Source organism: Centropristis striata, chromosome 4, assembly GCF_030273125.1.
Source record: "Centropristis striata isolate RG_2023a ecotype Rhode Island chromosome 4, C.striata_1.0, whole genome shotgun sequence".
NCBI lineage: Eukaryota > Metazoa > Chordata > Actinopteri > Perciformes > Serranidae > Centropristis > Centropristis striata.
In genome coordinates, this window is record NC_081520.1 from 15,352,314 (window position 1) to 15,496,492 (window position 144,179).

At 37.3% G+C, this 144,179-nt stretch overlaps 1 protein-coding gene across 1 annotated transcript; it reads right to left on the minus strand.

The window, feature by feature from the left end:
* Positions 1–230: 230 nt before the first annotated feature.
* cntn5 (contactin 5) lies at positions 231–104,343 on the minus strand. The gene is made up of 24 exons (XM_059330972.1): positions 104,313–104,343; positions 103,750–103,868; positions 85,678–85,884; positions 78,589–78,712; positions 78,307–78,482; positions 65,320–65,415; positions 59,104–59,307; positions 51,279–51,381; positions 43,017–43,198; positions 38,441–38,577; positions 38,168–38,297; positions 31,786–31,930; positions 24,027–24,154; positions 23,424–23,623; positions 21,756–21,876; positions 19,340–19,498; positions 16,202–16,351; positions 15,238–15,308; positions 5,050–5,284; positions 4,846–4,955; positions 4,182–4,368; positions 3,919–4,031; positions 1,652–1,820; positions 231–1,146 (listed from the first exon to the last, which is right to left on the minus strand). Exons 2-24 carry the CDS (start codon positions 103,802–103,804, stop codon positions 1,043–1,045), a joined length of 3,306 nt encoding a protein of 1,101 aa, XP_059186955.1. The 5' UTR covers positions 103,805–103,868; positions 104,313–104,343; the 3' UTR covers positions 231–1,042.
* Between the last annotated feature and the right edge of the window lie 39,836 nt (positions 104,344–144,179).

Genomic DNA, 144,179 nt, shown 5'->3' on the forward strand with positions numbered 1-144,179 from the left:
AATAACTTCATATAAAAAATAAGAAAACGGCCACAATTACAGTTATTTTTCTCAGTTTTAGACTTCTTTTTTCCTTTCTTTGAAAGTTTGGATCTTGCTGGTCAGACAAAACCAAATATGAAAATGTCACCTTTGGCTTTGGGGACACTTGTATAAACAGAATGATGACTTCAGCAGGCTGGTTAATATGAAAATTAAATAAAAAAAATAGAAAATACACACGAGAAGCATTTAAAAAATATACATCACATTTATTTGTACTGACACCAAGAGTCCGTACAGAGTTGTCTTTGTCTATTGATGTGTTCGGGCACTACAGGTAAGGACCTGTTTCTATCTCCATACATCCAACAGTCAACAAACTGTATCACCAAGCATTGCTTAATCACTACCAAAAAACAGAGAGTTTGACATAGCTGACACACACCACTGTGTTTTTCTCTAAAGGTAACACAATGTACAAAAAGCAAGTCTGGAAATAGTAAGATTCTTGGTTCCATAAAAAACTTCTTTTCTCCTCAGTGTGTGAATAAGAAAACAATGCACTTATCTCTACTGAGCTTCTGCTGCATTGCTTGTTAGGCAGCCAAGGGGTAAATTGATGCAGATAAGTAATGAAAAGAAACAGGCCGGCTGATCCCTGTATTACTACCACAGCAGCTTTCGAGGAATTGTTCATGCTCTGTAGAGCCCCAGAGCTGTAGGAGCCGTCTGGAGATGGTTAGATGCCAGTCAGTGACAGGAACACATGATGTTAACGTAAATGATTAAACAAATCTTTCCACACAATGTACACTACAGTACAACACTATCGTGATGTTGGAAAGAACTGTGCAAATCAAATGTCCAGGGCCTCGGAGGGAACGGGGAACTAAAAAGGATGAACTCTGAAGAGCCGCATGATAACTGGCAGACTCGACCCCCTTTGGCAGGCCTCGGGCCCTTTGGGATGGGTAAGGCCAAAGCAAGCAGGCAGTCAGAGGGAATAAGGGAGCGGGAGACTGGTGGCTCCCGCTATGAAAATGAGGATGGCACAGTGGCCTCACCAGGAAGCTGAAGGCACCAGTAGAACCAGGAGCAGTGCTGTCCATGTTAGGCTCTGTGGCAGGCAGTGCACTGAGCACTGGTTGCTTTTTGCTCGAACACCTAAGAGAAGATAGAGAGAGAGAGAGAGAGAGAGAGAGAGAGGGAGAGTCAATACTGATGAAACAAAATGCCGGAACTGCATTCATTTTTAATGCTAAATGACTTCATTGATCTTTGGAATTAATTGGTCTCAAGGAGTTGGGAGCTGGGGAAAAAAACCTGCTCCTTTTCTGCTAAGGACAGTGAAGTTAGACAGAGAAAAGAAAGGAAACCGATCCATCGCCCTGAAAAATCTGGCTGCTAATGTCAAACTTTCTGTTCTGTTCCTGTTGCTTGGAAGTTAATTGGCTGTGCAGAAGTAGGAAGGTTTGTGTGGGCGAGGTAATTAAAACAGTATTAGCCAAAGAAAACTTGGCTCACACAACAGCTGTGGTGACTCAATTAAGAGGGCAGAACAGAAGATCGCTACAAAGAGAAAACTGCCTGTGCATAGAGATTGGACTCCAGAGGTCATGTAAAGCAGTGTGTGGGGAGAGAGGAGGCAACTAACTAGCTTCAGACTCACCCGAGGAGGTGACCACTCGGACTTGGGAGCTGACCGCTCCTTCTCCCCCTTCGCTGAGGGCACGCACCTCAATGATATAGGTGCCTCCCTCTGGCAGTGAGAGCATGGTGGAAGGGTTAATGGTTCTTGTCACCTGGTTGTGGCCCCGGCCCTCCTGTTTGACCAACACCTGCAGGACATGTGCACACAGCCACTATAGCTTTAAGACTTGTACAGATCTAAAAACACATTAAAATTCCCCTTTGTTCTTAACCCATTTAATCCCAATTTTTTCCCAGACATGAAAATATCCAAATCATGTGTCATTAGTACTCCTTTTGAAATAATCAACCATTAGTTTAAAAGACTTTCATGGAAAAATAGGTGAAAAAGTGTGTTTTATGTTCGTTCACAATAGTGACTGGTGGGATGTTTTTACCCATCAGGCTGTCTCATTCTTCAGAGTTACCAGACTAACTGAATTTCCCCACGGGGATAAATAAAGTAATTTAGATTTTTTTTAATTTGATTTATAACCTACATTAACATATTTCTCCTCTGCAGTCATAAAAATTATTATATTTCCCTTTCCAGTTATTAACAAATGTACAATTCTGTTACTGGTAGTCTCCAACATTGCCACTAGAATGTTATTCTAGTGTGACTTTGGCCTACATTATCAAATATACAAGTATACCAATATGAATACTGAGAGGACAATACATAGAGCAAACAAAAAAAAAGCAGTTATCGGTCTAACTCAACATTGTTACTTTATTGTAAGACATACCATTTTTACTTTTGGACATTTCCAATGTGATGGGAGGAGGAGAACATCCATTCACTCAGGGCAGCTTTGTTTAAAATATTTTGCAGGAATAGAGCCTTATAACTAAGAAATATTTTTACGATCACTATTGTGACCGGTCGGCTTAAATGGGTTAACCCTTGAGGCCTCTTTAAACTCACCTTACACTTTACACCTTAAGGTCCCTAAACGGTCCCTCTCATACAGGTGTCATAAAAATGTGATATATTAAAAAAAAAATTCACTTTCACTGCATCAGACCTTTTCGCAACCTTTTTTTTTTTTTTTTTTTTTTTCATTTTTTACGTTTAATGCCCTTTTTGTCATAAGAACCCCTGATTTTCTCCAGGGCAAAAACACTAAATATGCAATATTTAAAAAAATAAGGTGCAAAGTGGAATATTTGGGGTGAGGCTATAACACCTTTATATCAATCCCAACACACCAAGACCATTTTTATGGTGTCCATGATTTCATTGCCATTCATTTTGGCTTAGATTTATTAGGTATTCATGGGAAAAGCAATAATTATGTCAGGATTACAGTGTATCAAAAAAGTGTGTTTATAATGGGAGTCAATGGGACCAAAGCGGGCCTTAAGGGTCAAAGTGTGAGTGTTATGCATATCTCCTATTCTATACACCTTGCAAAAGAGGAATTTGGGAATTTTTTAAATTAAAATAAAAAACAAACCCTGGCCAAGTTTCATACAATTAGCCTTTGAACTGACAGATATATCAAGAATCAAAAACACAAAATTAGCTGAATGTACACGTTTGGTCCCTAAGGTGCCTCGAGGGTTAAACAGTTATGAAGTATCAACATGGGAGGGATGATTTCAATGATAATAGTAAAAAGTGTATTTAAACAGTTCGAAGCTGGAGTTAGATGGACACAAAACTCCATTTAAAACAGTACAAAGGATATAATAAGCAACCTTGTGAGTAAATATTTGTCTCTTTAAAAACAAAGTCAAACTTACACTCCTGTGTTGATGCAGATGTTAGGAGAGAACTATGATTACCAAGTGGCGTTTCAGTTAAAAATGCCCAATCACTGAGCCTAAACCTGCTGTGTTGGCCTTATAATACATTAAGCAGTTGAAATGGATTCATTTATTGCATTCTGGGTCACTCATAAACGTTGTGTGATATTTTATTTCCAACTGTGATGATGAAAGGTTCTGAATATCCTACAGTTTTCATTTGCCACTCTCACTGGCTGAAAACCATGGGTGTTGTAGTATTAATAGCTTATTGTCATTCAAAAATGATGGAAAAAAAAAATAATTTGAAACTAAACGCCATCACATAAACCTAATGCATTGTTAAACTTCCACTTTCTGTTTTTCTTTTTAAAGTGGTAAAAAAAAAACACTTCCGGAACTAGAGGCTCATTCTAATTAGCAAATCCATCGTCTTTGCAATAAATATGTGTATTTAGTAATAGAATAAAAGTGACTTTAGAGCGTGATCATTACCATGTACCCGATGACATCTGATTCATTGTCCTTTGCCTTCACTGGGTCCCAGCTTAACGACACATTGTTGCCCTCTTGAATCCACATGAGGTTGTTTGGAGGCTGAGCAGGAGCTGAGAAGAAAAGTCAAACAGACTTTTAAACAGAGTTTTAACCAACTAGGTCAATTACTCTTCTTTTTACTAGGGGATTTAGAGCGAACTTAACAGGTAGCCTCTATTCCATATATAGTATTACATGATTAGTGTCAGCGCGGTACTCACGGGCTTTCCTGGTGTTGGCTGTGACAGCAGCAGTGGCAGGACCCTGGCCGATGCTGTTGAAGCCTTTTACAGTGATGAGATACAGACTGTTGCCCTCTAGTCCTGACAGGACCATGGAGGTTTCGTTTTTCACAGTTCTCTGTTTTTTCCCCGACTCTTCCTGCTCCATGTCTTTCCAGTAGCTGACCTGTTAACACAAGTTAATGACTTCGAGAAACACACAGTTGTCGAACCTCAACTCCTGCACAAAGGTTTACAACAGGGATGGGCAATACTGGAGGGGCCACCATTTTTCATCGACACTACCACAGGGCCACATATAGGACCGTGCACTTAACCAGATATGATGAAACTGCAATTTTAAATATGTTTACAGTGTAGCTCAAATGCATGTATAACAGTGGAAATAGGAATACAAAAGGTTTGAAGCAAATAAAAAATAACCAACGTTAATTGCAAGAAGTAATTTTGTGCATTTTGACACTGCACTTTTAAGATTTCATGCTCAAATGCATGTAGTTGTACTGAGGGCCACTTCAAGTGAGGGCCGTATGCGAGGGCCGCAACTGGCCCGCAGGCCGCGAGTTTGAGACCCATGCTCTAAAACGTGGTGGTGCAAAATGTCACATAGTGTCTGTTAATGCACACAGGAATTAAAAATCACCTCATATCCTCTCGGTCTACCAGGGCCAGGATTGGGTGGTTTCCAAGTGACTCTAATTTCCGATGAAGAAATGCTGTAAGCTTTCACATCAGTGGGCGCTTCCCTCGGCTCTGTGAAACAAGTTCAAATGGTGACAATCGTAAAATGCTGAAAACTATTTCCTCTGTACTTTAAAAATCAATACAGCCACAAATATTAACTCACCCCCCTCAGCAGAGTGGATGATGACAACTTTGCTGAATGGCCCATCTCCTTTATTGTTGTACACTCCCACCTTCACTTCGAACGGGGTGAGCGGAGGGAAGGTCTCGTCTCTGTATTTGTACGTTGTAGAGTCCGCTGAAGTCACCATCTTCTCCTTCCAGCCTCTGGTTCCGTTGGCACGAAATGCAACGATATACCCAAAGCCTTCACCGTTTTGGAACTCCTCAGATACAGGCTGAAAAAAAAAACAGAGAAAAAGTGTCTTTTACTGAGATGATATGCTTGCCTGGCTTACTGTAACAGCACCACACTGCAAAAAAGGTGTGTCTAAAAATAAAAATAGACTTTATAACTGTGCCTGTTTGTTACATTACATTAATTAACACTTTGAAATTAGTTAAAAAATAAGTGATCTTATAAAACTCTAAATCCACAAAAAGTGTGCACACTGCAAAAAAGGTGTGTCTAAAAACAAGATAAAAACACCAAATTTGAGGGAAATGATCTTGCTGCATGGACAGATAATTTAACTTGACAAGATTTCTTCAATTAAGATTATGAAATCTAAAAGTAAGCATGTTGTTCGCTCAAAATAAGAAATTAACTCTTAAAACAAGTTAATTAAAGCTGCAAGCAGCGATGAACTGGCCCGAGCAGAGTGACCTGACAATTATTTGTTTCTTACCAAGATAAAAAAAACTTTAGATTTAGAAGTGTTAGAAAATGTATCTTGTTTTAAGAGTTCATTTCTTATTTTAAGTGTTCAACATGCTGAACTTAAGATAGTTAAATCTAGAAATAAGCATGTTGAACGCTTAAAATAAGAAATTAATTCTTAAAACACGATAAATTATCGAACACTTCTAAATCTAAAGGTTTTTTTTTAATCTTCGTAAGAAACAAATCATTTGCAGTGCACTCTGCTCGGGCCAGTTCATCGCTGCTTGCAGCTTTAACATATCTTGTTTTAAGAGTTAATTTCTTATTTTAAGTGCTTATTACATGCTTATTTCTAGATTTAACAATCTTAATTTAAGAAATCTTGTCAAGTGAAATGATCTGTCCATGCAGCAAGATAATATCCCTCAGATTTAGTGTTTTTATCTTGTTTTTAGACACACCTTTTGCAGTGCAGTACTGTACAGCTCTGTGCATTGTCTCATTTAAATATCAGCTTCTGTGCAAACAAGGCTCTCATTGAACAAAACATGACTTTTCCCTCTATGATCGCCCCGTATAACCAGCTTTAAATTTCCTTCCCATTTACTGCGACTGTCTGCCAGTGTTAATAAAGATGCAGTCAGTCTTGAGTAATGGAAACAAATCATATCTGGCTCAGTTGTTCCCATTATGTAGCCATTTATCTTTCCATGTCTGACAGGAGGATTTTTAGGACACAGGTTTTGTGTGCTGGCTTCAATGCTTATCTGTGGTATTTCTGAAGTGGTTAAACTGGGAGCTGTCTTCCACAGCTGCTCCATGCTTAATCAAATCAAATGCCAATTCATTAAAGTGAGCGAGAATTTAATTAAAATGTGAGCTGGAGGGATTAAATCTTTGGCTAAATTTAATAAATGACAAACACCTGTACACCTGCTTTTGGCAACAAAACTATGCAGGATGTAATGTGTTGATTTGCATGGGCTTCAAGGTAATATTGTTCCCCTAAGGCATCCCCCAAATTAGCCATCTAGTCTACAGAGGGATTGGTTGAGGTGGTGGATATAGTTCACATTTCATTCAATAAGGACCAATCACCATGACTACCTAATTACAGGGAAGATCAGTGGAAATGAATTAGCTTCCATCAAAGTCATTATCAGAGCTGGCAATACTTTTAAAGACATGCCAAGGAATATAGGGCTTTCAAAAACAGCATGAACAAATTAGCTTGTTAAGTCTAAAACACTTGCGGGTTTGGGAATTGAGATAGTCACAGATAAGTGTGGACACAGTGTGAGATGGCTGCTATAACTGAGGTAAGTCTTGTGGATGAAATTGTGGGGCCTGCTGGGCTCAGTGACGATGACTGTGGGGGCATCACTAATGGTCCTCCCAATGGCTCCCCGAGAAAAAGCAGTCTCTCACCGTCGACTCTAATGAGACGGCTGAATGAAGCTGCGGAGACTGTTTAGTCATTCATCCTGCTTAATAACCCTGCCCACCATGGCCGTCCAGGCTCTGACAACTCTCCACAGATGATTGGAGAGGCAGAACTGCCATGCGCTCACATGCCTCGACTGCCAAAAAGGGCCAACGTTCCTGCTCCGTCTCCTTTAATATCCATCTCCATTGATCACTGACGAAGTCCTGATTTATTTCCAGGAGCATTTAGCAGAATCGAGAAGAAATAGGGCAGAGCTGAAACGACTTATTATGGCGAGTAGCAAAAGGAGGACACGGACTCTACAGTATGTCTCTGCATTGTCTTGTGACGCTCTATAAAAACTGACAGACTTACTGATGGGTGTCAAATGATTCTACCACACAATGAGCAGAGAGGAAACAAAGTGCTTTAATTCGTCACAAATTGTGCACTCTGGACCTCAGATGTGATTTGATCTGATCTGCGAAAAATGTCTCAATAAAGACAAATGAGCAGGCTAAATAATGCTCACACAGTTCTATGAGGCACTTGTTGAAGGAAACAAAGTGTTCCAATCAGGGCTGTTTGTATCTGAAAAGCTGCACTATACTTAGTTTATTGAGTTTCATCAAGAAAATCCTTAGGAAAGAAATAGTTTCCACTTAAAAACACTTTTCCTAATGATTAAAATCCATGCTTGAGAGGACTCTTTGTTAGGGCTTTATGTCCAACCAAGCACCAATCATGGGTCTGTGTAGCTTTAAGTATCCCTTGATTGTTCTTCCAACATGGATTCCTACATTTATTTATAAGGAGGTCGTCGTTGTGTTATACTCGCGACTCTAATGACACTCTTTATGTAGTATAACGCTCATTTATAAACAGGAAATGGTCTACCAGCGAACACCATCCCATCTGGAATGGACATTATCCCCCATAATGTGCCACTGAGGGGCACTTCTCCTCATGTGAAGGTTATCTTCCCAGTGGCAGTTGGGCTCCCATACTTAATAACTACAAGAATAACTGTCAGTTGCTTCCACATCTGTTCACTACTCCCCTGTTAATATATCCTTCAACTGATCTCAATTGCAAATTCTCAGCGTTGCTCATAGCAATTCTGTACATGCTGTGCCCTGAACCTGGCTGGGAGCCAAGCTGTCCACTTGGAAACAGTTCACACTAATATCCTCTTTACTTGGTGTGAGAGGTAGTACGTTTCTCACAGCCATTGTCAAGACTGAAATTACAAACGGATATTCATAAGCATCCCTGGATTTATCGGGAACGACTCCGAGATTCAAGGTTAATAATCATTGCGCCTCTCTAGTGGGACCAAATTTAAAATTCACAACATCTTAATCACTGTCCCGGCTGATGCAGCTCTGTGTAGTACACGGCCCAGCTGGCCTTCCTTGAGCTTTGTCAGCATTTTCTGCAATTGTGACCAAGTTGTGCCCTTAAACTCTGAGACCCTGGATGGTTAAACAAATTTCCAACAGAATAAAGTGGGACCCTGTTTAAAATGCAATGAGCTGTGATCCCGGGGTTGTGCTATTATTAATGATAAAGCAGGAGTTTTTGCCCTGCTTGTAATGACAATCTGTAAAACTAACAGCTCTCGGACAGAAGCTCTTTAAACCTTACATTTAGGAGTGCACTGCAAAAAAGGGGTTTCTAAAAACAAGATAAAAACAATAGATCTGAGGGAAATGACCTTGCTGCATGGACAGATAATTTCACTTGACAAGATTTCTTAAATTAAGATAAGATAAGATAAGTTAAATCTACACTGAACAAAATTGGAGTGACATTTACTTAAAAAAAGCTAGGCAAGTTTTTCCACACAGAAAGTGTTTGTAATCTTTACTCAGTAATATTTATTTAATGGAACCACTTAAAAAAAAAAAAAAAAAAATACACAAGTTAAATTGCAGATTCACTGATGTCCCTCAATTACATTTTACTTGGAAATATCAACTAATTAAGCCAATGAACTGGTTTAGTGAATATTACTTGGAACGAATAATTCAATTTACATACAAAACTGAGGACACATAATAACAAACAATCACTAAATAATGCACTACATGAAAAACTGCTTTTTTAAAGTAAAAGCACTGAATTCCTATTTCTTTGTACAATTTATATAGATGATTGAAATAATAATTACAGGGCCAAAAAAAAAAATTTTTTTCAGTGTAGAAATAAGCATGTTGAACGCTTAAAATAAGAAATTATCTCTTAAAACAAGATAAATTATCTAACACTTCTAAATCTAAAGTTTTTTTTAAATCTTGGTAAGAAACAAGTCATTTGCAGTGCACTCTGCTCGGGCCAGTTCATCGCAGCTTGCAGCTTTAATTTATCTTGTTTTAAGAGTTAATTTCTTATTTTAAGCGTACAACATGCTTATTTCTAGGTTTAACAATCTTAATTTAAGAAATCTTGTCAAGTGAAATTATCTGTCCATGCAACAAGATAATTTCACTCAGATTTTGTGTTTTTATCTTGTTTTTAGACATCCCTCTTTTTTGCAGTGAGAAACCCGCATGTGCTATAAACTGAATCCTCAGATCTATATTTTAGTCAGTAGTCATTATTTCAAGTCAATCTGACGTTTTGTCTGAAATAATCAACACATTGTTCGGTCGAATTTGCTTAACTCGGCTCGATCGGTTACACTGATTCTCGCATTGTATTCTTTGCTGCTGCCATGCCTTCATTTCCCTCTGGGCCAATATAGTTAAATCTTTATCTCATACAGGTGCCTCCTTTTTACAATAACCACTTCAACCTCTGATCTTGGGGAAAGCAGCCTGCTCCAGTGGAGTGAAGCACTTTCCCTTGTGCTTTCACCAGTTGAAGTTTTACTTCCAGGCAACATGCTCAAAAAGCAAGTAGGAGAAAATCATGTAGAGTACCGCAGCAGATGGGTCCACCACGTCTTCCCTCTCAAAAGGAAAAAAAAGGTCACTTTGCACTAATGATGGGCACTCACCTGAGCCCCCTCAGAGCTCACAGGACCCTGTCTCTCTCCCTCTCTGTGTATTAGATAGCTGTGAAGACTACAACCTCCACCTTTGTGTTATCCCACTGCTTATAATGTGCGTCTCTCTTGCCCTTTTCTATCAGAAGGGTCACAGCTTCCTGGGAGTTCAGAGCATGCACACCTGGGTTATTTTACCGCTGTTTTGACAGCTGTGCTGCTGACCTGTTTGTCTGCTGGAAAGGACTGCGACTGTAGTGACCATACAGCATGAAACCACTGTGTGTGAGTGCTCTCTTTATTAGCTGAGCGTATGCTTTTCCAACTTTAGACCAATCATTCAGCAACACATTAAGACATTAAGACAAGGGAACGCTGACTTAAGCCAAATTCAATCACAGCATACAGTAACTACTTTAATTAGACTGAAGCTCGTATCTCACTGTCGAGTGCTGCTCAGCGCATCAAATTGGACAGCTGATAGTTTTAAATTTGCTTCGGAACATCACTGCCTCGACTCTGACCAAACATAATGTTTATGGGCTATTATTTAAAGACTCCATACTAATGTTTTTGTTTGGGAGTTGCTCAAGGTTGTTGTGCTTGTTGTTGGTTGTTGTTGTTTTGCTTAGCGTTGAGACATTGAAAAAAATATATTTTTGAGCTGAAATTGTCACACCGTGGTGAGGTCTTGGGTTTTTTATGTTTGGTCTCGTCACTGCTTTTATTTTGAAAAGTAACTCTCCTCTCGTTTCAGATCACCTGCCCCTCCCTGTGTGTGTCACCTGCCTGAGTGTCTCCCCTAATTACCAATTGTGTTCACCTGGTGCTCCCTCCCTCATGTGTTAAATAGTCTGTGTCTCCCTTGTCCTGTGCCAGTGTGTCGTTTTTCATCTTGCCAGCATTTCCACAGTTCTTGTCATCGCCACAGTCATCTGCCTTGCTTCGTTTTCAAGTTTGGTTCTCCTCGTAAGAGTGATTTTCTTTTGTAAATTTTCACAGCTTAGCTGCTCCCTTAGTTTGTTGGTTGTTTAGATTGCCTTTTTGTATTTCCTCCTTAAGAGTGATTTTGTGTTATTTAGTTTTTGCCCATAGATTGTTCCTCCATTTTACGGAGTAATTTTTAGTTTAGTCTTTTTCCCTGTTTAGATTTTCCTCCCTTTTGGAGCGCCTTTTGTTTATTAGTATTTTAGTTTGTCCCTTTTATTCTCCTTTCCCTTGTCTAGTTATTTGTTCTTTACCCCATAGGATAGTTTGCCCTAAGATCAGGATAGTCAGGAGTTTAGTGTTTTTTCCCTCTTTGTAGGGATTATTATTGTTAGGTCCTTTAGACTGTTAATGTTCATAGCCTTTTTGTTTCCTCTGTTCGGGGAGTTCCTCTTGCTGACCAAGTATCTAAATAAAGTGCTTTTGACATACTCTGATATATCTCTGCGTCTGAGTCCTGCTTCAAGCCCGGCCTGACAGAAATAATCAACAAATGAGAACAGAACCACACTGTCAAGAACACTGATCAATGGGCCTCATATTTAACTAGCACTAGAACGTATACAATTGTTCTTATGTGGCTTCTATTGAAGTGATTTAGGAGAACCTTCCGTTTTGAAGTTTCTCTTTGGCACCAAACAACTTCTAAATGGCCCAGACATGTCTTTCATTAGTGGATTGTATATTTAATTTCACTTAGAAATCGTTTTTGATTTGAAATTTCACAAAAAGTTATAAATGATTAAGTTAGAAAAAGTTAAGACCCAATGTCTATTTGAAAACTTTGATGTAAATAATCTGTCAGTCAAAAAAAAAACTTATTATAATAATAATTGATTGATATGTTTTACATTAAAATCTAAAAATCAATAAAGTTTCTTAAGAATTTTAAGCTTCAAGTCTTCTTTTTCACCCAGACTTCACAAAGAATGCATAGCAGCCACAGACAGCTACCTGCCCTGTCTCAAGGTACGATTCACCAAAGATATCGCAATAAATATATTAGAGAGCAAACATGTCTATAAAGTTTAGCAGTTTAGTGCAATAGGCTTTTTTGCATCTGATTGTAGTTATCCACATGGTAAACTATACTGAAAAGATTGCCTTTGTGCCAAAAACACACAGTAGGCAGAACAATGGCAGAGAGAAAAAGAAAAATGACATTTTCAAACTAAAGTCCTGACCGATGAGGTTCAGAAGCATTCCTGAAAACTTAAGGCAGCCTGACAGAGAGAAAACATATTTGGGATTTAATATCTCAGTCTGTCAGTGCTGTTTCTGTTTTCAAACACACAACTTCAGCCTGTAAAAGAAGATGGCACGATTTGAAGCTTCAGTTACCACCAGCTCTCTGAAGACGCTAATAATTTCACAGTAACTGCGTGTGGCGATAAGGGCTGATCTTTGCGAATTGGACTGGTTTGGCAATGAGACTCATTTGCATAGAAAGGGAGCAGTTTTGCACCAAATGTATGCATATTGCCTAATTTAACTAGCTGCAAATAGCACAGGAGCACCAAGATGCTGCTTGCAAGGCTGTGCAGTTTTGGATGTGTTTCACCCCTTTTGTCTGCTTTCAGAATGACACCATTTCTTTTTGTTTTAGCTGTAGCCATAAAAGCTATGCAATCATTTTTTGGAAATGGCTTGTGAGTGTTTAGAAAAGGAATGTAAGATTCTATCAACAGAGTCTGAGCTCAGATAATGCCAGCCTCCTATGCTTAACTCTGTTCTTTAAATACTCCAGCGAATCCCTCAATACAGCTGTCTTCCTAACTTTAAGAACATCTCCAGACTCTTCTCATCACTTCACTTTCTCACTCGAGTGTCTGAAACTTGCCTCTATGTTTTAATTAGATCCCACTTTGATGGTTCTGGGAATAGCACTGCAAGCAAACACAGGTCCCCAGCACGCACTGAGCCACACTGCAGCTACTCGTCATATCTCACCTCAAGTGAATGCAACTGACTGTAAACTAATGCAATCATCTGTATATCCAAAAATCATTAAACCGTTTCCTTCAAGCTTAGAACCACAAGGACTAGCGTCATCCATCAACCATGCTTTATCCCCTTTAATAATGTCTGACAAGTATTCCCACGCACCAAAAACTGAAGGTTTTTTAATGAATGGCACATGCAATAGCAACTTCTACATGATTATTAAGTCACATTCACATGCAGGATTTATTACTTAGTGACAGCTAAATTCCTGAGGGAACAATGGGAGAGCTGTTCCAGCATGGATGCTTAAAGGAAACCTTGTTTCAGTGGCTTGTTTCAGAAATGTTCTCAGCAGCGGGTGGTGATGATAAATTCCCTTAACATACACATTTATTATCCCATTTTTAATCTTGTTGAGTAATACTTTCTTAAGTTACAGTAAATGATGAATATTTACACCCTATAGGGTTTACCCTATATTTAATCATGTAAAAAATCCTTTAAAAAATTATCCCTCTGTGCATTTATGCCTGAGGTTTTCAATACTGCAGGCACCGCTCTTTTTCTGAGGGTCACAAACAGGAAAGGTTGAGAAACACAGGCTGACAGGAAGCCTCATAAAAACAAACTCATAAATCACATCATAAAAAAAATCAGCATTCATGTTTATTATGTCCGCTATATATTATCTTAACTTGTTCCAACTTCAGTCTGCCCTGCAGGACTTCAGGCCTATGAGTTCTTTTGTTTCAGGGCTGTGGGACTGTGTGGAACTATCCTGCACCACAGGAAGTGGCTGAGTGGTATCACTGTAAATACCGTTCGATGGTAGCAATGTGAAAATCACATGTGTAATCTTGTCTCTTAATTCTGGCACGGTCTCTTGTAAATCCAGCTGCCTGGGGGTAACTTCAGTGGGACAGAGTGAAGTTGTAAATACAGAGCAGGAGGAGGCATCCTGTTAACATTAAACATCTGCGTGTTCCAAGTATGGAGATCAAGTAAAGACTGCTTACAGGGACCGTCACAAAACCAACAAGATCTCCAACCTAAATGACAGAATAGACCGTTTGTCAATTCCACCCATAACGACACATGTGATCGTTTGTCGGTACAAAGTGGATCGTTCTGCAAATAGCACACACGTCATTATACAAAAAGGCTGCAGTTTCTGTGCTACAAAACCACTGACCTAGGTTTAGGGCAAAAAAAATCCTGGTTAGATGTTATAGAAGACAGTTTAAACAGTAAATAAATGTGGTAACACTTTATATTAGGGAACACATATTCAACATTAATTAGTTTCTTATTAGAATGCAAATACGTCTGCATCGCCTTATTATACAACCAGTAAGCCATTAAGAGTTTTCCCTCAATAACCTCAGAATTATTGCTTATTAGAAGTAAGTAGGGAAGTTGTTGTATATGAGTTACAACAGTTTGCTAAAAAACATTAGTTATTTTCTGCCATGAAATTGAACCTCTTCTATTTCTTCTCTGTTTATTACTTTGTGGGTTCGTTAAAGCAGCAGATCCTTGAGCATCACCTGAGAACTACTGTAGAAAAAATATTTAGTTGGGGTCAGAAAATTGTCGCTGTGTCGCCACAGTTCTGTTTACATATTATGAGACATTAACATTCAAGGCAGGTTTAGTATAAACAAGCATCTTTAGCACTCATAATGTTGATCTCATCTATTGACTGGGATGACATTGATTTCTGCATTTTAATTAGGGTACAGATGGTAAAGTTTCACCACCAAAGACTTCAAATTATACTGGAAACTTTAGTGAACTAATAATTATAATTGGAATTTGAATACCAGCATAATTAATGCATGACCTGTGGCAGTTCCTGCCTCCGTTTCTTTAGAAACTGAGAGAATATTCTGTAAAGGAAGCATCTTGAATATCAAGGACCTTAAAGCCCTCTCTGATACAGCATGTAGATACATATAATTATTATGGCCTCCACAAGGAGTTTTCAAAACATTCAACATTTTAGATGTCATGCTGTTGACATTCCAGATAACAGCAAAGATTATTTTTAAGTAGACTAAATATACATTTCCATCATCTCATGTTTGCTTAACTGAAACAGCAGAACCACTGTGACATTTGCGTTTTTTTGCACATACGTTGTCACGCTGTGCTACAGAGGAGGTTCGGCAGAGGACCCTACCTCCCAAGAGATGACCAGTTCGTGCCTGCGGCCATTTCCTCCGCTAACGTTTGCTGGTGCCACTGACGGGACTGTGTGAAACAGAAAGGTTAACGATGCATCACTGACCCAACACTGCAAATTCACTTCAACATGTTTTTGAAAGAAAGAAAAGTTGAAAAAACTGAAAAAAAATGCATGTTATTGGGGCCAAATCGTTAATTTATGATCCAAAGAATGTTTCATAATGATGAAAAAAAAATGCATTTTGTGAGTCAAAACAGCTTAACTGAAAATAAAAGACTGCTTTAATAATAATAAGTAAACAAATCAGCATCAGACAACTTTAAAAACTGAGTTATCGTTTGGAGTTTGTGCTTTTATTAAAATTCCTGTCAATCATCCTGAGAGTGATAATAGGTTCCAGTGCTGTGTTTTGAATTTTGCACTCTTTTGTTGACATTTGGATTACAAATGATAACTTAAAGGATGAATCACCACGACCGAGTTGATACAGTAATTAGTCTGTTAATTACGCTGAAGAGATAGGACAGATTAAATAAGCCACTTCCAAATGACCACTGACCTTTGTGATTATTACATTTTATAGAAGAGGAAAGAGCAGTTAGTGAAGCAGCACGCTTGATCCAGACTGTCTTAGTCAATTTCTGCTCACCATAAATAGTGTATTCTGCTGTGTCTTTGCCTCAGGCCATAAAGGACAGGCTGCTTTAGCAGAAACACTAGAAATCCATGCAAGCGGCTTATTTTCAACCTCTTTACCCAATTAAAATTGAATATATTAACAATGGGAATGTAATGTGGTTGTGATGAGGCATGTGAGGGCGCAAACTACTGTGAACACAATAAATCATCATCACTCAGTGATATTTATGATTTACTGGACTCTGGGTGATTGCTTATGTCTATCATAATATGACTAGAATGTAACATATATGCATCACTGACAGCGTAGAGGATTTACCTGCTTCTTTAGTCCTAACTCCTCTTGAAGGAGCACTGGGATCTCCGGTACCAATGGCATTACTGGCCACCACCCTGAACTCATACTCCACCCAGGGGTTGAGCTCCACAGCCATGGCTGACTCCATGTCCCCTGTCACTGGGTCTGGGTCTGCAGACAAGAGTGTTGATTATGTATTTATTAGAGCAATATATCAGTTGGCAAATATCGGCCGATATATATTGGTATCGGCTTGTGCATCGCTGATATGCAATGAGATATAATAGAACATATAATGCAGAAAACAATGCTTGGTGATTTAGAAAAGGTGTCACCATCACTTAGTTTGGTAACACTTTATATTAACGTACACATATTCAACATTAATTAGTTGCTTAATAGCATGCAAATTAGTACCGTATTGGCTCTTAATTAGTCATTATTAAGTAGTTATTAATGCCTTATTCTGCATGGCCTTATTATACAACCAGTAAGCCATTAACTAAGAGTTATTGCTTATTAGTGGTAAGTAAGGAAGTTGTTGTATATGAGTTATGATTTTAATATGCTTTATAATATGGACTTTATAAGGTGGTAGTTATGTAGGAACAGACCATATTCATTTAGTGTTATTAAGGGAGAATAACTATTCTTGTGGTACTAGCACCTTATAAAGTCCATACAAAGTAAAGCATAATAAGATCATAACTCATATACAACAACTTCCTTACTTACTACTAATAAGCAATAATTCAGTGGTTATTGAGAGAAAACTCTTAGTTAATCGCTTGCTGGTTGTATAATAAGGCCATGCAGAATAAGGCATCAATAACTACTTAACAATGACTAATTAAGAGTCACTATGTTACTAATTTGCATGCAAATAAGCAACAGATTAATGCTGAAAACATGCACCTTAATATAAAGTGTTACACTTAGTTTTTTCAGCAAAGTGCTGGACAAAATTTAAATCCTGTATCACCTACGGATTTAATATTGTATGTATAATGTATAATAATGTATAACAATGTTAAATATGCTTTAAGAAAGTTATATGTTGAAGAAAGCCACCTTCTGAGTACCTTTGTGAAGTCAAATTGGTAAAAAATTTGTGCAAGATCCACATTCCAGGTCAAAAGTTCATTATATCAGCTGCTATATTTGTCAATTTTCCCCTCTACAATTGGTATCAGCCTCAAAAATCGGTCAGGCCCTCATGTTTATTTCATCAGGTCAAGCTCCACTTAACAGTTCATGCACTTTTGTTAACATTATGTTCAATATGTAAAACATACACTGCCTTAAGTGCCAACCTACAACTCTAAGAGATCCATATTAAGTGAAGAGGAATCATAGACCTTTAAATACGAAGTCTGCTGCGGGACAATGATGCTCAACTCACACATGAGGTCACAAAGCAATCACAGTTTGTTTAAATGGCTGAATATTTAAAAGTTCTGTGCTGGCCAAATCAGTCACATGACCTCAATTAACTAACAGAAACAGGTGTTTCACTGCTTCAGGCCAGACTGGAACAAGCAATAAGTGAACATGGTCTGCAGAAGTGTGTGCTGATGTCTGCGGGCTGCAGCCTAGAGGCAGTCGTTTACTGCAAAGGATTAAATATGACGTTACTTGACGATGTCTCCAATTATTTTATTTTCCCTAAAACTTGAGGATAATCCCTACAATGTTTAGAAATGTGTGCAAAAGCTGTGAGTTGACACTTAAACCTCACAGCTATTGTTTCATTTCAGATCCAGTTCGGAGCCAGAAAGCACAAAATATACCATTGTCTTAGTTCTGAAGGAGTGCACAGTATTACACCTTCCCTCCAGATTTACTGTGACTTGGCATATTTTTACACCAGGTGGTGATGACACACAATCGAGTTGAAACCTGCTGCATAATGTTGTTTTGATGTTTAAACAACAGCTTACTCGCAGCTTTAGAGCACATTAGGAAGTATAACTCATTACATAGAGAGAAGCTGATTTCAATCAATTTTCACAGTATCTACAGAGGACTTAGAGAGCGATGTAATTATAACCCACATCCCCAGACTGAAAAAAGTCAAGATTTATGAACGTATTTTTGAACAGAATTACAAGCAGGTAACACAACTAATCTAGCTTCTTCAGGGCTGCCATAATCAAGGTTTGTCAATATTGATCCTGCAACAACAAACAAACATGTACCGAAGGCATATCCGTGTCACAAATGAACCAGAGGTCTCTCTGTGCTAACTGAGGCAACATTCGGCGAAGCTGAGGAGCTTACACTCTTATCATCCAAAGCAGCTCACGATGAGACCACTCTGTCAAGCAAGCGGCTCTTCAAACATGAGCTGATAACTCTGTTTGCAAGGAGTGGAAGCTAAAAGCCCAATCCCCTTTATGCTAATCTTAACAAGTTCAACACTGACAATACATCACAGAGTCCTAATTGTGCTTTATCGAATTAAATGTGGTTGAACAGGCATGATGTGAGAGGAGTGTATACAAAGTATGATTTATATATCTGTGGGGATGAATCATTATCACACCTTAAACTCCACTATTATTATCACACGGCATATTAAGATGGATTACACACAATGCTTAGCAAGCCTTCATCCTGTAATGCTAAGTGATAGTAATTGATGGTTTTTCTGTCAAGGTACAGAAAAAAAAGAAGCTAATTCATTTTTAAGCAGTGAAAGTGCATCTGTACTAAGTGAACATGGATAAGTGTTATAATTCGAGCCCAAAAGGTTAATTCTCCCACTAACCGCTGATATGACACTGAGTACAATTCAAAGGAACGGCATTTGATACCAGCTCAAATGACTTTCTGCTGAGCTCTTCTGAACAACAGCCAAGTTCAAACATAAAACGACAGCTGGAGAGAGAGCTGCATTTCTTTTCAAAGTCCTGGTCACAGTTTGGTGTAAGACATTTGATCCAGTACTTTCTGGATTTAAAAAGCCTGGTTGTGTAAATATATAAAAGCACCTCACCACTTGAATCTTTAATTACGTCTCTTGAAAGCAGTAACCTTGCTCTTGTTGGGCTGATTCACCATCTCCGTTCATGACTTTGGGCAGGATTAAGGCCTTTGTATACGGCCCCACATTAACCTCACAGATCTAGAGGCTGCAATTTGCTCCTTATTGATTACCTGTTTTGACAGTTTGCCAGCCTAATGAAAATGGGCTGCGGGCCTGTAAATTATAGGTGCTGATAGGGCTGTGGTTGTCCAGGCCACGAGACCAGGACAGGGTGGCCGTGGTGTCCGTGATCTCTTCCACTATCACCACTCCAGGGGGGCCGGGAGGACCTGAGGAGACGGATGAAATTACAGGTTTAAACCACCAATGCTTCAGGAATGTCAAGACATAAAGGAAGTACAAAAACAATCTGAGCCGCTGTTTGAATCGATTCTAAGCTGCTCCGTGTTGAGATGTCTTCATCAAGCATTGTTGCTATTAGATACACTAATGGATGCAACCATGCAAGCGTTAAGAAGGATGTGCAGCTGTGTGCATATGGCGACTACATTAATTCTGTGTTGTAATCTTTGTATAAACAAACAACAGACAAGAACGCGACACATCTTCTGAACCAGGATTCAGGCTGGCACTGATCTGCTGCCAAGGATTTCAGGCCGTTTCAGGGATATTGATGCCTCCTTTTTGGGGGGTTTCAGAGGCACTTTAGCAGTTCTGCTGAGCATGTCTGTGCTGTAGACCTTCCTGTGTTGTAATACAGCTGAACATATGTTTACCTCAGCCTTCAGAAGTAAATGTAATCTGCAAGAGCAGCAAATGTCTAAGGACTCTAGGGGGAACAGCTGGAAATGAAAAGCTGGCAGCTGGTGCACTCAATGAAAACCAATGTACTGTGTCCCCAAAAAGTGCCCATTAGAAGGTTGCTCTGAAAGGTGCATTTGCATTTCGGGACATTAAGATGCATTTTGTGTCACTGTAGAACAGTACCCTCTTTTTAGTGTGCCCAACACCAAGGCACATATCCTCCCCTCTAATACCACTTAATGGTAAATTACAAACATTGAATACATCAAAATACTACAGACGACAAACACATATAGATATATAATGTTAAAATCTAACATGTTTGTGTTTGTGTATTACATTATCTGTGTGGATATATGTGGCTGTATGTGGCTGTGTTGATGTACTGTTAATGTGCATAATGTTTGGGTTTTTGTTTTGGGGAATTATTATTATGGTCATGGCATGTTATATCATATCCATACTCACATGTTATTCCCAGTGTGTCTCATATGCATTTATGCTCTGTATATTTTATGAATGATGTTGTATGTATTATGTCCCATAAAATAAATATTAAATATAAAAATATTCTATAATATGGATACTAATTAACACAGACTATATCCTTATATCCTATACCTGTGCATCCCTGTAAGTAGGGATGCACGGTATTATCGGCACGTTATCCGTATTGGCCGATATTGGCTTAAAAAAAGAACATCGGCCAACACGCTGATATCCGCCGATATCCGCCAATATAATAAACCGATTAAATAATGTGGTGCTGCTTACTTGATTAAATGCACAACCTCGGTGCCTTTGTCTGTCATATGTTCGGAATTTTTTATTGTTTGCACAATAAAAAGCCTTAAGCACGTGTTTACTTATTATGTCAACTGTGAAATTAGCCAAATTTGCCCTGATTGTGGGTATTATTATTGATTATCTCAGGGAGAGCATCATCCAAGTTTTAAGTAGGATGCATGTTTTTGTAGTTAATTTGAAAGCAGTTGTCAAAAATAAGTATACAGTTTTAAGCATCAAGTATTTTTCTTATTTTGCACAAGGAATGAATATTACATAACAAATGTGATAAGAGTATGCTCCACAATACTGTATGCTAATTCCACTACAGAAGAGAGATGAAGATCTCTGCAATTAGTTGTGTGGGAAAAAATATCGGTATCTGTAATCTGGTAAATGACTTACAAAACATCGGCATATCGGATATCAGCAAAAAATCTGATATTGTGCATCCCTACAGTTAAGATAAACAAAAGTGGCCTTTACAAAGTTTTCTGTCTTGTCATCCTAAAAGAAAGTATATGAGGTGACATTCTTAAAACTTGACCAGGAGCTGTGTGGGTAATTACATTAGCAGCAACAATCAGAAACAGCCACAGAATCTGATCGCTCGACATTTCAGCCGATCAGTTTTACAGCTCGTATTAAACTTGTTCATGCAGACAGACCGTCTGTCCAGCCATACTCGCAGTGACAATAAAAAATTAGTCAAGATCAAAAGGTCAAAGTAGTGGAAATAATCATTGTCCACTAGGAGCAAATTTCTAATGTCTGATGTGATTAACCAAGTTCCCAAAGCTGCTGCACTTATAACAAATGGGAGCATATTTCCTAGATTCACAGAAAATGATCACATTCTTACACAGTTCTGTCCTTTTGTGCATTACCACTGAACTATGCTTGCCAAGAATAATTCATATGAGAATAACAGGATTCTGTTCAGGGTAGACAGTGAGACTCTGTACAAGATGTCTCAGTGACACGTAACAAGCTCACCTCGAACAAGAAGTTCTGCCTCTGCAAATACAGTATCAGCGCTGGTCTGGGCCCGACACCCATACTTCCCAGCATGCTTCAACAAAATGCTCCTAATCATCAGATCCACTGTCGAGGACTGCTGCAATTGGGAAAGAATAAAAAAAAGTTAGGTATTAAGCAAGCCTAAATGTGCTTGACACGGAAAAGTGTGATTCCTTTACATCTTGTAGAAGCTCATGTGGCTTGAGAGATTTCTGTTTAATTCAGGTGCTTGCTTGCTGCTACATTCTTCAGCTCCCCGTATTTTCTCTCTCTGTTGAAATGAGAAACGCCTAAGGCAAGGCTGGGAATAATTCAAGGTCTACAGGCAGCTGTTTAGCACGAAACCTGATTAAAATTACACACCATGCATCAGCAAGGAATCTGTTGTGGCTGTAAAGGATTGTCACTGCAAATACTTTCTCTCCAGAGCACGGCTAGCAGCAGAGGACACATCAGGACAGATGTGATTTTAACATCCGCTGTTTATAAAGGAATAGTGACATAAAGAGGACTCCCCACTCTCTTGCAAATTTGTACTCAACTTCATTTCATGGTTTAATCACTAATGATTTTTTCTCTATTATGCTTAGGGGGAGTGTGAGATGTTGCTTTGTAAAAATATAAAAACTAAATCAAGCTTGATGGAACTTATTTGAAATTTACTTCTCCTGTTTCAAAATAATGCATCTAAAAAAGGGACAAATCAAAAAGATTAAACCAGTCATTTCAATTTGCTTTAACAGAAAATGATTTGTGTCCGCTTTGGCATAATAATGTTAGTGTGTAGTGACGGAATCTGTGTTTGACTCTCATCACTCAGACTCTCCTAGTAAATATTGTAACAAGGGAAAAGGGAACAACTAAAACATTGAGGTCACCATAGGTCCGGTAAAAAGAAATGAGGGTAAAAAGTGAAGGTGAAATGGGAAGGTTAACAATGCAGCCATGATGTTTTAGGGAGTCAAAGGTTAAATGCTTCTTTGTTTGGCTATGTTTTGCTGGGAGAAATTTAACGACATCTTCCTCAGAGGATCCTTGACCCCTGTATCCCTCGAGTCAAACGGAGAGACAACCAACAGGAAAATGAGCATGCTGGACTTTTACAATTCAGGAGAATTGTTATAGTTGTTGAGAAAGGAAGATGTCATTAAATCTCACATTACAACATGAATATTCACCATAATAAAGTTTCAATCTTTGCATAATTGTCTTTGTCATTCATTTCCCTACAATTTCTTATTCAAAATCTCCGCTGAGTTTCAAAGCCAGTATGAGTCAGTCTCTATTCATGCTTTCATTTTTAACGAAAACAAACAATTTCACAGGTGCAAACCAAAACAATAGACCAGACTTTGATAAACATGATTATATGATTCAGTGCAGGTCTTTGATGATACCGAGGTAGTCTGACCTTTAGCTGAACAGATTCATTTTGCAGATATAACAGATTGCTGCAATGAGCCTAAAATAATTACATAAACATTGTAAATGAAAACACTGAAATAACAGCCATTTATTTAAACTTAACAATTATTCAGACAGTAAGAGTGGCAATGGATGACGGATGGACAGACAGAGACAGAAACGTAGATCAACAGATAGATAGAACCAGAACTAATGTGATAAATTGACTTTTAGTCTTACTTTTGCTCTTACTCTTGCTCTTACTGTTTGGATGTATTCAAAGTGACCGCCATCCTGTTGGAAGTTGATCGGTTTCTGGTTGAAGAACCACTGAAACGCCACATCCAGCGACGTGTCATGTGTTGCCTTGCAGCTCAGCACCACGCTCTCCCCCACGGTCACTTCCACTCTGCTCGGGCTAAGCTCCACACGCATGGCCTCTGGAAGCACAAAGCTGCTACACTGTCACCTCAGGCTAACCAAAAGCTAGCGTCAAGCAGCTGCATTTGACTGTGACATCACTGGCAGAGCAATCACGAGAACCTGACCCTAACTTGGGCATACAAGTCTCAAACACATTGTCAGATAAATATCCTGCTGGGCTCTGATCTAGACTGTGTGCAGTGCAGAGCATCTATAAGACTGAGGCCTTTACGCTGTAAAAAATGTGTCCTTGTAATATGATTCTTGAATGTGAGGGACCTTGGTTCACGGTTGAGCAAGCACAATAAATTTCCTGGCACCGGAGCAAAGGTGGGGGGAAAAATGACATTGGGGACTGTTTACTGGTGGCCGACTTGTGCTAATTTGGCAGAAAATAAAGGCCCCCAGGGCATCACTTACCTTTTACCCACAGTATGGCAGTCATCTCTGCCGAGCCCAACTGATTCTCTGCCCGGCACACATAGTTTCCCTCATCCGCTCGGCTGGAGTTAACAATTCTCAGAGTATTGTTCCGTAACAACATAATCCTGTGAGAAGGGACACAAAAATCAATACTGGTATGAGAAACAAATTCACGTACGAACAGTTGCTGTACAAGTTGAGGCGTGGGGTTATATGTTTGTGGTTGTGTCGGGTTACAAGAATAGCACTTGCTCACTTGGGACGAGATAAAACGAACTGCTCAGATATTCTTGAAATAATCATCCACTCGAGATACCAGTGGAAAATAATAATAAAATTAAATTGTGTTTACAGCGAGTAAATTATCATCACTGAACTGAAGGACAAAAAAAGTATCATTGTAAGTTGTTTGTGTTGTGAAAAAGCTCTGAGGACTGAGGGATGCCAAGTCAAGAACAGTGTCTGTATTTGTTGTGTAACCTTCAACAAGAGAACATTAAAATAAACCGCGTTCAGTGACGATCAATCAACAATTAAAACGTGTTTTAATGATTCTGATTAGCAGATACTGCTAGGTAGCTCTACCTTGAACAGGATTACAACACAGATGCTCATTCAGATATAGATGAACGTAACGAGGACACAGTTCAGTCAAAGGAAGAAAAAAAAGTGACATCAAAGTCTTGATGTCAAGAACAAAGAAACACTATATTCCTGACTTTCAATTTGGGTATAATGATGCACTATATCTGATCTCAGACTGCCATTCGAGTAATTACAGTATAATTCAAAACAATTTTTTTTGTGGAGAACACTATATAACATGAAATTAAATAGATGTTATGACTCTCTCTGTCCTTTTACGTCAATATTTCCAGCAATCTAAATGAAGGGTGCACTTATCATGCACACTGCTCCTGAATCCACCTGACAAACACTAAATATTGCTGCTTTCAATGTATCTAAAGCAAAAGCTGTAAAAACTAAGATGTGCATATCAGCGAGCTGTCCTCCCAGGAAACACAAGTGTAATAGAGAGAAAAAACAACACCTCGCCTGCATTCATAAGTAGCCCCTTATCCAGCTGAAGGACACGCGCAATATGGTTTTAACATTTCGCTCTAACTTGTAAATAACAGCCGGAAAATGAAGTGCTCGACATATAGATAGTATAGGATGCAACAGCACTGGAAGCAGGTGTGTGAGCAGATGGCCTCAGAGCAGAAGTCATATAAAAGTATAGTATATTATGAATTATGTTGAGCCACTGCTCTCCCCTCAGTGTCCGCTGCAACCCTCCTTCACTTCACAATCTAAATATTTATATCATATTTGATTATAGCATTGCCTGGATTAAGTTTTCATAGCAAGGCATTGTCCAATGTGCTCTAGGCAATGTGGAATTTTGACATGTGTGTGTCTGTGTTTCAGGCCCTGATTTACAAAATAAACACTGCATATTACACATTGAAGCTACCAATCTCACAAAGGATTTTAAAAACCATTTCCCAGTTTAAAATAATTCTATGCAACCATCTGGTTTGTTTGCTTGTTTGTTTGTTTTTATTTAGATCCCCATTAGCTTTTGCAAAGCAGCAGCTATTCTTTCTGGGGTCTATCATCATATTTCAGTGCGACAAATACAATGTAGGAATAAACCGTATGATAACAGACATGACATATGAATACATAACATGAAACAAAAATAACACAGAGACAATACGTAATTACATTTCACATAAAACATGGTTGACATCACAAAATAAAAAACAAAACAACACAAAAAAGACGACTGCATCAATTAAAGTTGATATTTAGACAATGACTTGTAAGTTGTTTTTTTTAAAGATATATAGATTTAATTGAGTAATATGATAAAGGAGTGAGTTCCACTGTTGCATTGCTCTATATATAATATATATATTTATATATAACTGTAAGTTGAATCATAGTCATGGATCTTGGTAAAGTGGAACAACCTCCAACTGCCTTGTTGAATAATGATGTGCCTCTGAACTGAAAGACCCCTAGAAATGATCTTGCGACCCCTTTGTGGTCCCAAGTCTTAAGGTTGAGAACCACTGGCCTCCAGAGGGGGGAGGATGAACATTTTCAAAGTTATTTTTTTTTTAATGAGAAAATCAATTTTATACAAAATAAAACAATCTGAATCACAGGGGGTGTGAGGTTTTCTCATCTTTAATCTAATTCATGTTGTTTGGCGTTTATATTTATAGCACTAAGCTCTTTCATCACGGACAAGGTGATTGAAATTGGCAAAGAGAAACTCCTGAAGGCGTGACAAAAATCTAGCCACACAATTCAGAAGCAATCTGCAGCCAGGAGACATTTTTCAAATTAGGGAGGAAATTCACATCCGACAAGGACACAGAAGCAGAAAGGACAAGATGGGGACTGTTGGGTATACAGAATATGCAAATAAATTCAACCTTAGGACATTTAAGGGAAACATTAAAAGATCACAGCAAGCCCACACCCACTGCAGCATTTGAAAATATATTTGTTTCAATCCAAGGTGATTTTTGAGGTGAAGCCAAATAGGCCGCAACATAATATTCATTATTTACATACAAAAGCTCTAATACATTTTTAAATATTTTACTTTTTTTTTTTTTTAAATAAAAATCGACAAATTATGCACTGTCTCACTGTTGAACAAAGAGTTTGTGGGTTGTCTGCCACATACTTTCAAACTAATGGGATTAATACTTTCTGTTTAAGAGACAAAAGCCCTGAACATTAGCGGAAATCCATGTTAATTACAAACCTTCATTAAGTCAGCACAGCTGTCAATGGCAGATAAACGTGAAGCTGTTTCGATCCCCCCCCGTTCATCCAAGAATACAACATCTCTCCATCCATAAACTCTTTCCTTTACTATAGGTAATGGCAGAAAATCCTTGCAGGAGTCACCCTGGTCAAGACCTGAAAACGCATGGCTCCTCTTGTTTATTTCACCTTCTCCAGATAGAAATCACCCTTCCACAAGGTTGAACTCCAGTTGAGCGGTGACCCTAAACACTGTTATCCAGTTCATTAACTCACCATACAGTAATGCAGTTAACTTGAATCAAACTCTTAATTGGATTTGTGTTTTATTAAAGCACAATGTAGTGTATGCATCTTAAAACTAATCTGTGAGAAAAGCTACTGAATGCAGAAATTCTGTGAGATTATGAAGAAAAAGGACCCCATCCTATACATATACAGGATAACACTTAAAGGTTCAGGGTGTAGGGTTTAGGATCTATCAACAGAAATGTATTATAATATTCATAAGCATGTTTTTATTAGTGTATATTTGGTAATTTTGTGTCTTTTTTGTGTGATTTTTGTCTTTTTTTGGTCATTTTGTGTCTTTTTTTAATAGTTTTGTGTTTTTTCCACACAAGATAGTTGTACCACTTTGGTCACTTTAAAATGTCTTGTTCAGTATTCATTTGGATTAAAACTCTTTTTAAGGAGTCAGATTTTTATTTTGAGTGACGGTACCTCTTACTAACCAAGCTAGCTAGCTATTAATAGTGTTAGCTGATAACACACCATCCGTCTGGCTCCTGATTCATTCTGCACATGTTTGACACAAAAAACTAAGAAATGCCAATCTTAAATCGTTTAAAACCGGAGTCCACAACCATTGGATGACACTGTGGTGACTACGTCCATTATTTGTTAACAGTCTGTGGGAGCAGGTCCTCTTCTCTAAGCAGAGAGATATTCAGTTGGTTCCATTCTGCAACCTCACTACTATGTACCAAAAATCCTCCCACATAGCTCCTTTAATAGTGAATGATAAATTACTCTGAGTTGGGAAATGAACTGCCTTGCCAATACAGTTTGCGAACAAATTTTCTGCTCTTTTAAGACATGACTTTATCTGAAGTCGGATAAAAACAAGATCAAGGTTTTTTTCGGACAGGTATGAATCTCCCCACGGTGTACGCCAACAACTCTGAAAAATAGATTTGTGAGGGTTTGACAAATACCTCAAAGGCTTTATCAGATCCAGACCAGTCAGGGTCATTAATCACCATTTTAGGGCAACACACTCACTAACTTATCCCCATCCATCAGCCCTATGAAGCCAGCTCTTTTATAGAAAATAGACATCCAAAATTAGCTCTGAGGATCATTTTTCTTTCAATGGAAAATTAAATATTTGAACCAACCTCCGAAATTACCATGTTAAACCAATTCCTGCATACTCCATTACTCCACTTTGCATTCACCTGTTAGAGGGATGAAGATTTGTTGCTGCCTGTTTGAAGGAGCAACACACTGAGGATCTGATTATCAACTGGCTGCCCTTGCTGCAAGGCTGTTGAACAGACAGCTGAATCTTGGCTGATAAACAAAGGTCCCGTTCTCTCACTCAAAACTTGGGATGCTCAGCAGTGACTGATAATTTCAGTGGTGTCGCTCAGTTTGATTGATGGACCCCTCGCCTTCCCCAGCCCCCCTCTAGGTGCAGCAGAGAGATGTTTCTCATAAAAGATGATGCATCAAACTGAATGTGAATTCCAAATGCAATTGTACAGTCTAAATTGTCAGCATCCCCGAGAAGGAGGTGGGGCTGAGGATGTGTCTCCAGAGCTTCTCCAGTACCTAAGGTGTTTTATTCCAGCGGTGACACTTAATTTCAGTTACAGTAATGAAACTGTGATGTGTTACAACAAGACATGTATACCATTCCTGAAGGGCCTGTGCCTCAATGATAACAGCTGAAGTTCTGCCATGAAACTATGATGAAAAACAATATAAAGATATTGAAGGAGACAAACTTTTCATGACTTCATACATATTTTACAGGGCAATTAACTCTCTCTCATAATATTCCATTCTGTAAACTGTGCGGAAGAAAAAAAAATCTGATGCTATTTATAACAGACCCCAGTAAATCTGTCTAAAAAAGATAATGTGCATGATCCATCCCATTGATAACAGTAATATTAATTCTCCCTAAGTCTAAAATAGTTTAAGGGTGTCACTTCAGAGACTGAAACACCTCTTCTAACATATTGCTATTTTGGATGCACAAGGCAGATTATTATTTAAGTGATAAGTCTTGGCATTAAATTAGTTTTACACATTTCTCTCACTTTCCAACACCACATATTGTACCAGTACAGTAGCTTGGATCTTATGATGATATACTGTGAAATTATAAAGACTATACCATTTCTACTGAGGTATCTATCGCTTTAATATCTCTGGTTATATTAGACAATTGCAGACAATGTTGCAAATCAATGACCTGGAAGGCTTTATGGCAACATTGAGATGAAGCAGGTCAGATATTGAATTCATTAGTTTAGTCCAAAATTGGCTTTTCCATGCTGGACAATTTTTCTGAAATATATAACATTGTGCATTCTGTTGCAATGTTGTAATGTTCAGTCAAAGTCAAATATGACATGTCACAAGTAGTTTTAGTGTAACCGTTTATTTAACCCTTTGATGCACAACATGGGTATAAAGTGACCCGACTAAGTTTTTATATTCTATGTCTTTGCAATAAATTAATTTCATCATTCAGTATTGTAGGTTTTCCTCAAAAAAATTGTTTTTGATCATCATACACCCATGTTATGCATTAGAAGGTGTTTATATATTGGCACCAATTTAAAACCTAACAAAGAAGACACAAATATTAACTATCCTATTTTGTCAAATTGTTGTTTTTTTTCCAATGGAAAATATTATTTGGTGGCTCTAATAAGTCTCAAATGTTAAAATATGTTATATTCCAATGTAATCCAGTGGTTCTAACAACTATTTTAACGTTAAACCTTCGAAATAAGATAAACATAGTTACTCGTATACTCAAATTGTTCATTTAGTGTATCACTTTTTGTATCACTACGCTTCTAATGCACAAGGTCATTTTTGACCCATGTGTGTAAACTTGATGTAATAATACAAAATGTATTTTCTTCATAAAGTATGAAAGGAAAAATTTATATAATGATCTGTTGTAATAATAAAAAAAGATATTCAAACACACAGCCAGCATGAAATAACATGGGAAATGAATGCGGGTCATTTTTGACCCATGTTGTGCATTAGAAGGTGTTTATATGTTGTGCATCAAAGGGTTAGATGAACATAAATACTGTCCTTCAGGCTGTGCTATGGGTTCTATGATTATGTCTCCATTACATATTACTTTTCTGAGTAACTTTTTCCTCTAGAAAAATCCTTAACATTACTACTATCACTATTACATTACTAATATTACATTTAGATGCATTCATTGCGCTTCTTTTTTTCATTTATTATTCCAAGCATTGATTAAGAGGCAGGTGGTCTGCTGGCGCCCTGTTATCCAACCACAACCAAGCCTCCATATGACTGTGATCAAAGCAGCATGTCTCAAAGCTGCAGCACGAGTTAGGTTTAAATTATAGCTTTCAAATAGTAGTTGCAGCTAATATTTACAGACGATTTAACAGCACACAGTGCAGCGGCCCAGAGAACCGTGCTGACACTGAGCTGACACAGTAAGTGTGTCTGTTGGCGTTAATGCTAATTTATTTAATAGCATATACACACAGTATATAATGCTTTAAAATTACTGTTTTTCTTGCTTTTGTGACTGTGCATTTAACCCACTTAATGCTCATTGATGGAGAGAGTCAAAAAAGTAGAGACTAAATTATGCATGTGAAAGAGAAAAAAAGTTCATGTTGACATGAATTTCCATATATGGTCCTCATTAGGTCAAATGAAATGAACACACCTATTTAATAGGCAATTAATGATAAAGCATCACGGCCTTATCTCCTAATTAGCCTAAACGAGTCATCTGATATGAGACATTTTCTTAAAGATAAGAGACTAATTTTGCCACTTCTCTCATCTAATTGCTTCATGTGATTGGACAGACCTGGAGGTGGGGGCTCACACCTGAATTATGAAAAATTAACTTGATATCTGACATAAGGTTACTGTCTATTAAGAACTTGCATATGATTTGCTGATGTATTTGCCTAATAATAATTTAATAAAGGTGACAACAAGCACAGACTGTAATAAACGAAAAAAGAAAGAAAAAGTCTTAACTTATTAGTGTACTTAATAAAGTATAATATTAATGTAATATCTTGTGATCACACTAGAGATACAGACAGTGAATACTGTCTGGTGTATATAAATTATAATTAGAAAAAAGTCATCTGTGGTTCCAGTCATATCTGCTTAGTGATGGCCAAATGATGCTTCTTGAATGTTTCCTTTATTTTCTGAGACCACTAGATGAGGCTTTCTGTTCAACAAAGAAAGCACACTGAACTGCCATTCGTCAAGTCATTTTCTATAAACCATGAGCAATAAATACAACTTCAGTCCATGAAGCTTCATTAATATTTGGACATCAATAATATTCGGACAAAATAAATGAAAACAATATCTTAAGTTACTCCCTACTCAATCATTTTTTTCAGTAAAAAACATATGCACTCTTACTTAGTAGTAGATGTTTTGATGATTACTTTTACTTCAACTTGAGTACTTGTTTTTGCAAAGTAACTAGATTTACTTGAGTACAGTGTTTGGTTACTGTAAACAGCTGTGCTACTGAAGTGTCCTTGTGCAGAACACTGGATTGCCTTCAGCTTTCGGCGCTGGTAACCCACACAGATCAATACTTGAATTTATTTTTTATTATGTCATACAACAATGCATTCTAGCTCCTTTCATTTCAGAGTGACACAAGCTTCGAAAAATGTTTCTGTACCTTCTACTTTGCTGTATCCTTCGGTCTCCTCTCTTCCACGTTATCCGTGGTTTGGGCGAAGCTCTGGGTTTGCACTCCAGTGACACGTCTTTCCCAAGTGTTGCAATGACCCGAACGGGATTGTTGACAAAGACAGGAGCTGATGCTGTGTAGGACAGACACACAAGATTTTAATATTAAAAAAAGACAAAATAATGTGGCATTGAGTTAAATATTCCAATATTCATAACACAGGGTTCGTACACTTTTTCAGTGGTCAAATTCAAGCATTTTTCAACTTTCAAGGTCCATTTTCAAGCTTTTCCAGTATCTTACACCGGTTGTAAATTGCATGTTTTAGATGAGTACTTACATACTAAAAGGGGGAGATTTCACTGAACCATACCAACAGCGATGGTGTTACACTTTTAGGAGGAACGGTCTTCATTTCAGGCTACTCCTTATTCTTTACATTGAACATGTGATTATCTATAGTCTATAGATGGATATAGTCAGATTGTCAGAGAAATACAGGAAGAATTTCAAGCATTTACAAGCACTTTATCCTAAATCCAAGCACTTTTTAAACCTTGAAAATACAACATTTATATTCAAGCATTTTCAAGGATTTCAAGCATCTGTACCAACCCTGATAACATATGTGATGTACTGTTGCACATTAAATTCCTTTCCGAATCAGTTTAGATTTGTAAAATTTAATTTAGTATTTGTATTTAAGACATGTCAAATCATAGATCTACCTTTAACTCATACACTTACTGCTGGCACAGTTAAAGGGTTTTTAGTGAAATGTATACACTTTTTCTTACACCAAACTAAAACAATACTGCCTTGTTTCTCTTTCTGCCTCCACGTGGTATAACAAACTTTGTCACTGTAGTTTTAATTAATTGTGTGGTTGCTAAAATGTAAAAGATTTGTAAAAATAGTACTCCTAACACGTCTTCAACTGTGACATTTCAAAGTAATTATTTAAAAAATGCTAGAGGGTTTAGACTGACACATCATGACTCAAAATGCTGCTTGATAAAAATGCTAATTTTTAACTAGATTTTCCACATCAAGTATAACAAAGCATGCTTCAAATCAAACATGCTTTTATATACTGTATAATGTACTATGCTTTGTCTTAATGTGCTAATTCAGTAGACCCTACACTTCTATAAATATACATTGTGTTGTGTAGCCTAATTACTTAATAGCTGTCATCTTGTTAATGACACGGTTGGATGATTTGAACTGCTCGTATGAAAATTGTTTTTAACCCATATTTAGCCATGCTGCTTGAGCGAATAATAAATACATTTCTTTTTAATTATGGCTCGCTGAAGAGAAAGAATTAGACACTAATGGTCTAAATAAGGCTTCGGGCTTAAAGTTAGTACTGGTATACTGTTGTATTACACATCAAGGCCATGTGCAGGCTGCAAGGCTCTGTCAAGTGGCATTATTCAAATCCTGAATGATGCTTTAAAGGTGACATTACACACAATGACAATTCAATCCCATCTGTAGCTACAGGCTGACCCCTCTCCCTGTAACACTTGTGTCTTTGAGGCTGAGTAGTTGCCTGAGTGGCAGAGGTCCCTCTAGACACGGAAAGCAGCAGAAAACAGAGCAGTTGCAGTGTGTATTTGTTTTAATCAAAATAAGAGCAGGCCTGCAGCTGGTGGCAGCAGTACCCTTATTGCTTCACCCGCCACCCTCCCAGAAGAGCTGGATCTGGGACAAGATCACAGGCATGAGGGCAGCAACTGCCCCCATGTAGCCTCCAGTGATCGCTCATCTGCAGGCTGTTATTAGCCATGTAATCTGTCCTGATAGTGTTTGCTTGTGGACATCTCCACAGAGCACAGGTCACTGGGAAGACGTGCCTGGGGGGTATAGTTATGAAAACATTCATCACAGGCTTCCAAATAGCATCATTGTGACTGTGACTCTAAGGAAGGCGAAAGCACTTCCTCGTCAGCTCACATAAAGCTTATTAAAATCTAGATCTTCTCACTTTTTGCAGACATAACACTGTGGATTTAAATCAAATAAAAGGTGGCTGTTTTACACAGGTTGTAAAATGATGGTTTAGGGATAAACAGTTTATAGATCTACCACCAAAAATGTCGTCCACTTGCAGTGAGATTTTTAAAATGCCACAGATTCCCCTTCAAAAAAGGGCATGCCACACAGACAGTAAATCAAACTGTCCCTCTGGGAAACACAAAAGGGGAACGGGTATCACCAGATGTATCCCAGTATAGAAGATGACAAGGAGAAAATAGTGCATCAACACAGAACAGTGGACAGCCATTCAGAGCGACTGTTATGTTTTTAGCCTGAAGCCTCACATGTATGTTTGAAGAGCACGGTTTCCTTGGCTTTTAGTGTTGTGAAATTTTAAAGTAAATGTGACTCCTGTTTAGTTGTCTGCAAGAAAGGATGCAAGTACTCTGTAACACGTCATAATAAAGCTCAGTAATAAAATGATTACTTGATAATGCATTAAACTCTAGTAATTTTGCTGTTAACAAACAATGGAATGATAATTAAAATGTTTATTAATGAATAGCAATGTAATTTTAGTAGTTTATTATTGCACACATAACATTTTATATGGGATATTAAAGTTGATGTACACAACGTTTAGAGCAGATCTATGGTTCAGCAGGGACTGTCTCCACACTCGTTCTCATCCCCAGCTTGTCACATATAGATGCTTGCAGACGCCCCTTGGCATCACTTTTTAATGCACTTGGTACTCACATACACAGACATGCCAGAACAAATCACAGAGAGAGAGAGAGAGTGTGGCTTTCTCTGGTCAGGGCGATGTTACTCCACTATAACGCAAAAATGTATTTATTGCTATATAGGGCTGCACAATTAATCGAATTTTAATTTTGGCTGCCACGATTAAATTAACCTGATCGTTGGCAATATTTCAAAACCGGCGAAGCAGTGTTGCCAAATTATACTTACATATTTAGCCACTTTTCAGACCCCCTTAGCGACTATTTTTCAAACAAGCGACTAGCGACAAATCCAGCGACTTTTCTGGTGTTATTAGAGACGTTTGGAGACTCATTCTTATTCTTATTAAGTTAAGAAGAGTAAAAACGAGTCGAAGCAGCATAGTCCTCCCGCAGCAGTCTCTCCCAGCTGCAGAGCCGGAGGGGATGTTAACCCCTTAGTGTCCAGTCTGCAAATTGCTAATAGGCTAACAGTTAGCTCTGTAGCAGTACAGTGTGTATGTGCTGCTGCTGCAGGAGGTGTTCACTTAGCGATCTCTGTTTGTTTACAACAAGCACCGGACACTAAAAACTGTTCCTATTGTTTGTTTAAAAGTAGTGCAAAAAAATACAGATGTTTTCCCGAACATGATGAATAATCGTGATTAATAATTGTGATTACAATATTAATTAAAATAATCGTGATTATCATTTTGGCCATAATCGTGCAGCCCTATTGCTATATTTGTATTCTGAATGTCATGTACAGCACGTTAAGTTTTTGTTGGTCATTAACATATAACATGTAAACTGCTAAGAAATAGTTTATAAAATATCTATTAACATTACATGCATACTATAGATTTATCATATATTTGTAACACTTTGTTTACAGTTAATAATTGTTTTGTAAACAATGTACAAACATTTTTTGATTTTATTATAAGGTTGCAACTGATGATTATAACACCTTGTTAAATTGTCTATTACTACTTTATATAGTGTATAAAATGTTATACTGTTTGCAACAATAAACAGTTGAAAAACATACGCATTAGAGCATTAGTAATACTTCTTTTAGCTTAATTATAATTGTGTTGTTTGTTAACAACAAAACAACTGAAATAAGGTTTAATGAGCTATTATTTGATCATTTATTAGCAACAGTTATTAAAAAGTTTACGTAAATACACATTGTTTAATGTATGAGTTAATAATAATAATAGTTGATTATCAAATGATAACAGCAAACCCCACCTGAAAGATGAAAGTCATGTCCGAGGTGAGGCTTTGTTTTCCTAAGTAATGAGCATTGTGATGTAGACTTTGCTTTGATGACAAACGATAGAGAGGAGATAACACACTAATGGAGTCATTAAACCCCATCAAAGAAACCATTGATGTTTCTCCTCTGGTGTTTGCTCCCATTAGTATAAATCTATACCTACAAGTCACTGCTTTTCATTCTCCTCGGAAATAACGAAGAAATGTTCCAGACTCTCCTCTGCTTGATGCGTGCAGACATCTCATTGAATATAACCATAAGGGCCCTTCTTTTATTCATGCCGTCCACTGCCTGGGTTAAATCAGGGACCATTGATTGGCAATCAGCACATCTCACAGTTCAGTGTTCCCCACTCGCATTTCAATCTCCTCTACCTATCATCCAGTACCTTACTCAGCTGCCAATACTCACTCTGCACTTCTGCTCTGTGCAGAGTGTCAAGAAATGTGCTTGGCGGAAATTATTAGTTGCCTCGTAAAAAAGAAAAAAACATTTTTTTTCTTTTAATTTCATGTTTTTGTCTTCTTTTTATTATAAAATCCAGGGTTTCCTCTACATATAATTGATTGTGGCGCACCCCCACGGCAGCATATTATTATTGTAAATTATTGTATGAAATGTGATTTTGGCACAAAACATGGTGCTTTTCATGAAATGTGACGCTACACTCTTGTTTTAAGAGTTAATTTCTTATTTGAAGCGTACAACACGATTATTTCTAGATTTAACATTCTTAATTTAAGAAATCTTGTCAAGTGAAATTATCTGTCCATGCAGCAAGATAATTTCCCTCAGATTTAATGTTTTTATCTTGTTTTTAGACACCCCTTTTTTGCAGTGTACTGCCCTGATTTTTATAAAACTTGGTAGTAGGCTGTAACATCGGCCAAGCATTGGATTTTGGATTGGATCCAAACACAGGGCCGATAGACTAATAAAAATTGACTTTTATTTACATTGCGAGATGGGGAATTAGTTGCCTCATAAAAAAGAAAACAATTTTTTCTTTTAATTTCATGTTTTTGTCTTCTTTTTATTATAAAACCCAGGGTTTCCTCCACATGTTATTGATTATGGCGCGCCGCCACGGCAAAATAAAAGCAGCCACACCTTCAGAATAATGTTAGGGTTTTTTTTTACCTTGTTTTTATGTTATTTTATGTTTATATTATTGTAAATTATTGTATGAAATGTGATTTTGGCACAAAACATGGTGTTTTTCATGAAATGTGACGCCACGCTGCAAATCCTTATTTTGAAAAACCAACACCGGAGTCACCACCTGCCTGTCTGGCTGCGAAAAGACGAAGACAGTAGAGACAACAGTCCGGGCGTGGAGGGAGAGAAAGGGGTGAAAGAAAGGTACCTAAGCTAGGTTGATAAAAATAACAAGAGAAATGAAGTGCTCTCAGCCAGGCTGCAAACTGTGACATTAGATTAGGCAGTTGTGTATACTTGCTACAGTACCAACATTCAGTTTGTAGTCATTATTTCAAATGTTAAAAAATGTCATATCTCACAGGAGACATGAGGGCACAGTTGTGTGTGTAGTTGTGCTACAGCCTTGTATTTTTACATTGTAGCTATTTTCTTCAAATGGATGGACTGCCCTTTTCTTTTGTACACATTCTATGCAGGAAGAGATGTTTACTTGACTGTATTCAATATAGACTAGTTTAGCTATTTAACTTATATCTTTAATTTGTTGTTGTTGTGTTTGTTGTTTTGGCCTAGTGATTGTAGAACTTTCCAGCAGGTGTCTCACCTTTTGGTTTTGTTTCATTTACTTGTTAGTCAGGACTGGTACGCCTTGCCGGTGAGTAGCTGCAGACTAGCATGGTTGGTGTTTAAATATCATATGAATGAGTGTATAATTTAATTCAATAATTCTGGGGTTTTTGTGTTTATGTTTGCATTACAGGTTTACAACCTAATCAACGTCACTGCATAATTTTCTAATTAACGTCACTAATAAGCTAACTAGCGGTAGGCTATCGTAGTGTAGCAGCTACCCAGTGTGTGGCTGCTTGTTGTGTATGTGGACTTAATAAAAATCATAAAAGTGACTGGAGTTGTATCCACCCTACCTGTCCCGATAACCCTTCCAGAGGGGAGTTTATTAAACTATAGGAGATAGATTAGTAAAAGTCTGGACAGTGATACTGCAAGATCCTATTTTCAATTATTATTTTCAATTCATGTACCGGAAAACCTGTAGTAAATAATGTATTTAGAAAAACATTTAGTTTGAAATAGTCATAATTTCACATTTCAAAATGCTGTCGTCGTCACCCCCCTCTTCCACTCGGGCAGACCTCCCCCACGGTTTAAAAAAATCCTGGAGGAATCCCTGTAAAACCAAAGGCGTACCTACCTAAAATCTTGAGTTCAGCATTCGAGTAAATGGCCCCGTATTTATTTCCAGCAACACACTGGTACATTCCTGAGTCCGTCTGCTGCACTTTGTGAATGGTGAGTTCTCCATTCACTATTTCAACTCGACCCTGTCACAAGAAAAGATACATTGTGTCTAAGTATAAATAGACTATACATGATAATGATGCATATAGTGGTTTCATAGAAATAATTCAGATATTTCATGGCACAGTCAACAAAAGGAGAGGGCACTGTGTAGTAAGGTAAGTACCTGGGATGTCAAGGGCAAACCATTACGGAGCCAGTGATAGGTGGGCCGGGGCCTCCCCATGGCCTTGCACTCCCATTGGAGCTTCTCTCCACTATCCATCTGAGTATCATTAATCATTCTGACCCACTGAGGGAGGGCTTTGAAGAAAGAGAGGAAAAAAAGATTTAGAATACGTAATATATCCTTGAAACACACACAAGACACAAGTATGGCCACCTGTACTTAGAGGAGAAAAAATACAAATTCACTGACAACTAACTGCCAATAGTATTTGAAAGAGGAATGCAACCTTTTGTGTGATTGCCCTGTCAGTGTTGATGGTTAATGTAGCTGATTGAAGCAATAAATTCCTCCGTGCGTGCCATATCAACCGAGAAAGCTGAGTTCTCCTGCTGCAAAATCTGTTGTTTTTTCTGCATTCATTTGAAATGACAGTGACATAGTTGGAGAAAAAGACGACCTACAGGCTCGGGTTTCTCTGGGTATTCAGGGGGCGGGCTCTAGGTGCCACTCAAAAACACAACTTCTTTGGTCTGGTACTGTGAACTAGTTACGCTTACAACAGCGTAAATGACACCCCAGAATATGATGTTGTGGACGAGGATATGTTTTAAAGTGTTTTGCCTGACTCGGCTATTCAGCTGTATTTATTCGAGTATACAGCCGAAGGTATGCAGCAGAAAGAGCCCGGGGCTGCGGCTGCAACGGAGAGGATGTGGCCAATGGGGAACCCTCCAGATCCCAAACAGCGACTGCTGGTGCCTTTGCTCAAATTGCTCTCCGATGCAAACAGAAATGGAATCATGAATGTCGGCGTGGGCAGTTCTTGTTGGATATTGTCCCCTTCGCCAACCCCAAAGGACCATCAACACTGATTGGACAGCCAGATAAAGCGTGGCACATTTTCCCTTAATGTTACAATCCCAAAAGAAGCAAAACTATAGTTTAGGAAGTACTTACATACTGTAGGAAATGTGTTTTTTTTTTAAGTCAATGAAAAACTTTTCTTGTACGCTCCCTTTTAACACTGCACAGTTTGTTTTCATTGTTCTTTACAGCCTTTCGATGCTTGACACTTTACAGAAGAGTCCTTGAATGCATCCTTGACACACTTGCTGTCATTGATCCTTTACTTTTGCACTGCACTTAGCAGAGATAATTCAAAAATCACACAGTGTCTCCAGTAATAATATCTTCTTTTTCCCGATCCTCCTGTTATGCTCTTTAACCCTAAAGAACTGAAGGAAAATGAACACCTATTCTAATGAGGTGCTGGCTCACAGACAGAGAGAAGACAGGAGGTGTAAAATAATCCACAGCTGGAAACATCCAGGGCTCGTCTCTGAGACCAGGATTAAGGAATATATAGTAGTGAAACCTGTAACACCTATAATCAAGACCTACAAGAAAAACTAAACCTTTTTAATATATATGAGAAAATACAGGGGGGGTTTATACACTGCAAAAAAGGCGTGTCTAAAAACAAGATAAAAACACTAAATCTGAGGGAAATGAACTTGCTGCATGGACAGATAATTTCTTGACAAGTTTTCTTAAATCAAGATTATCAAATCTAGAAATAAGCATGTTGAACGCTTAAAATAAGAAATTAACTCTTAAAAAAACTTTTAGAAGTGTTAGATAATTAATCTTGTTTTAAGAGTTATTTCTTATCTTAAGCGTTCAACATGCATTATTTCAAGATTTAACAATCTTAATTGTGACAATATAGTATATCTACATTAATTTTACATGGACATTTTTATATTTTTACAGTAAAACTGTGTGTTTTCAAACGTTTTTCAAATGTTTTCTACTCTTCCTTGATTTACGGTAATTAAAAGTGTCTATTATGGTAATATGCAATTTTTTATTTTACACCCTAATTCTCATGCAATTTGACAGTTTTACTGTAATTTCTACAAATATTTTTTATAGTGTAATTTATCTTGTTTTAAGAGTTAATTTCTTATTTTAAGCGTTCAACATTCTTATTTCAAGATTTAAAAATCTTAATTTAAGAAATCTTGTCAAGTGAAATGATCTGTCCATGCAGCATGATAGTTTCCCTCAGATTTCGCGTTTTTATCTTGTTTTTGGACACACCTTTTTTGCAGTGTAGTGATGAGGAAGTGTGGGGGATCATGCTTTTTCTTCTTTTTTTCTCCTTCCACTGCATGGTTGGCCCATAGCATAGGCAAACTAGGCAACAGCCTTTCCCGGGGGCCCTTAACCATGAAGCTCCGTTTTTTTTGTCTGTCTTTTTCTCTCCGTAGCCGACTTGCTTGTGTTTCCAAGGCTGCAACCACAGCTCCTGTCCAACTCCACATCCTGCACACAATCTCTGTCACAATTCAGGATCTGAGCACTGTATGGGCTGCATGCACCTTCTTTCTTGTAGTTTCTTTCTATCTACCGGCTCTCACACTGCACATGTTTTTTAAATCCCTGTACATTTACAAGAATATAAAATTTACAAGGACCTTTTACTGGGGCTGGATCACTCTGCCAGCCTTGTGTAGGGGAAGGAATGTTAATCAGTTAGTCATTAATCCAAGCCTTTCCCCCCCTTTTGTTTTAATCTCTTTGCTTAAATGAGACACATTTATACATAGATATGGTGCCATCAATTGTTGTGTGTTGTGATAAAGCTGTAATACTGAGCACTTGAATAAAAAAGATTTTAAAAGGTGTGTATAAAATATTAAAATAACATGTGCATCCAGAACTTAATGGCCAATTTGTGTAGACTTCAGTAGCTTTAAATGCAAAGAGCTCATTTCTCTTTATTCAGACAAAGCTTTCACACAGATTTCTGACATTTGTTTGCTTTATCTTTGTTTTCTAATTACAAAAATAACAATAACTCAATTATAGCATTGCACACTATTCCAGACCCAGTGGAGTGCATTGCATGTTGATGTATTCTTTGTACAGTGTGTGAAGAAAAGAAGAAACTGGTTTAGCCATTGAGCTGCTGCTCCTCCTACAGTAACATGCTAAGCACGTTCTTCCCTGTTCTTTGCATATGGCACCTTCAGTAGAATACTTTTTTTGTGTGTGGTTTGATTGAATGATTATGGTCAGGAAGGTCTCCCTCACAATGCAAGTTCAAACTTCAGACTGACCTCTGTAAATTACATTTAGCGTGAGGCTGCTACAAATTAGCTCCCTTTTCTCCTTGTGATGTCAACAGAATGGAGGTTGCCAAGAAGTGCAGAGCCTTGGAAATGTGTCCTACCAAGGCTGAGGCAGTCTATTATCTTAGTCCTTTGCACACGGGACACACAGAGAGAGAGAGGAATGGAGGACATGTACCCCCATAGATAAGCTTATGGTAATGGGCAAAGGTAGCAATTCAGCCCACCTTCTACCAACGCACAGCTGTTAGAAAACTAAAAACTGTTTTTTAAGAGAGGTCCGTTCTAAAACTGATATTTAATCACTCAATGTTTTTAGTTTAGCCAAGATTCTGTAAAATAAATACTATACTAGTGAATACCTGCATTAGACTTGAGCTGAGAATATTACAATGTGTGTTAAGATTAATCAAGAAGTTGCTGTCCTACTTATTTGTATTCCCACACTGCAAAAAAAGTGTGTCTAGAAACAAGATAAAAAACTAAATCTGACTGAGAGGATCTTGCTGCATGGACAGATAATTTCACTTGACAAGATTTCTTAAATTGAGATTGTTAAATCGAGAAATAAGCATGTTGAATGGTTAAAATAAGAAATTAACTCTTTAAACAAGATGAATTATGTAACACTTCTAAATCTAAAGTTTTTTTCAAATCTTGGTAAGAAATAATTAATTTGCAGTGCACTCTGCTTGGGTTCAACATGCTTGTTTCTAGATTTAAAACCTTGTCGAGTAAAATTATCTGTCCATGCAGCAAGATCATTTCCCTCAGATTTAGTTTTTTTATCTTGTTTTTAGACACCCCTTTTTTGCAGTGCAATAACTGATAATTCTATAAATCATGTGTTATCTATTTAAACAGATTATCCCAATCTGTTAACTGATTTATTTATTTGTGGTGACACTAATAATTATAAACAGGTGTGCTCATAGAAAGCAGCAAACAAATAAATGGATGTAACTACTGCAGTTATAGTTATATATTCTATAGTAGAATAAACAATTCAAATCTTCAAAAAGTCACAATAGTCTCTTAAAACAACTATCAGAGAAGAATATTTTGTAATAAAACACACAAGATAGCTTTAAAAAAAAAAATTGTTTAAGAGACCCACAGTAAAAGCCACAGCTCATTTGTTAAGGAGATGAACACTTGTTCTTGGATTTTCTAACACGGATGTGTTATTAGTCCTTGGACTCTGCAGCACATTCACAGGGACCAGCTCCGGTCCAAAACCTTGAGTTTGAGGAAACTGTACCAGCAAGGATTACATCAAGAGAAATCCTTGGAAACTGTTGTTTAGACTGGTATGTTCAGACTGATATTCCTGGAATACAACACAACAACATGTGTGCTCTTATATAAAATTTGATGGCTGGACAAACGAACAAGATGAGTAAATCAACAGAGAAGAAGAGTGTGCTCAGACTCACTGTAGACCTGCAGATGTCCCTTAAAAGCAGTGCCTCCTCTTGGATTCTCAGCTTTGCATTCATAAGTCCCTGAGTCCTCCAGCTGAATGTTGGGAATCTCCAGCACGGCCTGGGACTTCCGAAGTCTGGCTTTTTTGGGGATGTTGCCATTTATCTTCCTCCACGTGATTGTTGGCACTGGACTGCGAGGAGAGAGGAGTAGGATTATACACTCAACAGTACAGGGGAATATAGGAATAAGCAGTATTGACACACAGTATAGGATGTGAGCTTCAATGATGCACTTTACTGATGATAATCATTCATTGACCTCAACAGTGTGGTTTGTCTGTTTGTCAGCAGGATAACAGAAAAACTATACGATTAAATTAACCTGATCGTCTGCGATATTTCCATTTTAAAATGCGGCTCTCCTGCATATCTAATCAAGCACCTTCTACACCAGTAGTCCACCAACCACCAGGGGGCGAGGCCGTTTTTCTCCCCTGAAAAAAGCCTGGTTGCTGATTGGATAGAACGCTAAGCAGGATGTGACGTAGTATTCCACGCCACAACAACAACACGCGCCATTTGTTAAAGCTGGCGAAGCAGTGTTGCCAACTTAGGAACTTTGTTGCTATATTTAGCGACTTTTCAGACCCCCTTAGTAACTATTTTTCAAAAAAGCAACTGGCAACAAATCCAGCGACTTTTTCTGGTGTTATTGGAGACTCCTCGTTCGTAAGAACGAGTCGAAGCAGCACAATCCTCCTGCAGCAGTCTCTCCGAGCTGCAGAGCCAGAGGGGATGTTTACCCCTTAATTTCCAGTCTGCAAATTGCTAATAGGCTAACAGTTTTCTCTGTAGCTGTACAGTGTGTATGTGCTACTGCTGTTGCAGGAGGTGTTCACTTAGCGAACTCTGTTTGTTTACAACAAGCACCAGACACTAAAAACTGTTTCTATTGTTTGTTTAAAAGTAGTGCAATAAAAATACAGACGTTTTCCCTAACATGATGATCGCAAAAAAATTAGTTCCCGACACTGACAATTCATGTAAACCACACAAGTAAGAGTGTTTATACTGCATAATAGGTCTTTGTTTAGATCTTCATTTTTCAGGTGCCTTTTCTAGTCTTCTTAAAACTAGAAGATTATTACTGAGGATAATAAACGTATTATACTCAATATGAAGCAGTCATCTGACAAGGACCTTGTAATAATAATTCAAACAGCGATATGTTCAAGCACCTTCACTTGTTGCAATTTTAAAACATATTGTGTTTTTAATAATTTATTATGTTCTCCTTTTTCTGTAAAAAATGTTGTGTTGTTATCAGTGAAAAGTGCTCTATAAATTAACTTCACTAACTTACTTTATCTTTATTGATCTCACTTTAAAGACTCTCTCGTCTGCATCTTTGGAAGAACATTTAACACCTTTTACAATGTTTAATCTCTTTCTTATATCACAATGTAAACTGGTCCCACTCATGCTTAATGCTCCATCAATTTACTCATTAATCAAGGTGAGCTGAGTTTTGGACATTTAGTTAGAAAAAACAAATAATTTGACTTGACGACAAAATGAATAATAAAAAAAAAAGAATTAGCAGATTCATCAATAATGAAAAACTGAATGAATGAATCCTTTTCATCCTGCCTGTATACACCACTTAAAAATGTTTAAATGACATGTTGGTATTTTTTTTTTCAGCACAACCTCACCTATATGACCTAATAATAATTGATTTTTTTAATTCTGATTTACTGGATCAACATTTTGAACCAAAAAGAAACAAAGAAAAAACAACATAAATGTGATCTTGTGATTGTGTGTGATCCTGTCATCCAACTCTGGTTTTTATTCTAGTGGGACTCTCTTTTATTTGTGTCTTATGTGTTTCGCACAACAATTTTGGCCATTTTGTGTATTTTTTAGTCATTTTCTGTCTTTTGTTGTGTCTTTTTTTGTTATTTTGTGGGGGGTTTTCGGTCATTTTGTGTCTTCTTCTGTGTTTTTTGTTTTTGGTCATTTTGTGTATTTTTAGTCCTTTAGTCCAACATAAAATGTGATTTTAATCTTTTTTTTACTTTCAAAACACTATCATGCTCAATAAAGAATTCTAAATGTTGCAAATGTGAACAAAGGTTGCAAATCTAACATATTAGAGGGTTACATCCAGTTCTATCATTTTATACTAAATATATTTGAGCTTGTCTCCAGTTTTACTTGGTATATCATCATCAAACTGAAACTGGCCTCATGGAGTTTACAGCCAGTTCTTTAGAGGTAAATTAATGGTAGGGCTCGGCGCTGCTTTGTTTTTACGTCTGGATGTCATGAAGAAGTCATGCTTTGGCGCTTTTGGAGACTCCAGAGGGTTAATGCTGGTTCTGCTCTACATGTGAATCACTGACCTTTTGACCACTCATTATATATTTACTGTAGCAAACGAGCTGCACATTAGAGCCCGGGTTTCAGAGGAATGGGGACAAGATTCAAATCAGGCTGTTAGGAGCTGAAAATACTTTTATGATTAGTGTTCTCGCAATGTCATCTATCCCTGTTTATTCATAGATTGTCCTATAGATCCGTATGATAGATGGCTCGTACATGCAGAGAGAGAGAGACTGTCTGCCAGTATCAGTGGTGCTCTTGTATGACAACTAGAGTTGACAGGTGTCTGAAAGATGGAAATGTGACACCATACAAACCTCCAGTGAACCCATCAATCATTTAGCCAAGATGGAAATGTTACATCCCTGAGCTTTTTTATCTGCTCTAAATTCACAAGGACATTGAAGTGCTCTTGGCAGCAATGGACTCGAATTAGGATTCAGAGCATGTTTTTGTATTAAACAAAGCAGTTTCTTTTATTTTGGACAGGCATTTTATGTCACACACATATATATATTTATATATATAAAAACTTATGTAGAGTCCTTGTATTTTTGAATCTCATTACCTTACAGCATGCATTTAGGTTTCCACACATCACTGAGACTGTGAAGCAAGACACTGAATAAGTCAGTAGTTTCAAATGGACTTCAGTTATTGGAGCCTCACATTTCTGCACATGGATTTGAGGACAAAGTTCTAGCACTGAATGTCTTTGTCTCCCAAACAAATATGTATTTCACAGTGGCTTTGATTTCCATGCAAACTGTGAAAAAGCATGGTACACTACAAAAAAGGTGTGTCTAAAAACCAGATAAAAACACTAAGTCTGAGGGAAAATATCTTGCTGCATTGACAGATAATTTCACTTGACAAGATTTCTTAAATTAAGATTGTTGAATCTAGAAATAACCATGTTGTATCCTTAAAATAAGAAATTAACTCTTCGAACAAGATAAATTATCTAACACTTCTAAATCTAAAGTTGTTTTTTTAATCTTGGTAAGAAACAAATCATTTGCAGTGCACTCTGCCTGGGTCAGTTCATTGCTGCTTGCAGCTTTAATTGATCTTGTTTAAAGAGGTACTTTCTTATTTTAAGTGTACAACATACTTATTTCTAGATTTAATAATCTTAATTTAAGAAATCTTGTCAAATGAAATTATCTGTCCATACAGCAAGATGATTTCCCTCAGATTATGTGTTTTTTTTCTTGTTTTTAGACACACCTTTTTTGCAGTGTGGTTTTTAATACAATTTATACGACATGATAGTCACAATAGTGTCACTTTAATTGATGTTTATATGACGTGTATTGCATCATTCCCTGACAAAGCATGCTCAGTTAGTCATACATTAATCTAGTTACATAATGATGTTAGTCACTGTCATCACTAGTATCTCCCCATCTGCAGTTCAGACAGCTACATATTTTCATAGTGTGTTGAATTCACAACAAATATTGTCCCATACAATATGGTGACTGGAGGCAAACTGTGGCCTGAGGTAAAATCAAATATCTGTGCTCTAATGTGGGTCCATTTGTTAGCACTTGGCATTTTCATTTCAATGCCCCTGTGGGGTGTAAGAACAACATAAACAAATGCTAACAACAGAGATTCAATCAGGACTCATGAATATGGCATGCGGTTGTTATGAAGCCCTTCCTTATATGTTATTGATGGACAATTTTGCAAGAGACCTTTGCTCCAAATAAACTCTTGACTAGCTGGAGAACAGAGCAAATCTATAGAGACCTCAGAGGGCTGGAAAATGAGGGTGAATCTTCCGGAGTCCGTGGCAGGATTTCTCTTTGGAGGCTGAATAATGAGCACCAGGCCAGTACGTGTCCAAAGGACTGGGGGCAGACAGGGAGGGAAGAGAGTCAATCAGTCTAGAAACAGGAAACTCTGCCTGTTAGAGTCTCCCGTATGGAACTGTTGCCATTAATTCCTGAACTCTGAAGATAAGGTCATGTCAACTTTATCAAAGTGTATTTTAAACCCCCTTACATCATGAATGTGTTACTCACTAGAGTTTATGTAAGGTATTACAGTTTTCAATTTAAGAATGTGCCCATAGGCCAGCTCTGTAGATTACATCTTAATTAGCATTTCACACAATTGCGGTGCTCTCATCTGGACTTGCTCCATAATAAAGATTGAAAATTAAATCAAAATATAGTGGAGAATTGGTTTGCTTCAGATCATTAAAATCTAGATATTATTCCGCCACTTAGCTCACTCACTAAGCTCTTAATGTTTTTTGGTCCCTCTAGGATATTCTATGCTATTTTAGGAAGAATCTACCTGAAACACAAAGCCACGTTTTATCTGTGATCTTAGTCTTTCAAACGCATGGGTTTAAGAGTATAAAATGTGTTGTCATTAAGAGGCACTTTCTGTTGCTGCTCACAGTGTGGTCCTTGTGTTCATGTATAGCTCAACGAGGAACCTAACTGCAAGGGTTTCAAGAGTTTGATTCCCTCTGGGGTCACTGAAACTAAAAGTATCTCCGCTACTCTAAGGCAATTTGGTTGAAAGCATGCACCACATGTCACATATTGTATTTTAAGTGGAAATGAGTGGGAGAATGCGTAACCCATCAAATGTACAAGGCCTTCTGAACTACATACTCCAATATGCCTTAGAATGAATGCAGCTAGCAGCACTGCACTTTTCACAGCTTCTTGTAAAACGGACTATAAAGCCAGAGTTTTAAATTTAATCTAATCTACAGGGTGTCTATAAAGTCATAAATCTTACTTACTCAGTACTCAGTTTTAAGTCGCATTGCGTTTGTATATTTCAGGTACCCTGTTGATGAAGCAGGTTGTAATAAATTAACTCCTATAAAAATAGCTACTCCTCAAGTGAAGGCACAATAGTTTATTGAAACAAAATAGCGGGGAACGGTTTCTCTCCATCTCCAATCGAGCACTGTCTTGATGTGCTCCATGCAACAAAGGGTGCCCATGTAGAGGTGTATTAAATGAGGAAAAAAAGCTTCAATATCTACTCCTAATTTTGTAATAATTTCCACATATTTGTCTGTTTATTTGCTTTTGTAATAAATGTTTTAAGTTGTAAAGAGACATTGTGGACACCCTGTATATATCACGTATCATCATCAAAAGATAGCTATCATTTTTCATGGCAACTGTCCTGATAATATTTCATTTAAAAAAACAAACAGAAAAGAAACGCTGGCTGAATACCTGCTGTTTTGCATCAACTGGCAATAAAAAGCAGAATCAAAATGTATCAGAACAAGACATTGTACTTTAATCAACAAACTATATTTTTTTCATTTTCAGTTAAGCCAAACTGAAGCAAACATGAATCTCTGATGAAAACTTTTTCCTACAGATTTCCATCCAGGAAACATTTGCTGGAAGCTTGAAACCAGAAAAACGAGTTCAGATGATGACAACAGTGACATATTTTATTTTGAAATGAGGACTATATTTGGTTTGTAACTGTTTGTTGTCTGTTTTATTAAGATTAAGATTATATTAAGAATTAGCAATTTTTTAAATAAAATAACTTTGTGAATTAACATCTTACAGCTCTCATGTAGAGGAAAATACATCACTTTGATAAACGTCGATACCCCCACTTGTGAATTTTTGACTTTTTATGTGTCCTTAAAAAGGCGGTTGCAAGTGGCTAAATGATACTACAGAGGTTGTCGGGGACATTAAACGTCATCACATCCCCTCAAAGTCTAGTCTGTTTTCAGCGCTCTTGCAAACTGATGTAGATTGTAAATTATGTTTATAAACAATGTAGGCCACAGCTTTGCTAGCTTGTCAAACCGCTGGTTAGCTTGTCCGAGAGTGTCTAAAGGATAATGGCTTATGGTGTTTTGGTCATGCGTCCATGGTGTAGTTCCCCTAAACCTAGGTCAGCGGTTTTGTAGCCTAAATTCACCGAAAGCACTTAATGCTTTAATGCCGGAAGTGAAGTAGTTACTAGGGTGATGTGACTACCGTAAGTTACATAAAAAATGTACATCACACTACATGTCATTTAGCGGACGCTTTTGTCCAAAGCGAATTTAAGTGCATTCAACCCTGAAGGTACAAGCCTCAGACCACAGGAATCAAGTAAGTGCATAACTTTTAAGAGCCAACTGTAACCGCTACAGGAGTGCTATATAAGTGTAACACATGTGCTAAAGAAGAAGAGAAAGAAGAATATATATATATATTTTTATTAGCAACCATGACTTAACCAAGGTATTGTTGGAAGAGGTAGGTCTTCAGCCTGCAGCAGAACATGTATAGGCTCGTTCCACCATTTGGGTGGTTTTTCACTTGTGTTTTCACACGGGACATGAACCCCGTTCTCCTGGGTGAAAGTCCCTCGTTCATTAGTTTTAAAAAAAAGATATTTTATATGAAGTAAGTTGAAACACCCGCAGCACAGTGATGCTCCATGATAGTATAAAATGGGTATTAATCTACAGAAAAACCCACTTTCACAACCATATAAATGATAAAATGATGATTACTAATCAGTCTGACATACATAACTAAAAAAATACATTATTATAAGATGTCTGGGATGCAAAACTCCTTTTATTGTTTTCTCTTTCATCTGTATCGTCTCTTTGTTCTCGTTGCCCTTGACTGTGACCTACCAAGTACTGTCAGTGGTAAATATCACAACAGACAATCATATCAAGAGCTTTGGCATTCACACACAAAGAGCCTTTTTCCACAGTCTTAGCCAGTGGTGCCATCATAAATATTGATCAACAGGCGAACAAAACCCATTTTAACTTCATTTTCAGGGCTATATAAAGACTGGCATTTCTTAATAGGGTGCATTGATAAATCATTCATCTCTATGTAAAAGGGTAAGTCAGTGGCACCACTGTCTGACTGAAAGCCATCAGGCACAAATGACTTCATTGAGGGAAGCACGGAGCAAGGACTTCACGCTGCTGGGCTGTTCCACAAGCAGCCCCAAAACTCCTGCTTATCTTGATAGGAGTGAGATTATAATGCAGTGTCTATATATTTAGGAAATGACTTGCCATAATGTGGATAATTAATTGAAATCAAAGAAAACAATTATGAGGTCCTTAGTCATCTGTAGATTAGAGACTGTTTGCACTTAAGATAGGAGTCAGTTATGAATAATTCATGCTGAATAAGTATAAACAAAATGGAGTAGGGATGATAAAAGATTATGTTGTACAATGATAATTATTTCTTGTAATGTCAAACACTTTTTTGGAAAAAAAATAGATTAAAAATGTTCTGCATTTTTTAAAATGAAATTAATTTAAATGGGAAAAAATACATATACAATATATATTTTTTGTTTTAAAAAGGTAATGGTGTTGTGAAACCGCAGAGGCAGCAATGCTAAGTTTAGTAACTGTGGTAAGTGGTTTGGATTCAAGTCTCTGTGGACAAAAGTATGTTTTCCCTCCTGGCAGACAACTATTACCAATTTCTTTTTTTTCCATAGACATAACCTTGGCTTTCTACATTCATAACAGACCTTGAAAGCACCCAGGAAACACAGATACATCAGGGCTCTCAATTATGAGAACACATGGGTCCCTAGGGCTGAATTCCCTATTCAGTTTTCCCCCATGCACTAACATGCCATCTAACAGCAGAGCTACGTGCTGCACTTCTCTACACTCACTTAACATCCCGCCTGAAGACAAGATATGCCTGGTCCCCTTTCAGGTAATGGAATAATGTAATTTAAAGATGGGGGGAAAACACAAGGAGTATTATCTTAAGGATCTCTGAGCAACATAGCAGTGATAGACGGTAGTTTACTGTTCCTGGTGATTAATATCATCCTGCTGTAATAAACAACTATCCATATTTGTGCAATATGTCCTTGTTGACTTACTTCCCCAGAGCGAAGCACTCCAGCCTGACAGTGACTCCTTTGGCAGCCAGAACAGATGTAGGGAAATGCACTTCAATTTTGGGCTCATATTCACCCATGACACCTGGAAAAGGTTAAGAAAGAGGAATTGCAGACATTAGAACCAAGGAGATTGAAACCGCTACTTACCCCCCATTTCCCATCATCTCCGTCTTTTCTTGCAGTGTGTTACACAGAGACTGGGCATGGTGATGGAAAATAATAGATGAAGCCGCAACTCTAAATTTCCTGAGATTTCCTGATGTAAAGGGCTCTCATAATACATATGGTACACTGAATCACATCGTGTAGACTAGTGTAAGACTGCACATTATTCAAACATAAACGATATGAAACGAATTGGAGATGTTAGCCTTTCTGATGGCCAGCAGGGGGCGACTGGTTACAAAATTAAGTTGGATTGTATGAACCTTATTTTGGTTATGGTAGATAACTTTGTGGGCAGCAACTTCACCCAGAAGCAGGTGCAGTCAGGTTGTTGGTATAGGTCAGGGGTCGGCAACCTTTATGGGGAAAAGAGCCACTGTTGGCCAAAATTAGAGAAAAAATACCATACTGGAGCCACAAACCTTATTTTCAGCCTTACAATGAAGATAAAACGGCCTACTTAGTCTAAATTAGCCTACCAGCATCACTAATAGGTCATAATGAGCATTTCTTAATATGATTTTGTCAGAATGCAGCAACTCAAAACTGGACTTGAAGTTGGCAATAGTTAGATTATTATAACGTAGACTTTCGTAAGCATTTTAGTTGACTAAAATTTTAACTTTTTTATCATGTCATATACAGGTGCATCTCAAAAAATTAGAATATCATAGAAAAGTTTATTTATGTCAGTAATTAAATTCAAAGAGTGGAAATAACACATTATTATATAGATTCATTACACTCAGAATGAAACATTTCATGTCTTAATTTATTTAATTTCTTCTAATTATAATGATTATGGCTTACATTTAAGGAAGACCTAAAATTCAGTGTCTCAAAAAAATGTATAATATTACAAAAGACCAATTTTAAAAAGCATGTCTAATATGAAAATGTTGGCCTCTGAAAAGTATGTCATGTTCAGCAAAAGTTAGCATGGTCATGTCCGTATAGTGTACGATATCGCCCGCTGTGTTTACATGTTCACGATTTCTTGTGAAAAAGAATGTCACCAACATTTTATCCAACATGATGCTATAAAAACAGCAGGGTTTACCAACCACTTGGGTACTTGGGTGCATCACCAAAGTGTTTTTGTTGTTATTGTTTGTTGTTAAAGAACTCAGTAATACAATTTTTAAATCATAATTTAGTGGCTTTTTGAGAGTTGATATAACTGAAATGGGCATTTGATGTCATGCCATATCCATTGTAAGTCCCTAAATATAAATCGTAACTAAAGAGACTTTGTGATATCAGAAAATATCATAATCATGTTAATCAAACAATTTATATAACATCGTATTGTGATACAACTTAATTTTACACACGGCCACCCATAAAAAAAGTTTTTTTTACTTATTTCCATGAAATGATTGTGATAATGTGATTTATTCTTGATAGATAAAGTGTCTTTCTCCTCAAAACTGTATTAATCAATCTCTTCCAAACATCACAATGAAAATGAAACCACAATTAAGGGAGGATGACTGTGTATTATCCTGTTATAATATCACTCAAAATGAAAGACACCACAAAGTCTGCTTCATAAGAAGTGATAGAAAAACTTGATGGTCTCACAGAAACAAAGCATTAAGATGATGTAGTGACATATATTCTCCAGTGACAAAAGGGAAAAGCAGCGCATTGTCCTCAAGATTCAGTAAGCCACTCGACAATTCCCCAACACATTGTGAAGGACACAAGTGATAACGTGTTATCAGTCTTGCTGAGAGCCACCATGACTAACACCTCCGCTGTAGCCAGAGGACACGTTTTCTGTTTATTCATCTGTATGTTGAGGCGGGCCATTTATATCCATTACCCACAACGACATGTCACATGGCATTAAGCAAATTTGGAGAAACAAAAGGAAAACACCTTCATCTGGGATCTAATTACTATTATTTGCCTTATTAAATGGGAGATTGCGATATGAATATTACATGAGCCTTTTGCTATTTACAGAAATACGTTAAATGTATACACAAGCAGTGCATGTGAGCAGCGCTGATGGTAACACTGCTAACCCTAGCACTTTTCTGAATTCACAACAAAACACAGCAGAGCATACGCAGCGCTAGGCCACAAGCACTGTAACGCACATGATCAGTAAGACAAATGACCGGCATGACATTTGAGAAACCATAATTACACCTCCTACATGTACCTGACACTTTTTATGTGATGAAATGAATGCTGCAAAGAAGGAGTGGGGTTATTGAATTGTGGCACGCTATGTATGGAAAAAAGAGTTTTATGATATTTGTTCCAAAGAACTTTTCAATTTCAATCTCATTCTCAACATTTATAGCTCCAAAGCAGCCCTTCACATGTAATGAATTTGCAATATTTCACTAGCTCATGCCATAGTATATTCAATATCATATTCGGTCTCAGTGGCTGGACCTGGTAGAATTGAAAGAAATAATGTCCTGGGCTGGTGTGCTAAAACATTTACAGCCCTCATTTGTAGTATAGCTTTATATTTTATGATCCAGTTTTATTTATTAATCACATGAAAATTATATTTTTCTGTTGTGCTTTGTTCTTCTGTGAACCAATTTCAAAGTAAAATGCCTATCCTGATATTTACTGGGACTCCAAGCTCATAGAAGTGGGAAAAGTAAGTATTTTATTGCCTCTCTGATCCAGTAATACACAGGCGTTTTTGTCTCAGGAACACTAACACAGGATAACTTTTGAAACTTTGTTAAGAAGATAAAACATAATGAATAACTTCAAAACAGTAGGCTTGGATTTTTTTTTTACACATTTAGATCTGCTATTAAAAATTAAAAAAACTAATATAATCAGATTTCCCAATGCAATAGTTCAATAACAACTCTCTCTTACTTTCTCCTCTCCGTACACTTGTGTTGGTCCAGCCTTGCTAAGTCTCTCTAATGTAATTAAATTGTCACGGTCTACTGTACTACTTATTAAGGAAGTAATAGCAATACTGAAGCGATACTGTAACAGCAATGCAGCCATGTTTTTATATAAGGAACACCACACAAAAATTCAAGTCAAATTCAAGCACTTTTTAAGGATTTTCAAGGTCCATTTTCAAGCTTTTCTAGTACCTTACAACGGTTGTAAGTTGCATGTTTTAGATGAGTGCTTACATGCTAAAAGGGGTAATTTCACTCAATCATACAGTTGATGGTTTTACACTTTTAACAACCAAAGTACAGTTTGCTAATCTCAATATTCAATTTAATACTTTTTTCATTGAACATGTGATTATCTATAGTCAAATTGCACGGGAAATACAGTAAGAATTTCAAGCATTTTCAAGCACTTTATCCAAAATCCAAGCACTTTTAAACCTTGAAAATACAACATTAAAATGTAAGCATTTTCACGGATTTCAAGCATCCGTATGAACCCTGTGAGTGTTATGGTGTGGGCACGGTGCCAAACATTAAATTAGACTGCCACCAGGGCGCCACCTGGGGGCGGATCAATAAAACCTTCGAGCGTTATCCTCAGGAGGGCATTGACAATATTTGTGCCAAGTTTTGTGTCAATCCGACCAACCAATGTGGAGATATAAAATACTTCAAAAAAACAAACAAAAATTTTGCAGCGACCCTCAGGGGTTCATGGGAAAGTAGTAACCTGAGTTTCATGTCATTCAGACACACCAATGTGGAGATATGCAATACTTCCTGTTTTGAACAAAATCTGCAGGAAGTTGTTCTTTAATAACTTGAGTATTCTTTAGAATATCAAAATTAATTTATTAACTTTTTGTTAGGAGGGTCAATAGATTTGCAAAATGATGAAATTGCCTAGGAGTTCGAAAAAATAGGTTTGCGACTTTTCGCAAATTTGTGGGGAAAAAAAACGGTAGGCGGAAATGGGCGTGGCCTATATCACGCGATTCAGCACAATTCATGCGTGGATATAAGGTTTTTGAATGTGTGATAAAGTATATGGGAGTTATTAGCCAAAATGCACTTTCCTTTATTATAGCGCCAGATTATAGATCATAATTTTTTTTTGCCATGTGTGACTTATATTCAAAATTTGTTGAGTTTTGGGGGACATTCAGGCAGTGAAAAATGCGATCATTTGGGACGAAGAAAAGTAATAATAAAAAAATAATAATAATCATAAATAATCATTAGAAAAACAATAGGGACCTCGCAGGTCTTTACCTGCTCGGGCCCTAATAAATAAGCACTTCCTGTGGTTAAGTTAGTAAATAGGGAAATATCATGTTTACAATTGCTTTGTGTTCTTCATAAACACACAATATATTCAAAACACGTCACTCCAGACAGATTTCAATTGTTCTTTACCATAACAGCTGTCTATATGTATAGTGGCGCTTTCTTGATAGCAGAATGTGTACATTCATGGTAAAGGACAATGAGCTGTTTCGACTACTCCACAATAAACATGTTGGTTAGTAAATACTGACAAATGCTGACATCCAATCTGGCTGTGGGCCTTCGGTCTTGAATAATGATGTACAGTGTGGTAAAGAAAACATGCCCATATGGAGATGACATGTGCCTGAAAGCATTATGTTTTACTGATATCACTGTTGGTGTGGAGAGAGAAAATGTCTTGTGACAATAATAACACCATCAGTACAGCCGTCCAACTGGAAGCTTATCTCTGGAAGCACTCTGTATGTAAAAACAATGGGAGCAGTTTTTGGTATATTCACAGGCCCAGTAATTGGAAGGTTTTAGTTAGATAGAAAAATCACAGTTTACCTCAGTAAACAAATTTAAAAATAAAAAAAATATCAGATTTATATACCTATTAGTGTTTTTACATGTATTAAATGACCTGTCAATCAGCTAGATAATGTCAGCAGCTTGTTATCATTAAAAACTTCCATTAAAATATGTTCCTAAAAAATAAATAAATAAATAAATAAAGCTGCCTAAAAAAGCGATACCTCTTCTTGAAGTCAGAAATAGTGACACAATGACTCTGGCATTTACAAAATAGCTCAGTAAAAGTTAGCCACGTCACTACAAGCAACACTGTGTGCAATTAAAGTAAAAATGGTCACTATATCAAAAACTAGCTGCACCTGGTGGAATCATATTCCATAATTTGTTCTCACAACTAAAAACGACCAGGATCAGTTTTTTACTAGGGTTGGAAATTTGTTAACTGTAATCTGTCTAGATAGTTGTCTTCATATCTAGATATCAATATATATTTCACGATCAGGGCTGCACAATTAATCAAACCGCAATTGCAATATGGACTAGTGCAATATCTAAATCGCAGGAATACAAAATATTTGTTTATGGCAACATCTGTGTCAAAATACCTTCCGAATTAAGTTTTGTGGTCCCAGCCTACAAAAGGTTTACTAAAAACTGCAGAAAAAAATCTTTGTTTAAAAGAGATCCTAAAAAAAATCACACCATAATCATGTTAATATATTTTTCATTTCAACATTAGAAAAATGAAGGAATGAAATAATAATTACTTCCAATATAATGAATTATGTTGCAATCGCAATATCAGACAAAATAATCGTAATGAGATATTTTTTTCCAAATCGTGCAGCTCTTATCGTATACCCTTGTGTGAATTAAATACTCGACATTAAGAAATAGTGAAATAAATAAATAAATCCATCAGTTTTTCGAAGAAATATGTAATAAATTATTGTATTGAAATGACTGCCCAGCCTTTTTGACCTGCTTTTAAAAAGTCCTCCAGTCTCTTCCTGGCTGTGACAGTCACTTACATTCAGACAAAACACAAAACAAAAAGCAACATGCAAATACTGGTTTAGACATTCATTTCTACTAAAAACTCACTTACTTGATCAGCATGTTGAGAAGCCCTCAAAAGGGCTCTATAAATAAAATGTAATATTATTATAATTATTATTATTATTGTCATTATTACCATGGTAACAGTCAATGCTAGGAAGCATTTGGGTCAACCCTGCTAAAATTTCGTCTTTCCAGCAATTTATTTTTCCTGTATTATTACTGTTTGTTCTGATTCAATGCCATGTCAAAGTTACTGCTATCCATCCACAATAATATTATGCACTTGCTTCTGTTTACACCAAGCAGATAAATCAAAGGCATCGTGTTTCTGCGATGAACTGTATATCTGTTTAAAAACAGTGCATTAGTGCAGAGTTCAGTGCTTAGCCCCGCTCTGCTCAAGGTGGATTGCGAATTGACGATCAATGGCTTCCAGCAGGGTATAATGGAGCCCAGATGCTTGTTTTGATTAAGAGAGCCGGGGTTGGAGCTGACAGTGGTGAGCCGCACACAGATCCAGCTTGAACTGTCTACTGTGTAATAATCACTCACTTTTACTGAGGCACAGATTGCAGTGTCTGATTGGTCAGACTCCAATGACTGAGGGGTGCATACAGCACGGGAACATTTGGGTGTCTGCTGTGAGGTGTGCCAATGCAATTTTCAGAATTTTAGACCCAAATTCACAACATAGAAGCCTGCTGAACATCATGAGATTTGCAGGGCAAGCGGTGCCAAGGCATTTGTTGGCATAATGGACCTACAGCTGTAGAGATTTGATTTGGCCGTGTTGTGCTGCAGGTGAGAGTGCTGTCCTTCAGCACCAGTATCATGCTGCAGCCACTTTAAGGATGCACATCACTATATTCAGTCATTAACGAAAAATTAACAGGAAAAATCTCTCTTTATTCAACCATGAACCTCATTAAAACACCAATAGACTGACCACATGCCCTGCTGATTGTATTTAGCATCTCAGTTAATTTGAGGCACAAACAAATTTCGAGCGGTCATGTGCTAAGTATTATGTACGTCTCTGAGGGCCATTTTCATACAAGGTTATGCAAATTGAGAGTAGGGATCTTGCTTGAAGGGATGTAATTCTTAAGAGGTAAATTCATGTTGCAACATTTGGAACAAACCTGGTTCCAAGGCACAGAGGCCCTTTCACAGCTTCACTGGGGATGTAATCTCAGTGGCTCTTTGAAACCTTGACAATGACAGGCACCTGTGTGAAGTGATGGACGTTTCTCTGTGTAGTCAGATGTAAAAAGCCTGTAGGTGAAATCCACACCTGAATCCAACAAACAGCTCCACAGCATGGCTCCTGAGAGGCTAGTATAAAAGAGCGAAATCCCATCCACAGCAAGGGCCATTGATTCAGTTAATTTTATGCTGGAAAATGATTTCCCTGACGGCCAGTTTCACTAAAGCACATTGTGAGCAAAGAAGGCTCCCCACACTAATGTTAAAGCATTGCTCACTATCTATTTATGTGTGTATGGAATTCATAATACCTTCCAGTAACATGAGGCTCAGTGGAAAGCAGAAGACCGGCACACTTTTATTAACCTATCTGATCTAAAAAAATTCATCCAAACACATTTTAATACAATAAAATGCACTAGCAGAATATGAAATATGCTTTTAGATTTTCATCTGTGCTAAACAAGTTCAGAGGCAGGAAGCTCTGTGATAGATCTAAAATAAATAAATAAATAAATACATTTTATCCTTTGAAATGAACAGAGAGAGGGCTGTGATATTTTCTGTGTGGTTTATCCAATGAAATCCATTAGATTTGTCCGCCTAGGGCATTTATACAAATCAGGACCTATCATGCTTGAGAGGTGCTATAAATCTGAGAGCCTCACCGTCGGTTTTCAGTGTTAGAGGTGTCGGAGGGCTCAGAATCCTCGCATTCGTCACCGTGTTCTTCACCAGACAGATGTAGCTTCCTACGTCAGAGGGTTGCACCTTTGAGATGTACAGGTTTCCTGTGTCCTGGGAGATGAAGCGCCGACTGTCCTCGGCAACAAATGAGGGGAACTCATTAAACACCCAGCTGTAGATGATCTCTAAAAAAGGCAAGTCGAGAACATACAGATGAGAAATATGCTGCATTTATCCTTGTGGTTATTTGGACTTAGTCTTTATGTTTGTAATAGTCTATGAAAATAAAAAACATCATATCTGATGATCTTAGTGATTTAGCAATGGAAAAAAAGGAACAAATTCTAAAATGTGGATGCCTCACCCATATCTTCAACCTGGCAGCACAGAAGATCTATAGCAGGGCTATTCAATTGTACATTTAATTGGACCAGATTTTAAAACCAAGAAATGTAGCTTGGTCAGACATTTAAAGTGGCCAGTAAGCAGCAGGTAATGACACATTTTAAACCAACACCAATGAATGTAATGAAAAAAAAAACAATAAATGCAATACTTTATTAACATTTGAGACAATACAAATAAACATATTGGTCTAGGGCTGCACAATTAATCGAATTTTAATCGTGATCACGATTTTTCCATGTCTAATCAAGCACTTTCTACACCAGTAGTGCACCAACCACCAGGGGGCGGGGCCGTTTTTCTCCCCTGAAAAAAGCCTGGTTGCTGATTGGAGGCAGTGTTGCCAACTTAGCAACTTTGTTGCGATATTTACTTAAGAAGAGTGGGAACGAGTTGAAGCGGCACAGTCCTCCTGCAGAGCCGGAGGGGATGTTAACCCCTTAGTGTCCAGTCTGCAAATTGCTAATAGGCTAACAGCTAGCTCTGTAGCAGTACAGTGTGTATGTGCTGCTGCAGGAGGTGTTCACTCACTCTGTTTACAACAAGCACTGGACACTAAAAACTGTTCCTATTGTTTGTTTAAAAGTAGTGCAATAAAAATACAGATGATAATAATCTTATAATCGTTCAGCCCTATATCGGTCACATTAAAAGTGCATTAAAACACAATACGTTTGGACAGGTTGATCAATTTTGTTGTCCTAGTACTTGTTATTCTGTGCAGTGACAATAAAGGAAAATCTGACTCTGACTCTGAGAATAGGTCTGATCTTTACAATCGCTACAGTTTCAAGGTGGACACCCAAGATCAGATTCAGCAAATCAGCACCCAGACAAATGTGAAATATGATCAAAATCTCCCTTTCAGTTCCTGAGTTATGGCATCAAATATTGGCAAGAAAAGTGTTGCTGCAGAACAGTATGATGTCACAGTGAAGTTGACCTTTGACATCTTGCATATACAATTTTGATAATGTCATCATTTTATCCTGTTTGATATGTGACCTCCAAAACCGAATCAGTTCTTCCTTAAATACAAGTCATGGGTTTGTCCCATATTTGGAGAAATTCCTTCAAGGCATTCCTGAGGTATATATTCACGAGAATAGAACGGTTGTGAAGTCACAGTGATCTCTGATGACCAAAGTCTAATAAGTTCATCCTTGAGTTTAAGTGAACATCTGAGCCATATTTGTAGAAATTTCCTCCAGGCATTCCTGAGATATCACATTCACAAGAATGGGATGGAGGCACAGACTACATAATGCCGCCAGTTGTTAGCGCAGAGGCATAAAAAGGTGAATCTGATGCTCTGCTCTGAAATAAAGATAGGGCTTGTCACATACATTTATACTGAATATACCGTTTATACCATCAATAAACACACTCTAAGAAAATGATTAACCATTCATAATTGAGCGCAGCATTGGTAGTCACTGCTCAAAACGTATGAATAATAATTTAAAGAAGTAATGAGAATGGGATTTGTAGAGCAACAAAGGATCAGCTTGCTCATCAGCATAAAATGACTACCAGTCTATACAAAGCCCAGAAAAATAATACAGAGGCCCCTTAAGGTGAAAGAAATAACAATTATACGGGCGTTAATGAGCAATGAGGTTATTTTAATTAATCTTTGATACAATCAGAAAGTGAAACTGGTTTATGATAACAGACTCCAGGGTAGATTGATTTAAGTGAGCTTGGTTGTGTGTGTGCTTGTGTGTCATCACTGATGGGAGCAGTCTTTGTTCAAAGGCCTTTTCTGACTTTTCTGATAATATTTGATTTATTATAAAGGTATTAGCATCCTGGTCCAATCTTTTATATTTTATTCATGAATGACAGTGTGTGATATAAACTCCGGGAAGATCTGGCAGCACAGATGTGCTTCGGTATTTAGTATTCTTTACAATGCACGCTGATACACAAATTAAGTTGTAAAAGTAGAAAGATTACACAGTTGCTTAGAACAAAGTGTGGGTTTGCATTAAAAAAAGCCAAAAAGAACGAGGAAAAGAAAAAAGAGCCAGCAATAGTTGGCAAAGTGACCCTGGATGGGAATAAGTGGGTAATAAAATGGATGGATGGATATGACTGTGATGAACACAGAGCAGACTCTGACAGCATGCTGTTTGCTTTGTGTCTATTATACATAGTTCTACAGCTACATCCATCATTAAAATAAAAAAAGACGACTGTCAAACTCAGGGACAAATTAATCTATTCAATATCGCCTAACAATATTTCACAAGTCTTTTATTCTGTATTCATAATCTGTCAGTTGTGGAGAACAAACAGATGGCAATATCTTCTTTAGACTTTCAGTGACCTCTTGGTAAATAATGAATAGCTGCTGTTTCAAAGAGACGCCAAGATCTGAAAGATTTGAACTCAATGTGACACTTAATGTGAGCTCAAACTCAGTGGCTGCAGCGAGGCACGAAACTGAATCAAATATAGGACACTTTTTAAATATTTCAAGAGATTCATTTAAAATAATCAGCATCCTTTGCTTGCTTTGCTAATGAAAGGGCAGCAGGGATGGAGACACTGTTGTAATTTTAATTGTCAGCCGCAGCACAAACTTTACCAACTGCACTCTATAAAATATGATAACATACAGAAAATAGAATAATAAATATTATCAAAGACAATAAAAGCTACAATAGGTTTCAGTCAAACTACTTTAGCATCATAAAAAGTAAAACACTATTTACCAAAGACACACATAAAAACTGATCTCAAGCGCTCAAAGCCATGAAATGGAAAATAATAAACTTTTCACATCTCAGTGATTCCAAATTATTTTCACTCATCATGAGACCTATCTAATTTAAGTGGCACTTTAATGTTTTTGAATCCTCCCACAACCAATTTAACCCAAACATTGTTTAACACTCCCTGTACAATGTGAATTTCAATTGTGACACGGTCCGACTCACCGAGCCATTCATCACTACGGCAAATTTTATGGTCGTGGCATAAAAATTATTTTGGAGATCATTTATCATTTCACGTCAGAAATGTTGAAAAAATAATTTATAATCTTACCTGTATTGTGTATATGGTCATAATTTATAAGCATTAAAAATAAGCACTATGCTCCAAAACGCTGGAACAGCCTGCCTGCCTGGCCTGCCTGCCATCTTATTATATTATTATTATTACAATTTTATGGTTTATACTTGTTTTAATTTGTTAGCTTTTAACTGTTGGATTTGTTTGAAAGGTGCTATATAAATAAAATTTGATTGATTGATTTGATTGACAGATTGGGGTGGCCTGCCATTTACCAATTTAAATAAATATTTAAATTAAACAATGTAATAATCTATGGCAAAGCTTGCCTAAATGACTTTCTGAGTGTAGTGTGATTATCATCAGACCGCTGTTTGTGTCGATTAATTTAGCCTTTTAACTAACATTTCTTTATAGTTTTAGTTGAGGGACCATTTACGCTTGAAAAATAGGAATAATATATTGCACTGGGCACTGCAGTTACACTTTAAATGCACTTTTATCACAAAAATACAGTAGAAGGGGACAGAAAACCTTGATAGCAATTTAGTCACGATGCTGTTACATGGCAGTAATCTTCAACGTGCTTCAGATATTCTGGGCTTTAAGTGTCATAAATGTCACTTTGAAGATCCTGATCTTTTACATCTTTTATTTGTTTACCCGCCTTTGGTTCATAATTGCTGCTGATTTGACAACCTCTGTCACAGTTAATTTAGCCACTTGACTCAGACAATAAAAACAAGAACGCAAAGATTAAAGCATTAAAATGATTCACTTCAGAGTTTCATCACACTAGACTTTTCATTTTGATGTTATGTGATGATATCTGATGTAAAATCTCATTGTTCTAAATTGTACCTTTAGCGGTTGGCTGATTATTTAAATAAAATGCTCTGTATTGATTGATCAATCTAATACATGCAATGCAACATGAGGGTCTTACAGTATGTCATCATGACTGGAACATGAGTAAATTTTACAGCATACAGTAGCAAGACTGTAACAAACTTTAAATGACAGAAAATCACTATTTCCATTATACTGATCCCACTCCTTAATATCATCTCTAGTGTTTGAATCTAATGTTATGTCAGACAGAACATTGGTTAAAGTGGAAGACTAAAAGCATGCATGCACTGTGGTTTGACTGTGAAAAACCACATACACTTGGAGAGAAAAACATGTGTGAACAAAGAATCCTCCGTGCACACTAATGCTAACCACGGTGTTCCACAGGGTTCTGTGCTTGGACCAATTTTATTCACCCTTTATATGCTCCCTCTACGTAATATAATTAGAAAACATTCAATTAACTTTCATTGTTATGCTAATGACACTCAGCTATATATATCAATCAAGCTAAGTGAACCTGATCAGCTAGCCAAATGTAATGCATGCTTTAAGGACATAAAAACCTGGATGGTCCACAACTTCCTAATGTTAAACCCAGGTAAAACAGAAATGATTGTGCTGGGACCCGAACACCTCCGAAACTCATTATCTAAAGACTTAATTAGCATTGATGGCATTATCCTGGCCTCCAATACCACCGTAAGGAATCTTGGAGTTATCTTTGATCAGGATCTGTCATTTAACTCCCATATAAAACAAACTTCAAGGACTGCATTTTTTCACCTATGTAATATTACAAAAATTAGACAAATCCTGTCTCGAAAGGATGCAGAAAAATTTGTTCATGCTCTTGTTACTTCAAGGTTAGATTACTGTAATTCCTTACTGTCTACTCCAATAAATCCCTTAAAACTCTGTAAAATCTCATTGTTCTAAATTGCACCTTTAACGGTTGGCTGATTATTTATACTACATGCTCTGTATTGATTGATCAATCTAATATATGCAATGCAACATGAGGGTCTTACAGTATGTCATCGTGACTGAAACATGGGTCAATTTTACAGCATACAGCAGCGAGACCGTAACAAACCTTAAATGACAGAAAATCACTATTTCCATTATACTGATCCCACTCCTTAATATCATCTCCAGTGTTTGAATCTAATGTTATGTCAGACAGACAGAACATTGATTAAAGTGGAAGACTAAAAGCATGCATGCACTGCGGTTTGACTGTGAAAAACAACATACACCTGGAGAGAAAAACAACACCTGTGCTGTGATTGATGGAGAACTTTAAAAATGAGAATCATCTGCACTACACTTTAATCTGTCAATCATTTAGCATCTGCTTGCTATCATGTCATTCAAAATGGCATCCATAAATGGGAGCTGAAGAGCACTTGGCAAACATTCCCACGGGTGCAGTGCAGCGGTACGACAGAGCTGATGCAAACAGAAAGCCTGGATGATTCATGGCTCACATAAGAGCTTACATTAGAGGACAACTGCAGGGAGGGATATTCAAGATATGCCATTAAATAGCACTGCCTATGCTCTGTCTATATGGAATAATTGGCTGTGTAACATTTCTTTTCATTTCTAATGATCCAGCAAATGTGATCTCTGAGAATCTGTGCTCTGGCTCTGTTGTCGCCATAACTTATCAGACTCATCATTTCCATAACATGGATGGATGGAGAGGAGAAAGGATGGATACAAACATGAAACCATCAAAATACAATGCAATAAATAAATAAAAATGATGAAAACAATCATTCACCTTTGCACAGTAATAACAGCATTACTTGTTGTCATAGGAATTGTGATGATGAGTTTATTAACAATCCCGAAGGCAGTGAAGAGAAGAGAATATTTGTCTTCTGGCTGTGACTGAGGGTCTAACCTCTTACCTGGTGAATGCGGAGGAGGGGTGCACATGAGAACAACGCCTTGGCCTTCACGCACAGAGACGCCACCTCTGGTCTTCCCACTGAAAGCACCGAGATCTGGAACAGCACACAAAGACAATCTCTCTCAGCCATACAGGAAAATAAAACACATCTGTGATACATAGAGACACTACAAGTGATTTTTTTTACCTTATAGACATCACCATGAAACTTCCCTAGTCTGATATTCACATTAAGAAAATAATTTTTTCCATTGCAAGTTTTCAGAAATTGTATGTTTAGATATGCAAATTAGTTGTGGACTCATTAAATATGCACAAATTTGCATATATTTCCAGGACAGAAATCTGACCAATGGATAAGGCAAATTTCAAAGTTGTTATTTCACATATATGGAAATGGTAAATGGAGTGTACTTATATAGCGCTTTTACCCAAAGCGCTTTACACTACACACTACGCTCATTTACCCATTCACACACACATTCATACTGGTGTCCCAGGCTACCAGGGCACATTGGTGCCACCTGCCACCATTGGGAATTCATTCACACACTGATGAACGCATCATCGGGAGCAATTTGGGGTTCAGTATCTTGCTCAAGGATATTTCGACATGTAGACTACCATGGTCGGGATCGAACCACCAACCTTCCGATCAGTGGGGGACCGCTCCACCAACTGAGCCACAGCCGCCCATTTATAAGTTTCAACGTTTTTTTACAGAAGGAAATTGGAAAATCTCTTTTTAGCATTAATAAATTAGAAAATACTGTCAAAAAAATGTTTTCGCCATCTTTTTAGGAACACAATGTATATAAGTAAGGACAAAGACAAAACTCTCTGTAAAAACCTTCAGAATAAAACTGGGAAATTAGGTGTATGTAAGTATAGCTGAGGTTGGGACTTATGGCTCAAAGCATAAGATTGAAACTCATTGAGAAATGGGTGTGAAATATTTCATACATTCTTTAAGAAAATGACTATTTGAAGGTGTGATTACGATGTTTAGACTAGTTTGTGGTGCAACACGCTGCAAGACTGCTAACTTTTAGTGAATTTAGGAGAAATCTACAGGTACAAAGGGATCAAATACAGTAAAATACACACATATATATATACATATATATATATATATATATACATATATACACACAGATATGCGTATGTCACCCACCCACCCTTCCTCCTTTCTTCTCCTCACGTTGTGCTGTATTTCTTTTCTTTCATCTCTGTCTTCCTGTCCTGTCCACCTCTATCGTATTGTATGTGTGTTTTATACGTTTCGGACGGGTGGATGGCAAATCTCGTTGTACTAGTACTTGTTACTCTGTGCAATGACAATAAAGGCTTCTGATTCTGATCCTGATTCTGATTCTAAATGTTTGTTTTGGATGTTTTCTTACCACTATTCAGAAAGAAGACATAGGACACAGGAGAAAAGTAGGATAAAGTTTTCATCCACCGGCTGATTCGTGATAGTAGCACCTTGGGTTCTCAACTCAACTCAACTCAACTCAACTCAACTCAACTTCATTTGTAAAGCACTTTAAAAACAACCACAGCCACAACAAAGTGCTGTACATAAACAAGTAAACAAGAAACAATAAAGTAAATAAAACAGGAATACACACTAACATAAATAGTTGCATTGCTTTTAAAAAATAAATAAATTAAAAAACAATAAATAAAAGCAAGCCATAAAACACTAAAACAAGAGCAGAGTCTTATGCGCCGTTGAAAGCCAAGGAATATAAATAGGTTTTAAGATGAGTTTTAAAAATGGACAGTGATGAGGCTTGTCTGATGTGCAAAGGCAGCTTATTTCACAACTTGGTTGGTCATGTGCTGGTCAATCTTTGTTATTCAAATCAATGTTATTTTGGGGTTTCTCACTCTTATCCACTCCTTCTGATCATCATCACGGTTATAAAAAGCAAATGGCGTACATGGCTATTAACCACTCCAAATTACACACCTTTACATGGCACCTTCTTCTGCAGTGGCACTAAATGTTCTTGACATACAGTATATAATTTACATCAAAATTGCTTAAGAACTTCAGAACGCCCAGAAGATGGAAGAAGAAAAGAAGTTGTCAAATGTGATTATGTAACAACAGTCCTTTGAACTGGTAACTCAGAGTACGGTTAAGCAGACAATAATTGGTCACTGAATAAAATTCAGGTGTTTTCTTAATGAACATTTGTGGAGCTGTTTGAAAAATGTATTATATTTTAATCTTTCTCTGTTAAGGGGGAGATAGCAGGTCAACAGTTTATCATACATGGAAGGGGTGTACATCATATGGAAGCTGGGAACCTGAAGATTGATTTAAGGTGCAATTCAGTTCTGGTTAAACGCCTATTCAAATGTTAAACGTTTAGAGTATATAAGGGTTCTGCACATTATGATGCAAGTATAGAATGGTCCACTGTGTGTTCAGTTCAATTTTTGAACACTTGACAGCTGATAAAAATGGTCAAGAATCCCTCTAAAATCCAACATTAATAAATCAGGACCTTGAGGAACATCCTCGAAAAATCCATGCTGTGAGTTGGTGTCCAAAACCTTTGAAGTTTTGGACAGCTGCAAGATTTGCTTTGTTTGGTGATTTGATGGAGAGCACTTCTGTTCTGGCAATTGCTCAGAAACCCCCTAACTGTCCATACACCTAGGAAAGCCACATGCCCTCAGTCTCTAGTCTGTGGTTATCAAGTTTGGTGGGGCTGCGTTTATCCCAGCAAGAGGTATTTTATACAGTCAGGTAAAAATGATAAATTAAAAAAGGGTCCAACTACACTACAAGAGTCTCAGCTTTCCAATTTATGCAACTGCAACACTGTTTAGGGACCCCAGTATGCAGAAATATTCAGACGCAAATAACACATCTGTACTGCATGAGAAAACATGCATGCTTTTTGCCAACCAACTTCATGTGATAAGCATAGAGCAGGCATTTCTAAAAGGAGAGACTCCTGGATACGTATACAGTAAAACCCATTTTAGATTTCTTGAGGTCAGAGCTCAAGGGAGCCCTGTGGAAATAAGCTTGCCAGTCTTTCCCTCGCCAAAATTTAGTCCAACTTTGGATCATATTAAGCCTCCTTCCAAACAAAATATCATAATGTGGTTGGTGGCAATGGAATACTTTGGTTTTTTAGTTTCACATGATACCAGTTTCTGAACTGTAGCTTTCAAAAGCCTGCACGCTGTGAAACAGATGCTGAGCTGAAGAGGTTAACTTATGCTCTAGAATAGAAATAATTATTCGATCAATTCATCCAATATATGAAGTTACTATTTCCTAAACGAACTCCTTTACTGACATTATTTTGAATCTACTAATGTAGTAGTTTTTGTTTTCACCTTGTTGTTTTTCTGTGGAAATAGAACAAAGCAGGTTTAATCTGAAATCCCAGTACTGCAGCCTTCTAGACTTTGATACCGCCTGCTTAATTTCTAGTTGAAGCAATGCCAAAGTGTGGAAATAAAGCGACAGGCTGCTGACCCAGGGCGGGTCTCTGTGTCTCCACCACTTTCATTTCATCACTTTGAAAGGCAGTGTTTACCATTACCCTGGAACTGTTGGATAATTATGCCCCTGAGCGACTTGCGAAACCTGCATTTCTCCTAAATTTCTGGCACATTTAATAATGATCATAGTTTATAGCCTTCATCTTAAAATGTAGCACACAGTCAATTCCCTGTCAAAGTTTATTTCTTTATTTTTCAAAACATCAGTGTGGTCTATTTCTATGCTGGTCACGTAACTTTTTTTTTAAAGAAACCCTCTAGTTTGGAAGATCAAAGAGCATAACAGATAATTACAAAAATTTTACAAAACAAAAGGTTAATTTGGAACATTGAAAAATTGCAAAGAAAATGCTCAACCATTGAAATATTTCATGTGGCTCACTGAACTTCAAAATGAACCAGGTAGAGTAGGATGCCTACAACCTGGATTTGAAAGCAGTCATTCCGCACCACAGATCAATCTGCCATGCAAACCACTTCCTGCGCTTAAAACAAGGCAGATCCTACACTGAAGAGACGGTTTATCTGCTCCAGACATTGTGCAATGTTAGAAAACAATAACCAAAGGTAAAAATCCTGAAATGCAGATGTCTGATACCTTATCTTGGCTCTCAAGTGGTTTAAAATTAACTATGATTGATTGAACCTTTCACCTTAAATTGATTTCCCACAGATTGGACTGTCAATTCAATGTTCGGTGCCTCCATTTAACATTTGAACATTTATTGTAATGTTCCCCAGCAGCTGTCACCCTGTCTTTCTGTCAGCATAGCTACCTTCAAGCTCGTTTTCCTTTAATTTGCAGAACAACAGTCTCTACTGTAGCTTTAATTAGCAAAGACAAGGAAGCTAGGCTACATAGATTTTTCATCTGTTGATAAAGAGCGAAAGGGCGGAAATGAACGAGTGGATAAAGACACAAACACCATCTGCTTAAGAACTATTGACCAAGTGTTTTTACATCCAGCTGCTGGAGAACAACAACAGTGATTACTGACCTACAACACGAATGTTGTACTTGGCAGAAACCAGATGTAAGTGTGTGTGTGTGTGTGTGTGTGTGTGTGTGCGTGTGTGTGTGTGTCTGTGTGTGTGTTGCAGTACATATTCCTTCCCCTTCAATTATTCAGCCATGCAGGCTACATATTGTGGAAACATGAGTCTTCTTAGAAGTCTTGCCTGATTTAATAAATACTGAATGTAGTTTCATCATTATGTATTTCCATTTTGTTGCTCTATATAACCAATAGATATTCAACCCACAGTACAGTATATCCAGAGACCCATTACACTTGTGTTGAAAAACACCCAGTAATAGGGGAGGTCTTTCCTGGGAAACATCTCCAGGCACATGGGAAATTATACATTTTACATTTCAGGCAGTAACACTGGTTGTTTGGAATAAATAAGTCATGGTTAGCATGAGCAGCAACAGCCACTGTAACAAAAAAGAAGAAAAGACTACAGTGCGAAACTCTTCCTGACCTATCGTTTCCCTTTGCAAAGTAAAGTTATGTAAGTGAATCAATATTAATGACTTTTTAATCTTGTAAAAAAAACAGCATAGTCATTAAAGCCATCCTATGTCTGCATAAATGTTTAAAATCCAGATATGTAGTGATGAAATTTGCAGCAAGCACAGGAGCAGGTGCTCAATGCAAATTAGTTATTTCAAGATCAGTATGAATTTTATCAATGGGCATTAACTAGTGATCATATCAGATTTGTAGTACATTTCAGTGATGTGTGTGTATGTGTGTGTGGGTGTGGGTGGGTCTTCCAATGTTCAAGTCAAAGTCTCCCATTAATTTCATTACTACTGTACTGCTCGGAGTGGCTCGATACCTGAGCCTCAGCCACACTCACGTCTGCAGAGAGAGAGAACTCTTTGGGGAGAGAGATCACAGGTCTTCTTTCTGCCTGCTGCCTTCAAAGTCACGGCTGAAAAAAACAGCCCAAGTGTGAGTTCAGCAGCTCAGAATTTCAAAACAAAGGGAGAAAAACAGCATCCTACTGAAATATCTTTGGAGCAGAGCACACGACCGGTGGATGGAATATAGAGAGTCTTGACTGAACCTTTACTCGTGCACTCTAGCTGGTCCCCTCTACTTCTCCCCTGATTCCCTGCATGAAACACGGCTGTGTTCAGTTCGACAGCTTGACTGAACAACCCTCTGGACTAGACAGTAGCTTTAGAGGAGTGCTGCAACTCCGACATAACACCAACCAGTACCCAATATTAATTAGATTCAGAAGTAGGGATGGGTACCGAATTCGGTACTTTTATAGGTACCGAGTACCGATTCATGTAAAATCAAACAGTACCATGTTTCAGTACCTAAACGGCGTTAACTTTAAACTGATCATTGATTTCAACCTGTTTTCATTTAAAGTCTTTGATTAACAAGCGTGCTGACGATCGCACTATTTTTTATTTTTTTATGTACCTCCTCGTCTGGTCCTGTCTGCTCACCGCGGCCACTAGCCACTAGCTGCTGCCGTCTTCCAACCCGGCGCAGAGACGAACAGCCGGCTCTAGGCCTGCTAGCCGCAAGCTGCTATCTCTCCAATGTCTCTACCCGGGCTTGGCCTTCGTCTGCCTCCAGATTGGACCTTCCTTACTCCGTTTGCTCTCTCCACTCTTCTGTAGACCAGTCATTAACAGCTAGCAGCTAGCTCTGGTCCTCCGCTAATACTCCGCTCTTCAACTCAGGAATATTACCTGCCAATTTACTCCAAACTGCCTCGCTGAAATTAAATCCCTCAGACTCCTGCGTCATCCTCGATATGTGCACAGAGCAGCCCGACTCAACTTTGTTTATTCCAACCATGCTATGACCACAATACTGTCTGATCGGTGCTGCGCCGCACAGCTACGACGTCATCACAACAAATCACACGTGCACTTGCAACCTTTTTTTTTTTTTTTCTCCTCCGTGCACTTGCCACCTGAGAGCGCTCCTCTGCATTCTTTGATAACACTCCAACCTTCATGTTACAAAATGCACGTTCACTCAACAATAAAGCACTGCTCATCCTGGATTTTATATTGTTTTGATATATTTTTTAAAGTTTATATTTTGAGAAATAAATATGTTGAATTGAAAAAATTTGATTTATTATTAAACAAATTAACATTTATGACCACATAAACAAACGCAAAAGTACCGAAAATTGGTACCGTTGAGTACCGGTACCGATTCCCAGGTACCGAGTATCGGTACCGTATCGGTTCAAATGTGAAAGGTACCCCTCCCTATTCAGAAGAGTTGAATATTATCAATCGAGTGCAAATCGCACGGTGGAATTATAGCAGTGAGTAAAATGTGGTTCCTTCCATTCAGGATATATTGTGTGTCTGATTTTACTAAATCAAGGAATACATTTATTAATCAGAGCTCCCACAAGAACGTAGCAAGCATTAGCAGGGTGCTTTTTTTAAATTTATGAACAATTCTCTGTCTTAATCAGCAGCGGGGGGCACGTAGAAACAGCTGATGGCCACAAACGGTGATGTCGTTTTGCTTCTTTTTGTGGATTGCTCCAGTGGGGGTTATTGAAATAGACCTGAAAGCTTCATTCACAACCATGAAGAATATCGTCTCAGTCTCAGTACAACGGCACCGACACAGATGCTGCTAAACTTAAAAACTCTTTTCTGCTCTGCTGCTCACTCGTCCACACCCACTGCACTGTAAAAAAAATGTCTGTAGATTTTAAAGTGAAAAACTGCTAAACCATGATAGTAAAAGACCGTAAAATGATAAATGGGTTAATTCAGTTTTAGTAACAATGAAACACCATACATGTATTTATCAGCCATAACAGCATTTTTACTTTTTTTTTTTATTTTTTTTATTATTAATTACTCCACTGTAAACTACACTGGCACCATGTGTCTAACAAAAATATACTGTAATATATATACAAGCAATCACTGTAATTTTTTTATTTATCTTTTGTAAAAAATACTTTTTCTCACTGTTAAATGTACTAAGCACCATATCTCTAACAAAAATATAATGTAATATTTAATTAATTTATGTTGCATTTTTAAAGAATTTTCTTGTCAATTATTTGGCAGAACAGCGTTTCTTTTGATGGAAAAAGGTTTTGTTTATACGGTAAAAAATGGAATAAAATGGCAATCTTAAATGTGAAATCAACAGCGCAAATATCTTTTTACCGTAATATTAAAAAAAGTTCTACCGTATTTATTACAGTAAAGTTCTGGCAACCACAGCTGCAGGTTTTTTATCGTAAAAACAACAGGTTTTTTTTTTACAGTGTGTGTCACTCTCTCTCCTCTCTCTCTCCCTCTCTCTCTCTCTCTCTTTCTCTCTCTCTCTCTCTCTCTCTCTCTCTCTCTCTCTCACACACACACTACAATATTCTTTAAGCTTTATATATATTATATAAAGCTGAATCACAGAGGTGTCAAGGAGCAAAAATATAGTTTTTTTAATTGGTGATCAGCAAATGTAACTATGCCCTGACTTAACAATTGAAAGATATTCTTAGATTAGCTCTACCAAAGCTATAATTCTGAAATGATGAAATTTAGTATGACAAAATATTGTAAGCAAGGAACAGCAGCAGTTGCCAGGCTCCCAACTATAGCAACCATTTATTTGCCTTTGGTTACCATCATTAGCAACCATTTTAAACATATAAAAACAGACATGGCAAAAAGAAACATGCACCCCAAAATAAATAAATAGGTAATAGTTGTTGCATTAGTGATATTTAAATATTGCTGTTGCAGTCAGACATGGAACCAGATGCATGTGCTGCGTTTACTTGTGTGTAACAGACATCTGTTATAGAGATTGAGATGGATTGAACCTGTCACCTTTACAAACAAATGTGCAAATTGATTTAACTAACAGGGAACCATATGAACCTGGAAAAAAAACTGAACATTTGTGAAGTCTTGGGTGACAAAGTGTCCAGGATTTTGAGCTGGAAAATAACTATTCTACAAAGCACGTAGAACATAAGTGTCAAATCAAGTTCAATAGTTCAAGGTAACACACTGCAATAATTGCTATAATTAAAACTTTAATTGTTTTCTGTCACATTGTCATAATTACGCTGACGTATAGCTGCATTGAAGCCATCTTAATTATTCAAAATATAAGGTGACTAAAAATGACAAGAAAAGACAACAAAGCCAGCATGGAAACCACTTTTAAAGTTAACGTTGAGCCTTGCAAAAAAACTTCAAACCTCTCCACTAATTAACAGGTAAAATACTTTTAAACAATCATCAAACCAAACCAGCCAGTAACTGCTTAACATGTCACATTGTCTTCATGTGTTCCTTACAGTACCAAACCCGGGCAGTTGACTAAAATCAGACCACAGGTTCAGATGTATTATTTTAAGCCCAAATCCTGAAATCTGCAGACTGTATTTGAAAACTGGCAGAGTTGCAGGTCTCTATGAAACAACACACCTCAGTTTGAAGTGATAGAAGGTACAGTTTGTAACTGGGAGGATAATGTTCCCCAACTAAAAACAGAGCTGCAAGGAACTTGCTGACCGTATGTGATGTCTCAATGTGCATAAAACACAAGTCATATATATTGACCATTCTATTTCAAGTGTTAACAGCATATAAAAGCATGTAATTACTTCTATATAACACTCTGTTTATGAGGAAAAGGATTGCTCATGTGTATCTGGAGTTAAAGCAGCAGACAACTGTGTCAGTGCACGAAAATGTGCAGTGGCAACATGAAATGGGAGGAAAAAGTTGAGCTCCACGCTGAGTGATAAATACCCGCCATTTGTTATGCTGAAAGAGAGAGGGAAGGCTCTGCATCCAAATGTGTGCTGCAGGGCACCTCTCTTTGTTTCTGTGGCTAGCCTTTTGAAGGGTCACATTTTAAAGAAACCTAGACAGAGTATGAGGCTATTACACACTGATGCTGTTGAATATTTGAACTGCACAAAGCTGAAGAAACAGTCATTCAAATGTGTCACTTCTTATGCTAAATAGCCAGGGAGAAAATAAAGGAAAAGGAAATTTAGTCATGGGATGAAATGACTAGACAGGTTATCTGACTACAGCTTAGTGAAGTTCAGCAGGCAGAAAGAGCTATTGAGCTCTCATGTAAAGTTAAGCTTATATTAATAATAAAGAAACTGTGTAGTACTTTCAGCCTAGGTCCAGCCTAGATCCATCCATAATGACACATAATGAACATTTGTCAAAATGACCCATATAAGTGTCATTATACATACACTGTTAAAAAAAAAAAAAAAAAAAAAAAAAAAATGTTGTTTTTATGGTAAAAAACCGGCAGCTGTAGTTGCCAGAACTTTACCATAATAAATACGATAGAAGATTTTTTTTAATATTACGGTAAAAAGACTGTTGATTTAACGTTTAAGATTGCCATTTTGTTCCATTATTTATATATATATAAATATCAGGATATATATCATATATCGATATTGAGCCTAAATATATCGGGATATGACTTTTGGTCCATATTGCCCAGCCCTAAGACCAGTCTTAAATCACTATATACAGATTTGCTGACCTGCTGTTTATAGTAATTATTATATTTCCTGCACATACAGTTCATGTTTTTTATATTAAAATCTCTAGCACAAACAGCAATTTAAACCATATCCAGAAATACAACGAGTGTGAACAGTATGATGTTACTATGTGCTGCTGCTATCACACAAAAAAATCATTCATTTTCCACCACATGGACATTTCCTACTGGTTCTTTATATCTCAACACAACAACAGTTGGTGAGTTGTTGGATTTGTTGCTGACTCAATAGCAAAACTGCGATAACCACACATGTTTATTCAGTGAGTGATATTTTAGGGCTGTGGCTCCAAACCCCCCAGGCCATAGAAAATCTGCTACTGCAAGGAAATGATGTGATTTGGCAACGGAGCGGAATATTAATGATATAATTTTATAGCCGATTATAGGCTATATTTGCTGTAATACCTTGAACTTGGCGCAGCCCGTCTGTGCTCCATCTTCCCACATTACGCCCTGTCACGCCCCCGACAACAGGATACTGACTGGCCGCTCTGTTATTAGAGCTAGAAAATCCAATTTTGTGCAAAGGTGGCTCGGGTGAAGCTGATGTGTGACAAACAAGTGGCCATCGGCTCAGCTAACACACCTGCCAATCAACCAAACATGACCCCAAACATACCCTCTCTTAATATGCTTTAAAGCTCAAATTCTGCCAGGGTAGATTAAAGGAATAGCAATTTGCTATGGAGATTAAATTAACTTGATGCAAATATCTGCTTGGACTGTGAAAGAGAGAAATGGTTTGTATTTGAAGAGATAGTTACTTGCAGGTGATGCATCTTATTCAAGCAGTCACGTTGCTTTCTTCAGAAAGGCAACACTCTCTAATGTGATTCCTTATAAGCATTAGGTTTGAACTTTAATCATTTAAATGGATGAAAACAGAAACAAATGTAATATTTCTACAGCAACCACCTGCACGTTATGACACATCTGTGATTCACTAAGAGTTTCTCAGTGGGACAGAATGAGCAACAGTCATCTTAGACTAACAGATAAAAAAGTGAAAGGTGAAACAGAAATTAAAGAAAAAGTTAAGTAATAAACATCACACTGATTCAAACACAAATGCTGGTAAATTCTTCCCTAGAATGCTGCACATCGCCACTAGACATCTGATGGATAATATAGTACGAGGGAAATGCACAGTATTTATGCAAAACTAAAAATAGCTGCCGATGTCTCAGCTTGAGGCTTAGACTGATAAATGAGCACCTACATGTTACATTGCTCATTTCCAGGCAAAGTTTTCAATTTTTCATAGCAACTCTCTCTTTTTTTTTTTTTTTTTACATTCACATTTGACACTTTGAGTTGAGAGAGGGGGAGGAAGATCTGGACGGAGAGTTGAGAGGACAGATAAGTACATGTTGAGGTGCAGTTTCTGTCCCTCAGAAACCAGCAGCACTTTTTTTTTTGAAGCGTGTTTGTTCTTTACCATCTGGGCATTTCTGCCTGCCAACTCAGTCTGGCTTATATTTAATTTAAGTCTTCTTCTGATTTTTGATGTTTTTTTCATCACGCTGATATATATGAAACTTTGTGAGGAAAAACAAAAACAAAAGAGGGCAAAAAATAGTATAAAAACCTTTTTGGTTCTTTTGGCCTGGAGAGAAAAAAGGGCTTTTATAAAACTGAACTCAATTCATATTTTTTTTACATAGTTTCAGGCAAATCGAGCCATTTATTTCCTAAGTACACATAAGAACACAGGAGAACATGTACTCTACTTTCTAGCAACATTTCAGAGTGTGAACGGTAAGCTCCCTGTAGACATGCCAATAAGGCAATTATGGTCATTGCTCCTGAGGAAACTGTAGAGAAAACCAACAATGCATTTTCCTCTGAGCACAGTGCCCCTGGTCTTTCTGTGTGTGCTGCCTGAGCCTGTGATGATGTTTTGGAGTTAGGCCAGGGGATTTCTGGGGGAAGAAATGTGCTTTTTGCTCTCATTTACCATTGAGACATGGCATTTGAGGGCACATACCCTGTTAGCAGTGCAACTCAACAGTATCAGATGGAGCCAGTGGGAGCTAAACTCAGCAACAAAACCTCACTGTAGACAGTGTAGTGTTTATTTACCCCTGCAACCAAGCAGGTTTATTTTAACTTGGAGAGACAAAGAGCTTGGAGCTAATTACTTGCTTCATAAGAGAGCCACGTTCTTCAGCTCCCCTATGTCTGCTATATGCTATTGTATATATACATTTTGTATATATAGTACTGTGCAAAAGTCTTAGTCAGGTGTGAAAAAATGCCGAGAAGAATTGGTGCTGGTTTGAAGGAAAAAGGGTATCCACGGCAAATATTTATTTTATTTAGATTTTTCTTTTTTCATTTTGTAAATGATATAAATAAACTGTTAGCATTTCTATTTTTGAAAGCATTCGTATTTTAAAAGATTTTTCACACCTGCCTAAAACTTTTGCACAGTAATGTATATACAGACATGGAAAAAAAGATTAGAGCACCCTTGTTTTCTTCAATGGATTGTTCATTTTAATGCCTGGTACAACTAAATGTACATTTGTTTGGGCAAATTAAATGATAACAACAAAAATAGCTCATAAGAGTTTAATTTAAGAGCCATTTTCCATGGATTGCTTGATAATTATTTTGCTCATTATCAAGAAAAACATGGAAAATGGCTAAAAATCAGCTCTTAAATTAAACTCTTATCAGCTACTTTTGTTCTTATCATTATATTTGTCCAAACAATTGTACCTTTAGTTGTACCAGGCATTAGAATAAACAAAAAAATGAAGAAAAAGTTGGTCCAATCTTTTTTTCCATGACTGTATATAAGAGCATATCAAATATAATATTATAGCTTGTGTATGCAGAATTACACAATTACAAATAAAAAGTCTACTCACATGCAAACTGCAAAAGAGCGTCTCGACTTAGGACGGTCCCAAAGCTGTTCTCTGCTTTACACTGGTACTTCCCGTAGTCAGTGATCTCACTTGCATTGGTTATAATTAAATTTCCATCAATGAAGCTGTAGCGATAGTCTGCCTCTGCATCCACTTCACTCCCATTGATGTACCAACTGAAAGGCATAAGAAGAACAGGACATTTTAATATATTTATGATGAATAACACACTAATGAGCTGTGAAAGTAGGACTTGAGTTAGGAGACAAATATATGTCACACCTGTATGTGGGTGGTGGATTCCCCCGTGCTTCACAGTGCATCACCACTTTCTTTTCATCAGAATCCAGAGGAAAAATAACATCTCCCGGCTCGTGGATAAAAACAGGCCCAAACTCTTCACTTTCTATGAGGAACAAATAGATAAAGAGAAGGATGATTGCAATTATAACGACATGAGTGCCACTCAGTTTTAACATCCAATTACTTTTCTATTATTCCCCTGTTTGGTTAGTGCAAGTGCATATTTCCTCCCATCCTCCATTATAGGAAGCAGGAGAAAAGGCATGCACAACTCCATGGTGAGATGGGACTGTAAACAACAAAGTGTACCACTGCAACAATAACTAGCATGGCAATATGCAGCAGACACAATATATTTATATGACTATGGTGTTATATACTGTATACAGGGTTCGTACACTTTTTCAGTGGTCAAATTCAAGCACTTTTCAAGGACTTTCAAGGTCAATTTTCAAGCTTTTCCAGTACCTTCCAAAAGTTGTAAATGGCATGTTTTAGATTAGTACTTCAATACTAAAAGGGGTAATTTCACTTAACCATACCACCAGCAATGGTATTACACTTTTAACAACTAAAAGTAGTTTGCTAATCTCATAAAACATACTGGTGTGGGAATCTAGGGGCGAGGAGCAAAAGTAAGCTCACAAAAATCATCAACCGGCAACCGAGCCCTCACATCCACTAGGAATTTGAAAACCTCCCTTCAGTAAGAAGATACAGGGTAGAGCAACAAGAAACATCTCAGAAACAAGAAGACGCAGGCGAGATTTAAATACAGTAAGAATTTCAAGCATTTAAAAGCACTTAATCCAAAATTCAAGCACTTTTCAAACCTTGAAATTCAACATTAAGATTCAAGCACTTTTCAAACCTTGAAATTCAACATTAAGATTCAAGCACTTTTCAAACCTTGAAATTCAACATTAAGATTCAAGCACTTTTCAAACCTTGAAATTCAACATTAAGATTCAAGCATTTTCAAGGATTTCAAGCACCCGTATACACCACTGTGTATAACTGATCTGGTTGTTTATTTATCCTCAAACCAGAGTCGAAATGTGTTTTCACTGACACAGTTTGAAGGATGTTGTACTTCTAAAGGAGCAGTAAGAACTTGTTATGTTCAAAGCGATCCTTTGTGATGATACAGCTAACCTGGATGGATATAATTCAGAAATGTAATACCTTTAACCGTCGTGCATCCTTCAGGACATATTTGGCTTTTTTATACATTCTGGCAAGAAGGTTTTTTCCTTGAAATTCCTCGGCTCATAAACTAAAGCTATAATAAACTGTGTAGCCAAAATATAGACACTTTAACCCTGAAGGACTCAAATCTCAAAACTAAAAACATATTTTTTTATTCCACAGATATTACAGCATTGAATTATATTTTAACAGCCTGTCAAAACACAAAATTGTAGTTTTTATTATTTTCCACCACATTGGGTCATTTTTTTCCCCCTATGCGGCAAATACATGCTGGTTGCCACTAAGATTACTGCTGCTGTATTATGGAGCACTGCAGTGAAATCAAGTTGTTGCTGATCATTGACTGACATATCCCAGAGTGTTGAAAATTAAAAACAAAAATCACCCCCAGCATTCAAAACAACAGTAATGAAAGTTATTACAGCAAACTGGTATTTAAAAGGGGTAAAATGGTGAAAATGAATGATTTCATAGTGATGACTAGGGCTGGGTGATATGGACCAAAAGTCATATCCCGACATATTTAGGCTGAATATCGATATACGATATATATATCCTGATAATTTTATCGCAAAGTGAGAGAAAATGTTCAGTCAAAGCCTAATATGACATGTCATATGACAAGTAGTTTTATTGAAACTGTTTATTTAAGTGAACATAAATACTGTATAACAACAGGAGAACCTTTTTTTAAATTTAAGCTCCATAAAGTGCACATTTAAATAACAAAGTATGTAAATAAAAGCCGCAGCTTGCCTGGAGAAAGGATCACAGTGCTAAATTGAACTATATCAATATATGCGATATGGTCTAATTCCATATCACATTTAAAAATATATCGATATGTCACCCAGCCCTATAGTGATGACCTCGACTGTAGTTGGTTAAAATGTACAGTAGTGTGCAAAAAATGCCCAGAAGATTATAAATGCTAATACGCTATTTACATTTCTATTTTTGAAAGCATTATTATTTTACTGCATTTTTTTCCACACAAAAAAAGAGTCAACAATATTGTTGCAGACAACAGTTTTTTAAGGGATGCACAAAAGGTTAAGCTCAACCTTAAAGCTATCATTAAATTACTTTTACGTCTTTTGGACTCAATGTTGTTTTCCTTAAGGCCCAAGTGACTGGCCAACAGTGTGTTAACACAAGTCTTAACACGCTGTGTCCGAGCAGCAGTAATATTTCTTGGCTGTGTTTGGGTGTGAACACAGATTCTGACGTCCCTGCGGCTTGTTTCTCACAATGACCCTAATTCACATAAAAGCACATATGTTCAAACAATGGCATCCAGCCTTATACAATCATATTAGATGAGTAATAAAAGTAGTCATCCTGTTAGTGCATTTGGTACCAACATACCATTTATCATCATCTATTTCAGTCCTATTACAGAATCATTTTACCATCCTACCTCTGAATCCAGACAGTCTTTATTGTCGGGGAGGAAATGCTACAACAACACAATCTTTCCTGTTTTTTGTCTGTCCTCCAGCGTTGTTTACTATCCTCCTAATAGTCTGCGGCGGGCCTTTTTTTATTTTAGGTTTTATAACAAGGTCTGCAAGAAAAATTACAGGAAATAAAACATGCCTGTGGTTAAAAAAATGCCCCCATCTTGAACCAAGACATGGGAAAATTCCGGGCAGATACTGTAAGTAGCTCTTATCTTATGGTATTAATATTTTATTACTCATAGCGTAATGCAATGTGCAGGTGTCCCAAAAGTATAGAAATTTGACATTTGGAGCAATGATGACCTGTCATTCAAGGCACAGGATGCAATCCAACATCAATTTAGAGTGCAAAGGGAGTGTTGCCACATTTATTTGTGGCTGGAAGGGTGTGGTACACTCTGGCCCACAGATGGAAATAAGGTGTGATGTATTATCAGGAGTTAGCAATAACCATGCAGCCATGAAAAGTGGAGAGGTACATACAAGACTGGAATCAGAGCACCATTATAAAATGTGCTTTAATGGCTAAAATGACTAAAGGACTAAAAAAATACACAAAATGACCACACAAAAAAAGACACAAAATGACTAAAAATAGACACAAAAAGACACAAAATGACCCCAAAAAAACACAAAATGACTAAAAAAAGACACAAAATGACCAACATTGTTACGCTTAACACACAAGACACAAATAAAACCCAGTCCCACTAGAATAAAAACCAGAGTTGGATGACAGGATCACACACAATCACAAGATCACATTTATGCTGGATTTTCTTTGTTTCTTTTGGTTCAAAATGTTGATCAAGTAAGTCAGAATAAAAAAAAAAAAATTATTATTAGGTCATATAGGCATGGAAAAATATATACCAACATGGCATTTAAACATTTTTTAAGTGGTGTATACAGGCAGGATGAAAAGGATTCAAAAATGGACAAAATAGCCCAAGACTTCATAGTAAATCACACAAATACCCATATGAACGGACAGGGAGATCTACATCAACCACAGACAACATCAATCCATTGTTACACTGAAACGTCATTGTCAGAAGTGTAAATATAAAATTGAAAGCTGTTTTGCAATATCATTAAGGACAATGGGAAGATTTCAAGGTACCACAGTTCAGATTAAAGAGGGGAAGTAGGTCCGAAGCATGATTAAACAAGCATATAAATAACTTAGAATAGATTTATTTAAGGTATAAAAGATTTCTTTACTGCCTGTCAAGAAATGATTTAAGTAGCGTATGGCATGCAGCCAGCTGCTGTGTTACAGGATGCTGCAATAAAATTACTGTTGAAAGTAATACTGGAATGTCTTTTATGTTTGTGGAATAAGGGGTTCATTAAAGGCCTGCTTATAAAAGTTACAATTTGTGAAATGCTACTTAATACCTACAGAACAAGTATGACTACACACAAGTCATGCAGTTCCCTGATCTAAAGTGCTCTTGTCTGTGATTTAAAGTGGTTTTCATGTAAGATTTGAACTCTCTGCGGCACAGATGCACCCACATATCGATATGCTTACTGGTCTAGTATTTTCTGCTTGACAGTCCTTGTTGCAATCCTCTTCTGTTCCTTCTGAGTGCTCTACTCTTTGATCTAGCCTTCTGTTAACACAGAAGTGATGCACTTAGAAGGTTTCCTAGGTATATTGCATCTCAGAATTTCAGCCTCTACAAAAGACAGCTGAATCTCTTGTTCCTCTGAAGAGTTGTTTCTCTAAGAGATAATGAATGTGTGAAGAATACAAGCCCAGTAAACAGACAGGTAATGATGTGCTTTTTGTTTGTGACAGCATAATACACCAGCCCAAATTCTCACAGTATGTAGATATTCATGCTTTTTTTTTAAAGAGTCGTCGTTATATTCAGCCGTACGGTTTTGGGTGGCATTATATTTGGTAAATAAATAATAAAGCAATGCAAGGCACCAGTCTTGAGTACTTCTCACTATTTAGAAATGAAAAACAGAATCATGGCTTTTTTCTCAGGGTATGTATAATCTCACCAACCCTTTGTCAGCAATTTACAGCTCTACAGGGAAATAAAAAGCTTTTGAAATAATACCCCAATCAGTGGAGGAAAATGAACCGATATTAAGTTGCAAACCTGGCTGTGCATGTAAAGCAAAACAATTCAGCTTGAAGTGTTTCCAGTGCTAAAGATTAGCAACAGATCTCTATATGTATCTGCCATTCCATACATACAGTAGATACATCCAACAATACCAGTATGGCCAACCTGGCCCCTTTAGCTTCAGCAGCAGGCCATGACGTATGATGACATTAGTTCTATTCTAAAGGGAAAAAAATATGATTTCAATTTAAACAAGGAATGCCCAGCAGCGAATCACTAGAGAAGAAAGTGTTTGTGGGTCATAGACCACAGCCATTAACTTCAAAATAATTATATACTATTATGTATGATGAGTTCCACTTCCACTTTATGCTACATTTTCCAATTAATTTCTTATAAAAAGGGCAACAATTCCCACAATGTTTATCTAATGTGAATGGAAACACCCTCAAATTGAACATTCAACATCATTTTTTTTTTCTGTTGATGAATATCTGTCAATAAAATGCAGAAAAGGGCTTTTCTTTGCTTCAGATGAAGGTTGAAACTAACCATGGATTAGACTGACATAAAAATAATTAAGAAATAGACAACTGAAGCACAGACATATTTTTTATAGGTAAGTTACTGTTGTATAAGCTTAACAGTGCAATCTGTTGTGTTCCAACACGTAAAAAATAATAATAATAAAAAAAAAGCAACAATGTTAATTTTAATTTCCTTTTTTAAGGATACCTACTGTAGTTTATGATCATTTGGAAACATTAAAGAGTTGGATAAAAAAGGCAGTGATGAGGACATATGGTCGGTGCGAATATGTGTATATAAAACACACACACACACACACACACACACACACACAACCATTGAAGTAGTTGAAATCACTCAACTTCAAGTGCCATGGCCATCTGTCAGTCACAGAGCCAAAAAAGCAATATCCCCTTTAAGCCACCAAAGGTGTATTACTTTTTGGCATCCATTCCATCCACTGAACATCAATCCAGTGCTATGGTATAATGCTCTTGTCACCACTGACAATGGAGAGACATTACTCTCACCTTGGTTATAGAGATGTAAGTCATTTTACGGCTACATAGTGATAATGCTGTCAAAAAGTAAGAAAGACAGAAAGACTGGCGGAGAGGCACAAAGAAAGAAAAAGGGAAAGGCAGAAACAGAGAAAAAGAAAAGTAAAAGAAAAGTAAAAAAATATATATATACTGTTATTCCTACTTTCTGCCGTTTTAATTTGACTAACTCATTACTCTCAACATGTGGTAAGAACCTTCCTGCTAATTCAGCAGCTACTTCAGATTTGCATTAATTAAGCACTCCAGATGCAACAGACATGATGTGATTAATCATATATTAAAGCATCACTGTGTCATTATATTCTCAGGATGTAAGCAAGTGACCCATGTAGATTTATGACAGTGTGTTTCCGCGCTGTGTTTAGGATATTAAATCTTCCCTTTTGACAAAGATATCCGTCATATCTATAGTTTCTATACTGACAGGAACACAGAGAGAGCTGGATATTGCCATGATCCCACTTCAATTTCACAAAGGGCATGACCCTGGTCGCTGCAGCCCATGCACACTGATGATGGATAGGTGAGATTCATTTCCAGAGCAAATCTAAGCAGGCAGGAAGCCTGCACACATAAAGTGGGACCAGAGATGGCAGAGTGTTGGCAGAGAGCAGAGATAGCAGAGTCCATTCACACCAATCATGTTTGTAGTGTTTTTTTTCTACGACTCTGGAATGGAAACTCTTTTCGTTTGGTTCATTTTGGCAGGTGTGAACAATGTCATCCGAAGTAGAGTGACACTTGCACGACCTGAAAATTCAAGTCCGGCCAATGTGACAATAAGGCAGTCGGTCAGAAGTGAAAAAACAATCCAGGATTAATATCAGGAAGAGACACAAACATGTGAAGCTCTCTTGTTCAGAAGGAGGACATGGTGACATTTATCAGCTCGCAGTGACGCTTCACAAAAGCTCTTTACAGATAATCATATTCAGCCTCCTCTTCCCCGTTTTCTTAACTAATGAACACTACAACAGGCAAATTATGCCAAAGTATACACAAGTGTTCATTAGCCTTGGCTAAAGCTGCAAATTAAGTATATCCAGGAAGCTTCTACATTCTACTATTAGTGAGCTATTTGTGAGGATATTTGACTTTTATGCACCGTCTCGAAGTGTCATCGTGAACTTTAACAAAGTAGAAAAGCAAAAACTTTTCCATTTGGTTCAGACAAGAGCAAACAAACTGTAGGTTTGATCGCACCATTAGTTTTACCTTCACTCCTGTAGTCCTCCTGAGAGCTGAGCAGACTCAGGGCTGACAGAGGATGACTGGAGAAAGCAGGCCAGTCAGGAGTCACCAGCCCACCACTGTGGTGTTGTCGAGGTCGGCTGCGCGAGTTGAGCACTGACGAGCTGTCTGGTTTCATTCGTAATACTGCTGCATATGATATAGGCCGCGCTGCAACAGCTCTGGCAAAGTCTGGGGGAAAAAAAGGAGAAACACGGTTACATCATATATATACTCAAATTGTATTATGTTGTTTTTTTGTACACTTATCTGTTGCATATCTGTTGGCACTGGGAAAATGATCCGTGCTCAGCTGCTCAGGTTTCTTCGATTTTTTTCCCCTATTAACTCATTCAGAACCCAATTATGTTCCAAACAGCAGTGGTTCTCCACTCTAAATGCACTCATAAATAATTTATAATCATTAAATTATGTAATTATATGTTTTTTTTATTCATTCCAACGGACAGAGAATCTTAATGCAAGAAACCACCTAAAAGTGTCTTTAGAGACCTTTTTCTGAACAGTTTTTATCCATGTTTTTGTGAATGATTATGAATAAATTGATGCTTTAAAAACACACTGCATCAATATTTTGTTTTACTTTAACAAAAAAAATAAAAAAATAATTAAATGATCTCCAGGAAGAGTATGTTCAAAGTCTCCTGAGTAGTATATTCTGTGTGAATAATTTATAGGATGCATTATAAGCTGATTTTATCATCAGTCAGAATGAATCAAAACTGTATTTCTCAATTCATTTCCACATTTCCCTTCTGGTGACATCCAGATCCCACGTCCATTCCAATAGTGGGCTCCTTATTTATTTATTTAAATCCTGAGTAAACACTATAAATATTTCATATGTTATTTTAACATGTACAAGTAGTATAGCAGCTCATGTTTATTTTAAACACAGTTTAACAGCAAATTTCAAGTATTAATACAGCATGAATAAATAAATAAAATCCTATTAATAAATATTAATGCCTACACAAATTAAAGTACTTTAACAATATGATTAAAAGATTAATATGTGCCTTGCACCTGCTTCCTGCCTCTCGGTCAGCCATGCTGGCTGAATTAGGGGGTGTGGCTCTAATGCAGTCCACTTTAGATGAACGCTGTAATGGACTTATAGACATCCAAACATATACATCTGTGCATTCAGAACACCTTTACATCATATAAAAGTATCCAACTCAAAGGTATATGTAAGAACAGTGGGTGTTGTGATTTGTATTAAATGTACACTGGAAATAATTGCTGTGAAATCTACAGTTATTTACTGTATTATTCACAGTTCATCACTGTGTTTGATTTTTACAGTATAGTGCTGTAAACTGTGACAATTACAGTAGTTAAAGCATTACTGTGGAAAATCACAGTGGTTATAACATTACTGTAGAAAAAATACAGTAGACAGTATGAAAAGTAAAGTACACTATTGTATTTTTCCATCTTTATCATAATTTTGATCAGAATCAGTCCTATACAAATGCTGTTTAAATAATTAACTTATATTAAAGTATTTCACACAAAACACAGAATGGAAATCAACTGTAAAACAGTAAATGTATTAATATTATTCTCTTTAGTGTATAGAGTAATTACTTGCAATTACTAGTTATTTAATTAACAGCACTGTTTACTGTGCCATATTGCCATATACAGTACCATTATTCTTACAGTAAACAAATTAGTACTGTAAACACAACTAAAAAAATCTGTGTTTAATTGTTTTTTTATTTTACTGTAAAGAAACCAGTACTTTAAATAAAACTAAAATCACAGTGTTTGTTTTTTATTTTACAGTATAAAAAACAATACTGTAAATAAAAATGCAGGAATTCTACTCTAAATAATAATTACAGTAAGTTACCTGTTAATTGCTGCCAATAAGTTACTGTAAAAATCACAGTAAATGCTTTACAGTGTATGATTTGTGTTATTTGGCTCTATAAATAAACTAGAGTTGACTAAAGTCATGACTTAAATTGAGTAAAATTACAAAGAAATGCGTCGTGTTGAATTGGAATAACCAAAGGACTCCAACACTTAGTCTGTTTAAACACATTCTGGAGGAAACGCCATGATACATACATGAACATACTTATATTCTAAGAAATAAGTTGGACATATTTCTGAGAACACTGTAACTTAACCCTTTGTACTGAATGAGATCCCACCAGATGAAAAGGAGATATATGCACTGTGAACATAGCTGAATTATTATTATTTTCATATTCAATTTCCTATTTTATTCTCATTTACTTACTTATTTTACTATTACCGTTGTTTGGTTCGTACAAGTATGGGTATGTGTATTGTTGTGTGTATGTTAAATGCTAAAATCAATAAAAAAAATATAAATGAAAAAAAGTAAAATTGGTCTACTACAATTCTACAATTCTACAATGACATTTAGCAGACGCTTAGTCAAGAAATATAGCAAGAGTAAGTGCCATGGGTTAAGTTTGAGAGGTTGACCTAAAAAAGATAAGTTATAGTTGTAGTTAAGTTTTAGATAAAAATTTAGAAAAGTAACTTCAATCAATTTCCACATGGGGAGAAAGAATTATGCCTCTGTAATCTATAGCCCTTTGCTCTGCACTATCCGACCCCACAATAAAACCAACTTGAAACTGCTTCCAGTGCTACTGTATGAGCAATCATTTGCAACAAACTAGTGCTCTTCTAGGCAGGAATCTTGCTGAACAGAACCACAAAGAAGAAACGAGAAGAGACGGGAGGATAAGAAGGTGTCATGATTCAGAGACAGCTCAGAGCAGAATAGTTGGAAAAACCCTGGAATGCATTTCCTACAGTCTGCAGAAAATACATGTACTGTTGAAAAAACATGTGCATAGTATCTGTGATGTAATAGATCTTTGAAGAAAAACTCACATCCAGGCTACAAAGTGTACTTTTGGTGCTTTAAAGCCATGTGAGCCTATCTCTTTTCCTCTCTAAACCTTATAAATGAAATGAACAATCCCTTTTCAAATCACCACCGAGATACCTGTTAAAAGTAACTGAAATTACCAATAAATACCCCAACTTCCATTTTCATTCTCAGAGCAAAATTTCTTTCCCCTTTGGCATTTTAGTAATCTACTGTAGCCATAGTAGCCATTAGAGATGCAGCGTAAAGAGGTTTACAACGCCTTGGGTGAAAACACGCACTTCTTACAAGGTACAACAGATACCCTGCATTTTCTAAGATTCACTGTCATCAAAGTCTCAAATTGAATAAAATGGTAAGTGTAACAGAACAGCAGAGAAACAGCTCCCTTTTAAGAGTCCATGGAGATTTAGAATAATATCTTCTCTGAAATGTAAACTACACTTCAGGCTGTCACTAGTCATTGCTGTCACCGTATTCTTCTACTACTTACTTTTGAGGAATCCAATCCACTTTGTGTAGGGTAATGTGCCAATGTGTCGTCTTTTATGATACTATAAATGCAACAACTCAAGATTACACACACAATTAGCTCCCCCATGACAGCTGATCATCAATACACATTCTCCAAAGCAACTGTACAATACAGCAGAAACAAATAGCCAAAATTACTGATGATATGGGACCGTTTTTGCTCGGATATAATGGTTTAAGAAAAATGCAAAATACTAGAAGCTTGAAGCTCAGCGAGAGTCTAATCAGAGTTCTGCAAAGGGAGGGTGGGAGTGTTTTGCACTACATGATAAAGTGCTATAACAGAACTGAACAAAACTGAGAAATAATTATGTGCCCTTGGGGACTTGTCAGCTGCAAAAATACTCCTATCTTGAATAGAGAGCGGGCAATTACTGTATTACATATTATGGGGAGAAGCAGAATATGGAACTCCATTTGAAATTAAAGGTATTGTGAGTTTGAGAATTGATAAGCAAGGCAATTAGCAGTTGGTTGGTAGTCAGTAAAAGCATTTATCTTGCTGAGAATCAGCTCAATCCACCACTGATGCCCACGGTTGGCTAAACAATGCAGAACCTTCCACTTTTTCTGTTGAGTTCAAATCCATATTCACCTTATTTAGTTAGATAAAATGTTACAGTACGACTTCTTTGTTTTAGCCTGATAGGTGAAAGCCACCTTAATCCTTAAATGTAGCTCTATCAGCACTTCTTTATAGGTCTATATTTATTTAACATGTCATACCAATTATCTCAGGTTTAAGGATGCTGAACAATGGCTTTTGCTGAACAATTGGTTTCCCAATATCTAATGTGTCCTTGTCTTCAGCAATGTATGACATTTCTCAACAGAGTATGATTTAGCAGCAATTACAGGGTTTAGTTAAACGTGCCTTTATTGAAGCTATCGATCTCTTTTTGGATGTGTTTTGTTGCTTTGTCAACATCACAAACACTGATGTTTGATTTCATTTTATTTCAATGTCACAATATTTATGTTTTTTAATGTTTTTTGCAATTTGAAGGCTCCCTTATTCCCACTAGAATGTGGATCTAGTGTCTGATTTTACACAGTTTTTCATCATTTAAGCACTTCAGTGTCACTTTCTGTCCCTCCCATATCATTAATTTCCATTATTTGAGGATTTAACTACAGCAACACTACACTGTAAAAAAAAAGAAAGTATAATGTACGGTAAAATACTGTGGTTGCCAGAACTTCACCATAAAAAATACATTGAGTTGGTTTTCTACTGCAAAAACTGTAATTTAGACTGAATAAACTATAATTTAGACTGAATAATCCCGATATTTTTACGGTAATGGTGTCATTGTGACATCATGGTATTTCCATTAATTTTACATTAAAAGTTTATATTTTTACAGCTAAACTGTGTGTTTTCTACAGTTCATGACAGTAAAAGTTTTGTGCTAATCTTTGATTTACGGTCATTAAAAGTGTCTACAAGGGTGATATACAATTTTTAATTTTACGTCCTAATTCTGATGCAATTTGACAGTGTTTTACTCTAATTTTTACAAACATTTTTTACAGTGTACGGTGAGGAAAATGACAAATTCTGAAAAAAATCACTATTCCCTTTCAAACAATTCTGCACTGACACACAATACATCGAAATTCAGCCACAGTGTCAGCTGCCAACTCCATCACTGCGGTGAAGTCAGAGTTTGCAAGAAATTGGGGAAGTAACAAGTTTGACAATAATAAAAGTGATGCAAGCTTTATCTTGTTTAGTTCAATTACTGTCTGTCCATTTAACAGAAGGTCGCAGGGGACTCTCGTGAGACGAAGCTTTGGCTATGTGCATCATCGAGGAAATCATGGTGAAATAATATGAAATTGTAAATATTCATTGTCCTCCACATTTTTTAAGTTTGGGAGTCCCATACCTCCCTTTTCTTTTCCTAATTGAAGTGTACAGTATTTTATCCGTGGTCTTTTACCATTCCATATGAATCTGGAGATCATTTTATCCCAGATTTTGAACTTTTCCTGTGGAATCTTCATGGGAAGAGAGAGAAAGTAGTAAAGTAGTCTCGGGAAAATGTTTATTTTAATTACTTTGATTCTTGAATTGAAATCTAATGGCAAGGTTGACCATCTCTCTGTATCTCTACTTATCTGGAAATGGATCTGATCACAATTTGTTTTGTATAGGTCAGAGAGCCGTTTTGTTAAGAGTTACACCAAGATATTTTTTTAGTTTTTGCGTGCCATTTTAATTGGTAGGTTTTCTTAATTTGTTGGGATGGGACATAGTTAAAGGTCAGAATCTGTGTCTTATTTACATTTAATTTATATCCTGAGTGGTCACCAAATTCGTTTATAAGGTGCATTAATGTAAATTAAAGCAGAAACCATAAGATAATCTACAGCTGTCAGTAGCAGTCTGGACTCAGGCTGTGTTAACTATATGGCTGCCCAGCCCAGCATCTTTCTGACAACTACAGTGTGGCTGAGAAAAGCAGTGAGTGATGAAAAGGAAACAGCTTGTTATGACATAAATTGATCCTCTTAAAACATGACAGCTGCACTGACTTCATTTAGTGAAGGTCTGAAATACTGTCTGGACAAAAGGCTCATTTTTCTCACTGCTATATGGGAGATATAAACATGACATCACACCTCAATGCCAGTTGATGTGGTGGGAAGGTGAAGGTGTCCCTACCGTAATAAACCAATTATAATAACACATTTTGACTACAAGGTTGAACCCAACTAAAGAAACTGGTAACTAGGAATATTTGGATTGATTGATTTTTTCCCCCCTCATTCAGTCCTTGACTTATTAATTAGCAGAGAAAAATGACATATATGCCACTTGTGTATGGCTTTGTCAATGAAAACATTCAAATTAAAAAGCTTTTCAGTGTGTACCCATGTGTAAATTTAATTAAATAAGGAATCTTCAATAAAAAATATATTCTGTAGCTTCAGAGGAAATGGCTTGTTATTTCTCTTTGTGGATAAATGATCAATAAAATGACACTCTCTTGGTCTCTCGTTTCTGAGTGTTTGCTTGTGCATCATACAGGAATATCATATACATGTTCCCTATATTGTTCTGTAAAGTGCTATTAAATGAAGGTCCATTTCCTTCTCACAGGAAGATAAAACACTCCAGACTGGGGCTAAACCCTGACAAATACAGCACACTAAAAAAAACAGACTCTTTTGTTTGTTTGACTACTGAAGCCGACAGGCACTTGCTCTCGTCAGCTGTCACCTTCATCTGATAAAAGCAATGACCCTTGCAGATCCCACTGATCCCTATCTTTCAGAGGCAGCAAAATCAGAAACGCTCATTGTTGTTGAAAGGGCTGCACCTGCTGCATTTTAGGGAGCTCTAGAGCAATGCCAACGGTGATCGTTTCAGGTCTTAACACCACCTTCATGATAACATCACCCAAGGAGACAAGGGCCATTCTATAGTTGAACAAAGAACAAAAAGCCAAACGTTCCTGTTACCTTGTCCTTATTATGATGCGGATGTTCGACCCTGGGTTCACTAAAAAGGAGACAACCTTGTGCTATAGAAATTCAGCTTTAACCAATTCCAAAAACTTTCTTTAAAAACTTGATATACAAACTGATATCTAGAATTCTGTGGAACGGTAAAATTCCCAGAGTTAAGCTCAAAACCCTCTGTCGGCCCAATGAACAGGGAGGGCTAAATTTACCGGTAACACTTTACAATGACCGTCATTTATAAATGGTAAACAGATTAATGTTTAATCATCATTTATAAACCGTATATATACCGTATATATGCCATTTAGAATGGTAAATACATAATTTATTAATGTTTAACTAACTAAATCATTTAGAAATTATTAGATAGATGGTATATTAATGTCAGTTTATAGTTAATTTACCATTACCAAACAATTACATTATAATTAATAGTTTATTAATGGTTTTAGCTGCACTCATTATAACATTTTTAACACCATATTATGTATATTAATTATTTGGAAATTATTAATATACCTTTAAGAAATTGGTTGAAAACATTTAAAGATTAAATATGTATAGCACTTTGTAAATGGTTAATAACTGGTTTATAAACCATCCCAATCCAGAGCTATCTGGATCTGGATTAAAGACCTGGAGCACCCTCCAGTTTGGAAACAGATGAAACAGTCCCATACAGCGTTATCGTTGTCTAGCATTCCATTTATTTACTCTTATCACAAGCAAAAAAATGTAACTCCAAATCCAATGATAAAACTTACATCAAAAATCTGGGATGAAATTAGAGCAAAGTTTCACTGTGTCCGCACGTTGTACAGTTCCACTCCATTCTATTTTAATCCGGTTTTACCTGAGGCACTGCGAGATGGCATTACTAGAGACTGATATAACAGAGGTATATGCACTTTTGGACATTTATATGAGCACAATAATCTGAGATCCTTTGAGCCTTTTTTTTTAATATTTGCAATTCAGAGATTTCATAAGGGTACAGCAAGGTGGGAAACTCAATCCCCTTAGAGGATTTTGAAATAGACAGTATGATTCAAGACAAGCATAACTCTAAAGGCTTTTTTTTTCTTAATACCTAATGTTAACCCTTAATAGGGCCCTCATTGAAATACTTTCCAAATTCCGAATTTCAACCCTAGAGAATATTGGAGGGTTTACAAACAGCCAGAATGTGTAAAAAAAAAACATACGGACCCGGGGGAGGGGGGTAATATTTTGAGAAAAAAGATTATGAGATTAAGGTGTCAAATCTACGAGAAAAAAATTTGCAGATTTATGAGATTTAAAGTGGTGAATCTGCGAGCAAAAAGTTGTTTTTTCCCCCACTTTTGTCTCGTAAATCTGCAACTTTTTTCGAGCAGATTTGCCATTTTTGTAGTAAATTTGCAACAACACCACCGCCCCCCACCGGTCTGTATTTTTATTTTCATTCATACTTGGGCTTAATATGCCTCCTACAAGTCCATGTGGTTCTACTACCTCACAGAGAGACATGGGGACCCCATTTTGATATCCACAGAAGTTACCAAATATATAACAAATATAGTTCTTGGCCTGATAAAGGGTTTTAATTGTACTGATTCTGAAATGTGTTACTTTGTTTGAAAATTTCAATAAATAAATTGTAAAAAAAAAAAAAGAAATTCAGCTTTAAATCCAGTCAAAGTTATTGTGAAGTATAGCCCAACTAAGGAGACTTACATGTCCTTGAGACATGGGACATGCAAAGTAAATAAGAAAAGAGGTGAAGGTGAGGCTAAGGAGAGATGACATGTTTTAAGGGAAAGGAGGAGAGACCTGGGGAAACAGTGAGAAACTCATCTACTTGCATTAGATCTACTTGTAGGTCATTGGGTTGGCACAGCACAGCACAGGACAGGAGAATATGTGTGCCTGGGCTCGTCTGCAGCCTCTGGACGACTGTGGCGTAAAAAAAATAAATTAGAATAACATACAGTAAGTAGGTGAGACGCTCGTGGGGACTCAAGTAGATGGACATGATTAGCCATCGCCTGTGAGATTAATGAAGACCTTCACAGGGAGATTATATTGACTGAAGCTGATTATGCTTGAGACCATTTATTCAGCAGAATATCATTACAGATAGAACAATCCATACATCATATGCAACCTCACCTCACCTCCTATCACAGCAGACTACTCACTAAAATCCCGTCTTTTTTTCCTGATCCTGGGTTTACTATGAGGAATGTATGAGTTGGTTCAACCTTGCCAGAATAATGATCAAACCGCAGCGGTTTCATGTTGCATGATGTATGGTATTATGTTTTCATGCCTCTTAATGGGGAAGTCTCTACCCAACATGCTCTGCTGCTGATGTCTTTTTTTCTTTTTCTTAATGTCCATATTGGAGGTACAACTTATTGTCCAGTAACACGATCAGGGTTCGTACACTTTAGCAGTGGTCAAATTCAAGCATTTTTTCAAGGACTTTCAAGGTCCGTTTTCAAGCTTTTCCAGTATCTTACACCTGCATGCATAAATTGCATGTTTTAAATGAGTACTTACATACTAAAAGAGGGAGATTTCACTTAACCATACCAACAGTGATGGTGTTACACTTTTAGGAGAAACGGTCTTCATTTCAGATAGGCTACTCATTATTTTTTACATTGAACATGTGATTATCTATAGTCTATAGATGGATATAGTCAGATTGCAAGAGAAATATGGTAAGAATTTCAAGCATTTACAAGCACTTTATCCAAAATCCAAGTAAACCTTGAAAATACAACATTTAAATTCAAGCATTTTCAAGGATTTGCACCCTGCCAGTGCAAAATCAAATGTCACACGTTTCCCTGCTCTGCAAAAAAAGGTAAGATAAAAACACTAAATCTGAGGGAAATGATCTTGCTGCATGGACAGATAATTTCACTTGACAAGATTTCTTAAATTAAGATTGTTAAATCTAGAAATAAGCATGCTGAACGCTTAAAAAAAGAAATGAACTCTTAAAAGATAAATGATTCAACGCTTCTAAATCTAAAGTTGTTTTTATCTTGGTAAGAAACAAATCATTTGTAGTGCACTCTTCTCGAGCCAGTTCATCGCTGCTTGCAGCTTTAATTCATCTTGTTTTAAGAGTTAATTTCTTATTTTAAGTGTACAACATGCTTATTTCTAGATTTAATCATCTAAATTTAAGAAATCGTGTCAAGTGAAATTATCTGTCCATGCAGCAAGATAATTTCCCTTACATATTGTGCTTTTATCTTGTTTTTAGACACCCCTTTATTGCAGTGTGTATCTATAATATTAAGCAAATAACTACAAACTTTTGTGATTGGCTTCAGGCTATGTGGCACATGATAGCAAGACTCCATTTCACAAACTCTGGCGTCATCACACAGGCTCATTGTATGTACTCGTGTACTCTGAAATGCCAAAATTCAAAATCCCCGGGTACTGATTATAGTGTTGATCACTGTACACACCAAAGACGTTTCACTGCCAAGGCTTGAATGTTGAGCCCAACTTCTCATGCTTACAGAAATCAACAATGATTTTTTTTCTTTTTCTTTTTCATTTCATTTCCTTGGCTCAAGTTTTGAGTGTTAGAGAGGCTGTCACAACTCCGGTTTTCCTGCCAGTTGGAGAAAGTCCATTAGTCCCTGATGGTGGGGCGCAAAAATAGATCCCAAACTTTGTGTATTTGCACACACAAAAAATACAGAACTACACAGTTGCAACTACTCATTATTGTTTTGTGTTTCTGACACTGATTATGTTTTGTGATTAGGTCGGAGGTGAATGCATTGGGACAGTTATCCTCTACTGCTTAGGACCGACTTTAGACAAATCTCTACATTTTGATGTTTATTTTTCAAGCTATACAATCACTGAAATATTCATAGCATGGTCTAGCTCTGTGAAGTGCATGCAAATATTCACCCATTTATCCATACGCAACCATATTTCTAGTGCACGACTCTTTTGCCCTTGGTGAAAATGACTTCATGCATCACTTATACGGCACTACACATCTATATTCCCTACAACCCGCTTTTAATATTGAGATACCTCACAGTTAGCCGAGGAACAGTTGAATTACCATTCCACACTTAACACTCCAAGCAACATTACATTTCAATCAAAGGCAGACTGGGGGGAGGAAAAAATGGCCTCAGACATTATGCCTGCCCAGCTCACTTTTAAACATGAGAGAAATCTAATTGTGCTGCCCTCTCTGCTGCTGCCTGCTGTAAATATCTATGGAATGAATACAGACTGCGAAGTGGAGACAGGCAAAGAGGAAAATAAAACAGATCACAGGAACTATAGTCTTCAAAGTGAGCATTTTAAGACTATTCAGAGAGAACAGTAGGCCAGTAATCTATTACACAAGCTCCCATGTCAAAAGTATCATAGTAGACAAAGACTGCATCACACCCCTGGGAGTGGCTGCACATGGCTCCTGCTGCTGATAATATTGAAAAACAGTTTGAAGTGAGAGACTTACTGAAACATACTGGGACATATTTCTGACAGCTGTGAGCTCGAAAATAATACATACACTGCAAAAAAGGTGTGTCTGAAAACAAGATAAAAACACTAAATCTGAGGGAAATTATCTTGCTGCATGCCTGGACAGATATAGAAGATTATAAATTCTAGAAATAAGCATGTTGTACGCTTAAAATAAGAAATGAACTCTTAAAACACGATAAATTAAAGCTGCAAGCAGCGATGAACTGGCCTCAGATAATTTATCTTGTTTTAAGAGTTAATTTCTTATTTTAAGCGTACAACATGCTTATTTCTAGATTTTATAATCTTAATTTAAGAAATCTTGTTAAAAAAATTTTCCCTCAGACTTAATGTTTTTATCTTGTTTTAAGACACCCCTTTTGCAATGCACAAGGGCTGAAAACCACTTTTTTTTAATAGATTTTCTTTGATACCCATGATCGAACATGAGTCAAGTCATTGGTGAAATGAATAACTCTCCCTCAACAACAGAATCTACGTCTACTTTTTTTTAGTACACAAGTTAAAAACAATACCATGATGGTGTCATCACATCAGTCAAATGAGTGTTGCACAAATATTATTTGTGCAACACCCCCCCCCCCCCCCCCCCAAAAAAAAAAAAGATAGAAAACAGTCATTGCTTGCTTGTTATAAGACAACAATATGCCTGAGGACAACACTGCTGTATCTTCTTTTTGGGATTTTATGCTATGCCCATAATGTTTTTATTTGTCTAAACTGATATATAGCCGAGCTCTCTCATTCAGACTTTACAGAGGAAGAAATGCAGACCAGATTGGCAAAACTGTAGAAAATGATAAAATGCAGTATGTATGACACATATTGAGATCATTAGACATAGGCACTAGGCAGCATTGCAATGCATTTCTCTGTATGTGTATTTCAATTTACCATCAAATTAAAATGGATGTCTTGCACTGGAATTGTTTGTTTTTAGTAACAAATGTTCAGGACCTAAAATGGTTTCATTAAAATATCAACCCTGATACATACATGGCCAGGCAAGCTCAATCATACACACTGTTCCACCTGTGCAGGAAAAATGTAGACCTTGAACTCTTGGAATTGAGTCTGGTTTCATTCTTAATCTAAACAGGAAGTTTCATAAACACACATGAAACTTGCACATGTATGGTCTGTGTGCTTATAAGACAAGGCTGTATGCGTGTATCTATGGAAACAGCAGACAAACTGGGCCACCATATACAGCTGGTTAATCTTTGACATGCAAATACAGTTTGTGGATGTGAAAAAAGTGTGGCTGTATTTGAGGATTCATTATTTTTCGACACCATCATTGCGAAAGGTTAATGACTTGCAGTTAAATCATTTGCATTTGACTGGATGTTTAACATGTAAAACACAAACAGCTTTCTTTTCCTCGAATGCCATTTAAATACACAGTGTGCTACATTGGAAGCTGATTTCGTAATCTTGTCAAAACAAAAAATCTAATATTTTGGAATTTGGGCTCCATAAAGTCTAGATATATTTTTTTATATATATCTGATGGCTGAAATGATCATTTCTGAGACAAAAGTAAATATGGTCACATACATTGTTTCTTTCCACCGGAGCCTCGAAAGTAACAGTGGGAAAATCAATCCCATAATAAAGCCTTATAAGGCCTTTAAGAGAGAGCCTACCCATTTTTCTGAGAGGCAATTATTTTGCTAAGCAGTAAGACAACAGGAGTCAATGTAACAACAGAGGGCTGAGATACCTATAATGAACAAGGGGAGCAAATTCTGTCAACTTTATGCACCCAAGGTACCACACAACGAAAGCCTGAGATCAAAAATCAATGGACAGAATTGACTCAACTGAAACAAATTAACTGCAGACACCGCCAAGTCCCTGTTTGTAAACTTGATAAACTAGATAAACCTCTGTTTTTTTCTGAAATGGTTTCTTTTGTAATGTTATGTTGAGTTTATGTGCATGCAATTCTGGAATCTCTCAGTCTCGGTCCGACAATAGCTAAAGTTTTTTTTTTTTTTTTTTAACTTTCCATTGTCATTGTTATTATTGACTTTTACTTTTTATTATTGTACATATGTTTTTATCTCATTTTATTTTATTTTATTTCATCTTATCTTACTTTATTTTTTATCTAGTTTATTTCTAACCTTTCTCCATTGTTTCCTCACTGCTCCATGTTGAGATGGCGCTTCCTCAGTTCCTCAGTTTGTGCTTTGTTTTTAATAGGATGTGTGGGATGAAGGTGGGAGTTTGCTTGTTTCTATGTTTCGTTATTTTTTTATAATTATTATTGTTATTTTCTCCTTTTTTATGTAAAGTGCTTTGTGTAGCATCTCTCTTGTATGAAAAGTGCTATACAAATAAAGTCTGACTGATTGATTGAAAGTCTAGGGGTGATGACTAATATTGCAGGGCTTACTGGTTTCTGGTGATATCCGAGCAAAGACTTCGTCTTCCGTGCTTCGTTCATAGTTAACAGTCTAATTAGTAACTTGAAACGCAAGACTTAAATTGGAGTTGAGAGTGGATTATTTCAGAAGTAGCCAGTGTATGATGGATATACACTCACTAGCCCCTTTATTAGGTTAACCAGTTTAACTGCTCGTTAACGCATATATATATACTGTCATTTAGTGAAAATACAGTGAAAGGGTCAGTTATGAGACAAAACTGGATGATTAACACAACAAACAAGTTCACGGCTATTTAAAAATACATGTTAACTTTTTTTTCTCGTTAAAGTCATTGGAAAAAAACAACTTTATTTACGCAGTGCCATTGATAGGCATTGGTCTGCTTCTCTCCTAATGATGCCACCTGTCAATCTAGTCAGCCAATCACATGGCAGCAACTCAATGCATTTAGGGATGTCGACATGGTGAAGACGAGCAGCTGAAGTTCAAAGTGAGCATCAGAATAGGGAAGAAAGGTAATTTAAGTGGCTTTGAACGTAGCATGGTTGGGCTGGTCTGAGTATTTCACAAACTGCTGATCTAATGCGATTTTCACACACAACCATCTCTAGGGTTTACAGAGAATGGTCAGAAAAAGAGAAAATACCCAGTGAGCGGCAGTTCTCTGTTGCCTTGTTGATGTCAGAGGTCAGAGGGAAACAGCCGGACTGCTTCGAGATGATAGAAAGGCACCACTTACTCAAATAACCCCTCGTTACAACCAGGCGGCAACCTCCCCGTCTGAGCAGGGAGGCAAACTCCCATTTTGGTCCTACCTGTCCAATACAAAATGAGTCAACTTCTCACTTGATTTACTACCTCAGAATTTTTTTTAGGACAACGCTATGGTCTCATTTGCTACTATAAATTCTTCTTCAAGACAATATGATGTTGTGTAAATAATGGCCCCATTTAGAAGAAAATAGAAGATAGAGAATTGTATGATTTGGGGCGTGGCTACCTTTGATTGATAGGTGGCCTAAAAGGCGAGCCGTCATTAGGAGAGAAGCAGAACAATGCGTATCAATGGCACTGCGTAAATAAAGTTTTTTTTCCCAATGACTTTAACGAGAAAAAAAAGGTAACATGTATTTTTAAATAGCCGTGAACTTGTTTGTCGTGTTTTTCATCAACATACGAAAAGAAAGATGGTGACGAGTGTAACGCTGAATTCTATACTTCAAACGGGCAGTCGACAAACCAACAGGTGACGTCACCGTAACTACGTCCATTATTTTTAAACAGTCTATGGTTCGAACCAATGTATGCACACTGCCACTTTATTAGGTACACCTTGCTAGCAAATAAACTGACTGGTGAGTGTATGAATGAAGATAAACCTTTAAAAGATCAAAGAAAGCATCTTGGCCAATGCAATCAACACCTTTGCTATCCACACAGACTGTTTACCTGCGAACAAAGCCTGCTGAAGCGTCTGTTTATAGAGATTACAGTATGTGTTCTGTGTGTTTCTACAGTACACTGTTTTAAAGAGGTCAAAGGTTACTATTGACCATCTCTAAAAGCAATCGGTGATGGACATTTCTTTGTTCATGGGGTTTGCAACAACAGCACCTACTGTACGGCAGCAGCCATGGCCTTTGCTTTACACCCACGGCAGACTTCTGAGAGTTCGTTTTCTTAAGTGCTTGTGTTGGTCTGAAAAGCTTTCAATAGTTATTACACTTTGCAGTTACACTGCAGTTAAAATGTTTCTTTTCATTGTCGTGACAGTGTGTCATTCTTCTATCTGATTGACTTGGATTAACTGAATATTTCTGCACATAATGGAGTCTTAACCATTTAATCTTCTTCTAAAATCATAAAAGCTGATCAAATGATGATGAAAAAAAGTTTTTCTTACATTTCTTTACTCTTGGAACTTGGAGAGGGTGGCTGTGCGGTGTGCACATGTGACAACTTGATAATGGAGGCGTATTTCGTTTTCCCTTGAGAAAGTTAATTTTACTCTATCATGCCTTCATCTGCTTCAAGAACCGCAAAGGACACAGAAGTTGAATTGTCAGTACTGCAATTTACTTAAGTGTGATAATATCCACGCTATTTTATTCTCTGCTGTATCTCTAAAGCCACATGAGTTTCACAAGTAGGGGTGACATTAACAATTTATAACCAAAATAAACAAGGTAGAGATGGACTACAACAGTATGAGGATAAAGCTTATTTCTTCAGTTATTAAAGTGTCTTGTTTTGTCAGTGAGGTCCATTGCTGGTTTAAATATCTTTAAAAGATAACCTCATGTAGCCTCACCACTTTTCCTACACATCCTCATGCCTCTTGAATCAATTTCACAAACTCCACTGGGAGGCGAGATTCACAACTGTTTAATGCTCATTATTAGACTACAACAACACTCTGATTTCTTACGCACACAAAACCACAGGCTTGTGTTTTCTTTAGTGTACATTTAGAAAAAAATATACACACAGTAAAAAATGCTCAGCATTATAGTGCTGAATTGGCTTTCACACTGACAGCCTTCATTCAAGTGTCTCTTACTATAGAAGTGTTACACTGCTCCTTATCTTGGAGCGAGATGTCTCACTCTGAAACAGCTTTGTGTTGTTTGTACTGGATTGTTGCTTTTTGCACGGTGCATTGCTGCAATCCTGCATATGAGAGAACATACTCAATTACTATTTCCCAGTAGGGATGTAACGATGCACCGTGAGACAGTTAAAACTGTGTGACGGTTCATAATTTATCCGCAAGCTCATTCTGTTAAAATAAATCGATAAATAAATTGTGAGAAAATCGTATCGTTAACCCTGTATCAGACATCGTGTCAAATCGTGAGTTGATTGCAACCCAGTGGTTTTCAAGCTGTAACAGTGCACAAAAAATGTATAGTATTTTCACTGTCTGAATGTGAAACAACAGTATTTATGGCCTCGGACATAAATCAAAGCTATAAAATATTTCTCTTTTAAAACATTCTTGAGTTAATCATCTTTACCGTTTTGAAATGGTGATGAAATTCAGAAGACTTAGATGGAAATTAATCATTGCAATATACATAATATTGCCTAAAGAAATCCTATGAAAACCAATTATTGTCTTGACCAAGGCCAACCTGACTTAAAGCTCAGCAGTGTGGGAATCTTCGAGAATCCCTAGAACTAGGGTTACAAAGAATAACCGTAGTTATTATTAATACTGGCATTGCCCTTTAAATGACTTTACAAGCAGACTATAAACCTGAAACATGCAAAATGTCACCTTCCATGTTCGCTACACGAAGGTAGGACCTTGTTAACTTCCTCGTATTTATTGTGCTCATTACAGCAGTTTGCGTATCCAGAGCGTCATACCCAACATACAGATCAAGAAAACAGTCTTTTCCTATAAAAATGTCCACAATTTATTCAGAATCTAACAGTCCCCAGAGGCCAGGCTCAACAGTTAAGAAACAGTTTCCATTTAATAGTATGGTTTAACGAGCAGAAGAGTGAGGTCAGCGCTGTGTGTTTGACTCCCAGAGAAGTAGCCCGGAAAGAGCCACAGAGTGCATGAACCCTCCTCTGGTGGGTTGAAAGAACCATTAAAAGGGCAGAATCCATTAGGCCAGCAAACACATGCTCTGGACTGACCAAGGGAGGCACTTGATCTTGGACTTAAAATTGTGCATTTACTGCTAATCCCACCAGTAAAGTTTTTACTCAAAACTCAACTCAGTGGATGGAGCAGAGAGCTGTCATGTTGAGGTTTGATTGCTGCTGGGCCACCAAGGCACAAACAAAAGAGACTGACCTCGTCACTGACTCATGCTTGTTCTGGAGCACCTGCTGTTTACAGCCACCGAAGACCTTTACTGAAGAGGTGTGGAAGCCCCTGTCAGATATCGGACAGTCAAAAGCCTGACAGAATAGGAATGCTCAATGAGCCGTGGCTTTTTCACTTCTATTCCGATTTAAATGCAAAATTCATCTTTTCAAGATGTGGATTCCTCCACTCCAAGTGTGACAAGACACTAGACACCTCTCACATCCATAAATGATGATCTCCCGGCTGTGTCACATTTGCAATTGCCGTGTCATTACAGTAAGATTTCAGTGTGTACTGTACCATTTCTTCCTCTAATATCAGTGCTTAAAAAGATGATTCTGTACAAGTATTTCTCACGATCAACTCTCTTCACTGCCATTTGAATTTCTTACCGGAAAGGCCACTGATGACAGACAGGAGGAGAAATGGTTTCCATGGTGACCCCATACTTGTTGAAAAGGGTCCCTTCTGCCAGAATGTTAGCAGGTCTGCTTCTTCATTAAAGCTGTGCCTGCAAACAGAGATAAAAAATGCATCTGGATGTCACATATACATGCAGAAACACACTGTTGAACCCCTAAATCACTGTGCTTATCTCACTAAATGACATCTTTGCATTTTGGATAATAAAGAATAGGTCATAAAGGATACCCACTCTCCACTATTCCATGTAAAATAATAAAACAGGGGAAATTTTCTCTTGTGACCTCACGGTGAAAAGCATAGTTTTACATGGAACAGCGGTTTTTGTTACCCCTGCAGTAATTGATGTAAAAAAAAAGAAGCTTTTGAAGTCAGAGCCTTTGTATCCCTTGTTATTTATAGAACTGTATATGGTACAAAAGCATTATAACTAGTAAAAACATGATTTCTAAATATTTAACATAGGCTGTGGAGTTCTGAATGTGTGTTGCCAGTTCTTATCTATTTCTGGGTCTCCAAACACTCTAATTACCTGCAGTCTAACACAGCTCTTAGAAGTTCCCCAAATCCTGTACAGAGAAAAATCACACATTGCATAGAATCAATCACATTGTGACACCGATAGCAGCAACTACTAGACTCTGAAAGGTGTTATCACAAATTTGTTATCACTAAGTGTCACCAAATCCCTATGTATTTATATACTTCACATGCAAAAAAACTAGAGCAAGTGTTGAGATTTTGTATTTTGTATTTGCAGAAAGTCAAACTTGTTTTCAACCTTCAAAGCAAATAAAGTGTAAAAGGTAGATATTGGAAGATATTTACACTCAGCAGCAATTTCCAATTTTTCTTGTGTTCAAAGTATCAAACTGGCACATGTGTGCTCCAAGCAAACAGTGTGAATAGTTTGGGAATAGCAACATTGTCCGTTGGCTTGCAGTCTGAGGAATGGGTTCCTGGCTGCTGCAGGGAATAAATGACTCTCTAAACAAACATTACATGCACCTTTACCTTCAAACTAGATAGTCCCTAAATCACTACAGCCATCTACATATTTAACACAACAAGGAATCCCAAAAATACTGGATGATGGATGAAGGTGGAGCTTCTGCATAGCTGAATAGCTTCGAGCCTTGTTGTGAGCCTTGTTGCTTTCTGTACTAGGACACTTCTGAGAATATTCTCATGCTCATACCGTACAAACAAAACTTCAAACCATGAATTTTTTAAAAGTTGTATAATGTGTAGTTCAATGCATGCTTGGAATCGTTTCACCAGAGACTTGAAACATTGTTATTGTTCCTCTTGTTTAGCTGCATTTAAATGAACCTTGCATTCTGAATTAGAATACTGGTTAAGCCTTTTTTGCCTCGGCCTTTAACTGGGAGGGATTGACACACATGAGGTCACACACAAGCTCCATACACACACTCTGACAACAGGAGTTGCTTGTGCAGCAACAAGGATGTTATCTCTTACTTAATATATGTTGACGCTCACTTAACCTGACCTATATACTGACCCCTGCCTTATTGCCCATGTATCACTACCAAGCGGCAACCTCCTGGTCTGAGCAGGGAGGCGAACCAGGAAGTGCTTTAAGCTACATTCTACCAAAAATAAACAAAACAGGGGGGTGCAGACAAAAGGTTGCAAAAGCATTTGCGTCCATTCATTTCAATACAAAATGAGAAAACTTCTCACTTGACTTATTACCTCAGAATTTTTTTTTTAGGACAACACTATGGTCTCAATCATATGATTGGGAGCGTTGCTACCTTTGATTGACAGGTCACTAACAAGGAGAGCCGTCATCAGGAGAGAAGAAAAGCAATGCATATCCAGCATAGACATAATAAAGATAATTATATTTAATACGTCTATGTATCCAGCCGTGAACTTGTTGTCCGTGTTTCCGTTAGAGCTTTGACCCTTTTACACTGTATTTTAATTTAATGACAATGAAATTACATACTGTTCATTAAAAATATCTTGTTTAGCGTTTGGTTGGACTAATAGACACAAGGAGTCACTGTTCATTTTTCTTAGGTAAGTAACATACATACTGTTTTTGTTTATTGCTTTATATATTTATTACCTTTGATTGACAGGTCACTAACAAGGCGAGCTGTCATCAGACATCAGTGGAGTCACGGTGACTATGTCCATTAACTTATACAGTCTATGATAACAATCCCATAATCACATTCCTGTTGTCTACTCTTGGCTCCAAAAATAAACATTTCAACAGTACTGAATTTAACTATGAATTAAATTAATTTCAAGCAAAATTCAAACAAAGTTGCGGCTTTCATGATATTCACTGCTATAATCTTCAATAGCAGCTTTATAAATTCAGCATCAGCCTGACCACAATAACAAACAATGGTACTCAGGCAAAAGGTATGTGTAAAACACTGCATATGTACTCAGGGATGCAGTTTTATTTGCCAACAATGCTAATGGGATACTGCTGATGTGTATAAAGAGAGTAAGATCTGCTGACCTTGTTATTCTCCTTCAGTGCCATTCACCTCCAAGCAAAGAGCAGTGCTTCTCCCTTTATCTAAAATTATCAATCTCACAGTAAACATGTTTGAATGTCTCTCTTCCTCTTACTGTATTTCACTAACAGGCTCTCTCATCTTCATTTAACTTGTCTGTCATTTAGATCATTAATGCAGTGGCACAGACAGCTCTGTGGTTTGAGGGAAGCGTGTCCGCATCCAGCAGGAGTCGTCTCACATTCATCATTTATGCCTCCTTGTCTTACCTCGTTTGCTCCCTATCCTCCCAAAATGCACCAGCAGTGGTATTAGTGGGTTAAACAATTAGTGACTTCGCAATTAGGCTGTTATTCAAAAACGAAAGAGAGACAGAGAGAGATAAACAAAGATAATTATCAATTTCCATCCTTGTATTATGAGCTGTTTTTGGTGTCTTTCTGAAGGTTGATCGCCTTATGTAATCTGCTACTCTTCTCTGTAAGTTTAAGCCTTTGCTTTACAGCTGAACATAATTTAACAAACTTATTATTTTCACTCTCTTTGCTCATCGATGCAAAGAATTATAAAACTAAAAGTCTGCTGTCTAGACAGCCTTCTGCTCGCACTGCTGAAAACTGTTCTCTTTTTCGGAAAAGTTTCTCACCATCCTTCACCTCACTGTGACCTTTCTTTGCATCTCACTTGCATAAAAATAACACATATCATAGCAGAATGGTAGAAGATGAGCAGAGGCCTATTGCATACATTAAAACATGTCACCTTAGGAACAGAAGCCTTTTCTGTCCCTTCCCTTTAGCACGTTGTTCTTGGCTGCACGGGGGCAGCCTGTTGTCAAAGAAACCCCTGGGTACATGTTGGACTCAACAACTTCCACAGCAGCCCTCGGTTGGAAACAGGAGTCAGAAGCACAGCTTTCTACAGAAATCCACCAACAGCTCCTCTGTTTTATCATCTTTGGCCTGCAGTGTTTCTTTTCTGCAGAACACAAGGCAAAGTTCTTCCAAAAACATCTTCATATAAAACCTGTTTGGAGTATTGTCATGAAACTGCAAATGCTGCACGTCTGGCGTGGTTCATTTTAGAAAACAAGCCAAAACTGTTCAACCGCAGGTACTGTGTACAAAAAACACACGTCATCTAAAAAAAATTGTCTTTTTCAAGAGAGACTGTAATTCAAAAATTGTGTAGGAGGAAAATCAATGTAGAAAGACAGGCATACAGAAAAAAAGCTGACATAACAAAATGGAGTGCGTGACCGGTGCTGTTTTTTTAGTCAAGTCAAGTCATTTAATCATGTATTCATTGGTGAAAGCTTATTTTTACATATGTGCTCATATGGGTCCCAGATACATAAAAGTGGAACTTTTTGACATGCAAAAGTTGTGTTTTTACCCTTTTCTTCCAATTTAAAATAGCTGCATTTCTGTTTCTGTTAACTGAGATGCTAATGCTGCAGCAAGGACACGACGAACCGTCACCAGCTTTCCATCTGGAACCTTGCAAATTGTGTTTACAAGTAGAATTTTTGGGAGATTTTTTTTTTAAGAATTCAAAGAAATTGAAGTCTTTATTTTGACATTTGTACAATTTAGTCGTGTTCTTCTTTAATTTCAGTAGAGTGCAGTTCTCTGGCAGCTGCCAAACACGTCCTCATGTTTCATTGGCCGACAGAATATATCAACAATGTCTGTCATGCACAGCTGATTTACAATTTGATTAGTTACACTACTTAGCTGTCAGTCTGACAGTGCAGCACATCAAGCGTAAATGTTTCATGGCTCACACTCAGGCGAGGTGCATCAGAATGTTTTAGATTAATATGAACATTAAGTCATTGTTATGGTAGCAGTATCAAAAATGAAAAATGTATCAAATCATCTCTAATATTTAAAGTTGCAAAAGTAAAAAATACAGTGCATTGTAACTGCACATCAGTATAAATCATGATTACAGTAAATGTTTAAAGAAGATGCATCATCTTGAAAACTACTTCTTTAGTTACCTGTGACTTACAGTAACTGAGGTATGGGATGTGACTCTCTCTCATCTACTGTCAGGTATTTATCAGGGAGCGTGGCTCCCCTGTGTATATCAAATAAAGTTGGTCTGCACTCAGACAACGTAAAGTTCACCCTCCTTGACTGCTCAGTGTCTCACAGAACTCTGGCAGACATGTCCTTTGTGGTCTCAGCTTTCACTTTCCAGTCAACCATATACTTTATACGGCAGGAAAAAAATTGGTAGTGTTTTTTCTATTCACAAGAGACGAAACTATGGAAAGCATATGGCTTAGAGCATAACGGCATGAAAAGGTGGGCTCAATTAAAAAGTATACCTGCCAATCAAACATGAAGTGAATGTCAAACAAAATATAAATTTAAATCCATCAGTTAGAGAGAAAATATTCTGAATTGAATATCCTTTAAAAATTGCAATGTATCCAAGATTATACCCTTTTAAACCTCTGAAGTCCAGGAGATTTTGGTTCAAATTTGTCCTTCCTATGCATTCATTTCTGTCTCTGTTTAGCATTTTTCAGTCCGTTCTTACATCACATGCAAAGCTCCTTTTTCTCAACACAAGTTTGGCTAGCAGGCAGATTTTTTCATTGTTTTTAAATTACAAGTAAAGCTGCGAGGAACCCGAAATACAAACAAAGGACATAGGTTTTTATGGAAATGTACCCATTTTTGTCACTATTTATTCACAGAAAAACAGCAGAAAGTAATGAAATAAATAAATAACTGTAAAAACATCAACATGTCTATTTGCATGTAAATTAAAAAATAGCAATAGTTTAGTACAAAGATTCACATTTTGCCCCTATGATTGCACTTTCAACTGGCTTTCTCAGCTTGTCTACATATGATATATAAATAAAGTTATCACTGTAAATAAAACATGCTCAGTGTATTTTCAATAAATGAATTGACTCCAGAGGGTTAACTAATGCACAGACACCTGAGTTTAGTCTTTAAAAGCAGCACGCTATACATTAGTGCCCTGCTTCTTCTCCAGGTGTGTGCTATATACATTAAGGGGCTGTGGAGCTGGATTCTGCCGCACTTGTGTCCAAGCAATCACAGCCCAGCCAGATGGTTATTAATGAGCGAGTGTGCAGGGTGCAACAAGGTGCCACGACAGTTGTGATACGATGCCACTAGTTAGTCTCATGCCTGTGTGTCCACACGGCTTGTTACACATGAAACAAATGCAGACACGCTCTGCACGCTGAGCTTTGACAATCCAAGTCACAAACATCACCTGATAGCCACAGAGTGTGTATTTTCAAGATAATATGAGATGGCGACAAGGTAATGTGCTTCTTGTTAAAAAAAACTGTAAGAATGATATTTTGACTGCAGTGTGAAGTGATGTTTTATATGTTAGGGGACAGGGTCGTAAAAATTCTGTAAAAATCTATTATTATCTGTCATTTTAATTTATTGATGAGAAGACAAATTGAATAAGATTTCATTTTAATTTTCTAATTGGAACATTACTGGCTTCAGAATTTTATCAAAAATGTTCGATTAACATGACCTTAACTCAACATTCATGTTTTTGTTGTTCAGTGAAAGAATTAATTGTTGAACAAAATAATAAAAACTTGATAAAGTCCTACTTACAAATAAATCTGTAAAAATGTCATCTTTTTTAAATTGTATTATTTTGCATGAATGTCTGAATATGACAAAAGAAAATGTTTATATTTGTGTTTAGATATGATAGTTTGTTTAAATGACTCCCAATTTCCAGTTAAGTCCCATTAATTCCCATGGAAATGTATTATTTGGAATATTTCCAAAATTCCCTAGCTTAACTTCCCATGGAAAGTTTCTGGAAAGTTTCCACCCCTTTGCAATCCTAATCACAATACCTCTTAAAAGGCAGAAAAATGTGTATTTATTAACTGCATTGTAGTGTCAGTTGCATAGAATTTGACAAAGAGTCCTAGTTCGTGCCTCTTTAACACACACACACACACACACACACACACAGAGCACTGCAACTTGTCCATAAAATATTTAAAGAAAATATGTAAGTATGCCTTGCCAAAATGTTATCAATGAGTATAAATAAAATTTGCAAAAATGAAAATAAAACCCGCCTCTCTGATTTGCTTTCCGCCACTTCCCACCTCTTCTTTTTTTTATCACATATTTGATAAGCTCCACCATGAGTCATGAATTAGTGACTCTAGTAAGACAAATTTCCCACCAATCCTTAAGAGCACCTGCATGTATTTATTAAAAAAATATCAATATAATATGTACCATGTTTGTCAGCACCGACATTTCATGTGCCACTGGGGAAATTCAGCAACTTGTCATGTAATATTCAATAACAAGCTTGTTTCTGTTTTATTCATGCTGAAGAACAATGATATGATGGATCTAACCTTTTTATTTTTACTAACCGTATCAGAGCAGCAAAGGTTGAGTCATTAAGGCAAGCGGAGGCCAGGATGTCAAATGTAATACACAGGTATACCCACATCCTGATTGTAATTATCGTTTTCACACCCCCTCATCTCACCTTGTCACCGATTGCAATTAGCATACATCTTGTGCATCGAGGAAGGTAAGGTGTATCTGAGACCAGAAATGTAATCAGTGCCATTGTACTGCAGAAGTGTACAGCACACACACACACACACACACACATACACACACTATGTTATACATTATAAGACAGAAATCGAGTGCACAAAAAGAAGTGTGATTCGTGCAATTTGCTGTTACTTTCTCATGAGCTTTTTTTAACCCATAAGAACCCAAGAACCCAGACCCATTTATCCTTGAAAGAAAATTATGGGGGATGTCAAAGATCTGAAATGTGACGTAAACGTTACATTGGGCATTTATGGTATTTATGTTTAAAATATTTCTTATTTCAAAATAAAAAAAAATAGACACATTTTCTGCTTATAGAAACACAAATTTGCCTTTTTCTTTGCATCTCCACAACATTTATCAAAAGTGTGACATTAATTTGTTCAGGAAATATGGTCAGTACAAGTTAAATGCAATACAGGACAGCCTATTAACAGATCAGAATTATAAAATGGGTTTAAACTTAGCCTCGTACCAAAAAATAAGCTTTTTGAAATTAGCTACTTTTTCCACATTTCTGTTTCCAGTCACACCCATATTTTGGAGTCACTTCTTGTCAAAGTCACATGACCACCACACCAGGGTGTTGAGTATACGTCGCTTAGGGATTTAATGAATTAAAGTGAAGCATAAAGCTGAATATGGGAGATTATAGAAGATTTAAAGTGTTTGTTACACAGGTGTCACCATGGGTTCTTATGGGTTAATATTTCTTTTTCTTAATTTAATATAGTTATATGAAATACATAAAGTAAATAACATATTTAAACAAGGAGTAACGTGAAGTAGGCATTCTTCCGAATCCTAAGTAAAGTGCTTACAGTCACCATGTAATTTGTGCTAATAGCAATAATAAGAGATAGAGGTGGTAGTGATTACAGTGGTGGTAATGATAGTAATAGCAGTTCTAGAAGCATCTGTAATGGTACCAATAGCAGCAGCAAAAGTACTTAACAGGCACAGAAGCAAACATCTGCTTTCTCCTCAGTAACCATTTGAATAAAACCTTCCTGGAAATATGTGAAAGAGGCAGTGAGTGAATGACACTTCACTGCTTTCTATGATACTTATCTCTGCTGTGCTTGCTCAGTGATTTATGGATATTATGGCATTAACCCTTGAAGACATGCCTGTATATTACAGATATGTTGTTCAAATCCCTATTAGCTTTCCTTTTTGCTTTGATCCCAGACTCTGTGTATGTCTAATACATTTTGATGCAGTAAATCATTAAAAATTGCATAGCCAACTTGCTCTACAATAGTGTAAAATAAGATAAATGTGCTTATATTCCAGGTTGGACACAGACCTGGAACAAACCAGACACAGAAGAAGCACCACATGCCACTGTAGCAGAGTTCATTTGAAGAGCCACCCGCGAGCATACCTTGACCCACTTCAAAAGCTTCATTTTACAGTGACACTTGGCTCTGGACAATACTGCGTCTCTCCATCCACCTTCCACATATACACTTTCATCTCTAAATGCTGAGGCAATTGTACATGTCAATGTGAACAAACAAGAGCTGGAGTGGATTTTCCCTTCAAGTTACTTTGCCAACTGCAGACCTGAGTAGATTTGGGTCAAAAGCAGCAACATTTTAAGTGAAAGCTAAGAAGTTATGATCTTTGTCATACTGCAACTGCTTCCTGATAGGGAGCTTGTTGCACAGCGCTGCAACTTAAGAAAACACATGCAAATACACAAAACACAAGCAAATTGAGAAAACGCTACACAAGCACAGCATTTAGAAAAGGCGCTGCAAACACCACAACACAACACAATAAGAAAAGGCGCTGCAAACAACACAACACAACACAATAAGAAAAGGCGCTGTAAATAGACCACAACATCACAGAAGTGATGGCCACGTTTGGATACGCTTCTAATATTATCACATTATTTCAAGATAATTATAGTTTCATGTTATAATGTGAAATCATCACGTTATTTCAGCCTGCTAGCCCGTATTAATCACATTGCAGTTAAAAATATGAAATAAACGGATGAAGCACATTTTAGTTGATTTGAAATAACGTGATAATATCAGAAGCATGTGCATCACTTTTAACTGTCCTCTGGAAAAACTTTTGTTGTGTTGTGGTCTATTTGCAGCGTTTTCTAAATGCTGCGCTTGTGTTGTCAAATTGATGAAAATGTTTCTCAATTTGCTTGTGTTTTGTGAATTTGCATGTTTTCTTAAGTTGCAGCACTGTTAGCTCTCAGGGCCACTGTATTGTTGTGATGTTAAAAACTCTACAAAACTCTTAGCGCTGTCAATCAATGACAACAAACTAATTAAATGCACAATTTGCTGTGACTAATCTCAATGAATCACCTTATTCTTTCACCTTGAGACCGAAGCTTGAAATGCTGGATATTTGTCTGCAAAGAGGAGACTCGTGGTTCCCCATGGAACCTATTCTCATACAGATATATTGAGGTCAGAGGTCAAGGAACCCCTTAAAGTATGCCTTTGCTAGTTTTTCTACAGCAAAGAAGTGTTATTTTCCCCCCCTCCCGACATAATGGCACCAATGGAGTCCATCAACTTCTAGTTTCATATCAATACTTTCACTGTGTCTTCAAAAACTCAACCCAGAACTTTTAATTTGCATTTATTGTGTTGGTTGTTTTGTTTTGTTTTGCGTCCGAATAAAGCCTGGATGCTGAAAGGCAAGGTGCCGCTTGGTTCTTATGGCAGGTAAATATCAAGTGTCTTTGTAATTAGAAGTAATTAACAGGGATTAAGATGTATTTTTTGTGTGGGTGTATGGATTTGGTTTCTTAAATGCCTTAAACTAGTTTGACCTTGAATAAACAAACAACATTTAGAGAAAATTATATTTCCTAATAGCAGCATTTAAGCTGCACAACTAAATTAACTCTTTCACATGCACTACCTATCGAAGTATTTGTGAGACAAATATGAATTTGCAAACAAAATAAACTTTTTCAAATGTGTAGTAAGACAGCAAACATTGCTTGGAGACATTTTTGTATTTCAGCCTATACGAGCTACTAAGCTCTTTAGAATGAGTCTCGTTACACACACTGGAGGTTTTAATCCGAGCGCAAGGGGATGAAGTTAAAACGTGATAATACGGGGATTACTCTCACCACAGTTTCACTCCTTTGACCAAAACAAGCCCTTTGTTAAATGGACATATTTTCTAGATTAGCCTTCAGCTAAGTCATGTTAAAGCCACAGCAAACTCTTAAAAACAACTAATAGGAGGGACCAGGTGCAAGAGGGGATAATGGTGAATGCTAAATTGAGCCATTTTCTCCCTCAGCAAACACCAGTGGAAATACACAGTGGCCAGCAGTAAAGCTAGAGTATCTGTATTAGATTAAACAAGGGTTAAAGAGACAATCTGTGGTGTGAAACGTCTTTATCTTAAATCCTTTGAGGCAGGTTGTGTATCATTTGTCCCACTGTCAACCTCCTCAGCTGGTCAACTTCCCACTCCTTCACTTGTCACTCATCTTGATAAACTGTCTGTTTAGAAATGGCATACAGCTATCAAAGGTGTTGCAGAAGCAGGTGGTGAAAGCAGCCAATCTGCGAGCAATGTCAATGTTCATATTGTTTCAGAGCGGCTCCTGTCAGCCGCATGTACGTTCTGCTCTGTTGTGTCTTTTTAACATTGTTCTCTAAGCTCGGGGCCAAAACACTACTTGACAGTGTCCGTACCAGAAACACACCACCGGGAAATTAAACGCAGCTAAAATCAATGAGAAGCCAATTTGAAAGATGAAATTAAATTGTTGCAAAAATTATTTGGTAAGATTTTTAACACAGTATTTCATAGATTAACAAGGTTTGTTCTTTCCATCACTCTGATTATGTCTGACTTGGGTCCAGCTTATCAATTAAATATCCTGCAATCTCCACGTCAACTACATTCATTATTTTTTCAATACGCCCAAAGCATTCCAACGTCATTGCCCGCAGCTAATTTAACATAACCGAGCCACTCAAATTGCATTTTGGACCAGAAGTCCTGCATTAAACCAGACATCTGCTATAGATGGATACACTTTAAAAGGAATTTCTAAAGAGACTTGCCTGCAACTGTCTTGTACAGTACACCAAGTAGCATAACAGGAATGATGCATTAAACATTTGATGTCAAGCAACATGTTGCTATTCTGAAAACGAGTTCTTTGTGTGAGTAAGGAATAAAGGAAACTGCTTCTGTTTAGTGAAAGAAAGAAAAGGTGGAAACCAGATTGTGGTGAAGTTGTACAGCAACATACACCAGCTCCAGTATTTCATTTGCACTCGTCTTAGTGTGACTTTGGCTTGCACACCATCTGCTTGTTGTGCGAACCTCAGGATATGTTGCTCCCTGCATAAAGCGAAAAGTTTCCTCTGCTTAAGAACTTCAGTCCAGCATTATGTGCATCAATCTTCAGACCATGTAGTATGTGGCTGGATGTGATAGTTTGGTGTGAATACAGGAACCGCTGCAGCCCTAGCTGCCGTTTTCTGACAAATATGGTTTGTCTTTTCAATAATTAATCAAGTGTCACTCCTAAAGACATTGAGAATAAACAAACATCCTTAAAGACTATTACTTTTTACTGGTTTTTAAAATATTTCAGACAAAATAAATTACAAAAACATACACATTAATAGCCAAAGTGGTTTGTGTTTGTACTGTTCAGGATTATTAGGGCTTGGTTCAGGGGTTAGGATTAGGTCAGGTTTAAGTCTCAAATGGTGAAAACTTGGAACCATCAAAGCAAGGCGCCAAAAACGTGAAGAAAATTCATGCACTTATTCTCCTGCTGCCTCCGATATGGCTCTGATATGCATAATGACATGCCTGTGGATGTCTGCATCTACCCCACACATACACAAGCAGAAAATCTCCATTTTGTCTGAGGAAATCCAGTGGATGCATCGTGCACTTGTTTAAGAAACAGAAAAATAAACTGAGAAAAGTTTTTAGGTTATTTCATTAGCACAGTAAACATCTTGGATATGCAGTACTGCAATGTACCGGCTTCTGGACGATCCTATAAGACATCTCGTCTTCAACACTTGATGCTCTAGTTCTGGGATGGGCAACTGGAGGCCCGGGGGCCGCATACGGCCCGCACCCTCACTTGAAGTGGCCCTCAGTACAACTACATGCATTTGAGCATGAAATCTTAAAAGTGCAGTGTAAAAATGCACAAAATTACTTCTTGCAATTAATGTTGGTCTGCTGTTCTTGCACTGGAAAAAAAAAGAAATCACAGTAAGTGGTTATTTTTTATTTGCTTTAAACCTTTTGTATTCCTATTTATACTGTTAACCATGCATTTGAGCATGAAATATGTTAAGTTACCGCACTGTTAACATATCTATTAAAAATTTAAAATTATTAAAAATTAAATTGCAGTTTCATCATATCTGGTTAAGTGCACGGTCCTATATGTGGCCCTGCAGTAGTGTTGATGAAAAATTGTGGCCCCCCTCCAGCATTTAAGTTGCCCATCCCTGCTCTAGTTATTATCAAATAAAGCAAAACAGGACTAACTGAACATCTCTGCCTGTAGTGAGTGTGTAATAAAGAATAACCAGGAAAAAACCTGCATTGTCAAATAAAAATCTCTTCATGACATAAAAGAATAAAACACACCTATTTGACTTTTTAGAGCTCCACAGGAGACATGAAGTACTAGCTAAAAATACCTATGTTGGCATTTAACATCCAAAAGAGATGTTTAAACATGGATGGTTAAATGTATGATATTTTATTTATGATTATTGAGCAGCATTATGTACATTCCATTGCCTGACCACTCACAGAGAGCTTTCACACATGTTGTTTCTGTAACACTGCGCTCCACAGCTTAATAAACTGAATATGAACAGTCTGTCCTTGAAAAGCAGACTGTCTTGATGATGTCATTCACCGACGAATCCTGGAGCTGCTTCGTAGACAGTGAATAACGACACAACTCCTGGGACAGTACGACAGCACCCGTGGTGATTTTAATGGGACACGGGGACATTCTCTGAATCACAGCTGAAAGCCCTACATTCAAATGAATCTCATTTGGATGCAATATTTAAAAAAGGAAAATCCTCTGAGCCCACAGCATCATTCATTAATTCAGTCTCACTGGATTAGCTCCAAAAAGGTCACCTGATGACATCACGATTCAAGTCTTGATGCTCAGCTTTACAGCTCAGAGAGACGCTGTGTTTTGCTGTTCAAAACATTCGGAGTAGCATAAGTTAAATTCTGTTCAGAGTGGAATTTCCCTTCAAGGGTGTTTTAAGTAAGGTCTCCAGACGTTCACAAGTATTCTTTATAAGTGGTAGCTGCTTTTCAACAATCACTTACGCTCTATTCAGTCTCATTTGCAGGCTGACATTGATGAGAAAGTTATATCCTGCATCTTGTCTAACGAGAGCAACATGTATGTTCCTTATCAGTGTGTTATTGTCTCTGTTGATAAGCTTTGCATAGAATCTTTGAATGGAACAATAGTGGCTATCAGCCTTCCCACGAGAGATGACATCGTCCCATTTGAAGCCTTTATAACAATTCACCATTGTATGTGAAGACAGACTGTGCACCTTATGACAATATCCAATCCAACTGCAGGGATGAAATGTCTATTAAAACAGGGTCATTGATGGTTATCTAAATGGGTAATGAACATCTAATTGGGGTAAATATGCTTTGTAATAACCATCAGTGCTATGTCCTAAAGCCTCCGTGAGCGGCTTTCAATTGGTTTATTCATGTATCTGCTCTCTGCTGCTTTTGATGCTTAACCGTCCGTTCAGCTGGAAAGGATGTCTAGAAGTTTGTGTCAAATCATGCCCAAAACTTCGTATATCTGCTTTGAAGTGTAAACTGGATGATTGTCGCCCCTGTAAGAGAGACAATTAGAGCTGTTTTTTGGTAGCTTTGCAATAAGTCATCACAACAAGAAAAACACAAAACTTCAGGCCTGGAAAATGTGTCTCATACACCCTCTGACTTTTTAGTGTGTTCTGTACAGATCCAGCGCCATCTCCCACACAGAGACAGACGAGACAACTTTGTTCTGCCCACGCTTCACTGGAGCACATTCACAGAGAATGGCTAGTGTGGATAAAAAAAATAAATAAAATGAAATGTGATTGTCACGCAAAACAGGAGGAATTCCTGGAGATGAGTGCATATTCTCTAACTCTGGCCTCATACCTGACATTCAGCTGACTGCTACAGTCGAGGCAAACGATGTGTGAATGTTCAGAAACACTTTCCTATTCATTATTTGAACAGTTTATCCGTCTCTATCTCCTTCGTCACAAGCGACATCCCAGAAACTACTGACCCGATTTTGACAAAACTTGCCTGAGTGATGTGTCTTATTCTTGAGAACCAGCATTTCACAAAATTACAATGATTTGCCTAAAGGGCCCCACAGCAAATAAGGGAAATCATATCTCCTGTCTTGTTTGACAAACCACCATGAATTTCTGTGGAGATGCAAATCATCATGAGAAATGTCCCCCAACGCTGACACAACCAATTGTGTTTTTCCAGATTTAAGAAACAGAGTGGATTGCGCCATTATTGCGGGTTGACAGCATTTTTTAGTTTGTTTTTCAAAACAAAGCTGTTCAAAACACAGCTCCCTATTACTATGTTACAGGGACGTCACAGATTCACGTGATAACTAAGACGTTTGGCACCAAAGTGTTCAAGTTCATGAAAAGTGCAATGCCACTGCACCATTTGAGCTGAGGTCTAAGTGAATTCATGACATACAACTTCTTAAAAAGGGAGAATTAAGCTCTCATGATCACTGACAACACCCCTCATGCTCCTTTCAATAGATTTAAATAAGACTATGATTAATACACTGTGATAAAGCCACGCAGACAAAGCCATACAGTGCCCTATGTGACTCGAGAGGGTCTCCCGACGCACAATTATCTCGTCTGTACGTTTTGTTCATCCTTTCTGCTGCCTAGTATGGCTGTCTCAAGTCTCTTGCTACCACTTTTCACCCCTCAATGGTTTTAATTGTCCTGATGACCTCAATCAAAAGACAATTACCAAAGAGAAGAGCAGCACAGGCAATTATTGTGTTCAACACGAGATAGACCACACCTGAATGGAGCCAGCACCTTTCACAGTGGTAAAATTACATGTGCAGCCTGTGATGGCTGTCGCGATGAAGGGAGCATGAAGTATGTGCCTGAAATGCTTATATGTCCTCAGAGGAGACCACGGCACTTCAAAGCCCAATGAGCAAGGTGCTACTGTTTGAAGTGGCACACATACATGAAGTTATGTGAAAGAATTCAGGGCAAGCAGAGATGAGTTGGAAAATAGGTTAAGAGGGACTGCGAAGATACAGACTTTTTCACTCTCCTATTAAGTAACTGAAACTAATATTCTCAGGGTTTGGAAATGCTCAGGACATTACCTTGCAGTCCACCAATTATTGATTGTGCAGATTGTCATTGCAGTAAAAATGAGGCATATTCCATAATTCTAAATCATCATGAAATGCATTTTTGCAGGTTGGTAAAATCTATTATTGTTTCAAAAAAATCAATGCAGTGATGCACAGTGCACTGAGGCTGGTGAAAGGACATTCATATCCTGGACTGAGGGAGGAGTAAGTCACAGCAGTGTTCATCATCTCTGCAGTTGTTGGGGATTATAGTAAGGGATGACTGTTATTTTTTGCTATATTATTTAGAAAAAGGATGAATGAATCCATGTCACCAAAAAAAAAACAACAAAAAAGATTAGCCCATTGTTTTCTTCAATTTCTTCAATTTCTTGTTCATTTAATGCCTGGTACATTTGTTTGGAGGAATATAATGATAACAACAAAAATAGCTCATAATAGTTTCATTTAAGAGCTGATATCTAGACATTTTCCATGGTTTTATTGATAATAACCAAAATCATTATCAAGAAAACCATGGAAAATGACTAGATATCTGTCTGTCCGTCCGTCCCGTCCCATCCATCCATCCATCAAACAATAATTGATTATTAAATTAATCGTCAACTATTTGATAATCGATTAATCGGTTTGAGCAGTTTTTTTAAAGACAAAAGTCCAAATTCTCTGATTTCAGCTTCTTCAATGTGAATATTTCTGGTTTCTTTGTTCCTTTATGTCAATAAACTGAATATCTCTTTGGTTTGTGGACAAAACAAGAGATTTAAGGACGTCATCTTGTGGTTTGGGAAACACTGATCAATATTTTTCAACATTTTATTGACCAAACAACTAATCGATTAATCGTTTAAATTATTGACGGATTTATCGATAATAATAATCATTAGTTGCAGCCCTCTCTCTCTCTCTCTCTCTCACTCCCGCTATATACATATATATATATATATATATATATATATATATATATAAATTATCCAGTAAATAATACTGGAGTGTATAATGTAGAAAAAAATGCTTTATGTCATCAGATAGTTCATCCAGCAGAGCACACTCTGATTTATAATCCAGTGCCTAGCAGCACAGGATAAGAGACAAAAACTTGGTCTCTGTGGAGTCAATTCTATAATGTCATTCAACACAGGGGACAAAAGCTTACAGTCACTGTAGCAAAATACAGCTGGTACAAAGAAAAGTAACATTTGCATTTTGGAACATAAAACTTAACAAACTGCTTTGCCCATTCTGCCTCTGCTATAAAATAAACTAGGGGTGTTACAGTAATGTCACATTTGTACTTTATTGACTGATATATCAGTATTAGAATTTTTCTATTCCCCATAATCTCAAATCATCTGGGATAGATCTGATTTCTGTCCCCAGAGGCAAAACTATGGAGAAGGAAACAGCGTTCAGTTTTAATGCACCATATATCTGGAACCAGAAAACTGCAGGTCTGCTGCAACTCAGTTCTCTTAAATCAAAGATGAAGACTTTTCTGTTTATCGCTGCCTTTGATGAAATCAAAAAATCACCTTATTATTACCTACACTGCACTGTAACTCTTATTCTTGTTTTTATACATATTTATTAAAAATTTAGCCTGTTCTTATTTCCATTCTCTTGGCCCTTTATTGTTTTTAATTATATCTAAATGTCCCTTTATGTGAAGCACTTATCTTGTAGCTGAAATGTGCTATATAACTATATATATATATATATATATATATATATATATATATATATATGTATAATCTGCCAGGCTCAAATATATTTAAGACTGTGCAAAGATTACCTTAACACAATGGAATTTTGTGATATAATATCATAAGGCATCATAATACAATGTTGTCCTCAATCAAACAGCTGATTTATTGCAAACAACAACAGCAGAATCAAGGAAAAAAACGCATTCCTGCTGAGTTAGACACATTTTAAAATGTCACCTGTGTTCACACCAGTACATTCATACAGTCGTCTCTCCATTTAGTCTTTTGAGACCACTAAAATAATTTATTACTGCCCAAAGAAATAACATCCGATAAAGAAAGCATCCTCACTTTCATCTTAAATCCACTCACCACTCTCTTCCAGACAACGTTCGATATTATTTCCTTGAAATAACTAGAATGTCAAGTCATTTTAACGTTGGATTCACAGCAGAGGCCACCTAGGGATTTCTACAGACCTGAGGTAGAGATGGTTGCCAGGGGAGCACACACCATCATGTAGCCTGTTAAAGGTTGAAACGTGGCATAAAAATGATGTATCTAGCTATTGCACCACGGTTCATAAATCCAAGTGTTGTCTTCAAAATACAAGGAAAGGTAAGCAGGATAACCGTTTTTTTTTTTTTTTACACAGTAAACACACATGTACATGCTCAGGTTTATGAACATTTGAGGCTACAGTGTCCGAAATTCTCCCATTCTGCCACATCATGCCGGACACGGATAGAAACTCTCTCACCGGTCCGCCTCACAGCTTCTAGTCGTGCTTTCAATGCTCTTGCAAACTTTTGTAGATTGTAGATTATCTTAATTACAATTTATTAGGCTACGGATTCGCTAGCTTGTCAAAACCGCTGGTTAGCTTGTCAGTGACAGTCTTAACCCTCTGAAATCTTGGGCTATTATGTCCGTTAAAAAATCTGTTAAAAAAATCTTTACCATGCCATGTTGGTATCAGTTTTTTTCAGCACAACCTCACCTATATGTCCTGATAATTAATTCTTAACTTTGATTTACTTGATAAAAGTTTTGAACCCAAAAGAAACAAAGGAAAACATAAAATCTGATCTTGAAAATTATGTTTCAAAACACAGAATTTTATATGTTGCAAATATGAAAACAGGTTGCAAATATTACATATAACAGGTAAAATGAGGATAATATCTACTTCTATATTTTTATACTAAATATATTTGACATTATCTTCGGTTTTACTTGGCCGAATATCATCAAAGAAAAATCTGGTATGTAGTTTCCATCCAAAACTTTAGAGGGAAGCTGATGACAAGGCTTGACGTTTCTTAATTTTTATGTCTTCACGTCATGAAGAAGTCATGTGAAGGTGCTTTCAACGTGACCACATATCACCCGTCCTAGCTTTGCTGCACTGGCTCCCGGTTGCTTTTAGAATAGATTTTAAAATTGTATTGTTCGTTTTTAAAGCTCGTTATGGCCTAGCCTCCCAGTATTTGACCGAGCTCCTTCAAATCCACGGCCCTGCCAGAACACTGAGATCCTCCAATCAGCTGCTACTGGCCACCCCTAAAATTAGACTCAAAACCAAAGGTGACCGTGACTTTGTGGCTCTGAAATAACCTGCCCTGGCACATCCCATCTGCAGGATCTTTAGAGGTTTTTAAATCCTCCCTCAAAACACACTTTTTCTCCCTGGCTTTTAATCAAGTTTAAGTGGACATCTGGTAAAACAACTTTATTCAAATTGTAATTTAATTTATTTTATTTTATTTTATTTTATTTTTATTTTATTGTATTGCATTGTGTTTATGTATTTTAGTATTTTAGTAGTTTTTTTTTATTTTTTTATTTTATTTTTTACCTTATTTCCTGCAGCTGTGATATCTGTACAGCACTTTGGTCAACCCCGGTTGTTTTAAATGTGCTTTATAAATAAAGTTTGGGTTGAGTTGAGTTCAAGTCATTCGACTGTGGTGCAGTTTGTGAAAGCATAACATTAGCTTTTTACTTTCGTCGGCTGCATTAACACTTCAAACATCATAAAAGTGCTGTAAATTTGTGAAGATTATCCTGCTGAACAAACTGTTCTGTAAGCACCAGAAATAAGTGTTTGCCACAGAGCTTATTTTCTGCCATGATCCAAAATCCAATGCAAAAATCCCATAGGCCAATTTTCAATAGACCCCATGGTGATGCTAACTTCTTGGTTGGCCTACAAAAATATGTCATTCTGTTTGCTCTCTATTAGGCCACTCACATTACACCACAGGTTTGTGTGTTAACAATGCATACACAGTGAAAGTCTGCCCTAAAAAATTCAGCTGAGGTCAAGACTGTAATAATGAAAGTAGCACTGGTTTGTTTTAAAGCACCAAAGCAGGCAGCAGTATGCTAACATTCTACTGAAACTGATAGCACTAAGTAATAGCACTCTGTGCCACTGTAATAAGTATAAAGTCATTTAAAAATACAAAAAAACAAGTTTCTCTGTCAATTTACATCCTTCCAGCATACTTTTACTTTATAGTATTGATATGGAAAGTAATATTTAAATAAGCAAGTAAGTGGATCTCCTTTTTATCTCTCCAACTGCATTACCAAAAGAAAAAAAAGGGAAAATAAATCCTAAAGCTGATCAATAATCCTCAGATGCAAAGTTTCTCCGGATCCGAGTCTGGACTGAGTCATGCTGGTACACCCAGCCCACTCCATTTTGTTGTGGCAGGGCAACATTATGTGTTTTCTCAGTTGTCTCCTCTTTAAAAGTAAGTACGAGATAACAGCATTCCCAGAAAATATCAGGGTTGGCTCTGTTTTTGCGGAGATTTGTAATCAAAGGAAATTGAAATCTCTGCTGCTGTGGTTTAAAATTCAACCGACTGGTTATCACTCGTGGAAAAACAGCTGAAGGGAAACTACATCTGTTGTGCATGATTGTAAGTACACAAACAAGTTTTACTGGAATTCTGGTGTTTCAATCACTAAGAAACTCTCTTTAGTCAAGCCTAAATAGGATTGACGCCAGCTTGCAGAGAACACACCAGACATCAGACATGATTCTTATCTTGCACAATTTGAGGTAATTAGCTTCGGTTGATAAAAATAAGTATTTAAATCGGTGCAGGCGCTGCGAAACGTTAAACAAACCGGGAACTTTCTACATAATTACCAACAATAGTGCTTAAAGACTCTAATTTCTGATAAATTAATGAGTATAAATTATAATCTTTGAGGAGGGTTGTTGTTTTTTTCTCACAGTGCAGCTAATCCAGTTAATATGGCAGTAGCTTCACTCAACTGAGCCAATCAAATCAATTGTTTACCATGCGTACACAGTTCACTAGAGAGAACAAAGAGATGTGAGCGAGATGACAGCGTGGAGCACGAAGCAAATGACCCCGCTACTTTCCTGCTACAGACTGTGTCTGTGTCTGACACTCATTTCCCTGGTTGAACCGAAATAGCACTACACACCTTGACCGTGTTTGGATCGGCTTACAGCTGTGAGTCAGCTATCTCTGCCTTAATTATTAAAATCGAGTATCGTTCCAGGCTCACCAACGAGCACCTACACACGTGCATAACAGCTCCATTCAAGCCAAGACTCAAACTACTGGCAAGGTAGTCACAGGCCCGTTTATCTCACTAGGAAGGGAAATATGTTTAAAATAAATAAATAAAATGAAGAGAAAGGAGGCTGCTCGCTGGGTTGTTTGCACATTTTTCTAAAAAAAAAGAAAAGGCACCTTTTATCTATTTTATTTAGAAGACTGTCTTTTTCTTTTTTTTAATAGAAATGTAGGCCTTTGCTTCATTGTGATATAGGACATTTTTTATTTATGACAAAAATAGTTCATACAAATGTGTCTGTATGTTAAAAAAACATCTCTATTGTTGAAATGATATGGATGTTTGTTTGATTTTACTGTACACTCTAAGAAATGATTCAAGGAGCATGTAAATGTAACAGTAATATAAAGGTATGCATACTAAATAAACATGCTGAATATCATCATGATGAGTATTTGAGTTGACTACATCAAATTTCATTAGTAGAATTCCAACAGGAATCTTTGTGTAAAATATCCATATAAAAATTAAGTTTACTTCTTCAAAATAAATGAATATTTCACTCACAGATTACATGCTTTAAATACTTGTAATAATAAGTGTACAATAAGTGCAAAATCAGTCAGTACAACCCTTTTTTTTAAGTAAATCATAAGAAAATTTATATTTACTTAGTTTGTTTAGTGATTTCTACTCAGTTTCCCATATGGTTAACATAATATTTCAGTTACATTTACTCATTTTTTGTGGCAACTGATCCAAGTCTATTCACTCAGACGTACTTGAAAATACTACTTAAATTTACTCATTACTCATGTGTTATTTTTTTGAGTGTAGCTATAGAATGCAATTTAGATATCATGACTTATATTTTAGTAATTGGACCTCTTTCAATTCTACTTGAATACTAAGAGGAAAGGCCGCGTTGTTACAGAACAGGATAATGATAACTGCTGTTGTAGACCTGGACAGAAATAACTGGTGGTATTATTACTGCACAAAAAAACAAGGTCATAAAAACTTGCAAAGGCTTTCAAAATATACAGATATCTAATGGGTCACTCATCATTTATTCTGATAAATAATCAATCCTGTATTCAACAAAGCTGTCACGGAAGATAAAGAAAAGCTGACACCAGATAGCCATATGAACGAATGCAGCCCAAAGTAAAAGGTGTCACAGATGTCACAAATGCTCTTATGTGCAAGTGATAAGCTACGTCCATCTACAGAAGCCTGATTTCTTTTCAGATGTCGTTTTTGTCGAAGGCAGATTATTTTTTACAAGATTCCCATCTGTGACACAGTGAAAGCAGATTACAGAGAGACCAACTGTGCTGGAAGACCTTCAGAGCTGTGAATGGCGCGTGTTTACCTCCAGCTACAGCCTGATTACACACACCTGAGCTACTTGAGGAGCCAACTTTATTCCGGTTCATCGGATCTAATGAGCAGCTGGTAATTTGTTGGGATACATTTTACTTTGCAAGTTCAAGTTGGAGCCATTTCAATAATTCTCAATTATACTGATGATAACCTTTGATAATTTAGGAATATTTTTTCGTGATTATTATTTTTTTTGGTTCATCAACACGTTCATCTTATGCCATTAATTTGATACATTTAGGCTGTTTCATTAAACCAGCATTTCATCAGCTTTCATATAAACCTTATCAATCACTGGGTTTAAATCAACCTTTTTTATTCCACTATAAATCTAAATTGGAGCCCAATCAGAGATGTGTAAACAATTTAATGAGAACTTTAATTTATTTTAACCCTTTCTTATAGTTATTAAAAGATGAGAACATTTAGTTTGGTAAATGTTTTTCAATTTAAGCTATCTACACCCTTTCTGTGTACTCAACTATTTCAGTTAAAGAACAAGTTCCCGGAGGAGGATGCACCGCTCTATCTTCTATTGTTTGTCATATACAAGCTCTGCCTTCCACTGCTCAGAGTGCTGCATCTTCCTGAGGGATCCTTGGACATGTGATATTTGCTGCTTTTAGGAACAAACAAACAAACTGCTCTTCTATTTGTTTGTCTTTCTGTTTCAACTCTAATAGTATATTCTGATAACAATCTTGCATCAGTGTAAAAATAACAGATCAAACAGTTCAAGTCTGTTGCAACATTTTTTGTAAACTCAAAAATCACTCCATCCAGTACATGTAGATATTTTGGTGTGTGCTGTCGATATGATTGATTACAGTCCGAAAAAAAAGAAGCAGCAGCCAAGTACCCACAACAACTGATGCAAGCAGTGTCTATCTTGGGATAGTTTGACAGCCAATGAGCACACTCAGACACACACCATCGTGTGGGCAAAGTGCTACCAAACAGGAGCAGCAAAAAGCAGGTGTGCAGGAACCAGCAAATAAAGGCTCTCTGAGTTAATGGCTGACCCACTGTGATGTTAGTATGCTGTTAATAGAAACTACAACATTAACACTTCCTGCACCTGCTTCACAGTAAAAGCCAGACTCATTCCTAACACCACATGAATGCATGGCTATGCTATTTGTTCTTCTCAATATCAGGTGCTGGTACATCTCATTCTGGATGGGTGTTTTTTGGACAAAAAAACGGCTGGCACTGTGTTTGTAACAAAAATATACTGGAGTATATACATAAGCCATCACTGTAATTTTTGCATTTATCTTTTGTAAAACAGTGTGTGATAGGATGCTAACTCTGCAATAAGACCGTTTGGGAAATTTCATTCATGCTGGATATTCCATGGTAAACTGTAAGTGATATTATTAGAAGAGGTAAGCGTTTAGGAACAAAAGCAACTCAACCACAAAGCGGCAGACTACGTAAAATCACAGAGCAGGGTCAACGGCTGCTAAGGCGCATGGTGTGTAAAAGTCATGGTTATATAATGGTCTGGGGCTGTTTTTCATGGTTTGGACTAGGCCCCTTATCTCCATTGAAGGGCTATGTTGATGCTTTGACATACCAAGACATTTTGTGCAATGCTATGCTTCCAACTTTGTGGCAACAGTTTTGAGAAGGCCCTTTTCTGTTCCAACATGACTGTGCCCAAACGCACAAAGCAAGGTCCATAAAGACATGGTTTGATGAGTTCGGTGTGGAAGAAATTGACTGCGCTGCACAGAGCCCTGACCTCAACCCCATCGAGCACCTTTGGGATGAACTAGAATGAAGATTGCGAGCCAGGCCTTCTTGTCAAACATTGGTGCCCAACCTCATAAATGCTCTACAGAATGAATGGGCACAAATTCCCACACAAACGCCAAAATCTTGTGGAAAGCCTTCTAAGAAGACTGGAAGCTGTCATAGCTGCAAAAGGGGGGCCAACTCCATATTAAAGGTCATATATTTGAATACAGCGTCATTAAAGTGCCTGTTGGTATAATGGTCAGGTGTCTGAATACATTTGTCAATATAGTGTATATTTAACCAGCCAGTAACTGTTCCATTGTAATCGTGCTACCGCGTACATATAAGATATATAACCAAGTGGAGAGATAATTTCAATGTGATAGTGAACGTGGTTACAGTGTAACCTTTGTTCTCTGAGTGAAGAGACTATGTCATATTTCATATGTATGCCGTAGCTGGAGAGATAGTCTCGAGACGATAGAGAAGTAACTGTTCAAAACATCAGAGATTACATGTCTCCAACTAGCAAACTCAGCTGTTTAGACCTGTAGACAATCAAAGGGCAGCACAGTTATCTGGAGTGAATCAGCCCACACAACAGAAGCATCAAAAAGAATAAAACTGTCTTGAACAAAATCATGTCAGTTCAGTTATTTATAAGTGCGTTAGCTGGTAAAAGCGTGTTCACTAAAAAACCACCACTAGATACTGTATCTAGTGACCAACAATTGGCTCGTGTGTTGGGGTCCTAATCCTTCAAAAAGCTGAGTGAACCTTCTGTAAAGGTTCTGTTTTATTCCAGCTCTCCTATCAGATGAGGGGGGCAGACAGGTCATGCAATGTGGTGAATTTACTGGCTCTAAAATGGCTTGCGGGACTACATCTGCCCATGCTCAATAAATTGCTACGCCCAATTTGTAGAGTATATGCAATGCAGTGTGATATGAATAACATGTTGCAGCGGTATAATTGTTGTAATTAAAATGAAACAGATTTACAGTATGACACCCAAGTCTGCCAAAGGGCACAACCCCTAAAAGCCTCTCATCTATTTTCGGGTCTTGGACAGTTTCTTTCCTTGGAGAATAGATATGAATCAATTAATTTGTTCTCACTTTAAAACAATGACAAAATGTTGCTGGGCTACAGGCAGCGGCTGGCAAAACCAACCAACACAGAAATATCCCTCTGTAATATTGATCTGTGTTGGCAAAAACATCTTTCAGCTGTTGTGTTCAAAACGATTGTGTTTTGAAACCCACACACGTAAATATTTTTTGTATATTAAGCATCTTAAAGGCTACATTTACATACATGCAGTATATAAAGAACATGTCAAGCTTCTACTTCACATCTGTTTAGTCCCTGTACAGTTTTGCCGAATCATAATATAAGCAATCCCAGGCTGCTTCAGCAGATGCACACACATCACACTTTTGAGCATCTGAAGCTCAGCACTTGAATTTGTTCCTATTCACAGGAAATGGCACAACACAGGTCCTCCGTGTCACACTGGTATTGTGAGCTGTGCTGAAAATTGAGATTTAATGAGTATGTGATTCAGCACATGAGGGGACTGTCTCAAGGCTCTTTGTTGTATTTCTACAACTCAGGTTAGCACAGTTAATACATCCACTTGTGCATGAAAGTTACACTGTAACATCAAACATGACTGGCTTTTTGAAATGAATTGACCTGAATCCACACAACTGAGGTACTAATAATGTTCTTCAACAATGTGTATCAGGATGGATTTACAAAACCAAGGAAAAAAAATGTAACAAACAAACATATCATGAAAGATTGGTTAGCTGAGGTCATGGTCATGTCAGACTAATGTAAAGAAAATCACAGCTATCAGTGTAGTTATGCCCAGTGTTGCTTTTCTGGTAAAAGCAGGTTAGAATAAAAAATAAAGAATGATTAGGAAAAAAAATTTACTTGTGATTATTTTGACTGATTTCAACAGTGATATGAGTCACAATATTGGTAGCCTGGTAACAGCATCTTATCATAACATTTATATTGGCTCTATATGATAGTCTGGCCTTTCCCCCATTCCATTCACTTCATGAAATTAAAATGTACCCAGGACAGTCAGGGACCACAACATGGTCAATGACATAACCGGCCAATCAGGGACTGTGTTGAAGATGAAAACATAATGTACAGGCCGCTAATTGTCAAACAGTACTGGGCAGAAGGTCGTCCAAAACATCGGCCGGCCAATATATCGGGAAGATATTTGCGTTTTTTACTTGTATCGGCATCGGCCGATAAATGCGTGCTTTCGCCAATCAATTAGCCCATTTCACTGAGCCAACTGAGCCAACACCAACTGTTTAAATTGAGACTTGTGTAACATTTGTTATCATTGTGTCATTTTTATCATGTAAATGGAGGGAGAAAAGGCAATATCGGCTTCAAGAATCAGCCCAAGAAAATTGGCAGCACATATCGGGGAACGGTTAAGACTGATGACAAAATAATCGGCATCTGCCCTAAAAAACCTATCGGTCGACAACTAGAACTGGCGCTAACTCATAAACAATGCAAAAACAATCATTAAAAGTAACAGAAGTATGCACATTCACAGGTCTACCAATTGGATTCGGCAAAAGTCTGAACTATCAGCAATGCTAATGTTTATCCATAGCGTTTATCAACATTGTTTATCCCACAATGGCGTCACCTTTCAGTACGCTGACTGACTGAACGAGTTTATCCATCAAGGCAAGTTCCCCTGCACAGACTAAAAGCACTCAGAATGTTGGAAAGGCCAGATTTTCACATAGAGCCAACAGAGATGTTGATCTCCCTTGGTAGGATGTTCTTACCAGGCTAGAATATTGCAGGGAATGATCATTTTTGCATCATTATTCTAATTTTCATTTTCTAAAAAAGATATATTTAAATGAATATGGTGTGATGTTTTGCAAGGATCTGCACCAACATTTTTTCTTCAGCCTGGAGAATAACATTTGCCTTTAACAATTTTAACGCCTTCCTGTGATTTGAATATTACCCTAGTTCATATTTTGAGACCGATTTTTAAAAAAAGTATCTTAAAACCTAACAAATTGCAACACTCAGCTAGTCACTTGAGTCATGCAAATGTCAAGCTCTGACTGTTGTAGTTTCTCCTGATTGTTACAGAATCCTACAATGTATCTAACATTACTTTTTCCCCCCTAAAGTATCATGTTGCTTTGCACTTCACATGCTATATAGTCCCACTTCTCAGTCTTTTCCAAAATCCATTAAACAATGAAATAGCAAAGGAACAAATGGAGAAATCCCCTGATGACATACTGAAGTGCAGAGAGAAAAATTGAAGGCACAGATGGTCTTTTTAAAAGTCCTTGCTTTGATGGTACAATCTCAGTAAATTGGCAAAGTTGCTTTTAATCCTGATTAAAATCCATGTTTTGAATTGGGCTGAAATCTGACTGAATGTAGAAAATTAAGGTGAGAGGCAGAGATGCACACTGAGTGGCAGGTTGGAAAGAGGAAACCAACTATGGGACTTATTGTGAGGTAAAGGTCGAATAATGTGACCTGATTCCCTTCTGCTCAAATTAAAGGGCACAAGTTGCTATGGTGACTAAAGCAGTAAAGGTGCTTTTTAAAAACCCTGTGATATCCCTTCATCCTCGACAAAATGCTTTCATAGAAAAGCGATAGTGTTGTGACACAGACTGACATTGTTAACGTGCGGCCACTTTTTAAGAGTCTCAGTTGAAAAGTGGAGCACAACAGGCACTGAAATGTAGCTGTGAGTCTCATCCCCAGTGCTACTCTGTACAGTCCCATGGCACATTTGTGGCAATGATATATAGATCTAATTAATTCTCAATTTATTTGAATGTGTTCTCCACTGTCTGGCTCCCTAGGTGATTAAGTGCATTCATCTTTTCTATGGAGAATACAGTGATGCTACTTGCTGGTTAACATTAGCAACTGTATTCAAGGTTTCCATTTTACATAATTTATTTAATCCATGATCATTAATTGTAATGGACAAATTATTAAGTATTTGTCGACATGCACCAATAATAAAAAAAAAAAGTGATAAATGCAAATAGAAATCTTTATCCTAAACTGAGAGATTAAAAAATGGGCATTTATTCATTCAAACTGCATCAAAACCATAACATGAGGGTGATTACATTAGATGAAAAGAAAACATAATCACTGTGGCTTTAATTGAACCGTTCTTCTGGCTGTTTTACAACACAGCAGCTCACTTTAAATCACCTAGTAGCAGTACAGCATGAGGCCAAAGCATACAGTTTGAGTGTGTGAATTAATAAATGAATTATATTTCACACCAGTAAAGGAACCATCGAAATATAATAATTATAATGATAAACATTCTCCTTCTTTGGAAGCAACTGAGCAGGAACTTTAACTCACCAACAGAACAAGAACATGTCAAAACACAAAAGGCTCTTAAAATTCTTCCTTTTTCCAAACTTTAATTATGTTTTGGTGAGTGTTGTGCAGTGGGGCATGGCTAACTTTAAAAACATTATGTCCATGAAGATATAAAATAGATGGAAAAATCGACATGATGAACTGCACTGCAGATGTACTGTGCCTTTATGTTCATCTTGCCTGTTGTAATAAACAGCGGTGGTATACTATATTTTTCATCAGGAAAAGAATGCACTTGGTTTGTTAGACGTCAAGGATACACATAATGCGTTTTAGTCAGTAACCCTGAATGTAAACATAACTTTTGTTGGTTTAAAAAAAGAAAAAGAAAAAATCACATTTTTTATTTCACCCTCACACAAATAAATGCTTAACTAGGTGGCAAGTACAGCTTAGTCAAATTACTGATACAGAAATACTCCAGAAAATGGTTGAAAACAAGTTATGCACATTTTTTTTTGGTAAATAGAATAAGAAATGCAAAAAAGAGAACGTCTTTTAAACCATTTGTGACGTCCATAAATATTATTCCTCTAAAAGACAACTTTTTAGATACTGCAGATATATGTCTCTGTTCCAGAGCACCAGACTCATCTGTGCAGCAGATTTGTCTTTTGCCTTTATTTTTTAGGACAACTATGGATGGACAGAAAAGGCGGGACAGAGATGCTACTGCAACAAGGGCTCAGCCTGTAGTATATGGGGGACACAGACCAATTGGAAGCTGCTTATCAAAGTCTCAGACGAGAATACAGCAAGTCATCTCAATATTTTTAAAGCAAACTTTGATTTTGTGTTGAGTTTGGCGTCCCCTGTGGACAAAAGCAGTAGTCTTTCCATGAGCACCACCACCTTGTGTCTATCTTGATCCTGCAAGCTCAAACTACTAAAGTACTATTTTGCTTTTTAAACACAGCTTTCTGCAGTGTCTGAAGAGCAAGTTTGTTTGTTTTTGGCTTTGTAAGATAAATAACAGTAATATGACGATGGTGAAACAAAGCATACCCCATCTGGCAATGTATTTCATAAATGAAATAGACATAATAAATGCTATACTCTTGTTTGGAAAGACCTGACATTCCACTCTACATGAAAAAAAAAAAGCTTTGAAAAGCATTTTAACAGTCTGTCTCATGAGACACACAAAAACCTATTAATCTAAAGCTTTCACACATAGAAAAACGGCTGTGTGAATGTATGTGAAAATAAAAATCAGAATAAATTCAAATAAAATAGACATAACAAACACCTGTCAATTCAGGGATCAGTTTTATATCCTTTGAAATCCCATAACTCTCTCCTTCTGTTGAATGACCGACCAAGGTTGGCTCGTGTTTTCGCCCGTGCCCTATCCCTGTCCCCGTCCCTGTCCCTTTGTTCTTCAGTCATAGGCCTCTGTATTGATTTGAGACGTTCATGACCCCTTAAAAGACCCCTTAAAATCTCATTGTTGGCCGTCCCGGTGGCTCACACCAGTGGAGCGCTTGCCATGTATGCCATGTGCTGCGGCGGAGCCGGGTTCGAATCCGGCCTGAGCTCCCTTTGCCGCATGTCTTCCCCTCTATCACCCCCTTTCACTCTGTCACTATAAATAAAGCAACAAAAATGCCAAAAAAAAAAAATCTTTAAAATCTCCTTGTAGCTGCTGCAAGTTAACATTTTTTACAACACGCTATGTCCTCGATGGTGTCTTGGTTATTTTGTCAGTGTACGGCTGCATTTCACAATCTCATTTTACATTATCTGCTAACAATATTGTTCCGTCATCCCTTGCTGTCATATCTCCCATTAATCTCCCATTATGTTAACTATTACATTTATTGATTCCCGGACTGCTGGAAAATGAGACAATTCAGTAGCCTCTCACCCGTTGCTCACGGGTTGCTTATCTTATCATTTTATTAAGAGCTAATCATTTTGAGAGACGTTACAACAAATGTTGAACTTTGACTCCTGAATTAAAATGTCAAACATGTAAACAAATGCCTATTGAAATAATGGCAGAGCAACAATGAAATGCAGAACAATCATTTAAAATAAGGACGACATCACATCACAAACCCATGTTTTTGTAATATCTAACATCATTCTTTTTTTTTTCCAATATGACTGCAGCCATGATGACACCCACAGCCAGCTGACAGCTGATAAAGAGAATGTGTAAAACCAAACATCAGCATTCCCCACACAATAGAAGCTTGTTCCATAGAGCAGCTTTCTTTTCTTTATTTCCTCTAAAATGCATCAGTGCTTCTGTCTTATCTCAATGCCTAATGAAGCTTCATATCATCCCTATATCTGGAGGACATTTTACTGGTTTTAAGTCCTACATTTGTAAACTGTAACCTTCTGTATGCTGATGTATTTCTGTAGAATATGCTGTAGTTTTCTGGTTTCACATGAAATTCACATTCACTTTGTGCATAGTTAATATATGAGATGAAGATTCTCACATGAAATCACTAAACATCAATCATTATCCATTCATGAGTGCAGTGATGTCGTAGCATAACAGAACAATATTGAAGAAATGATTCTACATCCCCCTCACTTTGGTAGAATAAATCCAGTGTTTGTCACAAGACGATGAACAGGGAGGTACCGCACAAGCACAGCTAGGCAGAGCAGCCCTGTTAGTTGTATTCTGTCAGATACCACTATACACATTTCATCTCTCGGGAGAAAGGAGGCATGAGAGTGGAACGTAGCAACTCATCATGAGCCTGCAGGATGCATGACTTAGTACTGTAAGAAAGGTGACCCTAAAACACTTCTCCTCCTGTTAATGTACAACACTCCTGCTTGCTTTTATAAAATGCCCACTGGGTTGTAGAAGCCGCCACTGTGCATCTTCACCACGAGTTAGTGGACACTAAGATGGCCTTGACTAAAATACATCCGAGGAAGTACTGAACGGCATTTAGACCTCAGGGGTTTACTTTTATGGATTAAAACTGCTTTTGTTCAGAAATACCTGACATTACATTCTAAATGGCGAAAAAAAAAGCTATGAAAAGCATTTTAAAAGCCCGCCTCATGAGACAAACAAAATTCACCTTATGCATCCATGCATGCAAAAAAAAGGCTTTGTTAATGCATGTGAAAATAAAAATCCCAATAAAATCATATAAATGATGCTACAACAGGGTTTAAGATGTAATTAATTATTGAAAATATAATCTGCAAGGATGTCGCATGTTCTTTGTTTTAGGACATGCTTTTACAAGAAGCCGAGAAGCAATTTCACTTTAATGAGCCAGCAAAGAGGATTGTTAACCAACAGGGCCTAAAGACATTTTTATTAGGGTTAAAGATCAAAATGAAAAAAGGTAATCACACATAATCAGGTATAATAACAAATGTTACGTGGAAATTAATTTATATCTGGAGGTGCCTTTGATTTCAGTCGACACTGCTGATGCCGGCTCAGAGTTACTCTTTATGTCTTTGGAGGGTTGGCTTATTAAGATACCACAGAAATAGAGAGACTTGTTAAGAAAGGTTTGGGCTCCAATGAATTTTAAGTGGGGTGAAAAAACAGCCACAACTAATTCTTTAGGGGATCAATGCCCTGTCTGAGGTAATGAGAAACAGAAATAAACGTAGAGTACAAAAGAGATGCTCACTCATGCTACTGCACTGAAAAACAAACAGATTTCTGAGCAGACTGACTGGTCAGAGATTAGGGGACAAGACCGTACTGCCTCAAGTTCAAGACAAACCCTGCATGAATACCCATTTTTCTCCCTTTGCACCCCTTTTTTTCTCTCATTTACTGTCTGCCACACATAGAATTCTTTACCAACACAAAAACAATCTAATCCTGCCATAAGACAAATCCAATTTTTTTTACTTTCTTGAACCTGAAGGTCAAAAGTGCGTCAGTAATTTCAGCTAATCTTTCATTTTGTACTATCAGCATGATGCAGATATAGCCTTAGTGCCTGTATTTGACTGTATTTTACGTTTTTTTTACACCTTCATCTCACTAATCTGTCTAGAGCATGAGATTGTTAGACGTTGGGAAGATAAAAAATCAAAGAGTGTTGTGCTTCATCATGGCCCTGGAAGATAAGGCCCTTTACTGTCACATAAAATCAGGAGCTGCCTACTGAAAAACACTCCATCCCCGGGCTATTCCCCACCATCACCATCATCACTACTCTCTCCATACCATCTACACAAATACTTGGTGTTCACTTCACTGACAAACTATTTCCAAAGACAAATCAAACCTACTACCACCTATTTCAACTCATGAGTAATGTCAAGTAGAAATCCTTTGTTTAAAGGAGGCTGCAGAGTTTAATATTACAGAGAAAAGGTTTGCTATGCTTTCCCAGTATTCTGACATTGTAACAAAGGAGAGACATTTCAACTGAAGTGTGAGAGGTTTTCTTATTTCAAATATAAATTTAAATAACCCTGACTCTTCCCATACATACAATTAATAACCTTTAACATTTTCACAACCACAGAGGAAGCCTGCAGGTATCTACAGATGACTTGCTCAAAGTTAACACAATGAGGACAGCACAAAGACAAACAGATAAAGGGACTGCATAATTAACCAACCCGAGGCTGTGGGACTATTAGCCAACCAAAACAAGTTATTTCAGCCATTTAGATCAGCTGCTCACCACCAAAGGAATTGTAGGCTGCAAAAAATCAACAGAGAAAGGGGCCACACACTGATGCTGTCATGTCACTCATTTTAATTAGATTACTGCTTAACATATGTACACATTTGCTATGGTGCAAGGGTTTATTGTACAATCTGCTGGCCGCATCACAACAGCAGGATCAGAGCACGAACAAAACCAAGATGAAGATATGAGACTGAAATTGTTTTCCATCACAAGGATGCAACAGTGTAATCAAATTAACAGTCCCTCTTTTGTAGTTCACACATGCTTGAGTATGACAACGTCGGTGTGACTTGAGAGTGTCTGTTTGACTCATTGGACATCAAATCCGAGTCATTCATAACAGTGACAAGTGGAGGAGGGTGCTGAAAGTCAGTCTTTCTTACGCAGATGCTTCTCAGCAATTATATAAATTAAGTTGTCAGATGGGTCCTGAGGGACGTTTGTCTTCCAGGCTCTGCAAGACCAGTGGGCCTCCCTCACAAAACAAAGTGCTAGATAGGAAGGCAGCCAAGGAAGGGTTTGCCTCTGTCAAGATTAACAACATTTCTTTAAAAGAATGTCTTTAATCTAACAAATGCATGTCATTTCAAATCTTACCAGGGAAAGATGCCCAGGACCTACATTCTTAGTCACTGTTGTGTTTTTGAGAGGAAAATTACACCCTTGTATTCTCTGGACAGTGAAAAACATGTTGTTTACAGATTTCAGGATGCCCAGCAATTTTCAAGCTTCCGAGCTTCACTTTTGTCACTATAGAGCAACAAACACAGTGTCGTGTGTACTGCATCTCTACTTTTTATACACCCTGTGCTGTGTGATACCATATCACTGTCTTTGAATATATTTGCAAACATTGTATGAAAAACAGACCACAGGGACGTGTTGAGTACCAAGTGTGATCTGCAAGACATTTTTTGTCCATTTTCCCTTTATAAGTCTCAGATTTGTAAGTAAAAGTGGGACTCCCTTGGGTGCCATTGTCTTGGTGAGACAGTTTCTATCCTTAGCCTCTCTCTTGTCACCGCTCGTATGCATTTTTTCTCAAGTATCCCAGGGGCCCTGAAGGGCCTGCCTTCACCACAGTTGTCATTTTCAATTAGCCATACTCCAAATCCATGTCTGTTGGCCCATGTCAATAATCGTTTCATTGAAGAAGATGGGACAGCTGTAACTTCAAGACATATTCAATTTCCATCAAGGTTAGCCAATCTATTAATTTGCATTTCATCTCGCACCTGCCCCCGAGCGGATTTGCAAACATTTTAAAGCTTGTATTGCAAGCAAATAACTGATTTACATCCGACAAGGATAGGAGTAACCTCTAATTCATGCCAAGTGAAGCAGGCACAGCTGTTCATTCCCTCCATCTATTCCCCTGATATGCAGGTGAAGCTCCTTTTCATTAGGACTGTGTCTTGTGACTTTAACTATACATCTCTTGGTGAGATGAACCGTTTCCACATGATCTCAGGAAATTCAACTAAGCGGTGGATTGGGCCGATATGAAAATCGTTTAGGCACATTAGGTCTCATGAAATATATATCTAAATTAACATTATGGCAAATTATAGCCCATTTGAAATCACAAGCATGCCTTCAAGTTAGGTTTCCATCATTAAGTCCTAATGGCTGCTGCACTGTGTAACACTAACAGGAAACTATGGCAGCATTAGACTGTGACATCGGTTACATGATTTAAAAGGAATTTACAGTCAGACAAGTAAGATTCTGCTGTAAATTTAAACTGACGTCTAGTATTTTTTGCATGGTGCATATGTAAAGCACTTCAATTAATCAATAAGGTTAATCAGGTTTATTATAGTGCCTGGCTTTGCAGTGAAAAAAAATTACTAGTTGGTATCACAAAAACTAAAAAGAAAAAACAACTCAAGGGAGCAGTTTGTGTAAGAAAACAAGAAGTGTAATGATTTTGCTGAATCAGCTATAATTTCTTTACATCGTAGCAAAATTGAATATCGATTGTGTCCATGTTGCAGACGATATGGTACAACTACAGTACAGTATATGTGACAAAACAGCTGCTCAACTCACAATTCTTCAAAGAGTGTGAATGAAATAGTGCTTGAGGCTAAAACAGACTGAGTAGGCCACTTTCCTCTGTGCATATCCCACACATGTGTAACACAGCTCATAGTATGGATTACAACCTGGGGTCAGAGCCTGCTGCATGCATTACAAGAGAATTTCTTAGAATAGCAGGAAAAAAAACACCTTTCTTCTGCAGAGAAAATAATGATCCCTTTTTTTCTTATTATTGTTATCCTTTATCCTTTTTCTTGTGACATTTGCGCCTCTAAGCCACATGTTGGAAATGTACATCTGTCATGTTCTCAGATGCTGTTTACGTCTATCAGCAGTGTTTCCAAAGTACCACTATATTTGAGCTTAATTTGTGTCAAATTCTGGAGTGACTGAAGCGTGCACAAATTAGTTTCTGTATTTTTAGAAACAGAAACTGGTCCAAAGGTTCATGGTTTAAATCTACAGCAGTCTTGAGTATTGTAGTGGCATACTTAGTGACTTTAAATTAGAAACTGGCCTTCAAATATGTTGTTTCTTACTGTCTCTGAATGGACCTGCATTAAAAATGAAGAGACGCCAAAGCAGCAGGGGAATTACAGACAGCAGACACACTTTTAAAGGCTGTATTTTCCTCCGGCAGATGATCCTATCTGCCACCACTTGGCTAATTGCTGTCATTGAAAAGAAAGTCATAGAAACTTCGAGACAAAAAAATGGATATAATATTCCTAATTTAATAATGGCTTAATAATACCCATTGCTCTCTGTGTAGCCTCCAAAAAGCAGCCCTGAAGAAGCCAAATCAATAAGATCAAACAAGAGTCTGTGCGCCCTCAAGCCACGATGCACAACCCGACTGTCACCAGCACAGTCAGATGACAACATTATACTACACAACCAAATGCAGCGAATCTGCAAAATTAGTTTAGTAAATTTGCATATCTTTGATTAGATAATTCCTGTGGGTCTACTTGTGTGCTAAGTGGTGTGTTAGAAGCCTCCTGCTTCTGCTAACCTAAAGATGCACTCCCAAAAAAACAAAAAGGACCTGCCTCTGCCCTTGCATGGAGAGCTCTTTCCTTCACAAAATATTTTTCATGGATCCCTTTGAGCTCCAATCAAAAGCAGCTAGACCTCACCCTCACATCAGTCTAAATACATCTCAAAGTCTCTCCTTTCATGGCTGTTGAGGGTTCAGTGTAGGACACCTTTAATTTGAGCTCAAACCTGCTAAGATTATTTACCCCGAGGCATAATAAGAAGCATTTCATCTTTACACTCTTGTGGTGTGTTTGGACATCTTGACACTCCACAGCTCCATCGCCCACATGCTTAATTTGGACTCCAGTCACTCTTGATGAAAAGGCAGAAGTTACTGAAACAACATGGGGAGAAATCACCCAGACTGGAGAGCAGGAGCTTGTCAGTCAAATCCACATAACTTAGTCTGACATCTAGTTAAATGACACCATCCAAAACTATTCAGCTCCCTTTGAGGTGATATTACTGCGATTATTATCAGCAGCACTGTCAGCAGAACTTGTCTCTCTTTAAACAACCTGCGATCGCACATACAGCTGTAGCGAAATAACAACACGAATGAAAAAGAAATAGAAACACTAAAGTAAAAGACTTTACTCACGGAAATAAAAAAAAGTCGTCCTCTCGTCTCTCTTTTTATTTTCTCTCCCAGGTGATCCCGGCTGTGGTGACCGCCGTGGGGTCTCTCCCTGCCGACCCAAACGGCGGAATGGTAGCGGTATTAAGAATATCAAGTCTGGTTCCTCGGCTCTGTCGCTCTATCTGGTTAGCCAGCGTAAACAGTACATCCTCAAGTAGAAAAATACCAATAAATAGACATTATTTCTTCTGGTGTCCAGCTTTTCCCCCCACGGACGCAACCAAACCTTTTCTTCCACTTCAGGGAGCTTTGTGCCGGAGCTGTGCGTCGTGCTGGACGGAGCTCTGCTGTGGTCTCTTCTCAGTCAGCCTCCACCGCTGCAGCCGGCTGAGGCTCTCTCTGCAGCGCAGCATCCCGTCTCACTGGTGCTGAGGAGAAAAAAAAGGTGGCCCTCAGTTAGTTATAAGGAGTGGCATCGCATCAGTTTCTGCCACTGCGTTATGTTAGAGGTTATCCTGCTCAAAATCTATTTGTTTGACTGTTTATTTGCAGGTTGAATGAAAGTTGTCAAAAAAACACCAAAAAACAGATAGCTATGCAGTGTACAAAGAGAGAAATTACTGTCCCTCATTTCCAATAACAGGTGCAGACATTAAAGCTCATTTTGGTTATTTTAACACCAGTTTTAATGAACAGGTTAGCAAGATAAACAACATCTGTGTACTTTTATAAATTGCCTCACTCGAGCTTCTTCTGTAGGTTTTTTTGTATTTTAGCAATTTTTAGTTATATTTATCTAACAGTTGCTTTGCTAATGTTAAATAACTGACAGTTAGCTGAGCAAAATGCTACCTGTTAAGCTAGCTGGCCGTAACTTGTTAAACGTTAGCTTAGCGTGTTTAGCTAGCTAATGGCGTTTACCAGTAAGTATTGTTTTGTTTGCCTTAAAGTTTTCGCAGTGGAGTTTTACCACATGAGGCCATAAGGGTGTTTCCACTACCGCCCAATAATCGGAATGAGGCTGGTCTCACTCGCCGAAAAGCCCCTAATTTGAATATGAGCCGTCCGGAGCGGACTTTTGTCGGGACTTTAGTCCTTGTCAAAGAGCAGGGACGTTTTTCTCCCCTGAAAAAAGCCTGGTTGTTGATTGGATAGAACGTTAAGCGGGATGTGACGTAGTATTCTACACGACAACGACATGCGCCATTTGTAGAAGCAGGTGAAGCAGTGTTGCCAACTTAGCAACTTATGCAACTGCTATATTTAGTCACTTTTCAGACCCCCTTAGCGACTATTTTTCAAGAAAGCATCTGGAGACAAATCCAGCAACTTTTTCTGGTGTTATTGGAGACTCTTTTTAACGAACCACGGATCATTAAGAAGAGTAAGAAGGAGTTGAATCGGCACAGTCCTCCTGCAGCAGTCTCTCCCAGCTGCAGAGCCGTAGGGAATGTTAACCCCTTAGCGTCCAGTCTGCAAATTGCTAACAGGCTAACAGTTAGCTCTGTAGCACTACAGTGTGTATATGCTACAGGAGGTGCTCACTTAGCGATCGTGTTTGTTTACAACAAGCACCGGACATGAGCACAGTTAGCGATGCCGGTTAATTCATGATCACAATGTTTATGATCAGCTGCTGACGTTGTGCACAGTTAGCAACAACGGCCACAGTTGCGTCTCCCGTGTTTAACCCGTCACGTTAGTGACGTCACAGTCCTCCGGAGTCTCTTAAATCCCTCTGGGGGCTAACTTGTAATGGAGAAACGCAGAGTGATCGGACTTTTGAGAGGGTGTGGCCTGAGACTTTCCCGGTGGCCACTTTTCCCCTATGCCATAAAATATATAAAAATCACCAAACAGTCTTATCTCTTGTTGCATGCTAGCTTGGTTATCTACGTCTGCTTTACAGTGTTTGAGGACAATTATTGCACATTATAAACACAATACTACTTTCACTTAAACTATCTACAATATATTTATAATCAATGCTGGTATTTGCGCTATTCTTACAGATGAAAGTGGCGATGTAGACACGAACACGGCGTCATCTTCATTGTGGTTCACCTCCAATTGTTTTAGTTTGGTTACTTTATTTTGAAAGTCTATACCGGAAAGTGTAGTTTGATATTTTTTCAATTCATTTTTTCATTAATTGACGCTGGATGAATTAATTAGTAGACTACTTGTTGTTCCACTACCAGGTTGTTAATATTAAAATATGTGGCTGTTATATGTGAGTTATTATATTATTATATTATAGAAGGTTATATTTTTTTCCTTCACACAGTGGTTGTCAATCTGGGGGTTTGGACCCTTAAGGGGGTCACAAGATAATTTCCGGGAGCCAGGTGGTGTAAGATTGAGTTCTTGATTTTTAAATCAGGAGGTCCATGTCGTGTCAGACAGAGAGATGAGAAGTAACTGAACCAATAAAAAAAAATCCACAGTGCCTGCAGCACATTGGACAACATCCAGGCACTAGCTGTTAAAACTACACAAAACTGTCATCCAAAACAAAGCATATTTTATTAATATGAGCATTCATAATCACTGAATATAATCAGCACAGGGAGGCGCATAGCTGTGTGCGCTGGCTGTGGAGTTGTAGACGCCAACCTGATAATTCTGGGGGGTCGTGACTTAAAAAGGTTGGGAAACACTGCACTTAGGTATGCATGATACTTGCAATAGAAACCATGGTACAAAAATGTAATAGTGACAGTAAACGCTGTCAAAATAAAACTTCTTAAATACACAGAAGTGTAGTTACATATGGTGACCACTGGAGGGCACTAAACATGACTTTTCTCCAATTACCATATCTTCAATTCTGTCAAATTATCTTGATACTTTTCCACAAATTTAATTGTATCATGGGGGTGACAGTTGGGGTTTTAATGTCTTGTGTGAGGATTCTTTTGACAGGACAAGTGTCTATTGATGATCACTATTGGCTGTAGATCCATGCAGGCTTCACTAATCAATTGGCCACTTTACTACCTAATTGAGCTTCAAAATCAGATTGGGAGAGTCCTTTGATGGAAGGAACGTTTGTTTGAAGCTTGAGATGATTTCAAAGAGTTTTTTGTTGATGTATAATCTATGTAGCCCTTTTATTTGTCTCAAAGCAGCTCTCTCAGGGGCTCTTAGGCTCTGTTTATGAAGATAGGACTGAATAACAGAGGAATAATATAAATAATGAGTACTATTATTTAAAAAAAAAGGGTGAATGTAAAGATGAAGCAGATTCTGGTAAATGTAAACATGGACAACGAATATAGAAACATAAACAATTGGTTTTATTGTACAATGGTGGACAAGTTAATAAAAAAAGCTACACATTTACAGTAGAAGTACTGTATTCTTATTAACAGTACTGTTTTTTATACTGTAAAATAAAAAGAATTAAATACTGTGATTTTAGTTTATTTACAGTACTGATTTGTTTACTGTAAGAATAAAAAAAACAGTTAAACATTGTGATTTTTAATGGTACTGTAAATGGGAATGCGGCACAGTAAACAACGCTGTTAATTTGATAATAATTTCCTCACTTTTTATAGAAATAACTAAAAGTAATTGCAAGTAATTACTCTATACACTAAAGAGAATTATATTCATACATTTACTGTTTTACAATTGATTTCCATACTGTGTTTTGTATGAAAAACTTTACTTTAAGTTAATTATTTA

What these genes read in the sequence shown, in the direction of transcription:
- cntn5 (XM_059330972.1), bottom strand. Translation starts at nt 103,804, where the DNA reads ATGGGGTCACCATGGAAACCATTTCTCCTCCTGTCTGTCATCAGTGGC. An exon ending in CCCTCCTCCGCATTCACCAG is followed by an intron (nt 59,308 to 65,319) that starts GTAAGAGGTTAG and finishes TGCCTTTTTTAG; the next exon opens with AGATCATCTACAGCTGGGTG. An exon ending in AACTGGTCATCTCTTGGGAG is followed by an intron (nt 5,285 to 15,237) that starts GTAGGGTCCTCT and finishes TTTTTTTTTCAG; the next exon opens with CCTGTATCTGAGGAGTTCCA.